At 33.0% G+C, this 144179-nt stretch overlaps 1 protein-coding gene across 1 annotated transcript; it reads right to left on the reverse strand.

Moving 5' to 3' along the window:
* Positions 1–15683: 15683 nt before the first annotated feature.
* Positions 15684–63339, reverse strand: LOC129216558 (regulator of G-protein signaling 20-like). The gene is given in 6 exon segments (XM_054850773.1): positions 15684–18240; positions 25674–25840; positions 35650–35711; positions 45857–45955; positions 48160–48518; positions 63259–63339. Coding segments are annotated over 6 exon segments (978 nt in total). The 3' UTR covers positions 15684–18030.
* Between the last annotated feature and the right edge of the window lie 80840 nt (positions 63340–144179).

The following is a 144179-nucleotide window of genomic DNA, read 5'->3' on the forward strand; positions in this document are numbered from 1 at the left end:
ATATGTACATTGTATATTAATAACATAGTTTTTTAAAATGATCACTTTTAAAACAATGACATGAAATAATATTACTTTTTATTTTGGCAAAATGCAGTTGTTCCATTTTTGCCACTGACTCATTCCTCCTGACTGTCCTACATTAAACTAGTATGCATGCAGTAGGTACTGTCCTGAGGAAGACAAATTATAGGGACTTGTTTCTTAATTTAGACGAGGTAAAAAAACCCTACTTTTAATTTTAGGTTTAAGCTCTTGTTTATTGCATATAGTTTAGCATATGGTGCGTTTGGCCCAATGTAATGCATATATTAGAGCTTAAACACTCTCCATTTAGTAAGTAGTTTAATATCTTTTGGTCTTTTGACCATATTTATCGGATCTTCCACGGCTAATGAGCTCCGCGAATTCAACCTTTTAACTTTATACTAATAATTGCTACTTTTAATTTTCTTTTTCTCATTGCTATTCATTGCTTGCGTATTTCATATATATACAAAAATATATTATTGAGAAATAATTCTTGTTTGTTATATTTGCAGCTTCTTTCCCTTAAGGGCAGTTACATTGCAACTAAAATAAATCGTACTAATGAAGCTCTGCTGAGATAAATAATATTTCATGTATAATATAAATTATAAATTAAAGTATCATATACATTATAAATCAAAGTATCATATAAATTATAAGTCAAATACTTTAATATGGTGTAAAAATACAAAATTATTTATTTTATTAAGTCTTTTTTTTTTTTTTTTGCTTTTGGTAAAATTGAGGCTCGTAAAACGAAAAAAATGAAGACACTTTTAAATACATATATGAATCTATTTGTTAAAGAAATTAATACACATTTAACTAATTTAAAGCGTTTCGCTAATGCAAATATTTAAAGAGATATCGTCATTTAGAAAATACTGAAGCACTATGTTTCTAATTACAAGAGATAGTTTTTTTTTACTTCATACAATCTAGCTACACTGTTTACAAGAGAATGAAAACATACAACCTTAAAGACGAACTATCAAACCTGACAATTTGCATATTATAACATTTAATTCATAATTCTTGATACATAAATGTTCAGCCAAATATTAACTGAGATTGACACATAAAAACAAAGTACACAATAACGCTTATTTAAAGTTTTTTATAATCTTCAATTCATAAATTTTACAGAATAAAACTAGACACACTTGCACTTTAAATATGTGTTCTACGTAATGTAAAATATTTTCAAATTGCAATAGTTCACAACGAAAAAATGATACTGAGGAATAGTTTTTTTTAACGAGATTTATATGAACTAAATCACTTTAAAGTAATAGAGTTGCAAAGCGACTTACCTATTCGTCGGTGGTGGTCTTTTGCAGGCTTTGGTCACCAAAAAGGTGATTTTTATGACAGAATAAAATTCTGCCAACAAAAATTACCCATTTGGTAGAAAGAAGAAAAGTATCTAAGAAAAAAGTAAATTACCTACACAAGTTATGCGACGCAACGAATTTACATGGCGTCCTCTCGGCAGTTATTTGGTTTTTAATTTCAGTTTGTATTCCTTCTGCGAGCATACGTCGAGAAGTTGCACTTCGTACTTAAAAATAAGTGACCATAGCTTCAAATTCAATCTCATGACGATACATTAGCAAGAAAATATAAGACTTTAAAATTATCTTCAGTGAATTCATGCGAGGAACAACACTTCTACTAATGGCCTTGATGAGTGTTACTTCGCACATGAGTCATTGCGTGCTTTCACGAGTTTCAGTTTGGATTTTCTGCTGGACTATAAAATTGAAGCGTGAGCTGCGCATGCGTCGACTCTTACTTTCTTGTTAAATGGGAAATGTATTTGATAAGAGCAGAAAACTGCTGAGGGCGTACGAATCTGTGTATTACGGAAAGCTTTTTTGTATATTCAGAGAGTTTTCCGAGATTTTTTACAGTGCACGTGCAAACACTGCAGTGGCACAAAATGTGAAAATGTTGCAGAAATTTAATCTTTGGATGAGACTGCCGAAGGAGATGATTTGTACCAGGAGCTTTTGGAATCACCGCAACAAGGAGATGAATAATTAAAGAACCACAGCTTCTTTTTACGCCCTACAGATTCTGAATCGGGAGAACCTGGGCCTTCAAAACGGCTTCAAAGAAGATAAACAATGTATTTTGTTGTCCTTTCTCTATTTGCTTTAAGGCCGAATGAATCTCCCTGTAATGTAGATGTATGTATTAAGCTTCTACAGTTGGATTTTCATAGAAAGGTAATTCTTTTGGGTTTTTCATGCCTCAAGAAATCATTTTCTGCATGATTTTTTCAAACTGTTAATCACGTATTACTATTGTACCTTCATTTATGCAGTATTACGTCTATTGTTTGCTTATTAGCACCCTAATATTTATTCATTCACATTTATATTCAAATATCGCATTTTTGCTTGTAATAGAATAGATGGTACGAAATTATGTGCTTTAAATGAATGTGAAGATTATGTATTTCAATTACAAACTGCAATATAAATCATATGTTATTGGAGTCTGATGAAGACTACCTCTGTCAGACCAGAAATATTGGTTCGTGAACGGTGGGGGAGTGTTATTATTATTGTATCAACATAGGATGCATGATTGTGTTTGCTTATTAGCTGCCTAATATTCATTCCTTCACATTAATATTTAAAAATCGCATATTTGTTTGCAATAATTAGACTAGAATGTACGAATTATATGCCTCAAATGAATGTATATATTGTGTAATCCAGTTACAAACTGCAATATATCATCTGTTATTGGAGTCTGATGAAGACTACCTCTATCAGATCAAAAATGTTAGTCCGTGAGCAGTGGGGAAGGGTTTTTTTTTATTATTGTATCGTCGTATGTGCTTTAAATGAATGTGTATGTATGTATTTCAGTTTCATATTACATCGTCAATTTTTCGAGTCTAGTGGGAACTAATCTGTCAGCCAGAACTGCTACTCTGTGTCCGGCGGGGGGGGGGGGGGAGCAAGAAACTCAAACTGTCGATAAACTCTCTGAAACTAAAACTTCTATTCAAGTTCTAATAATTGTGACGCCTTGCTTTCGGTGTGAAAGCTTTTTTTTTCGGAGTGGAGGAAAACTGCCTATTTTCAAAGAGGTATAGCAAGCTTGCTATTTGTGCTACAAAAAGTTGTAAATACGAAAGTTGTAGGAAATTAATGTTCTTTAAACTTTACATTTAATACTTTTTTCTAATTTTAACCATTTCGGAGATATTTTGAAAAAAATAAAAAAAGTCATAAATTTTTGTGGTTTTTCGTCCCCCAAAAGTTCTCCCGGGATCTTTCGTGTTGGATAACTTGGTTTTTCCATGTCGGCACCAATATGTACAAATTTAAAAAATAAAATCTTTGATCCCATTTTTTGCAAGGTAAAATGTATCTATTGACTGGACTATTACTAATAATAAAGCTGAAAGTTTCTCTGCCTGAATATCTCTCTGTCGGGATCTCTCTGACGCTCATAGCGCCTGGACTGTTCGGCCGATTTTGATGAAATTTGGCGCAAAATTAGTTTGTAGCATGGGGGTGTGCAACTCGAAGCGATTTTTTGAAAATTCGATTTCGTTCTTTTTCTATTCCAATTTTAAACACATTTTACCAAGCAAATTATCATAACGTAAACGAGTAAATTACCAAATTATCATAACGTGGAACCGTGTCACGGGCGAGCAAATTGGCGAGAAATTAACCATCCATTATTTGTAAATATAGAGGCGAACCAAATGACCTTTTAATTTTCTACTGCAGGCAAAACCACGCGGGTACCACTAGTACAAAATAAAATGAGAAAAGTGCATCTATTTGGAAATTTTTAGTTTTTACTTTCGTGAAATAAATCAATCCACCCTATAAAAAATAATTTTTCAATCGATCAGTAATTGTTAACTCTGAAAAGTGAGGGGACAAGCCCCTTGTGAGTGTGTTGTGTGTGCCCCCTCTGAGAAGTGAAGGGGAAGTTGCCAACCCCCCCTCTCCGAGTCGCCTGTGTAGTAGACGTAATAAATAAGCATTTACAAATAAGAATTTTCCTGAATGACTATATTTTTACTTGATACTTACAATAATGTTTGCTACATTCGGGATACCGATTTGGAGGTTTTCAATGTAGCTCTGTTTAGAGATACAGTAAAACCTCGTTAAGTCGTCACTCAAGGGACCAAAAATTTTTGACCACTTATGCGGAGTGACTACTTATGTGGAGTGGGAAATTAAGGAAGAAAAAAAAAAGCCTTACAAATATTCATGAATAGCAGTAGAATTCTGTGAGAAAAACAATAGCTTATGTAAGAAATGTCAATAAATTAGTGGAAATTTTAAAAAGGTGGAAAAATACTAATGATAGCTACTTTGTTTTGTTTCCTCTTACTTATACATTACTTAATAACAACAACTTATTTTAATGTAATCACGGTACATTTAATACAATCCTTCAATGTCGACTGATGAAGTTGTTGCTCACGGAAAAGAACTATCTCTTCTAACGTAAATCAAGCTTTAAATTTTGTGTTTTTTGTTCCCTGTGAACGGATGTTAAATACTGACAAACTTTCTCCAGCTATTAGATTTTGTCTGTCTTGCTCGAAGGAGTTAGATTCATATTCTCGGCACTTGGCAGAGTCACAGCAAGAATTATGCTTTGAATGACCAGAATCGAGGATCGAGATTTCAAGGAAAATAAATATCAAACAGCTTTTTAACTAAGACCGACACTATTTTCTAAGATCCGATAAGGAAAAGGAATTTTAGAAAACAACTTTTGAGTGACTAGTTAAGCGGGTAAAATTAAATTTGGTGACCAGTAAAGGAGAGTCATTTTACATTACTGTGAATGAGGCCTTGTCGGGACCAAAGAAAAACGACCAATTAAACGGAGTGACCACTTAACGACTACTTATTGAGGTTTCACTGTATTTTAGTAAGCGGAAGCCCCCCCCCCCCCCCAGTGTCAATTTTCTAATTTCCTCGTCCACTTATAAACAAGAATAAAGCAAAATGACTTTGGCCTTTTTATCTTCTCAAAGAACTAACCGAAAACCGTCACTATAATAATAAAAAAATCTGCATCGCGAAATGAACACACGAATCGAGCTATTTTTGTTTGAAACTTTCTCAGCATTTCTCTCGTAGCTGCAAAATGCCAACATGCACAACGTCTGTGTATCGTTGAAAGAAACAAGAAATCCTCGGAATTCAAAGATATGAAATTTCTTTCAGTGAGAAAACTGGTTCGTATGTTAAGAACATATACGATCATACAAATACTAAAAGATACACAAATCAATTGCAGGTTAATGGCATAAGAAATTACCTCTTACTTGAAGAAATTCATCACACATGACGCGATTCGTAGGAATCACTTTTTCGCTGACTAAAAGATACACGTAAGGTCTACACACGAGGAATCTAAGTGGAATCAACTTTTCGAAAAAAAAGTTTTGTCTGTCAACTAGTTGACTGGCGTTTTTCGTTGTCTTCACACGACGCTACTTAGTTCAATCAACTTTTCTTCTAGTAGCCAAATTTTTTTACGTTGCCGCTGCACAACACTATTAAAACTGAATCGAGTTGATTCTGCAACTAGTTACTCATGTGTAGGCTTGCCAGATTTCTGAAATGTTCAACCGGGACACCGGAATACTCCCCCCCCCCCCGGGCAGCGTAGCAAGTATTCAAAAAGTGTTCTCATCTCTGGTTGGTTTTTAGACTGTTTTAAAGGGTAGTTCATTCTCAATGCTATGAATACATGATTTTTTTTTTAAACCTAAACCAGGGGTAATAAATAATACATGACGCAAGCAGATACATTTAAACATTTTATTTCCTACACGTTAATACTTGTATTATAAGTTAATTTAGTAAGAAAAACATTGAATGGGGAATACGAATTTGAACAATATTTACATGGTCTTTGCATTGGCTAGGACTTTCTATGAAAGTCTTTTTTGTTCTTAATCTTGTAAAAATCCCCGGAAGCTAATCCGATATTAATTTTACGAGTCAATGTTACAAATCTAAATAGAACAAGCGCTCTTTTAACACTGGTAAATAATTACAGAGGTCTTTTTTTTTTTCCATATAACGTTTGCATGGCTCGATGTGAACTAGGATTCTACATACAATGCAAGGATAAACAGAAATTCGCAATTTTTGGACTTACGTCAGTCTGGCTCTGAGTTACAGAAATGTCAAAGTTATTATTTTAAATAATCCTTCAGTTTCTCATGTTTAGACATTTTTGGTCATCTGTAATCAAATTTATCTTAATCCGGGACATGAAGTGTAAAAGAATCGAGACACCAGGATTTTATCTGAAAATCGGGACTGTCCCTGTCAAACCGGGAAGTCTAGCAAGCCTACCATGTGTGAAGCAAATAAGAAGTGCTACTCAACGTTAAGTTTCCACTGTCGTTGAATTGCTTCTCTTCAGTTAGATTCGTTGCAGCACTTAAATACTATCAATATTTTTGGCAGAAAAAGAAATCCGTGAAATTTAGAGATATGTAACTTTTTCTAGTGAGATAACTGGTTCGGAAATTAAAAATATACGAAGATCATAGAAATACTGAAAGATATGCAAATTGAAGAAAACCTGCATAAAAAATTACATCAACCTTGAAGAAATTCACTGGTCACGACCAAGTTCGAAGGAACCATTTCTTCGCCAAGAAGTGCAACTGGAAATTAAGTTGTAGCTTTCGTCGCATTGTTTCTTTTCAATCAAATTAGTGGCAGCACGTACAAACAATGTTCATTATTGAAGTAAAAAAAAGAAAACCTTCACGAAATTTAAAAATGTGTAATCACGGGACGCAGGAGCGTCCCGTCCCGCCAAGGAAACCAAACGTCAGCAGCCAACAGAAGCAAATCCACCGCCAAAGACGAAAGAAAATAAAGCGACCAAGAACAAGATTACGCGACAGAACGAATTGGGTTTTTTTGGGGTTTTTCAGCCCTCTCTATCTCAGCCCCATGAAGACCCCCGGAGTTGATTTTTGGTACACTCAATTTCTAGTGGCCCCTGACGCCGTAAACCAAAAGACAATCCCCTAGACCATCAGGGGGAGTTGGTATTAAAGTTATAAAATCGCTGTTCCAAAAAGTTTTCGCTTTCTTTGACAGGATTACAGCCCAGACGAAAAAAGGAATCAAGCTGAAATTTCGCACACACATTTCTTGTGCCCTACTGATGTGCCTTTTGTGCCATTTGACCCCCCTCCCCTCCCCCCCTCGTTTTTACCCCCCAAATTGTACCTTCCCGGGATTCTATCACAGCCCCCCGGGGGGCTACGGTAATGATTTTTCGTATACATATTCTTGGGGGGCCATTGAGTACATATACAAAAATTCAACCCCCAGGGACATCATGGGCCGGAGTAATTAAAGTTTGAAAATCACTAATTTTCCCTAAATTTTTATGTACTTACTCTCAGCTCATAGGGTTTATTTATCTCGGACTGCAATTGCAAGCTTAGTTAATCTAACATGTTTAGATTAACTAAGTTATATGTTTAGATCTAACAGTTATTCCAAAGTTGTCTTAGGAAATAAAATTCAATCAAGACTAAAACATATCCAACAGTTGCAACTAGACGTTAAATCGCGGATATCACAAATTTGCCACAGCGACTGCGCATGCGCGCAGACTTGGCTCATTGGGCTTTCTGTTTTCAGATTCTATGTTGTTTGTTTATACTTAAGCAGAGAAATAAATTAATGAATGAGATTAGAATGCTGTCCTCCCCCCCCTCCCCCGCCAGTTTCGCCAATACAAAATTTCTTTTCTTCCTGTTTTTCAGTTTTGATATATTTATGGAGGGAAGAAATTTTAAATGTCGGCGCGAAACTGGGGTTAAACCATTACAATATTTTACGTGACAAATTATACGAAACTGTACGCACATGAATACTGCACATATAACTTTTTAATTGAAAGCGAAAAATAGCACTTTTTTTTTATTGGTTTGCTTATTTTCTAAATTAATGGATTTTTCTCAAACAATACATAATGAATTGAAAATATATGAAATACGTGTGTGGATATCCGTGCTTTGCAGTAATTTGTTAGCTGAAAATTTTTTTGCAATTAATTTAAGCAAGACTTTTAATGAGCTTAGTCCGCGCGCAACATGCGCATTCGCTATGGCAAATTTGGGATATCCGCGATTTGACATCGAGTAAAGTTGTATAGATCTTCTGACACATTCAAATTTAAAAAATTTAATGGCTTAGTTTTTTTTTTCTTTTGCTTGGTGATAACATGCGTTATTTCGTTTTTTAAATGAACTTTTAAACAAAACTAGGTATTAAACAAGACAAAGACTTCTATCAAGAAAAAGATAAATCACCAAACAATTAAAATTATTCCATAAAACGTAAAATAATCCACAATTTAAGAAAAAATGTAATTAAACAAAAAGTGAAAAGCTAGATTAAAATAGCCCTCAAGCTGTAAAACATTTAAAGAAACCTTCATGAAAATGTTGAATAATCTGTCAAATAAGGGAACTGTAATAGAATTTATTGCGAAGTTGTAAAATACTCGAAATCAATATAATTTTAAATATAGTATTTTATTATCCAAGAAATTTTCTTTGCAACAGAGAGAGGCTACAAGGATTGTAATAAAATCTAAACCGCCCAATTCTCGCAAAATGAACATAGAATCTTAATAGTCAGAAAATAACTTGACGTAAAATTAGGCTAGCCGTTATTGTTCCTTAAAAACACAAAACAGCGTTGTTTCAATTGAAAATTTTTTGACTTGATGTTCTTAATTCTAAAAATACAGACAAAGTAATAATATCAATGCAAAAAGATGTGATATCTCATCAAAAACAACCCTGTTGTAAAAATTTCTCCGCCAAGAAAACCTTTAACTTTTCCGCACAAAAAAGAAAACCTGCATCCTAAACCCAAAAACTCTCAGCCATAAAAAGTTATGATATCTAGTTTGCCCGCCAAGTATCTGCCAAACTATCATCCTCCCTCTTCTCCTTTTTCATCACAGCTACTTCCATTAGAACCTCCTCCCACCTTGAACTCCTCAGAAATATGGATAGATCTTTTAAATTGTTTATCTTGTTTGGCGGGAAGCTTTTCAAAGTGAAATGGTTGCTTGGTGAGCAAAAAGCTTCCTGCTAAACAAGATAAACAATTCAAAAGATCTATCCATATTTCTGAGGAGTTGAAGGTAGGAGGAGGCTCTAATGGAAGTAGCTGTAATGAAAAAGGAAAAGAGGGAGGATGATAGTTTGGCAGATACTTGGCGGGCAAACTAGATATCATAACTTTTTATGGCTGAGGGTTTTTGGGTTTAAGATGCAGGTTTTCTTTTTTGTGTGGAAAAGTTAAAGGTTTTCTTGGCGGGGAAATTTTTACAACAGGGTTGTTTTTGATGAGATTTCTTCTACCGGTACAACTAGAACGGAAGTTTAAACCAAGTAACAACATTTAGTCAAATTCATGGGCGCCCGTATGCAAATATTAAGGGGGGGGGGGGGCTCATATATTTTCCCTATGGTATAGCCGGATATTTTTCGCATGAAAACCGATTTCTGTATAGATTAGAGTTATTAAAATTGGACATTTTCAATGACTTAGTCCTTAATAGCTGGAGAAGAAATGTTTTTACATTTTTGCAAAAAAAAAAAAAAAAAAAGTACTGAAAACAAGGAAGTTCTTATTTCAAATAAGGAGGGGAGGGGTGAGGCTTGAGTCCTTACCCCCCCCCCGCCCCCCACCATATGTGCGCCTATGGTTAAATTGTCATTAGCTTTCGTCGGTGTCCTTCTTTTCAATGAAATTCGTTGCAAAACCCTTGAAAAATTGATCATCTTTTTAAAATAAATGGTTTTCTCTTTGTCATTTCTTTTTTTTTTTTAAATATTTATTTCCTTTTCTTAGTTTGGAAACTTTAAGATGCGTAAATTGATCTGATATCAGAGATTCGGCAGCAGAACACTATTTTTATTGCTGTGAACTCCATGAAAAGTCTTTTAACACCACAGGCTGGTCAGAACTTTTGAATTTTGCTAGTGTTTCCATAACGGGATTACATCGTTAAAATTTACATACAATATTATACGTGAATTTGGTAAAAAATAATTTTTATCTGATTAAGTTAGCTATAGTTAGCCAGATAGAAGTCTATCTCTCATTGAGGTAGTGAGGAATTAGATGCATTGTGCGTGTGCAAAATTTCAAATGATTAAGTTGTTGTTTGATGCAAGCGGTGGGGCCGTGGTAGGCCGATCGGTAGAGTGTCGGATTCAGGGCCGGAGGGTCCTGAGTTCGAACCTCGATGGTCGAAGATCCACCGTCGTCATTAAAGGGGACTGGGCGACGTTAAATATGCTCGTGGTCTCAATGTCCTCCAAGTGAAACGATACCTCTGGGCGTGCTAGCACCAGGTAGCTATTAGCTCCTGGTCTAGTTCTAAATTCTCATTAACTGTTCGATCCGGTGATGGTGCTGCCATCTATCGGTATAAAAAATAATGGAGGCAAGGCACTTAGTATGCAGTCCTCGACATAAATACAGTTGTAGTCAGTTGTGACTCGGAATCGAAAAAAAAAAATCGATGCAAGCGGTTTACTTTTTTTTTTTTTTTTTTTTTTTTTGACAAAGTAGCAAAACTAATTCCAGAAGACCAATTCTTGAATTGATAATATTTTATTAACTCCAATATTTTACAATTTTTCTTAAAACTGTGTACAAATTTAACATCTTTAATAGATGGAAATAAATGACACACAAATTCAAATTAAGTATGAACAAGAATATTATTTATTATATTTTTACAGGTCTATATTACTTTTCTGTTGAGTTTCAAAACGCGTATAATATATTTGCGTCGGAGGCAGCTGTATATGGTGTACTATATTTTTGTACTCAGTTAAAGTTCGATAACACTTCACATGTAGAGGACAAATCACAAATCAGGCTTTTCGGAGAACCTCATTGAACGAGGATCGTTCCTAACATCTGTTTTCTTGCATATTTATGTGGATTGTAGAGTCACAGGAACAAATATGTGAAGAACTATTACATTACGATCCCAACTATTCTTCTAAACGGAATTGGTTGCTTAGTTTTAAAAAGAAGTAAATTTTCTAAGGTATGAGCGTAGAAAGTGTTCTACTGCTCAAGTTATCTAGTTAGTCAACAGATGGCGCCATATAAGCTAGACATAAAGAACAAATTCAGTACTGTCACCTATTAATTAATTAGATAACTGGAGCGGTAGATCGCCTGCTATACTAAGACATTTTCTAAAACTTTTAAACAAAAATAGAAAACAAAAACATCAAACACAGTGGATTGTAACAAATACGAGAGATGTGTGAAAGAAGCATAGCATTTAACATCCCGTCAGGGGAAAAACAATCGGATAAAAAAATTTCACACAAATTTTTAAATGATAGAAACACATTCTGATTTAAATTTTAAGTCTTGCGACTCATATTTTTTAGCCTTCAAGTAAGATGGATCTATAATCCATTGTATCTAAAAAAAACTTATACTATTAATAATTTTATAAATTTGTATTATAAAATCGACTCTATTTGAAAATTCCAAAATGAAGCATGTGCGTGAACAGACTATTTTCATTTTAAACATTTCAAAAGTTCAAAAAGATCCAATGTTGTTTAATAAACTACGATAAAGTTTACATTCATTAATATGTTCTATTAAACATGAATAATTTTTATGTACATTGCAACACACAACAATAGAATAGTTTCTTTTATAAATTTAATTAGAAAGTTAACAATAAGTTTTTACCTACGCTTTTCTGTAAAATTTTACACAAATGTGTTTGTATAAAATTTTATGGGAGTAGGTTCAATAAAACATTGCCATTTTGATTCTTTATTAAGGTCATGAATAAATTTTCGCATAGTTTTCCTCTTTTTTTTTAAAGAACAATTTTAAAACTTTTTCCCATTTATCTTACGAATTTTCAAAGTGTTTGCATTACTAAAAAGCTTTAGCAATAATAGGCAAGGGTTAAAGCAAATATATAAATGCACAGAAAATTAGGTTTTAGTTCCAATACTGGTAGTCACTCTTCATCTTAAAGTATCATTAATGCTTATTTTCCTTCTTAAACAATCAGATTAACGCCAAAGTTTATAAATAATCGCTACATTAAGGAAAATTTATAACTATGCTGTTGTTCTTTGCTACCTTCGGAGCAGTAATGGCCATATTCACCAGCAGAGTTTAAATTCAGTCAGAGACTCGAACTGGCGATTGAAACCTTCTGATTGGTCGAAGAGGGCTTCGATCGATGGTTCGAGTGTCTGAGGAAGTATCAACTCTACTGAAGAAGGGTCATAATTAGTTCTGAAACATGTGTAAGAAAACTTCTTCGGAAATTTATAGCTTTGTTTATGCTTTTCGTTAATCTAAAGTTGACTGGTTTATAAATTTTGTTTGCGCATTCAACCAATAATATCGTGCACACTCGTCACTAATCATACAATCGGTAACATTTTTAAACAGAAGAATTACAATTTTTACTGATGAAAAATCTGACTTATGTATTTATTTACTTACTTTTTGATTAATGTTAAGTTCAAAAAGTTGAGTCAGTGTTTCTGTATGTAGTTCGTAACTATTACTCTCCCCCCACGAAGGAAGCAAATTGAAAACTAAGTATATTTTCTGACCGCTAATATAGCGATGAGTAAAATGAGTACAATACGCAACAACTAAGTTATCCTTTTATACATATATTTTCCTGTAGCTCTTTTGCTTTTCACGATTAAAAAAACACAATTTCATACGGGAAATCAAGCAAAACTGCACGGAACAAATGTAAATAACTTAAAGAATTTTTAAAAATAGTATTTCGTGTTGCTGAAAAATACATCACTTAGGTATTACAATGATTATATATGTATATTTTTTCACATCAATGATGATTTAACCCCTCTACAACCCAGAATTAGAAGATTTTGGTGTTAGAAGATAACACTTGTTTTTTTTTTTTTTTTTTCAATGTAAGTAATAATGAGTCTCGCGTTTTGTATTTCTAGGCACAGCTCAATTTCCAATAAGTTGTAAAATTGTAGACCTCTTTTTAGGATTTTTTAAGTTCCAGTGTTCATTTATAAATATAATAATAATAATAATATTTTAAGTTCTTTTGAATCTTGTAAGTATCACAGATCGATTCAGAATTACTCAGTAAATTCACCACATACACATAAATAATTTTTTCAATTTTATAGCATGAATATACATACATGACATATCTATATTACCAGAATTGAATTTGATGTAATTAAATAAATGAGTATTAATCTTTATATACCCAAATATTAGGTACTCTTTTTAAAATAAAAGTGTCAATCAGTAGAATTTCGTCAACGTTTTAAGCGTATTTTGATCCATATAACAAATATAGGAAAACATTATCCAAAAAAGTAAACAATAATTTTTCAAAATGATTTAAATTTGCGACTCTCAAATTTTCAGAACAGAATATTTCTATGTTCCATCATATTTCCAAGCAAGTAAAAAAAAACCACAATATAAAATTATATTTAGCTATGCATCTCCTGTAACTTATGAGTGTTTTTTTTTTTTTAAGTTGCTTTTAATTTTCTCAAAAAATTGTGAAAACATTTGTAAATCAGTTAAATATTCTTTTACAACTGCTGAAGAATCATGAAGTATGGAGTTTACTCTATTTTTTTCTCTAATAGCATATATATCTAATGCTGGTTTTTCATCACTTTTGAAGCTAGTTGTTTCTGTCGTTGAACTAATCATATGTATAGTGCACGCGTATGATACCATAACATACCGAAATATCAAAAGAATACAAAATATTTCTATCACAATACAGCTGCTCTGTTTCGCAATTGTAGAAAAAATCACCTTTTTTTCTGTCTATTAAAACTATAAATGCGGACAGATTTAAAATTTGTTACAATAAAACATTTTCGTTTTGTTCGTTTGGATGACAAAAGAAAAAAAGGTAGAAAACTTTAAAGTATGATCTGTGTTACGGGATTCTCAACTATTTATAAATGTTACGCTATGCATGGTCCTGAAAATGTGCAACTACTTGAATTTTGATGTAGATTCAAAATTGAATGTTTTCAAAGTTCAGATGTCCAAAATCTGGCATTTTTGTTCGCAAAAACGAATAACGTTCATTTAAACTAAGTCAATAATAATCATCATCAGTGCACGCTAAACTAGTAAGTGTGCTTCAAATTGTAAAACAAAATGTTTCACTTTCTTCTCAATAGATGGCGTCCATTGTTTATAGACAAGAATCCAAAAATCCGGTTTTTTAAATGTAGTTGTTTGAAAAACAGAAAAAATACGAATTGTTTGGTTATTTTTCGCCGATGATGGTGAAACAAATATTTGAAAGGATGTCTTACTTATGAAGGTTGATGAAGTATTAAAAAAGTTAAGGCGTACCTACAAAAAATACTTATTAATTGATCAGATATTTATCATTTGTTTTAGTGAATTCTAAGGTAATCTGTATTAGTTCGGAGTGCTCGAACATTTATCAATTACAAACAGTTGAGAATAACTTTTCCAGATCATTTGACGCATTAAAGGAAAGACAGAATCTGTAAATGAGTACGGTTATGGAAATTCTGAGTCACTAGTTGATTCATAGTCAAAGAGAGAAATGATGAAGAGCATAGCTTTGAGATCTAAAGGTACATGAACTGGGAAGTAACGTAAGATATGACACAGCCGATAAAGAGTAAACATTTAATCTACAACAGCAGAGAGGATTGAATCAAACTTCGTCTAAAACGGAAAGTTTCAAGTATACTTACTCAAAGTGGACAACTACGTCTTTGCAAAGTTATCTAGAAAATTTGTTTTCGCATTGCAAAGACAAAGAAGGGTTTTTAAAATGCTGCAAGCAATTGATGCGCAACTACTTCGTCTTACAAACTTTTCAACGTCTCAAGTATTATTCATATGAAATATCAAGTTGCTGCAATCAATTCATTCAATAGTTAAATAGAACCTTGATACACAGACAAGTATGATTCGATGGTTCGGCAAGAAATGCTGATTAGGGGTGTGTGAATGTTTATCAATTCAAACGCTTTAGTGTCTGCCCGTCACGTTAGATTTTTCCAATGCAAAAAAGACCGGTATTGCGTTATTGTCCTGACGACTTTTTCCTAAAAGTAAAGTATTGTTGCCAAATGTGTGATAAACTGCCAATTATATAATGTCGCTTAGCATGTCCGACCGAGAACAAATGACCCTTGTCAATCATTTGAGAAGACGAGTCCATTCCTTAAAATAGGTAGAGAAGGAAGAAAGAACGCGTGCCATATTTTGGAGTTTAGCAACATTTTGGCGATATGAAAGAGAAATATACTCCTAGTATATTTTCGTTAGAAATGTTTAAGTTGGCGAAAAAGTAAAAATGACAAGCTTAGCATTCTTTATTGCAACCCTAATGTTCAATTTAAATTAGTTATAGGAGGCATTATACTTGTATTTGAAATTTATGTTTGTCTACTAGCAAAAATTTAATCTTTAGTGGTAAGGTATACTATGTACAATTTCAGCCTTTCTACAACTGTGATTTCACATTGAAAAGTCCCCTATTTCGAACGATAATGTTCTATTGTTTAACATTTCCGATTGGAAATCCCTAACCAATTTAATGAACGAGTCAAGTCTTTTTTTTTTCTTTTTTTGAGATTATAGATTGCAAAAATTTTATTGACCTGTCATTTGCAGACTTAATCATAAAACAAGCAATAATTTTAAGCAAAATTTAGTATATTTTTAAAAGTAGCAATGAAAAACATCACACATCAAATCAGCAACCTTGTCGCAATAAAAATGTTTCTTTGCAGTCAAACTTTCCAACGATCACAAAACTTTTAATTTCTTAAAATTTCTCTGAAATTAATCTCGTAAATAACTCAAACATAAAAGTGTATAGTTGGAACAAAAAAATTACATACCATGAAATAATGAACAAGCTGAAAAAATGAGCATCAAAAAGATCACCGCCTTAAGAAAGGTAAAAGTAAAAAAGAAATATATCATAGAAATAAATATTTTTACAAATATATTAAAAATAGTGCTTGTCACATTAATTTTCCAATTTTCTCCACTTTGATTTACAGTCATTTTCTACTTCAACTCGCCAACGGACAAATCAGTGATGATTGAAAATAAGTTTCTGGAGCAAAGATGAGCATTAAAGTGATTGCAGCAAGCATCAACACGTGCAACGATAACAATTAGTGTGATCCCAATAGACTTCCAACTCATTTCGAAAAGAACTGAACCTACTTTTCAACACAGCAATCCATGAATTCCGTGTGTGAGGGTAATGCGTTTAAAAATATGCAAAGATATCAGTCCTCTTGATGTAATTCTAACTAAAAGGGTAGATAAAAATAAAAACGTTTTACTTTATTTGTCATGTCTGTCATACCGGCAGCATTTAATTTAATTCACACCTCTACCCATGATTGTTTACAAATGCTAGGCCAATATTGTTCTAGGCGGCCTGTAGCCGAGTTGAGAGATATTTACCCTGGACTTTGAGTGCTGCATGTTCAAAATTCATGCTTTAGTGGATTTATACATTATTATTGCGTCACTTTTTCTCCCGAGTACAAATGCGTAGTTTGCTTGCATTTTTTGGTCATCGGAACTGATACTTTCCATGTATGAAGACATTTGTAACACAAAGTAGAGGAAAAATTCTCGATTATTATCTGTAAACGGGACGTGTCTTAAAAGGATCCAGACAACATATTATTCAAACCACAGGTCGACATTTTTAAACTAGTGACTTTGATCAAAGTTGGTCTCTTTTTCCCCTCCGGATCACGTCGAATGGAATGTGTAGACTTCGAGAACAGTCTCAACGGAATGTTTTGAAGAAACAGACAGAGAGAAGAAAAACTCAAAAGAGGTCTTGCTAAGTTGTAAGTTGAGAATGTTGGCTGTTCTTCAAACCAGTTTTTAATTGAATGGAATTGATGGATTTTAACTGGGGTGATTAAGTACAAATGAAATTTGTTTCCAGTTTTGTTCTTACCCAGCCAACGAGCTTTGTACATTGAACTGACTAGATTCGTAATGTCTGAAATCAGACAAGCCGTGAGTGCAAAATTTTCAAAACATTTCTAAATTCTTCTATGCTTTGAAAAGAACAATTAACTGTTCGTCCGTCGTATTTCTATGTACAGTTTCTGACAAGAACCCTCGGAAGAAGTATCGACCCAGAATCAGCTTTCTGCGTTCGAGAGATAAACGCTGTACACAGCCCACAACAAGCATCCAAGAGGTTTCCAAACAGAAGAAACGTACCACAAGCACATGGAATGCAACTGTGAAAACATAAAAGACTTTCTCTCATTCTTTTATAGACTTGAACACTTAATTTTAACCCATTGTGTTTTGCTTTTGTCCATTTACGTTAAACCTCCAATCGAAAACGTATTTGCTTCTATAACTTAACTCACCACGGAGAGTTCTTGAATATAAACTCTTTCCTACCTGATTGAGAATTGATGATATATTTTATACACATATATTCGTAAAATTTAAAATATCAATCACATGCGCTAGTCTTTCGTTGATATAACATCTTACTTTCAATAATCCCACATAGCTCTGGGAAATGAGAGCAGTGTTTGAATAACGTATTCAGATTTCGGAACTCTTCGAGGCATGGAAGTCGACCATTCTGTTGTGCCGGACAACTTCCGTGATGAAGAGTGGTAAGACCACGAATCTACACCGAGTCCCTAAAAATTGCACTGGTGTCTTCAAAAACGGCCACCGTTCTTTCTGGGATTGTATAACGTTTCATATAATTTATTTTGATGCATCTGTTTATGAGTAAATACATAATGTGCATGTATTGGTAACATACGTGTGTGTATGTGTACTTATATAACGAACGATGATCTCAGTTTCGGGATGACAAAGAATAGAAGTAGCAAAGCAGCCACCGTCATCCGACAGAGATAGAGGTCTTGCGGGTGGGCGGAGTCGGGGGGGAAAGCTGCGCCATCTGACGATAGAGAGGGGACCCTACGAACCTAGGGTAGGAGTCCCTGTGCATTAGGGTATAGATCTGCAGCTGAGCTTCATCGAAAGTGTTGGTCGTAGGAGCCATCATGTTCTTGTTGACAATTTCTCGCACTTTGGAATCTAGGCTCACCTGTAACAGAATAAATACTTTTTTGAACATAAGTCTTGACAAAGAACAAATAACTAACAGAAACACAATCTTCAGAGAGGGATAGCGCTACAACGCGATTTAATGTACGCGAAGTGGATATTAAGCAAGTTTTTCCCAAGTAACGTATCTCAGAGCAAACGCGAACTCCTTGCCCACAACACGAGATTTTTCGGAAGCGACGAGCGGGGCGTTAGTATTGACTTCGCTATTGGCTATTACATATTAACTTCGTGAATGGACTTTTATCCCTTGACATCACTGGTTGCGAAAGTTCACACACCGTACCAGTTTAAATCTCACTTTATTAGTGTGCACGAATAAGAACTCCGTTTTTTTTTTTTTTTTTCATTTATTTTCTTTCATTCTAAACATGAAGGTAAATAAGATTGCACCTAAACGCGCTGCTTCATCTAAATTGTGAAGCTACTGAAGATGATAAGAGAAAACGAAAGTTTCTTGCAATTAAAGATAGATTTTGTGAATCGAAACAATATTTGGTGTTATTACATAGCACAGCTTTCTCTTTAAAAATACAATATAAATTTAGTTCCTTATAGTAGGAAACGGTATTATACGGTTTAAGAGTGGTTTAAAGCAGTTTTCCCCTACCGTTTTCAAGTTAGAAATGCTGACTTCGCAGTTTCCACCACGTGGCGACTACTTTCTATGCCAAATACCATCTTTTTGAATATAGCAGCAACCGTTTTGAAGTTAAGAGGGTGGCAAGGGACTTTAGTGGGCACACTGTATATCTATATGTATCTATAGGGTGTTTCAGAAAGGACTCCTAAACTTTGAAATGACATAGCAACAATACAATGAGAGATAGAAAGGTGAAACAAATAATATGTTGGACAGACAGATCTGAAGTTTTTCATGCATCAGTTTTCGAAAGTAGTTCAAAGAATGGACATTAGAGGGCGCTATAGTCAAAAATGCCTTTTAAATAGTGTATGAAAGTATGTTTTCAGAACAGAGGTCAAATCTAATTGCAATAGGTTCGATATAGTCACCTTTCACAGCAGCAATATGACACAATGACGCATCCGAAGGTTCAAAGTCACTGGTCTCTACTGAGATGGATGCTTATGCATCAAGCATTGCAGCCGGTTAACTTCGAAATGTACCCCTTCGATTGCATCATGTTACTACTGTGAACAGGGCATGCCGATGGGAGGTTTCGGGAGGTCATTGTAAAAAAAAATGTCCTTTCGGCAAATTTTGTCTGACGATTCGGCAAAATTATCGCTATTCGGTAAAATTTTCGTTATTCGGCAAAATTTTCATCATTCCGCGAAATTTGAAGTTCCATTCGGCAGAATTATGATCATTCGGCGAAATTTTTAGTTTAGTTCCACTCTGCAAAGTTATCATCATTTGGCAAAATTTGGAGTTCTACTCGGCAAATTGAAAATTTCTGCCCTCCCAAAAATTTAAGTTCGTGTCGTCCCTAACTGTGAAAGGTGACTATATATCAAAACCATTACAATGAGAATTGACCTCTATTTAATAAATCCACTTTCATGCCCTATTTAAAAGCCTTTTGTGATTACGGTGACCTCTACAACCCAATTTCAAAATAATAAAATATCAGAGCTGTTTAAACAAAACTTGTCACTGAGTCAGGGAAAATTGATGCAGGTTAATTAAATAAAGTAAAACATGTTATGAATGAATGGGTGAACAATTTCAGCAACTTAAAAGATATTATTTTAACAATATAGGGGTCGTTAACAAATTTGAAAATTATGTTGGTTTTTTTATATGGGTCATAAAATTAGAATAATCAATTCATTTAATGTAAATTTAAAAAGTAGCAATAATATTTGCATACCTGTTAACTGCGTAAGTTGTGACAAGTGTAAAGCTTAGCGCTTAATAAAACTGTTCGTAATTCTTTTGCTGAAAATGGGTTGTTGGCGTGATAAAATCGGACACAAGGAAATTGCTTATTGTACCCTAGTTTAAAGTCAAAAAAAAAAAAAAAATCATTAAATCTTAGATTAAAAGAAGGATTTACTATCTACGTTCTCGAAGATTTTAAAGGAAAATATTAGGATGGACAAATTAAAAAATAACCGAAGTAAATGAGGAAGAAAGCTTGCAGCAGCTGGTAGAGATGAACGCAAATTATAGTGAATTGTCCAAAATAATGGTTTTAAAAATCCCTCTTATGTCCATAAGTGTTGTAAATAATCTGTAGTTATCGTGTCCAAGTCAACTACACTTGGAAAATTGCGTAAACTGCAGTTGCAATTGCGGATCTTGGAAGTAAAACCAAAGATGAACATAAAGCAGAGACGTGCCCAACTCGTCCTGGATCAAAGAGAAGCTCATCTAAGGGCAACAAGTCTGGAAAGTATTTTGTTCTGTGCTGAATCTTTATTTGAAATATCTGTTGAAGAAAGAAGTGTTCGGGTTTGGCATTAGAAAAGCGAAGCGCTTGAGAAAACTTGTGCAAGACGTTCTCTCAAGTTGATCCATCCTTCATGGTATGGGGAGGCACGAGAGATGTTGGAACTGGGCAATTGTATTACAATAAATAAATAAATAAAATAAAAATGTTTATTCTGCTGTTTATAAAGATATACTGGATTACTGCATGATACTCTTTTCTGAGGCACAGCAGGGACACATTCAGTGACATATTTATCTTTCAGCAAGATTCCGTTTTGGTCACATGTATAAATCGACTCTCCTATTTTAAGCAGAAAGAAGGATTTCGGCATTAAATTGGCCAAGCAACTCTACCGCATCTCAATACCATTCAAAATTAATGGCATCGTCAAATTTAAAGTAAAAGCTTCAAGACCTAGAGCCCGTTAACAAAGCTGAACTCATTACCGCATTGAAGAGGTTATGGAAAGAGTAGCAGTAGCCTTGAATGTAAACTACTGGAGGAATTTATATCTGAAAGGAATTAAAGATATGATTCTTGCAAAAAATGAAGCTACAAAATATTGATATTATTTCGTTTAAAAATGTTTTTCGAAATTTAATTTTAATACTAGCTGCGTGCCCGGCGTTGCACGGGCTACTTAAAAAATGAAAGAGATGTCCAATTGATGTTTTTGTATTACTCTGACATCAGTTTCTAAAGCGCTAAGGAGTAAATAAATATGCGTAATGCAAGGTTTGCAAAACACCAGTAGAGCATATTTTTGGCAAAAATCTCTTTAAAGTTAATCATAGTTATCAATAATGCAAGTTATGAGTATTTTCAGTTAGCACAAAAGATGAAAATATATGCATTATCAATTATAATCTGTGCTCACTTTAAACTGAATGAAATCTGATAGACTATACCTGAAACATTTGTATGTACAATTAAGATCAGCTTTTTACATAAAATGACACATACTTTTTGGTTGATTACGTGAAACTAAAGCACCAAGACTAAATAACTACTAATAAGCATTAATTTAATACCAAGTCATCAGATTCCAATTTAGCTTTAGTTAAAATCCTTAAAAACAATCTTTTTTGTTCAACTCTGTTTCACTTAAAGAAATCCAAACAATCTTAATTTAACATGTTCTTTTAACGATACAAACTGTATTTCAAAAATAGAAACAGGAAAGAAAAAGAAAGTTATTGCAATTCGAAAACTCACCCATGTAACGGGAAAAAGTGCAACAAAATAAAAATAATTAGTCTCATATCCTAAATGTATCAAAATATGAGGCCGGTGAATGATAAACTTATACTACAATCAATAAACATAGCTAAAGAAACAACTTTTATATGAGGAAAAGAGTTAAGAACGTTGAATGTAAAAAATAAAAAAAAGGACAGACGATAACACATCGTTCAATAAGTCCCGAGACTAACAATGAAAACAACATTTTTTTTTTAAAATCATTTTTATTCGTCAATATAATCTCCTTTTAGAGTGACACAATCTTTCCAGCGCCTTTCCAATATTTCTATTCCATGCTTATAGAAGGATTTCTCCTTTGCCTCAAAATAAGCTTCTGTTTCGGCAATGACCTCCTCATTCGAGCCGAATTTTTTCCCCTGGAGCATTTTTTTCAGATCTGCAAAGAGCCAGTAGTCGCTAGGGGCTAAATCTGGCGAATACGGGGGGTGGGGAAGCAAATCAAAGCCCAACTCATTAATTTTTGCCATTGTTTTCATGGACTTGTGGCATGGCGCATTATCCTGATGAAAAAGGATTTTTTTCTTTTTCATATGCGGTCGTTTCGCCGCAATCTCCTCCTTCAAACGTACCAACAAGTCAACATAATAATCGCTATTGATGGATTTGCCTTTTTCCAGGTAGTCAATGAAAATGACGCCATTTGTATCCCAAAAAACAGACGCCAAGACTTTGCCAGCAGACTGCTGCGTTTTTGGACGCTTTGGGCGGCTTTCTCCAGCCATGCGCCACTCAGATGATTGCCGCTTCGACTCCGGAGTGAAATGGTGTATCCACGTTTCATCCATGGTCACGTATCGGCGCAGGAAATTTTTTTTATCGTGATTGAATATCGATAAACAGCTCTCTGAGTCGTCAATTCGTTGCTGTTTTTGCTCCATTGAAAGCAATCGCGGCACCCACTTTGAAAAAACCTTTTTCATGCTCAATTTTTCATGAAGGATTTTAAACACGCTTCCAGATGATATTTGTATCATTTCTGCAATCTCACGGAGCTTCACTTTGCGATTTTTCATTACTATTTTTAACGTTTCACTCACATTTTCCGGTGTAACGGCTTCCGGTGTAAACTCAGCAAACCAACGACAAATCGTTGATTTGGATGGACAGGAGTCCTGGTAATGTTTTTCAAGCCATTGCTGGGCTTCTACGGTGTTTTTACCCATTAAAAAACAATGTTTAATTAACACGCGAAACTCGCTTTTTTCCATTTTTCAAACTAATAACAAAATCACTTTACTCTAACCTCTATAACTCTGCTGTTTGTTGTTCAATCGACGTGAAATTTTTACACGTTTCATGTAAAGGTTATGTCTCTAGGGAAACGTGGCTAGTTTGGTACTACTAGCGCCATCTATGGGTTAGTCTCGGGACTTATTGAACGATGTGTTAAAATAAAGGCTATATCCGATTAGAGCAACCAATTTTAAACTAATTTGAAATGAAATTCTGGATGGAAACGTTGTTTTAAGATTTGGACAGCAGCCAAAAAAATCTCTTTTAAAACAATTATTAGAATTTTATTTGCTCATACGCAAAATGGCAACAGGAAAGAAATAAAAATTCCTAAATAACGTTATGTTAATTAACGTTTTAATTAATATCTCCGCTAATTAAAGTCGCACAATTACGAGATTGGTCCTATTGTTTTCTTTGGAAAATTTCGAATTGATCGGTATCTCGTTTGACTCTCGATTCGCAGCGGTTCTCGAGAAGATAGATCTTCAGACAGACAGACAGACAGACGCGAACAGATTTTAATATTATAGTGGATGGATTCTATTCTTTTTTTTTTTTTTTTTTTGACTTAATGAGAAATATCATCACTATAAACTTTTGGATAATTCTGTCTGAGATGATTTTTTAATAAAGTTTATTTGAAGTGTTATGTACCCTTTAGTGTCTAAGAAAGGCGGCACGTCCATTTAAATACCTACTTTGTTCTTATATTTTGATTGAATTAAGCTTTTTCCTCTAAAAATAAAAGTATTCTTTTTTTTTTTTTTGAATTTGGGTTGTATAATGTTTAATCTTTGAACTATTTTTGAAAACCGGCATATAAAAAAAAATTAGACCTGTCTGTCCAACATACCACTTGCTTCACCTTTCTGTTTCTCATTGTTTTCTCGTTCCATCCAGAGGCTGCTGTTTTGTCCTTGTAGTGGAATCGTCAGTGTGGAATAGAGAACAACCGAGCTGGAGGCAGATGTCTTACCATTGAAGCTGAGAGGGCCAACAAACTGGTAGATAAAGTAAATTTATCTCACCAGCGAGAGACTACAGACATGGTGCGGCTAACTCTTAAATTGCAGGCAAACTAGGGTAAGCTATGGAGGTCGGAGTACGGGGGGGGGGGAACATGTCCTATCTACTGCCATTGTCGCGTTAGAAGTAACTGTGAGAAAGTGGATGCAAGATTCTTGATGACATAACATGTTACCATGATTACCTGTTATTGAATCATTTATTATGAAAGAAATTAACTATTCATTTATGCAGAATCAGATAAATATAAATAAAATTATCCATTTAATGCTTTTTTTTTTTTTTTTTTTTTTGCTTTTGGAACGATTTACTTCAAAAAAATAGTCATATTTGTTGTGGATAATCTAAAGATTTAAATGAAAATGCATGAAAGTTTCCCAAAATAGACAAACATTTCCTATTTTGAAGTAGCATGAAATTCAAATAATAGCTGAATATTTTTCACCAAATATTTCTTATTTGGAAAAATACGGTATTTGGTGCATTTCTAACAATAATTATTATTTATTTACATATTATTTTTCTAAATTTCAATAGATTCAATGTTTGCACAGAATGTCAGATTGTGTTTCGTCAGCACATTATAAGACTAATTTTAAACAGTTGAAATTTGTTTGTAATTCGATAAAAAAAGTTTGACAATTTCTGTATCTCACAATATTGCAGACACTATTTCTCGGTACACCAAGATGGCGGCTGGTTACGGTTATCGCATTGAGAAATTCCCCGTCCGTCCTGCTATTCCTACATCCATGGGGGAAGCAGTAAGTTAAAACCTCCAAGTCTGGCTAAAGCAGAACTACATGTAAACTGGATCAGTTTGTTTTCACTCTCAGCTTCAATGAGATGACATTTGCCTTCAGCTCGGTTATTTCCTATTCCAGACTGACGAGCCCATAAGAAGGGCGAAACAAGAAGGGGGGGGTCTTTGGAAGGGGTAACCGAGACACCAATATATTGTATGTAGTTCTGCTTTAGCCCTGGCTTAGAGGTGGCAACTCAATGCTTAACACCCTGTATCTTGTCTATCTGCGTGCGTGTGAAATCAAATAAAGACACCTTCCATGAAAAATTTTTCGCCATTCCGCTGCATGAAAGAATAATTATTCCCTATCACGGCATTGCACGAGGCTGAGAGTAGATGTCAGCAGGCAACTATTGCCAGGTTGCGTTCGGGTCATCTGCGTGCCCAACGTCATGCGGGACAGAAAGCTTATCCCCTTTGCACGAAGTGCAACATCATTGAGGATACTCCATCACATATTTTAATGCACATAGGATGTGATAGGAGCCAACTAAACTCTAACCCTGGTGCAGTATTTGGGTGTCTGCGAGATTTCGGGTTAACGGACCTGATTTAGATGCTGCTGTCAGTCAAGTGAGACAAGTAACACACACACATTATTTCCAGGATACCCTCATCAGAAGAGATGGGGGGGGGATACAGAAATAAGAGTCAAGTGATCAAAGTTAAGTTAAAGTTATTTACCTCCTTTGGTGAGAGTATCGAAACATAATCTTCGTATATGAGCCTGGCTTTCTCTTCGACCAGTTCAGGATTTTTCTCCCTCTTCAGGTCTTCGCACGCCAACCAGAACAAAATGTTCTCTTCACTGTATTCGCAACGTAGGAATTCTCGGAACACCCTGCGGCCAGCTATAGAACAAAGGAATAGATTAAAGGACGAGCAATATGGCCTGAATGCAAGAGAATACGATTCACAAAATTGCAAACACTTTCATACGTATGTTTTGGGGATTACAAAGAATGTCTTTATCAACGTTCGACCACGTTTGTCATAGGAAAGTGGCAGACGTCCAGTTAATACTATCCTATCTGAATCAAGGAGGATAGAAGAAAGGTTAGACGCTCAACGCAACAAAACCTGAAGCTAAAACCGTAACCGGTTCTAACTGGCGAGGGGAAAAGTCTACCCAAAACATTCGGCTTTAAAGGGCTTTATCAGTGCTATTTTACCTAGAATGCTGTGTTTAATAGTGAATATTTTCTGTTGATTTAACTAAAATGTCCGCTTGTGTTGCGTATGGGTGTATAAACAGACCGGGAAACAAGCTTCCAGGGATCTCTTTCGTGCCATTATAAAAGAATATTTAAATGGTTTAGGTATTGGAAAAAAAATATTGAAAAAAAAAGCAATTCACTTAGACAATTATATTCCAAATTATTGCACTTTAAAGGGCATTAGTGGGTAACACAAAGGGTTAGACATTTTGCAGGCAAGAAGTCATTTATGCCAGGACAGTGGAAAAAATGGCAAAAACAGAATTAGAGAAAGTTGAATTGAGTTCTGTTGACAAAGATATAGGAATGAAATTTTTTAGCTATCAATTTTATTATTTATTATATTTATTCATAATTTGGAAAATTTGCGTTTAGTAACAAAAGTAATCCTTTTAAACCTCCACCACAACATGTTGCAATATAATGCAGTAAAATTTTTCTATGAGCCTATTTCTTTTAAACATAAAATTTCAGATAAGTAAATTTTTTTAAAAATTAGGTTTGGCACATTTCTGCCAAAGATAGGGAAAAAAAAATTCTAAAAGTGTCCTGCAAAAGTATTTTTTTGCCCATATTTGCCAAAATGGCAAAACTAGATTTGCTTCATTTATGGGGATTGCATATAACGTGTTTAATATCATAGTAATTTCAACTGCATTCTAATAATTTTCATGTTTTTGTGCCTGAAATATTAAATTGCATCAGTGGAACAGTAATCCATTGTTTTAGTAAAATGCTTTTCTTTTTTACTTTATGAATGCAGAAAGAAAGTGGAAAGTAAAAAGCAATAAAAATCAACTCACTGACTTTGGTATAAAATATTAAACTGTCCTAACTATTAAATAAGAAATTCTCATCTTTTGATTTTTAGCAGGGAAGTAGTGTAAATTTTGCAATGTCAACAGAGTAATAAAAATTATAAGAGGTCAACTATGATTATATAGTGTAAAATATAAATGTGATAAAATGTATAATTCATACTAAATGAAATTTTACTATTGATAATTACTCCAAAAAATAGTCAAAGCTCATTCAAATTCAGTTGGATGGATCCGGTATATCAGGACATTTTTTTAAACATCGCAATATGCAAGTTTTAAATCGTTATCTATTTCCCCTAGTTTATTTTAAATTGTTTTAATTTATATTAATGAAGAACCTAGTCTTGGTCTGCTTTAATTTAAGTTTCAATTGTATTATTCAAATTGTACACTTGTTGTACTTGTTTTCCCAGTTTTTGCCACTATCCTGGCAAAAATAACCCTTTGCGGGCAGGACGACCAACTTCATCAAAAATTTAAACTGTTAAAACTTTTTCCAGATTTCATTTAGATTTTCAAGCTATTTAATTTTGACAGAAAATAGTCAAATAATATAGAAAATAATTTTTTTCTCTAAAGAAATAATACGTTTTTTTCCCCTGACTGGGGAAATTGATACCCGAGGAAAAGTAGTTGAGAACTGGCAATGTCTAGTCCTTTTAGACAATCAGCCTTTGCATTTATTTTCCTGTCTCAAATACAAATTCAATTTTTATTTCAAAAAAAAGTAACAATCTTTGGAAGCATTCGTTTAAGCAAGTTTAATATTACATTTATTTTAAGCTAGATGTCAAAGAAAACCAAAACTAAGATTTAATTAAAGCATGTTTAATATCTTTTATTAATTTTCTGACGGCAAAATTAAAAAAACTACATAAGTTGTCTGTAAAAATTCCATTTTTTGTTCCCTTTTGAGTTCTGGCAAAAAATCTATTTTTGCTGGAAGGGGAAAACCGTGGTTTTTTTCACCCGTGGCGAAATACTTGCCAACCCGGGCAACACAACTTGAATAACTCATTTCTTGTTCGAAATATCTCTACTAGAACCATAGAAAAAAGAGGATAGGGCACATATTTTTTTAAATGCAAGAAAACTATAAATTTGCTACATCATATTATGATATATAATGATGATTCATCCTATTTTAATTGTCACAATTTACAAAAAGGTTAATATTCCAGAAATACAGTGCGTAAAAATGTCTCATTTGTGCAAATGGCTTAAGCAATACATAAATTTTGAACTACAAGGCAGATTTTTTTTTAAACTAAACTTATTGAAGAGAGCTCTTGACAAAGAAAATGTAATAGAAAAATTATTTAAATTTTTGGCTATTTTAAGGGTATTTTTTAAGAAATTTAAATTTTTGTCATACATTTGTGTTTTACTTTCAATGTATCAATATTTGTTGTGTATAATAAAGACATTTTCTGTACTCGGTACATTCTGCAGTTCTTTGAAACAATGTGCATTCTGTAGTTCTTTCAAACAATGTTCAAAATTTAAGATTAAAGGCATCCACATTTTTTAGTACTATAATTTATTTCTTATGTGTTTATACTCTAATTCTAACTAAGCACAGTTTTAGACATACTTTTTCATTAATTAAGTGCGTTTAAGCTTCTGAAATTGTGTGGTAATCGGGGGGAAATAAATAACTACTCTATATTCAAAAAATGCATTCACTATCAACAAAAATAAATAAAAATAAGAAAAAAATCTCAAAGAAATAGCTTTTTTCATTGTTGTATCTGATTAAATAAAGCATTTTTTTTTTTTTTTTTTTTTTTGCTCGGACAATAAAAAATTATAAAAGTGCCGCACATTTGTTTCTCTTTCTAAACGTTTTCCCTATTACTCTACATTGAATACCATTGCTTTCTTGGGTAGAGTTCGCGCAGCAAGTTTACGGCTTCGGGCGTCTCCCCTTTCTTCTATCCTCCTTGATCTGAATGAGTTTATCAAGGGAAAAGGAAAAACTTAAGGCCCGTGTTTCGTTCATTTCGAAGTGTCTTCGCTTGTAATTTTGTAAAGTGGCTATTTCTGAAAACTAAGATTCGCCTTTTTCATTAGTGGTCAAACAGTATAAAATATAGTGAATGTATGGGTTCAAATAGTAAGCGTGCATCCGCAAAATGCTTCTCTTAGATTACTCATATCTCGAAGCTCACAATTTCACATCGACTACTAAAGGAGTGTCTTGCAACCTCAACACATACATATACGCAATTTATTTTGTGATTTTTTTATATCACAAATGGCAATTTAACATTTAATAACTACTCTAATATACTTGGGGGGGGGGGGGGGACATCTGCGTTTTCTTTACATGCTCCAAAAAGTATGGGATTGCATTGAAATCAGTAAAAAAAAAAAGTTTCCGTCGGCATTTTTCGTAGCACAACTTATGATGATAGTTCAAATAATTTGAAGTATAATAGTGGTAGTATTTCAGCAAAATTTGAAAAATATACAAAATTCATTCACCATTACCGCTGGTGTGGCAACAGATATTAGAGCCTTGATCTTTTTAAAGGTTTTAAGTTACCTTGTTAGAAGCAGCAGCTTACATTATCCAGTTATTTACATACATTTTTTTCTAAAATCTTCTTCCACTAAAGTCTAGGTCTATATTATGTTCATGAATAACTTCTGTTTTAGTTTTTTTTCTCCTAATTTAATCGTAAGAACCTCACTAAGTAGGATTTGTTTTGTCAATGATCAACCTGGAAAGTTCATTTTCAGTTCAAAGCCTAATATTTTTTATTCAAGGTACATGAAAATTGAAGTTTGGAATTATTTCTATTCGTCAGAAGACGTGGAACACCGAAAGAGGTAGAAGATTGATATCGCTTCAAATTTTCCTACTAGTTTCAGTTGGGTAAAGAGAAGGACTTTCCCTAGGGCCACCCTGCTCTGAGAAACACTAGACGTACTTCGTCTACTTCACGATGTTAAAACCACTGCAGAGAACAGATCGAGCTATCCGAAATTTTTGTTCCAAGATAGCTTTGGATCCAGCTTTGTTTCAAGTATAAAATAAGTTGGTTTTGTCGCTGGTTGCTGCATAGTAAAGGGTTCACCCCATTAGCATAGCGGTGACATATAGGGTATTTTTTTTAAAGAGGTATAGAACTTTAGGTTCAAATAAAACACAGTAAAATGTTGTCAATTGCTATGAATTTGGTTTTATTCAAAAGATGATTCTTTGCCATTTTTATTTAAATATGATTTCCGGCGCATGGCCACCTCGGCTGGCTCGGAGAAAGTCCAATCGGGAAGTCCAATTTTCTCACTTTTTGCAGCAATGGAGGCCGTATTTCAGTGATAACGTGGCGAATGTTCTCTTCCAATGCGTCAATTGTCTGTGGCTTATCGGTGTAGACCAGAGACTTCACATAGCTCCACAAAAAAAAAAAAAAAAAGTCCAACAGTGTTAAATCGCTTGATCTTGTTAATTAACGGGTCCATTACGCGAAATTATTCGTTGACCCAACGTTTCTTTCAATAAATCAATTGTGATACGCGCTGTGGAGCATTTTGCACCGTCTTTTTGTCATTCATGATGAAACGGCAAACCAAACTAAACACAAAACAAGTGATAGCTATCAAAATGGCACACATATCAAACAGTGTTGCCAACTTCAAGTTCTATACCTCTAATAAAAAACACCCTTTATTTAAGCATATCTTTGTAAGCTTTGAGGTCTCATTGACTTAAATTTCAACTTTACGGTTTTCAATTGCAATGAATCGTACAACTTTTGTAATTCTGAAACTGAAATCGTGGCTTCATGCACACAGTATTTTCCACCATTTTGTTGTAGATTTCTAGAAAAAATGCATTTAAAAATGTTCTCAGAATACATAAAATTCTTGATGTCCGAAAAGTAGAAATGGAAGGGTTGATAATTTTTTGAAGGTTCTCCCATTTTCATACATAATATGCACTCCGTCTTTTTTCCCAGAAGAAAAATTGGGAGGTTTTATAATTACCAAATGTTTCTCAAAGAGTCGAAAGAAGAATATATATTGGCTTGAAAATTTCCAATTTCATACATAATAGGATATCAAAGAGTCGTAAAAAAATTATTTACTAACTCAGAACTTTCTCCAAGTTGAAACGTAATACGCGTTTTGTTCTTTATATCAGCAACTTAAAAACTGGGGTGTGTTGTAATCAACTCCAAGGCTATCAAAAAATCAAAATCAATTCTTAATCAATTCGAGAATTTCACAATTCATGCATTTCATCTGTTATTCCAATGTGTGATGGAAGATTATTTTCAAAAAAAAAAAAAAAAACAATTTTTTGATTATCAAATGATTTTAGCTGGTCAAAATGCCTGAATTCCGTACGCATTTAATATGAGTTTCGCTTCTTATTTCCGCAAAAAAAAAAAAAAGTAGTTTACTTTCTCAAGATATTAAAGAACCGAAAACAAAAGAGTATTAGGTCAAAACTTTACTATTTCGAACGCAATATACATTTTGTTCTTTATTCCTGCAGAAAGTGCAAAGAAAGACCTGCACGTTTTCCAACACTCCGCTGTTTTAAAAATATGGAGAAGCACGAATACGGAATCATCGTATATTCTATGAAATACAAACACATCGCATCGGAAGTATTGCTTTCAAATCCTGTCTTGACTATCAATGAGAGATAGCTACTGAACTTTGCGCGAATAGCAAGCGGATAACTAACACATGCAAACAAAATTTTGAGCAAGGTTAAGAAGACCGTGGATATAATGTTAGCTGTACCTTTTTGCTCAATTTCTTATGCGTTAGGTACCCTACTCGGGGTCACAGTTGCTAAGTGGTCTGCGGCAGGGGTTCCCAAACTTTCCTCACTCGCGGCACCCTTGGTAGTATATAAGTATTTTCTCACGGCACCCTAGACAATCTCTTTTACACATATATATTGATAACATGGACGCTTCGAGGCACCCCAGGGGTGCCCAACCCCTAAGAGCAGGGGCGCATCCCCCCCTAAATGTCGCGAAGACCTCACCCCCCAAGGCAAGAGCCTCCCCCCCAAAACAGAGAAAAATACCCCTCGAAACACCCCCTTTTAATATTTCAACGGCGCAGTCTGGGCCATGACACCCCCTAAGTGGGCACCCTTATCCTCTCCAGGGGTGGATACAGAAAAGCATTTTGGGGGGGGGGGGGCGGTCATGCTGAAGAATGACTCCCCTCCCCTGAAGAACCTACGGTTTTGGAAACTAAATTTTTTTGAAACTGCTTGGGGGCCATAAAAAGCACCAAATCGACCAGGAGTAAGGCACCTAATTGGAGATAAACGTTGGAAATTAAATTCCATAAGCAATGGAACGAAGTAGTAGTTCAAATATTTACATTTAAAAATAATTAATGAATTGAAAATGTACTGTAATTGTTTACATTTTATTAAAGTGTTTGAACTTGAACACAATGTGGACGGATACTGTTGTAGACAGTTTAGGAGGGAGGGGGGTCATGACCCCCATGACCCTCCCCTTGTATCCGCCACTGATCGTATGCCTGCGACACCCACCTTGGGAATCCTTGGCCTGAGCGATTAACTTGGTAACTTGAAGTTGCTGGTTCGATTTCAACCTTTTTTCAGGATGTGATCTCTTTATTTAGGACGTAATTTCTTTCCTGTTTTGTCTGTACGTGTTCTACACTTTTTGGAGTAAAAAATGTATAATGTGTAGTTCAGGCGAACACTGAGATTGAAGCCTTCTCATCAACATAAAACTAAATAGTAAGCTCCCAGAAGAACGTAGTTACCCAACTTGTGCTCCAGTTGTGACGTATTTGGATCTGAATCAGAAGCTTCTTCAGTTTTCTATAGACTAGTAACTGCTAATAATAATAATAAAAATAAAATAAAATAAAATAAACCTAAGAAGTAATGGTTCCCCCCCCCCCCGGTTCGCCGATACGAAATTTCCTGTGCTCCCTGTTTTTCAGTTTCAATCATATCTTTAAATATATTTAAGGAGTTGAGAAGAAATTTAGCGAAATTGAGGGTAAACCGAAGTGAAGCAGTTGTTGTGACATGTTACTACTGAACAATTAAGCAACAACCGAAAGAGGTGAGTGATTCGACCTCAGCTATAAATTCTTGAGACATAAAATCTTCAATTTTTCTCATTCAGCATTGAAAAATCGTCTAGTTCTGATTGAGAAAATGATGCAATAAAAAGGAATGCTTCATTGAATTATCGATCAAAACTTTATGTTCACTTTAATGAGATATCAATGTTAGTTTTACGAAAAACTGTCGGACAACCGTGTAATTTCGGAAACATATGTTCCCTTACTTCCGTCAGTTTGATAACTTTAATCACCCTGAAAATATATGTGGAAGTTTATAAATGGAACATTTAATGGCATCTTCAACTTTACTTTATCGGAAAAAAAAAAAAAAAACGTTCTCAGAAACATTAATCAATAGACTTCCCGTTCGTATATGCATTCAAAAAAAAACAAAAAAACTTACGAATATTTTAACGCATATTTGATTGGTTGTTCCTTGTTTGTCACCCATTTTGCTGTTTACGGAAAGAGACACAAGCTTTTGACTTTAAAAGATAACTTCAAATGTTTGCCATTTTATTCTTTAAAACATATGCAATAGGGTTGTTTCCTTCAGTCAAAAATACCACTTTTATTCACTGAAATTGATAGAATAAGCAAAAAATAAATAAATAAGTAAATAAATAACATGGAGCGAGAAAAAAATTTCATTTTTCCAACGCTTAATTTTCAATTAATTTTTTAAAATGTCCGATTTTGAAAATAAGGTGCGGTCTTTATGATGTCACAAATGATGTACTTTGGCGCATCTGTCTACCGCGTTTCTACGTTATGATAATCAAGAAGTGAATTAAATATTGCACTCTACGCTTACTATCGTTGCCAACACAGTGAGTAAAGAAGCGAATTAAATAGTGTGCTCTGCGAATGGCATCAGTGAACGGCATTTCATCATTTGTGATGTCATCGGCAGAACGGTGAACAATGAAAGCGCACCGATTGAAGTAATTTTTTTTTAAATATTAAACTTAGTCAAATTATTTAAAGAATGGTCAGATCCTATGTTTTTAAACATGCTCTTTCAAAAAAAAAAAAGAAAACCTTTAAAATTTCGGAAGCGACTTCATTACAAGGACATAATATGTTTACTCTTAACCATTCCGACCTATCATTACGAGTTATTGCGCATCGTCAGAGTGGAGAAGGTTTTTCCGATATAATAATTTTTCGTCTTATTAATAAAGTATTTATAACGTTTATTATTTCTCAGCGAGATTCTGATCTTTTGTAAATTCGTCGAGATGGTTTCTTTTATTTATGAACATGAAATAAAACTACATTCCCAGTGGACATCTTTAATACCACTCTCCATGTTCGTTTTGCACATCAATATTTCCACTACACTAATGCACAAGTAATACTTAACTGATATAAATTACAGGAAAACTACAAAAACTGCATTTTCACCTCAAAGTATAAAATTTCACTGGTTTCTTTTCTCTTCCTTTCTTGAAAAAAAAAAGGAAACTCACCTTTTTTGAAAGGAGTCAAGAAAAAATAAAAAATATTTATAACGCAAAGCTTACGGGGGGAAAACCAGTTTAGACGGATCAAAACATCCACTTTTTTTTATATATGCCATAAAATGTTAGTAAAACTATTCAAGAATATGTTGCCAAAATTTCGGTGAAAAATTCCGATTACTTTCGATGCTATGAGCACTTAAGTGACTGTGGAGATTCAAAAACGTTCACAGCAGTTTTTTTCAAACGCGTTTTTCTAGAAATAACATTTTTTCAACTGGTGGGCATTCTAGCTAAGAGTTTATCTACCAATCGTTCTGAAAATTTGTGGGAATATTCTTTATTCAATTATACTGTATATGAACCAAACTCTGGAATGATATAATTAATAAAAAAAATTCAATGCAAGAAATGTGAAAAAATGGTAGAAAAACATGACATTGTTATCAAACAGTTCAAAAATCATGCAACTTTCAACTTTTTTGATCACAATTAGGTTCATATTCTTAAGAAATATGCTGTTTGCGAGAAAAAAAAAAAACTTGTAATGATTACAGGTAAAAATTGTGGCTTCGGTAATGCCCACCAACAACATGCTTTGTTGGCCACCGCCCATAGACAGCAGCTTCTAACTCCACTATCAGGGCCCGATTAAGATATTAGGGGGCCCTAGGCCATATGCTTTTTTGGGGCCCCTGTGTAGTCAATCCTTACAATTTTAGCCGTTAATGAAAACAGTTTTAGCTATTGGTTGAAAGAAATTAGCCATTTTGGGGCCCCTTAAAAAGTGGGGGCCCTAGGCCATGGCCTAGGTGGCCTATTCAGTAATCAGGCCCTATCCAATATTTCTGGTGGAAATGACTTAACAAAACTACAAGGTGTACTTCAAAAAACGAATAAAATATCCGCCAAGATTAAAAAAAAAAAAAAATCTGCTTATTTATTTCTAATTTAAAAAAATCACGAAAACCACTAAAATTTCGGCCTCTTAAACTTGTTTCCCCCCTTAAGAATTTTGTTTCAATTTACAGTCTTTCCCCCCATCCCCTCCTTTAAGGTACTTACTTACCTGAGCACTTCATGAGCCTGTCGAAAGATTCGCCCCAAGAACGAATTTCTTCCAACGTAGGCCTGGGGGGAGAGAAGTGATATCAAATGAGTTCATTTAATAAAATCAGCAAAATTGCATCGAATATACACTGCTATTTAAAATGTTACTGTTAAAAGATAAATGTTCCCATTTTAAATGGGAACAATTTTTTCAAAAGCTTGTCCCCGGTTAATTTCCATTTCTATTTATTTCTTTTTACTACAGTTAGTTTCTCAACACTGGCAACAGCTTCCATTAAAACTGCCGGGCCCAGACCTTAACCGTAACTGTCAAGATATTATCGATACTGTGCTTCTAATATTCTATTAATTCAAGTAATATACATAGTCAAATTTTATGACATGTGCGCTGAGTGTTTAATAAAAGTGCTTGTTTTCAATTACATAACCCTTTTTTTTATTCTACACGAGGTCGGATTCTACTAGAAATCGGACACTTTCTATCCCAATAAACAATGTGAAAGATTTATATAACCTTTAAAAATTTGATGAGTTCAGGAAAAAAAAGTCGATATACCCATGAGTACAATACTCTTCAATACCGTAAACCGGGGTTACTTGAGCCTCCAGGGGCAACTTGAACCACGGAGAAAAATGTTTAAAATCCATCAACAGGTCAAAGTATATCAAATCTAAAAAGGAAATTAAAAAATCGTTCACAAAACAAGCTTGGGCATCCTGTTGTATTCGCAACTCCAGAGCTCGAATACGCTACCTTGCGGTGATTAACAATACTAAAGAAAAAGGTAAAACATTCCATTCCACGTGTTTTCTTTGGGGTAAATTATAGGTTTCAGACAGCTTATGGTGTAATGTAAATTTAGAAGAATAGAAAAGAAAGCTGCACACAAACACAATGAAAAATTTCTGTCACTCACTAAACGTCAAAGCAAGTTATAAGTTACGGCATGCGTTTGTTTTACTTTTTTCATCCGCCATTAGACAGTGGCAGCAGCTCCCCCTATAGTTTTTTGGAGTTGCGAATTTAGTAGCAATGAAAAGCAGGCATTAAATAATATAAGAGAAAATAAATCCACCAAAGCTATTAAAGAGAGCAGTTTTCATTCTTTCTAATGTTTAAATAATGATCATTTATATTGCTTTTAGCTGTAGCTTGATTATATTCCTATTTGAGGAATAACGTTTGCCTAAATATATTTTTTATGCATACGTTGAAATTATATTTTTTTAAAAAATAGTTTGCTTACTAGAATGTACGTTTTGAGTTTTCTGTCAAAATCATTGGTTCTCATTGATCCCACCACCTGTTTTACAGCCTTTTCTAATGGATTTACTCAGGTGGATCAAGTAGCCCGTGCGCGGAGTAACTTAAAACCAATTTTTAAAAATATTAAACAAATATAAGGGGTTAAAATTGTTGCTTAAAATAGGCTTAAGATGGTAGCAGAACGTCTGAAAAGTGGTAAAAACATTATGGGTTTAATCAACTAAGTAGTATAAAACTTGCAAAAAATATGAAATTTCGGGACAGTACCTGACTTTGTAAATTACTTTTAAAATTACTTCACTTACTACTTAAAATAAGTCATAAAAATTGTATTACCATGAAAAATAAATGAAAAATTCAGCATGAATGTTACAAATATTCATATCAGTTGAACATGTGTGCGAGTGCATGCAACAACTACAGAATGTCAGTTTCATATTTTGCTTGCAAGTATCAAGATTATCATATGCATGGCTCATACTTTAATACAATTAAAAGCTAAAAGTTGCATTTATTTGCATTAGTTGCAAAAGTTGTTTTCGAGCAAGAATATCAATTATTTCCGCATGTACATAAGAGCCACTGTCTGTAAGAATCAGGCAGTTTACGGCTTTTGTGATTGTTGACATTTTTAATTTTTCTTATTTTCACATATGTTGTTCCTTATCATTAATGTAATGTTTCTGCAAAATATGAGCTTTGTCTGCCTTACCATTTTTGGGAAATTAAATTTTTAAATTTAGGGGACGTGGCACATTTTTTCAAATTTGCTGATTTTAAAGTTCTTGTTGCTTTAAGCTCCCCTATAATGACATGGATTTTTAAATTCTATACTATTATATGGTCTTCTTAGATACTATTACAGCTGTCAAATCGGTGTCACTACGAGGGCGACGGCCACAAAACTTCCTTTAAAAACGACCGAAAATGAATTTTTTTACTACATTCAATGCCAATTTTCTCAAAGCGCCTTCATAATGACAGCAACGTTTTTACATAAATTCCTAGCTACACTTGCATACATCAAAAATCTTACTACTTTTATATATGCGAAAGTTTGTCTGTATGGATGTATGGATGTTTGTTACTCTTTCACGCAAAAACTACTGAACGGATTTTGATGAAACTTTACAATAATATAGCTTATGCATCAGAATAACACATAGGGTAGTATTCGTCCCGTTATGGGAGGCAAAACCCCCTTAGGGGATCAATAAAATACAATTTTCGTATAAATTCTCTGATATGAGGATGAAAAAATACTTGCACATATTTACATTATATGTCCATCGAAAGCTCTGATTTTTCTGCTCAGCATGGCACCTATTCGAAATTTCTAAGTAGAATAAAAAACGAGTTATGAGCTTTTTAGTTCCATGTTCGAAGGCTTTCCTCAACTCAATACAGTATTTAGTGTATCATCTCAACTCCCTGTCGATAGCGACAATTGTTGTATTGTTTACTATCTTTGCTTTTCGTGACTGTTCAAGGCTTTTCTCAAGTCAAATCTTGAAGTAAGATTTTTGCACAAGATTGGAAAATAATATATGATTTGGCTGATCATTTTCCATTTAAACGGAACTTTAATGTAATTACTGGCTTTTATTATTATTTATGCTGATTGAACACTTACTCATTATCCAATCAACTAGCAGATCGCCAAAATTTTTGCAGAAAGATTTCCGTATAGCTGATGCATTTGGCAGTTTTTTTCAACGTCGCTGGTTTTGAAGCCGAAGACTACGTCATAATGTTTCTCAGCTTTCACCATGTAAACAAAATATCGCCAATCAAAGAATCTTTAAAAAACTTTTTTACTGTGTTAAATAATCCAGCAACTAAATTAGGCAAATCCATAAACAGCACAAAAACTTCCATTAATTTTCCTTTTTGCACAATTTCAAACAATCGCCAAATTTTACTACTTATTTTGGAAACATTTCGGATGAAACTCTTTAGCGCCATTTTATGGTGACCAAAAGTATCTCAGCACCTGACGATAATATCTTTGTAACGAAAATTAATATCATATCGTTTTACAAAGTAAGGAAAGAAGGAGAAAGCATCATCGAAGGTATCCCAAAACGATTTCCGCAAATTCGGTAAAATCGCACCAAGAGCCCACAATGATTGAAATTTCCCAAAATAACTAAAGCAAGTATAAGGGGATTACGAGCAACTTCAATAGCAATACAGAGAAGGTTTTAGACTCCATGTTAAAAAAAAAGTATCAACAGATTAATCTGTTTAAACATGAGAAGAATAATTTCATGTTTTGGAAATTTGTATATGCTTAAATATAGTGCTTTCGTTTCTAAATCAATACTATTTTGTTCTTTATACTTATTGCTATTTTACTTTTATGGGTAAGGAAGAAACTCGGTTTTTAATCACGTCAAAAAGATGTGTTTTAAATTCTTTCACTTAAACCAGAAAACAAAAGCAAGTAACGATTTTTTCTCATAATTATTACTGACCCAGGCAACGCCGTGTATTTTTGCTAGTATGTAATAAAATTGGTGTCACTATAAGGGCGCCAGAAGATATTGGAACTTTTATGTGATAAATTTCACAAAAATGCAAATAATTAAAATCTAACTACTGCTCTTGCCCTCATAGCAGAGATCTGAAACTAATTAAGTTTGATAACCAACATGTTCGTCTAACATATGAATGAAAAAAATCGGTGTCACTCCTATTACTTTCGGAAATATAATCATTCGAATTTAGTATGTTATGGAGTTATTTTAAAAAAGACTTTTCTAATTCGAATGGCTTTTTGCACGGTTTGTTTTAAACTTTAATATAAAATTACAGTAGTGACACCTATAATAATATGTTTCTAATGCTTTAAAAAAAAAAGCTTTATAAAAAGCATTAGAAACACAGTAAATCGATATAGGTGCAGATGGACGTATTGTGTAATGTGCATTATAGGCTAAAATAGTCATACTAATATTCATATTTTTAACCATACTAATTTTTTATCTGTTATTTATATTAAAAATGCAATTATATATAAGACATATATAATGTCTTAAATAGTTATGAACATAATGTATTATATAGCGAACATTCAGAATCTGAAACATAATTTAAGTTTGACGTAGACTAAAACAAAGAAAACATAAAAAATCAAATCACCCAGTTTCAGAAAGACAGTCATCTCTTATTGATCTGGTAATTTTGTAGCACTAAAGCTTGAGAAAACATGGTATCCCGGAGAAATAGTAGAAATTGCAAGTAAAGGTTAACTATTTGCAAGTAAAGGTCAAATGCATGGCAAGAAGTATTGGAATAAATAAATTTATTTGACCGGAAAAAAGGCGAGTATTGGTATGATAATCTAAACATATTATGCAAAATAGATCTACCTGTACCTATATCAAAACGAGCATTTTCTATTCAAGATATAGACGCTCTTACTACCCAAAGCTGTTTATATTAAACGTTGCTTCTTTTTAATAAATTTTAAAAAAATATGGCCAAAAACACTATCTGGGTGTGTTAAGATTAAATTAACAACATACATAAATAAACAAATAAAATAAACAAAAAATAATAATAATAAATGAAAAAAAATGCACCAGAACATACTAACTTCGAATGATGATGTTTCCAAAAGTAGTAGGAGTTACACTAATTTTATTAGTTGAAATGTTAGACAAACGTGTCGGTTATCAAGCTTAATTAGTTTCAGATCTCTGCTATGAGGGGACTAGTTGTATTCAGATTAGCAAATGGTCAACTTCTACTATTTCTCCGGGATACCATGTTTTCCCAAGATTTAGTGCTACAAAATTACCAGATATCAATAAGAGATGACCGTCTTTCTGAAACTGGGTGATTTGATTTTTTATGTTTTCTTTGTTTTAGTCTACGTCATCCTCAAATTATGTTTCAGATTCTGAATGCTCGCTATAAAATACATTATGTTTATAACCATTTAAGACATTATGTTATAAATAGTTGCATTTTTAATATAAATAACAGATAAAAAAAATTTGTATGGTTGAAAAAAGTATGAATATTAGTATGACTATTTTAGCCTATAATGCACATTACACAATACGTCCATCTATACCTATATCGATTTACTGTGTTTCTAATGCTTTTTATAAAGCTTTTTTTATAAAAAACATTAGAAACACATTATTTTAGGTGTCACTACTGTAATTTTACATTAAAGTTTAAAACAAACCGTGCAAAAAGCCATTCGAATTAGAAAAGTCTTTTTTTAAATAACTCCATAACATACTAATTTCGAATGATTATATTTCCGAAAGTAATAGGAATGACAGCGATTTTTTTTCGTTCATATGTTAGACGAACATGTTGGTTATCAAACTTAATTAGTTTCAGATCTCTGCTATGAGGGCGAGAGTAGTAGTTAGATTTTAAACATTTGCATTTTTGTGAAATATATCACATAAAAATTCCAATATCTTCTGACGCTCTTATAGTGACACCAATTTCATTACATATTTTTGATGTTTGCAAGTGTAGCTAGGAGTTTATGTAAAACGTTGCTGTCATTATGAAGGCGCTTTGAGAAAATTGACATTGAATGTAGTAAAAAAATTATTTTTCGGTCATTTTTAAACGGAGTTTGTGGCCGTCGCCCTCGTAGTGACACCAATTTGACAGCTGTAATAGTATCTAAGAAGACCATATAATAGTATAGAATTTAAAAATCCGTGTCATTATAGGGGCACGTAAAGCAACAAGAACTTTAAAATCAGCAAATTTGAAAAACACGCAAAAATGTGCCATGCCCCCTAAATTTAAAAATTTAACTTCCTAAAAACGGCAAGGCAGATAAAACTCATATTTTGCTCAAACATTACATTCATGATAAGGAACAACATTTGCAAAAACAATGAAAATTAGAAATGTCAACAATCACAACCTGCCTGATCCTTACAGACAATGGCTCATAAACACTTACAAAATTAAGATAATCAAAGACTCATCAATTTAAAATAAGATGTACTACTTACCAAAGCTAGTAAATGGGCTAATTATAATAAAAAATAAAATGTGAGTACTAATACGTACTAAACATATGTTTGCTCCGCTGTAAGAGCTGGATTTGAGATTAACTTTTCGATTATGAAACTTAAAACATGATTTATACAAAAGTGTAGGAAAGTAAAAAAGATGCGAAAAACGAACTTCAGGAACTTGATTAAGATTTTGTATTAAGTAAGACTAAACACTAAACAGAGAAGCGATTTAAGGTTTTTGCCACTTTTCTTTTTTTCTTTATCTTATAAAATAATAGTAATAATAATAGTTATAATGATAACAACAACAACAATAATAATATCAATAGAAATTAATAATAATAATAATAACATTTATACTAATAATAGAAAATATAATAATAATAATAATGATGATGATGATGATGATGATGATAGTAATAGTAATTAATAATAATGGAAGGAGGTTCTGAACAACTTTAAATTCAATGCAAAAACCGGAAAATTTTCATACAATTTGTTGATTTCGATTTCAAATAACACTTAACTGCTATCTTCAGTTACATTGTCTAATAGTTGTAATTTAGACGTTAATTCTGCACCTCAGAGCCATACTAACACAAGTTCACAGATTGAGATTTTTCGTTTGTTAGTGCCATGTGTCGAGCCATGTGACCGTAATTCTAAAAAAAAAAAAAAAAAAAACTGTGACCCATTTCCTTTAATCAACTTTAATTTGAATTCTGAAACTTTGAATTCAAATTATGTTTTTCGCAATCACGAGTTACGACAAGACCCTACTCATTGGAGTTATTATTCCTAGAAGCGGCTCCCAGCCCCCCAAGCACAACCCTCTTAATGAGTGGTTACGTGTGTCTAGTTGAGTGGGTGTGTAGGCTTGCGTGTGTGCACGTAGACGTGTGTATGCGTGTAATGCGCGTGCGTGTGTGAGTGTGTATGTGCATCAGCATGCAAGTGTAGGACATGGAAACCACCGCCAAGCTGGTGCTGCAGAGGCCCCTGGTTCAAGCTGAAAAAGGAACCATAACATCAAGGACGATCAAGTGAGAACAATAAGCAATCGTGATTGCTCAAAAAAAAAAAAAAAAACTCCTTTGGAATTATTAACCACTGTTTAAAGAGCGCGTGTCCTATTATTTGAATGAGCCAGATAAACGTTTTTCCTCTCTCCTGTAAAATAGCGATCATGTGACTTACGTCACTCTAACTCTGAGGTGCAGAATTAGGTATTGATAACTTCAGAGTTAAAACAATTAAATACATCCGGACGGTTGCTGATTTTGCTGTTTTTTGATCATGCGAAATAAATATTACAAAATTTTAATTAGTAAGGGCATTTGCCCTTACTAATGCTTTACTTTTGCAACATTTTCATAGTATTCATAAAAAATTTTAAAAAATGTGTACAAAAGTTTTATATTTTATGTTCAATCAACTATTGAAAAATTTAATACAGGAAAAGACACGTGGAAGGGAAATTGTAGCATTTATGATTAACTTGCTTATAGATTATAAATGTAGTATAAACTAGATACAAAACGAGAAACCGGTTCCATGGACAACCGAGGCCTTTTAGTAGACAGGCAAGCGTCCGAAATGCGCATGCACGCGTCTTAGAGTATGAGCGCAAACAACTTTTGCCGTAGCCTGATAGGATGCAGGGAACAGCATTGCATCCTTGTATATATAGGCTGAGCTCTTGCCCATTTACTTCAGTTTCGCGCGTTTCGCGGCAGTCAGTAGCTGTCGCTATGAAGTTGTTAATCTAGTTATACTATATCTATGGTATACATCCATTTTGTGGATTGAGCTGTAAAATTTAATTTCATACATGCATTTGCAACACTGCAAGGCATAATCAAGATATCTGAGCAACAAATACCAAGATATAGTTCTTAATTAAAATAAATATTACATTAAAAAATAAAATTAAATCCAGAAGTATTTCAACAGAATCTTGTGTGACCATCTTCAGCTCAATCAAATTAGGGGAAAGTTATCCCCTGACCAAACATATAGCAGCATACCCAGTTTTTTGCTGCTTGCGCAAAAAGTCTGGTGACTGAAAACTCGGTATTTTTCTGCTATTGAGACTGGTCTTCAAATAGTTCATACGAGCAACTGCGAATCCAGCTTTTAGTTTTAAATGCGTTATTACTTAAAGCAGCACTCAAGTAGGAGTGTCTTTTTCTTTTTTTTCGTGTATTTTATCAGTTTTTCTTTCTGTTTTTAGTAAGAAAAATTCACCCCCCCCCCTACATTACTTGTAGAACTCTGGCCAAATATGTACTATGCACCACTAACTGAGGGGTTCGGATTCTCTCCTTTTGAAAATTTCTCGAAATTGAAGCCCTAAAAGAGCAGTTTTCGCGCATCTTTGGTTATATAGTCAAAACTCGACATGAGGTCAAAGACCATCCCGCACATAAAGTCACTTTTCTAAAATCATGGCTCACTGAATAGGAATTCAATGTTATGTACTATCGGATATATAGTCAGGTTAAAAAATAGTAATTGCTTATAAGATTCATTTTGTCTGACTTACTCTGAATGATTTCAGTGCCTCACAGATTCACTCCAAAAGAATTTTCCACATTATACGATCGGATCCTTAAAAAGTGAAAAGTCATTTCCCCTACTAACGTAGCATGAAGTGTAGCTAAAGCAGTAGAATGTGAATATAACGACAATGATACTAAAAGAAAATGAAGCAGTAACACTAGTAAGCACATGAAATGCACGTCTTGAGACTTTTTTTTACTAGCTATGAGAGAGCTAAAGGAAATTTTCAGAAGATACTAGAAACAAATGTGCTTAAAGTAAAGAAAAATCGCGGAAATCTTGCATTATTGATAATTTTAAGTTAGGTTAGTGGTGCATCAGTACTTTGCTTGGGCATATCTGGGCGTAACTTTGTTCTAAATGAAAATTTTTCAGTCATCTTAAAATTTCTTACTGATACCAAAATTGTAATTGATTTAAATCGATTAAACTACTATAACCTAATTTTTGCTGATGCATTTGAATGTATTAAATTTTGCAAAGAATTAATGTATATACATGCTTATCTATTAAAAAATATGTATGAATCGGTTATAAAGTCACCCCGCTTATAAGGTCAGTATTGCGAAGTCCTGAGCGGTGACCTTATATCAAGGTCCGACTGTATTGAGATGAAGTCATGATCGTTATACCCTTTCCCACAGCTGCATCTACTTTTGCATATGAAGTAGTAATTTTGGACTGGAGGTGGGGGAGGGATTTGAATATTTTCACTTTTACTTTCCCGCCATAAGCTAACGGTGTAATGATGTCCGAATCCGGTCCTGGTAACAGTAAAATACCGAAAAGTTTGCAGCTTTGGAAGTTTTTTCGAATTCGTTAAAACCGTAAATGTCCTAAATTCAGATTTATGCTATAGTATCCTGAATTTCGTAAGACCACCTTTTTTTCCAGAAGAAAAAGACATTACTTATAAGTCAAGTACGTCAAATAAGGTTACCTTTGGTAAATGGCTTGGTATCTCGCTCATTTATGATTCAATTGGCTCCAAATTTTGCATATTCATTACACGATTCATAAAAAATAGGAAGAAAATAGTTCCATGTAAAAAATTAAGATTCAGTTATGTTTTACTGCAAAATAAGATCAGCAATTTTGACAAGACTCTTTTACTGTTGCTACACTGTTACCTGTTGATAACAAAATCATAGCTGATAACACTTTAGTTAGTACCAGTCAGGCTTTCTGATGACGATAAAATCACGATATAACGAATTTTCTCTAATCTACATCAAAAAATTGGAGGAATTGGCCTTATCGGCCTACATGACCTTATTTGGCGCACCCACCTCAAATGAAAAAAGTTTAAATATGACAGTGAACAAAACAATGAAGCATGCTTTTCCATCATGAGAATTAAAAGCACTTACTGCACGTCGGAATCACTTCCGTTGAAGAAATTGTCGGCCTGCGAATTGATCTGATGCATCTTATTGGTGTTCTTTTTCATTTGGTTGTGCACAGAGAGGCTGCGGGAAAGAGCATTAAGACACCTAAAATGAATTCAGTCGGCATGTGATGGTCTCCTCCTCTACAACACTGCGCTTAACCAAATGACACACAAATACATACATGATCCAAGATTATTTTTTCTCCATACAGTACTACATAGACTCAAATTAAAACGAATAAAAAATATCGTAGACATGCGGGCAGGGGTGATTTAGCTAGGAAGACTTGGTCCAATTTTTGGTTTTCTACTTTCCTTTTTTTTTTCATAGAATAGTTACAACGAAATAAAAATTATAGACAAATAGTTTGTCAATTTGCCCGATTATTATGGCTAAAAATGATAGCATAAATAGAAATGGTGCAAAAAAATTATATTTCTCCAGCGGATCTGGGGGGGGGGGGTCTATGGTTCAAGTGTGCCTAGATCTGGGGAGACTTGACCCCACACTTAGGGAGACATGACCCACCTTCATGAATGTAAGGAGATTCATAGGTACTGAAATAAAAACCGCGGGTTTTATGGTCTTTTTTGCTTTAAGAGGTGATACTTGAAATGAATGTACAAATTTTCACTCTTTAGGTGAAGTGTTACGCTTCTTACTCCACATCAGCAGAAAAGTAGAAGTCAAATTTAAAACTTTATCAGTTCAGAGCTAAGCAATATTTCAGTTCAGATAAGTAATAAATCATTGGACTTAAAGATTATTTTTATTTTAGAAAGTTCATTTTTAGAAAGTCAAATAAAAAGAATTAAACCAAAATATTTTAGTTATTCATTAAGTTAAAAAAAAATCAGGCTTTCCAATGCAAAATATTAGAATTATTTCTTAGATAAAATAAAATCATTAGGCCTAAATCACAATATTTTAGCTATTAATAAACAAAAAGTCATTGAAAAAACATCAAATTATTCTTTGGACCAAGTCTTCCTCGTTAGCTTGGGTCAAAGCTCAGTAGATAGTTTTTGTTCTTTTTTTTAAACCTTAAATTTTTAGCAAGTTAGATCAATAAAATCAAATTATGAGCAAAAATCACAATATTTTAGCTATTCATAAACAAAAATGTATTGCAAAAGCATCAAATTAAACAAAAACATCTAATTAGTCTTTGGGTCAAGTCTCACTAGCTAGCTTGGGTCAAAGCTCCCTTGAGACCTTTCTTCTGTTTACCCTTTTTTTTAGCGACTAGAGTAAGTTATATAAAACTACTGCATATCCATATATAGTTAGAGAAATGACTAATATATGTATGCTTTTGAAATTCATTTCCCTCAAAACTGGAGGTTAAAATTCAACACACTCCAAAATCTTCAAACTTTACTTGAAAGTTGTAGCATCATTTAACACTAAATTACTTGTAAACCACTAATAATTCTGAAATGGCTTCGCCCTGAGAAGCACTGTAATGTGATTGGTCAACCAATAATATGTCTAAAATTTTTCCTAAATATCCTTTTCATGAAAAAATCTCATGAGTCAAGTCCCCCCTATGGATCAAGCCTCCCTAGTTTCCCCATATCTCGTAAACATCGGTACAAACTTGCAGGAAGTGTCGGGGGGACATATTGATGATTCGGAATCACATAGCAATGCAGGGTCGGAAATAGCTCTTTCATGAGGCAGAGAACCTTCTGTGAGAGATCGAAAGTACGATTTTTTTTCGCTTTGTATATAGAACGCACCGAGAAAGTTTAATTTAATCAATTCGTATCTTTCTGTTAAACATTGAAAATGCAAGGGAAAAAAAAACCTTTTTTAATTTAAAAGCAAGCCCGCTTCTTCAGTGACTTATGCGTAGCGTCGTAAGCACAAAACTTTTTCTACATTAAAAAATGTAGTTCTCCACTGGGGGAAAAAACGTATGCAGCAAATTTAAGCACACTCTCGTCTCATACGGTCATCTTTCTGCGAATTTTTAAAATGCATCAAGGCCTTTTTGAACACACTTTATATTTGCATATGAGTATATATGTAACCATAACAGACCGAAAACTGGTAAATATCGACATTCGCCAGTTTATGTTATCATTCACATAGTAAAAACTCCTGCGAAAGATTTGAGATTTCCGAGGAATCACGGGTGAATGTTGAAATTCTCCAACTTAAGTCTTTTCAGGAAACATACACACGGAGTTTTATGAATAAGTGACGCAAAACAATGCTGGTTGCGCCCTACTTGGGGATAGGGTTTTTTCTAACCTTAGGTTGTAGTAGTACATTACGCGTAAGTAAGCGTACGTTTTCGATAGAAAATGTCAACTCACCATGAGCAACTGCAACAGCAGCACCAACAGAAGCAACAGGACTTGTCTTTGTTACCGTTATCCTTCTGATTGTTACGGTTATTGTTGTTGTGTGCAACAGGCGTGGAGCTGGAGCTCGTCGTGGTACCACTACTCTCCTCCTTGTTCTCTTTCTTATGCCCCTTTGGGGTCTTGGAAGTAGAAGGGCCAGGGCGGCCATCCCCGTCCACGACGGCCCCGGAGATAACCACCTGCCTCTTAAGGTTGGAACTGGATTTCTGCTGCCCTTGATTGCCTTGAGTTGATTTACTGGGGCTATCCTTCAGTGGACTGGACATCTGGAAAGACATTGGATTTTTATTAAGAGAACCAAAAGGGTATACGCCCAAAATGTCGCGGCCAAAATGTCGCCGTCCCAAAATGTCGCCGTCTCAAAATGTCGCCAGTCCAAAATGTCGCCGGTTCAAAATGTTGCCGGCCCAAAATGTCGCCGTTCCAAAATGTCGCCGTCTCAAAATGTCGCCAGTCCAAAATGTCGCCGGCCCAAAATTCGCTAATTCAATTGGTACGAAAAATTTAAATGTACGTCGATGCTTTTCAGCATAAAAGTTGCGAAAGAATATTAATTGCCTTTCAAAGTAAGTTCCTTCAAAAATTCCAAACGTTTTCTCCTGTCTTAATTCGTAAACATCAGATTAATTCCAGAAAATTGATATATTTCAGAAAAACATACGTTTTTCTGTATACTATTACAAACGTAAACATGCGAAAGGCTGCTGCAACTGAATTCTCTTTCTCGTTTAATTTGATTAATAATAATACTCAAGATGTAACGCAAAGGATCAAGATGTAACGCAAGGATTCAGACAAAAAATTGGTATGGAAGTAAAACTAAACTGTTCTAAACGCGAATGAAAGAATAATGAGGCGCAATGTGAATATGGCAAGAGAATAGGCGGTTTGTATTTTTTGGCGTAATGAAGTAAAAACAAATAACTCCTTCACTCTAGCATATTATTACGGTAGCGACAGGTCAGCCATTTAGGGGATCAGGCGGAATGGCCCCCGACTTTGAATTTTTTTTTTATATACATGTGGAAGTGGTTTTTATAGCAATCCTATGAAATTTGCATTGGTTATACGCCCGTTATCCTCCCTCTCCCTTTTCACTCGAAAAATTCGAAATCACGGGCCAGGGTGGAAATAAAGTAGAACAGTATCTTAATGAAATTTAATTTTCTCATAGATTTATTAACATCACCCTAAGAACTGTAAAAAAAAAAAAAAAAAAAAACTGTACGTTTTCAGTAAGATATACGTTGGTTAAAGTAAGATCAAAACTGTTCTGAGACTTTTTCTGGAAATGAAACTGAAGAAGTTTAACAAGACTGCTCGAGACCTTCCTCTGAGAGGACATTTGTATGTCCTTTGCGACCGGGATTTAGGGACAGCAAAACAAATGTTTAACAGAGATGACAGATTATTGCCGTGGGAACTCCCATCTCTGATGAGTAAAATTCTGAAATTACGTCGAAATGTTCACCGTCAAATCTTTTGAAATCAATGAAACCCATAACTGCTAAAACAGGTGTCTTTCACTCAGATTTTTGAAAAACGACTCTACGCGATGACAAATATTTTCAATTCTCAACATTCATGAAATTTATATATTCGATAGAACATCAAGGGACAATTTCAGAACAGCTATTTTATTGAAGGTTTTCAAGAGAATACTTTCATGCTTGCGAAGTAGCGCTTGTCAGCTGAATCACATTTTCCAATTTTAAATAGAAAAGAAAAAAAATTCATAATGTATGGTGAAATAAGCTGATATCAATGAGATTATTCAGATCAGTTTTGACCTAGACTTATTTTTAAAATGAGTTTCAAAAAGTAATAGTTCCAGCTCAATATAGCTTGGTAATTCAGAAAGAAAAGAATATTGATAATAATAATAATAAACAAATAAATTTTCTCTCTCAGAAAAAATTGCTGTTTTAATTAGTGAATTTTTACTACGCAAATTGTATAAGAATGCAAACTCAGTTTTTATTTAACACCCACGCTAGTTAAAGTGCTACAAAAATGAGAGGAATACACGGCTAATTTAGATTTTATTGATATCTTGCTCAACTTCTCATATTTAAATTCAGGATACTTTTCATTGTTTATTTAATTACACTGACTCACGTAAACGATTACGAAACTCAACTTAAAACGAAAATAAGGCTTATTTTCGTTTCATTTCACTTGTATGCTACATTTTTGTATGAATCCTCGCATTACTTCTTGAGATATAGCAGTCACATAAAACGATAAAAATTATTCGGTGATCCATCCTTTTGGGATGACTGAAGCCAAAAATAAATGAGCAACTCGCCCTTTAAGATATACATGTAGACCAACTTTTGTCTTAACCCTTGTACAGTAGTTTTACGCGGGGGTTATGTTCCACGGAAATGCTGCGTAAATCGAAACCGCGTAAATTGAGACCTAATATTAGTGTCATAATAGGGATTAGGTTCCGTAGATAAAAAAATACTTCATTCTAGTGATGACTAATTGTATAATAAGTTTAATGTGTACTTATATCGATTTTTATGTATAATATGCATAAAAAAACAAACTAATTTCGTGTTCTGTTTATGAAGAAGAGCTGGCTATGATAGTCTTTTGGTAGTCATTAAGAATTTTTCTCTAATTCTTTGCGGAGCATTAACGCATCCATGATCACTTGCGTCATTTCCTTGATAGAATCTTCCTTCACTAACAAACCAGAAAGGTCATTTCTAATGTCTACAAATGGTTCAAAATTTTCAATGTGAGCGTTTTTGGTTGTCGGAGTCGGTATCCTCGTTGGTTTTGACCTCCTTTGTCACTCCTAAACGCTCTTCTTCCAGTGAGTTCTGAACTGTGTGAGTTTCATCACTTTACTTCTGATGGAAAAAGCTCTGGAACCAATCGCATAAAATGTCTCCAAGGACCCAAGTTCGATTATTAGCTCGCCAAAATGCAGTTAGTTACGTGTAATGTTTAGGAGCTTGGGTTTTGAAAGAGAGGAAAATGTTACCCGTTTGCATTGCCGCATCTGCGTAAAACCGAAACTCATCTACGTAAATTAAAATAAAGGTGTCAAATCTTCAACCGCGTATAATCGAAACCGCGTAAAATAAACCCGCTTAAAACGAGGGTCTACTGTATTACTTTTTGAGATATATCAGTCACAGATAATAAAAAAGAAAGGAAAAAGAAAACATTCGATTGCTCCACCCTCTGTTGTTATTGGCCCCAAAATCTGTCCCCCTGCTGCTTCCTAACATTTTATTTAATTCCGTTCATCATTTTTTGAGCAATGAGTCACGCATATCGATGAAAACGTTCAGTTACTCCACTATCTTGAACGAATTGACGCAAAAAACCATGCAGCCCTAAATCATATATGGGTACTTGCGGGTATCGTTCGAATTCTTACTACAGGTTTTGACGTAGAATGGCCCCAAAAAATCGGTCACATACAAACGCACACTATTCTTGAAGAAAAGTTTAAAATAATTTAGCGAACGTTAGAACTGAACGCCGTCAGAACGTTTTACAGTTGGTAGATAGCGAGTCACAAGAAATAAGATAACGTAACGCTTGTATTAAGAAATAAGATAACGTAACGCTTGTATTCTATTTGTTTGCTGAAAAACAGCCGAGAGTTGCGAATCAAAACGGAATAATCTTTTTAGAATTTATCAAGAAACTCAGTCCAGTCCCATTTTTAACGGAGACATTCATTAAAGGCAGTAATCATTTATTCTGCAAATTTGGTTTTAAACAGCATTTTTGTACATTTGCATTTTTCTTACCAACTGAATGAGCGAATTTTGGATCTACGACATTTTGGACAGGCGACATTTTGGCCCGGCGACATTTTGGACTGGCGACATTTTGGGCCGGCGACATTTTGGGCCGGCGACATTTTGAACTGGCGACATTTTGGGCCGGCGACATTGTGGACCGGCGACATTTCGGTGGCGACATTTTGACCCCGAACCGTTCAAAAGCTATCAAGCACATAATTAGTATCAGAACTATTTTCCTCTTGGCTAATAGGCCGTGGTTCATCCATGAATTCATCAAGGGCCAACTGTCCAACTTGAATTTGCATCAAGTACAGCATAGAACATGGAGACAAGACTTATTCTTTGAATTCATTTGAAGCAGGGAGAAAGAGAGGGATGTAAGTGGACGTGTTAAAGCTTTGAGTGAAACGCGTTTGAAGTTCAGATCCTAGGTAGGTTTTAATTGAAATTTTCCTCTAAATCACGCTGCATAGCAGCACCTACCAGGGATAATACATCTTTCTCTAAAACAGAGGAGAGGTTCTCCTATCATTTGCACTGGTTATTTGCAAACTTTTAATTTTGTCACTTGCATCCCTTTGCTTCTCACTGATTCATTTGTGCTGTGAGGAACCGGCATTTTAGACGAACAATAAGAGATAAATATCCTAGATGGACAACCTTTGTTCATATAAAACAGGAAATAAAAAAATCCGCCATTAAGTTTGGCACTGGCAGAAAAGCTTTTTTTTGACATCACTGATACATTGGGCCTCCATATTCTAAACTGGAAGATGCCAACTTGCAGGTGCGGTAGATATAATTGGAAATATTCGAAATGACGGACGAATTCTAAGCCATTATTCATGCAAATCGTAGCGATTTCATTTTTGAAGGAAAAAAAAAGTTCAATGATTTAAAATTAATATCTTTTGCCATTCTGTAATCGTTAACAAATAAAATACTTGTAATTGATTTTAGTATATAAAACCAAGGATTTGAAAGGAATTTTCGCTGTTGATTCTGCTTTTGTAACTAGCAAAACTTAGTAGCAGTGATAATCTTTCCTCTTCCGTGTTTTATCATGTTATCTAGAAAAAAATTAATATATCTTTTTGCTTTATATGTTTCCCGCGAGGTTCATTTTCAGTAGTAGATGAGGCAGTTGGGATCGGATTTTGTAATTTTTACTTTAACATTAGTTTTTGTTGATGTCTTAAATTACAACCACGTCGTAAATATTTACAGCACATTCTCTGTTTCCATCAACTAATATTTAATTTATGACTCAATGTTTTAATTTTCATGCTGTTTTATTCAATCCTAGCAGTACCCACACGACTTGGCCTGTGGTAAAAAAATCGAAAGGTCATTTAGTTCGGCTGTTTATTTACAGTTAACGTCTATTATGTGTTAAGTATTCTTTTTTTCAAGCTCTCTCATATTTTTTGCAGATTTGAAAACTCAGCAATACGACTATCAGTTGCGTAGCCGCTTTAACGACAACAGCTGTATTTCTTAGGGGACAAAATGTAAACTAAATTTATAAAAAAAACCTTGGATGCATTTGCTCATTTACATTGCATGTCACTGAATACATTGCATGTCATTGCATGTCACTGATAGTCACTGCATTTGGCGCATCGTTTTCGGCTTCAAATAGAGCCGCTATATAAGGGGCCTTAGTCAAATGCTTTCCTATTTATGACGTCACTTCAGTCCCGTTACTTCGGTGATTTTATTAGCAATGTAAGTTGACATTTTACCTTCATCGAGCCAAAAGTAGTACAACTATACTTTATTTGTTTTGAGAAGTTCAAAAACGCTTGTTTTGTTTATTGAATAAATATTTGTTAGAATGGTTATAAGTAAATGTAACATTTGATATAATTACATTCAATTAATAATTTTCCATTATTATATTTTTTAAATTTATTTCTTTTTTTATTAATTTTCTCACTTTTGGAATTTTCACATAATTTTGAGTAAAACATGAATGCGCTGCCCAAAAAAATAAAAATAACATAGTTTGTCGGCGTCGTGGCTTATAATAAATTCAAAACATTTTCACTCTTTTGTGGTAAAAATGACACTTTAATCATGAAGTTAGGTCTGAGATGCTTCCATGCCGATGAAAAACCATGTCTTAAGATTTAAAATAAATAAATAAATAAAATAAAAATAAAAAATCCCCTATATGGAAGATGTTAGACTTTCACCTATAATTTTACTCCCTCATTTCACTAGGCAGCCGTTATAAATCGCTCACGGATGTTTCCGCGTTTTTTCGTCAGTGATCAATTTTGCGGGTTCCAGCATTTTTAAAGTTTGCAAACTTAAGTTTTTGTTGTTGATAGCGAATCAATGTATTAGGTGGATGATGTACGGAAAATTTATGTAAAAATGACATTCTTCTGACACTGAGAACTTATTTTTAGAAAGAGTGGTTACATAGTTTAATTCTTTACGTGTAAGAAAAGAAGTTTTGAAATATGTGAGATTCATCAATGATATTTTTCAGTTGTAAAATGAACTATCAGATAACAAGACTTGAGAATTTATCAGTAATGTATGCGGAACGGTATTAGGCAAAATCTATGGTCTCTTGACTCAACAATAAAATTTAAAAACCTGAGTACTGAGATGTTTTAACAATAAACTTTAAACAAATTTTTGATAGCTGGCTAAGAAGCAGTTTGATAGGATTTATTACAGAGTGGAAAATCAAAGGTAAAAAGAAACTTAACTTTTTATTCATACTTTTACTAATGGAAGCAATCGAACTTGAATTACCTTGATGAATACTGGGCCAAATTTCATAATTCTAATGCTAGAAAAAGGAGTCTGAACCAAAATATATAAGTATGAAAAGTAGGTAACGTGTAGAAAGTAGGAAAAACAAAGTAGAAAAACATGAGAAAATTTAAAAAATGCGAAGGAAAACCCCAATACTAGAAAGAAAAAAAAACCTTCCCTTTCAAAATGTAAAAAAAAAAAGAAGAAAAAGAAACCGTCCGCCCACAAACAACAGAATATCACAATGCCATTTTTTTTCACTTTCAAACTTTTAAGAGTTTTTTTTTTTTTTTTTATTTATTTATTTTTTTAAGCTGGACAAAGTGAATGAGGGCCTGATAGTTGACACTCAATTTTTCTGAAACTTTCAGGATATTTTATTACTATCGTGATAAGAAAAGATAAAAAACTTCTTTCCTTTGAAATTTAACTTGTTGGCCATGGAGTAGAGGTCAAAGTTTAAGGTAGTAAAAAAAAGCGCTAAATGCATGATTGCTTTGCTTCAAAAGCAATGAGTGACCCATGCCAATTCTTTTAAATGTAGGTGCTACTTGATACTAGGTACTTGCTGGCATAAATATTTTGATGGCTCACCCATGGCTTTGAGGGCGAAGGTCAATTGAAAATGCAACTTTTTTTACTTTTTTTTCCTTGTTTGGGCCCGGATATTTGCTAAAGCCGTGAGTCACCCGTAAAGCCGTAGTAATTTGACATCTACCCAAAGACAAACACGTCACTTAAAAAAAAAAAAAAAAAAAAACTTCACATTTTCTTATAGTACCACTAACACATCCTGCAATTTTTATGAAAATTGAAGACATTAACTATCACAAGTGTCCAACATTTAAAAAAGTGACTCTTTTTCAGACTTTCTAAAGGACTTAGAAAGTTCAAATAAGGTTCATCTTACGCTAAAAAAAAAAAAAAAAAAAAAATGCTCTTATGATTAACAGAAAATTATAAGCACAAAATGGAATTTTTGCTCAAAAAATGGGCAATTTAAGTACAAATTTCGCTTAAGACCAGAATAAAGAAAGAACAAGATCGAACAAGAAAAAAAAAACTTTTTTGTGCCCATCTACGGCACAATGCACTCTAATTATATAAAGTTCATTAACTTTCTCTTAAACTTAGTACCGAAAGGGGGGGGGGGGAGATGGCAATTTTTGAGGCTGACGTAATAATATAACGATTGTCAGTTAATTTCTTAACATTTTAACTGCAATTAAGAATGTATCTCTATTTCTACTTAAAGCGATCTGAAGACCAGCGGTGCATATGAAAATATTGCTTCCCTTTCGCAATTTTAACTTAATGCGGCTCAAACGGTATAGTGACTTTGTACCGTTGAAACTACACTGGTGTCCAAAAATTAAGCATAATTCATAAAATGCGAGAAAAATCTTGCAAATTTTCGTAAAATTATATAAAATTACTTATGGAGATTCATTGGTTGTAGAAGAAACATTAAGTTTATGCAAATATTTCGATGGCGTCATGTGCGAAATAGGTGCGCATGTCGGAATATGGATAGAATGGCTCCCACGCTTATAAGAGTTCAGACGCGTTTCATGCAATTACTGTAGCAAGGAACATTGGTTTTAGTGAAACAAGATTAATAATGGTACAAAGGCGCCAAAAGACATGTTTGCGAAGGTAAAAATCGTTTCAGTGCTAGAATCTCAACGATCACAAACCGAAGTATCTCGGATTCTCAATGTGCCTCAGTGTGTAATTTCGAGACTAAAGCAAAAGCTTCAAAATACGGGAGATGTTACCCAACGGTTAGTACCAGGTCGACCAAGAGTCACAACCACTCGCCAAGATCGATTTCTGGCAATATCTGCGCGACGTCATAGGGTCAGCTGTGTTAGAAAACTGGGTTCGGCGCTCAGTGCCGCCTAAGTAATAATAATTTTGAGGCAAACTGTTTACAGGAGACTCAATCATGTTGGTCTGTATGACAGAAGACCAGTAGTTAGCATTCCTCTCACGACAGCGTATAAACGCGCTCGTTTAAACTGGAGCTTGCAACATCGGCATTGAAGTGTGGGACATTGGGTTAATGTGATGTTCAGTGATGAGCCCCGCTTTACTCTACAGAGTGATACTCACCAGGTAAGAATATAGAGAGAAAAGGGAACTCGTTTCCCATCGCGAAACATAAGAGAAAGACTCATTTTGCTTAAACAGGAGTAATGGTGTGGGCGGGCATTATGTTGGATGGCCGCACTGACCTCTATATTTTTTGGACAGGCTCAGTCATTGGTACGAGATACAAAGATGAAGTTCTTGAGCCTTTTATGTTCTCTTGTTTCGTGGTGCAGTTGGTCCTGACTTCATATTCATGGATGATAACGCGCCATTTCACCGTACAGCTGTGGTCTATGACTTTCTTGAATCAGAAAATATCCAGTGATTGACGTTGCTTGCGAACCCCCCTGATTTGAACCCTATCGAGCATGTCTGGGATATGCTCGTCAGAAAACTTGCAACCCGTTCGCCCCTACTAAGCTTCGTTCCGGAGCTAAAAAGAGCTTTCCAGCATGCTTGGAGTATTTTGAGCTCCCAACTCATCCACCATCTCATAGAAAGTATGAGTAATCGTTGCGTAGCGTGAATGGCTGTCAGAGGTGGTCATTAGGGTCGGTTGAAAAACACTTTTTTTCTAATACATTTCTAATACCGCGGAAAACTTGCGCATTAATATCCTTATAACGGAAAAAATAATTAAAAAAATTATAAATAACTTTTGAAATCAAGAATAAACCCCTCATATGCCTAATTTTCTTTCAAACTATTTTTTTTTTTTTTGGTAATAAAAGTAAATATCATCGTTTTTTTTTTTGAGTAGTTTTCTTGTTTTGTAACAGTGTTTCACTCGCATATCTCGTTTCCCTCTATTCCGATGTATATTTCATTCATTACTCACATGAATAACAATTATGTTTAACATTTGGACACCAGTGTACGAAGACAATTACAGCAATAACATTTTAAAGGAAAATTTCATTTTTTAAAGGAAGATAGACATTACAAAAACTCGTTACAGCTCGAAAAGTGGATCGTTATAAGCGAGGGCGTTGATTTCTGTTTCTTATTTCGCGCTTTTAACTTTTCCTCGGCGGATAGTAGATGTTTCATTTGGTGATGGAATAAGATAAATGTCAGTAATCTATACAAAAAGAAACACTTGTCAGAAACCTTTTAACTTTCTGTTGATTCACATAAACAAGCATTACTCTTGTGTTATTTAGGAGTGCAGCCTTGGACTCTTTTGAAGAAGCGCGTTAACGATTTGGGATCTTGATTTTGTATGAAAATATAAAATTTGAGGCTCTTACTGTTTTGCTGTTAGTATGATGTGTTCAAGTTATAATACATGTGACAAAGTTGACATTAACATGAACATACACACATATACATAATATATATACAGTGGCGCACCTAGCATGGGTGACACCTGGGGCAGTAATTTGTGATGTCACCCTCCCTCCCTCTACAGGAAAAAATAATTTAATATTATCTATGTGAATATGAAAGTCATACAATTTTCAAAAACAACTACATTTGCATTTTACGAAATTGTATGTGGGCTAATGTACAAAAGACAAATAAAAACTATGAACTTTTTTTATATAACTTTCCCTAGATGCAAATGTGCAGGCCGTCGAGAGGTCAAAAAAGTAAGGGGGTGTATGAAATTGACGGCCCCTTAATTATTTCAAAGGTATCTAAACAGATTGAACGATAATCGGGTTCGGTGTTTTGGCAAAAGAGGATGTTACTACTAGGTCTAAGTATTGACAATATGAACATAATCCTGATGACAATATTCACTTCTACTCCATGAAATGAGGTGGAAAATAGGGGGTCCGACGATTCCCCCCCCCCCCCGGAAAAATTAAAAGTTTGTGGTCTTAAAAATGCGTTTTAGCTTCATATTTTTCAAAAAAATTCCGCTCCACTTTGGGTGTCACCCCCCAGACGGGTGATACCCCCTCCCTCCCTCCTTTCCCCGTAGTGACGCCACTGATATATATCTATAAAGTCCATTTCGGGGGACATGGACAACATTACCCAGGAGGAGTGACTTGCTCGCGAAGGCCTGTGGACCAGAGGAGTTTTCATTATGAGCATAGAAAAATAGAATCACAGGAACATCAACTACGGTCAAGTAAAAACAATAAGCAATTGTGATTGCTCAAAAAAAAAAAAAGGAAAATTAATGGCCTAAACTGATTTTGATACTGTAAAAGCATTTATTTTTGCGAGGCTTTAAGTTTCGCGAGCCCGTCGTAAAGGTGAAAACATTTTCTTTATCAACATCATTATTATTGTTATTATTATTTTGGTCATATTACATCCGCAAAGTAACCGACATCTTCTTTTTTGCAAAAATAAGTTCGTTTACAGTACTGAAACTCCTGATACAAAGATATTCACTTTGCCATACTGGCTATGTACTTAATTACAATCAACTAGCATTTAAGAATGCATTTTTCGAGTCAAAAAAACCTCCAAAATTCACTATTAAGTACTGATTAAATAAGTAAATTTAAAAGTTTCGCCATATTAGTTTTGAAATAATGCAAGATATTTCAGCAGAGAACAATATAGCTTCGCATAGCAACAGTTCAAAAAGAATTCGGAAGCGAAACATGCTCGTATATTTTATGTTATATCACATTTATTTATTCTTTTTCTACAAACCTTCACCCGCATTTATTTTACAAAAAAATAAAAGAAAACCATTTCATCTTTTGCATAAAATAGGTCTCTTTCCTTAGAAGAAATAGGGGATTATTTGATAAATGCAATTTTGTGGAATATTTCAGGAATGTAGTTTGTATTTTCACAATTTAAAAACTAGTACCTTCAATTGCCCTTGGTATTATACGGGTTGTACAAATTGCAATGTGATTGTGAGTTTATTTTTATTTATTATTTTCATTAGGGTTTTCTGGGGGAAGTGGGTCAGCCCCCTAAAACTGAAGTATGGATAAAGTTTTCAAACTTTTTTACACTGATCATGTTAAATTTCATCACAGTGATTGGTTTTGCATGTATTTGGGTTTCGTGAAATCTTTTTCTAGGTCATAACATTTAGTCAAAAAACAATTCTGAAAAAAAAAAAAAAAAACATATTGCAAGTTCAAGTAACATTTTTCAAAGAAGTGCTTCCAGGTTAGTTTTTTTTTTTAATTTTTTTTTACGATGATTAATTTTTCGTTTTTAGTTTAACTTAAAGTTCATACTGCAACAAGAATTTTTGTGTAAAATAAAATTAATAAGTGTTCAACAGGAGAGGTTCCACTTACCCCGTAAATTTTCCGTTTAAGGGGTAAAGTGGGTCCCCCTATCCTAGTGAAGATTTTAAAATTAAAAGCAACTCTAATTAAATATTTGTACTGGTAAAATACAAGATAACTATGATGACCAAGTTGGAATTGATAGCTCAGCTACAGAAACTGTTAAAGCTGATGATCATATATTTGTGAAACTTACATCAAAGTAAAATGTAGGTCTAATGTTGGAAGTTGATGATTCAAATGAAAAAAAAAATGCTGCTGAATTTGCAAGAACGAATAGAAATGGTGACATTCATTGGCCTGGTGCAGAGGATGTTGGAATTATTTTTAAGGATGAAGCCCAGCATGATGATAGTTCTTTCATAGCACACTTTAAACAGACGCAGTCCTTCAGTGTTTCCAATTTCTTTTTCAGCATATAGTTTTGGATAATTTACCGAAATTGACATTAATCAACTGTATTATGTTTATTTAATACACTTTTATATTTTAAAAGTAAAATAAATACCTATAGGCTTTCAATAAATTTCACAGATGTAACTGTTTTGTTTTTTGTTTAAAACTGTTCTGTCATACAATTTAAAAGACAGTAAATACGAGTATCTCGTAAATAGATGAGTTTACAAAAAAATAAACTTGTACTAAAAAATTACATACTTTATCAAGTAGCACCTCCTTATCCCTTTTTTAGATATGCTTGATTTAAATTTAAATAAAAGGGGGGGGGATTGACCCACTTATCCCTCATTATGGGTAAGTGGGACACCCATCGATTTTTTTTTAATATAATCGTTAAGAATATTTAAAGTAATTTTTTTTTTTTTTGAAAATAATGATGAACTTTAGTTCATTAATAATGTCCAAGATAAAATAAGGCAATAAGTTAAATTTTTTTCTGTTCCAAAACTTCTGTATAAGGTTCAGAAAACGAACTGCTCTCGAAATGGGTCCCACTTACCCCAAACAACCCTACCACGTTTAACTGCTGCGTTAAAATCGAACTTTCAATCTAACGGCAACACACGCATCACAGAGCCTTCTAGTGTTTCCAGATTCAAATCAACTTGTTACAGTAGCTGTTTTGTAAATTGAACAGCTGAAGATTGTGAACATTCTCTAATCCTCATCGGTTATTTAATGCAAAATTCCAAGTTTTCTTTGTTCTGCATGTTAGTTCTGGATATCAGCATAAAAAATCTTTAAGAAAAGAAACTATCATCTTAGCATAAGGTCTTCCACGAAAAGACGAATATATGCGCTTTTTAATTAAGGTAAAACACCAGTAGTGGTCAGTGCTTCAGTATTGGTCACTTCAAGGTTTATATTTGAATAATTTTGAAAAAAAAAAATAGAACCGACTTCAAAATTGCTCTAAAAAGTGAAAAATAATTTTATTCTTTGAACACCATCGATAATACTTTTAAGCGTAATTTAAAAAAAGAATCATCAAAATCGATTCACTAGGTGAGACGCAGTGAGTGGACAAACAAACAAACAAAAAAACAAACAAAAAAGCATACATACTGTATGAACTGATAACCGCCTCCTTTTTTGAAGTTGGTTAAAAAATAGGATTCAGGTTTCCCAATGGATTCAAACGTGAAAGAGGTAATACTTCTTGCACGTTTGATGCACTTTCGAATCCATTGGAGACTTGGAATCCCATTTTTTTTTCAAATATAAACTTTGAAGTGGCCGCTTTTGACACACTGACCACTACTGGTGTGTTTACCTTAATTGTTTGGAATATAAAAGCAGTGCTGTATCCACGAAATTTTTTGTTACTCAAATTTGAGCTCATGTTATCATTTTAATTATCCTTGAATGAAGGCTAACAAGATTTTTCAGTATGTCTGTACGAAAATTGAAATATCCTATTTTTTGACTTAGACTATTTCCGATTAAATTATAACCAATTTCTACGTGGCACTTTTTTTTATGCATATGTACGTATGTATCTTAAGCAACTCAAAAACGGTTATCGATATTTCGTAAGTAGTGTTTGTATAAGATCCAGTTGTGCTCCTTGCTTTTTGGTTCCAATCAAATGTTCCAGAGGGCTTTTTGTTCTTTTTTTTTTGGGGGGGGGGATAGATCAACGCTAAATTTTTAGCCCGCGGAGCGAATGGGAGGCGGAGCCTTCTAGTCACCTATTAATGAATGAATAGTACATATTAAAATCTCAATGCACAAAGAAAAAATTTTTCTCCCACTGGATAAAGTTTAGACTCGGAGTAAATTGGCAATGTAATGAGTTTATCTCCATTGAGAACTAGCGCCATTCATAGCAACTAGGTTTATAGCAATGTAAAAAAGTCCGCAGAATGAGTAAACAGAGATTAAAGGACACAAATATCCACAAAATAAATAAAAGAAAGCAATAAAAGGCACTAAAAGTTCCATTAAAATAAAATAAACTGTGAACTTAATTTTACTGCATTAAAAGCTACATTAAACGGTTAAATAATCCACCAAATAAAGACATCAAATCATTAAAAAGATTTTAATAGTTGAATTAAAAACTAAAATTAAGTTAGTATTAACGAAGTTCTAACACTAAGGACAAAACAACTGCATAACGAAAAAGAAAAAAAAAAAAACATTTACGCAACAAGATTCTTTGGCATTTTAATCCATGTTTACTAATAACAAAGCTGAAAGTCTGTGTCTCTGGATGTGTCAATCTCCGGATTTCTGTTACGCGCATAGTGCCTAGACTGTTCGGCCGATTTTCATAAAAATTGGCACAAAATTACTTCGTAGCATAGAAGTAAGCACCTCAAAGCGATTTTTCGAAAATTCGATTTTGTTCTTTTTCTATTCCAATTTTAAGCCAATTATACCGAGCGAATGGCCATAACATGGACGAATAAATTACCATAACATGGAAGAGCAAATCACCATAACATGGACGAGCAAATAACCATAACATGGACGAGCAAATTAACCTAGCATAATGGCGATAAATTCATCATCCATTATTTGTAAATATTATATAGGAGAATCAAATGACCTTTTGATTTTCTACTACTGGCAAAGCCGTGCGGGTACCGCTAGTTAGTAGTAAATTTAAATTTACCGGTGATCAAATTACAGTAAAAGCATTTTCAAAAGTAAAATTTGGATGCAAAAAATGGTCTTACCGATTCCACAACTCTAGAATCGAAAGCGGCGAACTGTTTCATGTCCAATTCCTCTTCAAAAATATCTTCGTAAAATTTCATTGTTCTACCAATGATGCGATGCGAATATATATTTTCCCCAAGAAGTGGTAAGAATTGAATTACTTTTGTGTTCCTATTTTCGATAGATTTATTTTCAGTCATATTTCAGTTTTATTCCATAATCTGCGCGTTGTGGAGGAAATAACATTTAGTTCCGTGTCCTGTCATGTTATCTATGACCTTTTTCCGTTTAGAGCCACCTGCACAACTTACAGTTCGCGTTCGATTTTTTATTCGGGAACTGCAAGGAAATCAGCTGATATTTTGCCATATTTATATATATATATATTTTTTTTTTTTTTTTTTTTAAAGGCTTGGAATAAAATTTTGTTGCGAAGTTGAGAGGATTCCAAAACATTATATCATTTAAATGTATGAAACGCGAAAAAAAATTGCAGAACAAATGGATTGATTTTTTAACACTGAGGAAAAAATTTTCTTGTGCTATAAATACAGGGTTTTTGATAGCAAAAAAAGAGTAATAAGATGGAAATGAGGTCGTTTTTGAAATTTTAAAAATATTTTTTTCTGAAAGACCATGCTTAAAAACATACGATTTGACCATTTTTTAAATAATTTGACAAAGTTTACTATTTTTAAAAAATTATTTAAATTGGTGCGCACACTCAATTTTATTTTTTACGCTTCTGCGCATGACATTTCAAATGATGAACTGTCATTCACTGTTTTCATTAGCGCATAGCGCAATATTTAATTTACTTCTTTACTCATATGTAGTGGCAACGATATGGTTGATAGCAAGCGTGGAGCGCAATATTTAATACGCATCTGAATTATCATAACCTGGAATGCGGTAGACAGCAAGCGTAAACATTCAGCGCGCTAGTGGAATGCACCAAAGTACGTTATTTGTGACGTCATGAAGACCACGCCTTGTTTGATAAATCGTACATTTAAAAAAAATAATTAAAAAATAACTGTTGGGAAAGTGAAAGTATTTTCTGGGTCTATGTTTTTTTTTTTTTTTTTTGCTCATTTTATCAATTTCAGTGACTAAAAGTAGTACTTTTGACTGAAGGAAACAACCCCATTATTAAAACTAATAGTTGCTCATTAAAAGGCTCAATTCGCAGTTCTATAACTTGAGTACGCCACCTTGCGGTGATTGAAGAATGTCCAATTTGCGGTAAAAGTCCAGTGAGGTAAAACATTTCCATTATGCAGTACAAAGCAAATCTCTCATTGGGCAGGTCATATCCTACGTAATTGGCGCAGTCTTGGTTTTACCTCGTTTAACAGCTGGTAGCCGAAGACTGCAGGGCCTCTTATAGTTTATTTGAATTACGAGTAAAGCGTGATCATGATCAAATTAAGAGTAAAATAAAATTATTCATACTGAAGTAAGAAGTTTTTTATAACAGGGCTTTGAAATGGGGTTGTTTCCTTCAGTCAAAAGTAGTACTTTTAGTCACTGAAATTGATAGAATAAGCAAAAATAATAAATAGATAAATAACATGGACCCAGAAAATACTTCTATTTTCCCAACAGTTTTTCTTTTTTAATTAATTTTTAAAATGTCCGATTTTTCAAACAAGGCGTGGTCTTTATGACGTCACAAATGATGCAATTTGTCGCATCTTTGTACGTTTCCACGTTATAATAATCAAGAAGCGAATTAAAATTGCGCTCTACGTTTGCTATCAACCATGTCGTTGCCAATACACGTGGGTAAAGATGCGAAATAAATAATTTGCTCTGTGAATGGCCACACTGAATGGCATTTCATCATTTGTGATGTCATCGGCAAGAAATGTAAACAATGAAAGATCTCCGATTTAAGTAATTTTTAAAAAATTTTAAACTTGAACAAATTATTTAAAAAATAGTTAGATCCTATGTTTTTAAGCGTGTTCTTTCAGAACAAAAATACTTTTAAAATTTTGGAAACGACCGCATTTCAATCCGCTGTCTTTTTGTGCGACAAAAGTGACGTAGTTTTCTTTGTGTGACGAAAAGTCACTCGTGCGCTCTTCTCGCCTTCTTTCTTTCTCGATGTCCGTTGTTGCGTGTACTGCGTTGAAGCGGCGTGGCGATCTCTGAGTAACTGTTGGTTATCAACAGAACATCCGTTGAAACACGTGTGCATAACCAAAATATTTCGAGTGTTGTTTAATGTTCTTGTTGTTCGTAATCTATTTTCGTCACTAAAATATACAATTTTGTTGTGAATAGGTTCGAAAGGTCCTGGTCGGAACTGAATCCGGGATCCGATGGGCTCGAAGCTTAGCGCACTGCAATATGTACGCAAAACCGCGTTGAAGAAAACTATTGTCTAAACTTCAGACGTGTAAGATAAAGCAAAATAAATACCTTTTTGCTGAACAATAAAGTAAGAAAAAACGTCAGAAAAGCACAAATTGCAGATTTCAGCAGACACATGTTTCGGCGTTGCAGGGAAGGCCTTTTTCAATGCAAAAGTAATGAGCTTATGGATGAATAGACATCCGAAAAAAGCAATTTTTTCGGATGTTTTTTTTAAAGCAATTTTTTCGGATGTCTTTTCATCCCTAAGCTCATTACTTTTTCTATTGAAAAGGCGTTCCCTGTAACGCCGAAACACGTCTTTGCTGTAATCTGCAATTTGTGCTTTTCTTACGTTGTTTTTTCTTACTTTTCAGACGTATAGTTTGATTGATGTTTGCCTGTTTCAGCTAATAAAAGAAGATTTCATTTGTTCAAATTTAAAACAAGTTAGGCATGAAAATTGGGTTTTTCACGGGAAATATTTGGCGAGAAGCTATTATTTACTTAAAGAAATTAGTTACCCTGCTAGATTTACTGAGAATGCGTGTTACTCAACTTTTCATTAGTTATTTTTACGACTTAGCAGCCAGCGATTATAATAAAATTAATTTGCAAGTAGAGGAATGTTGGGCAAAGTGAAATGTTCAAATATTTACTCTGCGTTTAGCGCCACATATCGAGGAATATTTCAACTATGTAGTAAGAGATTTAGTCTATTTCAATCAAGAAAGGATTACCGCTGAAAATCAAAGAATAAGATAATACAAGCAATTTTCTAAAAATGATTATCATATTGTAATATTTAAGTCAAAAATTATTTTTGTAGTTATTAAATGATAAATTTATTGTTATTAACATTTTAAACATTAATTGAGACCTACTAATGTTCAGTGAAGTATTTATTTGTTTAATGTTAAGCTAATTTATATTTTTAATGCTTTCTACAGTTAGTCAAGTGTACTTACTGTATGCGGGGCAAAGTGGTTTTGGCAAAGTGAAATCGTTCATTTCATTTACTTGTTCAATCTTTTTTCAAATAACTTAGGTATTCATTTATTAATTATTTCATTCACATTCCTTCATTTAATAATTAACTTATTAATTCATTCATTCACTATTTTATTAACTTATATATTTTTTCTTATTAATTAATTAATTTATTCGTTTATTGTTTAGTTTATTTTTGTCGAAATCGTTCATTTCATTTACTTGATCGATCTTTTATCAAATCATTTGCGTATTCATTGATTATTTATTTCATTTATATTCTTTCATTTAAGAATTCACTTATCTATTCATTCATTCACTTATTTTTACTTCCTTTTACAAAAAAGGAAGTATTGTATTCGCGAAAAAATTTTCACTCAAAAATCGCCCTTAATTTCCATTTTGCTCACCCCCAAATGAATGTTGAGTTTTTTTTTTCGATTCGACCACATGCGGAAAAGTGCCTAAGAATGTATAGACACGCGAAATATCCATTTTGACCATCACCGAGGTAATTACAACGACTTTTCTCGTGACGTCTGTATGTATGTGCGTATGTGCGTATGTGCGTATGTGCGTATGTGCGTATGTGCGTATGTATCTCGCATAACTCAAAAATGGTATGTCCTAGAAAGTTGAAATTTGGTACATAGACTCGTAGTGGGGTCTAGTTGTGCACCTCCCCTTTTGGTTGCTTTCGGATGTTCCTAAGGGGGTCTTTTGCACCTTTTTGGGGGGAAATCATTGTTAATTTCGATGTAAACTCAAGTGGCGTTATAATTTGTCGGACACTTGGCGATATATCGCCAGTCTTTTGGTCGCCAAGTTTTGTCGCCAACTTGGCAACAAATTTGGCGGAGGTTTTTTTTTTTTTTTTTTGGTTTCAATTTGGCCATTGTTGGTGATATTTAGAGAATAAATATTGAATCACATTAAAATAGCGAATAATGGGGAAATGACATTAAATTGGAGTAAAAGGAAGTCATGTGATGCACACATCAGCTCGTTTTATATTCACTTACTATTTTATTAACTGATTTGTTTATCATTTATTAACTTATTTATTTATTCGTTTATTGTTTAATTTCATTTTCATTTATTCATTCATTTTTATATTTACTCACTTATTTGATTAAAAAAAAACGAATAGAAAATATTTCATTAGAAAGCAAAAACAATCTTTTTTTTTTTTTGGAGGTACAAATTTAATGCCGAAATAATGTTTCAATGTAAATATGTTTGTAAAATATATTCTTTTCTTTTTGTACCGTCATATTCAGTACAAATTTCCAACTTGTTTATTTTGAAAAAAAGTATTTATCTTAACGATTTCACTTTGTCCCTCATTCCCCAAATTGAAACAAGTCTAGATCCAAATCACTCTTGAACCCAAAATGGAGGATATGTTGGTCTGTCCTCTGGAGGAGTTAGCACGAATCACTGGTTCATCCAGTTCGTCAATCTGACAGGTAATACAACTTTTCCCCAATAGGGAAGTTTTCGATTTTTCAATTTTATTTTTATATGATAGAGTAACATGTATGAACATCATAGGTGAAAAAATTTTTGCGATACGATAAGTATTTTTTTTTTAATTAATTTTTAAAGTTCAAGCGCTTGTGACGTCAACTGGCATAGGAAGTGACGTCATGCGCTCTTCCGATAGGGGAGAAGCCGAAGGTCACGCATTCGACTTCGAAGAAAAGGCTTATCTCCACGCATTTAACTCCTCGCGTTTCTGGAACATTAAACCTCTCATCCTATCGGAAATATTCGAATATCATCATTGATGTTACATGAGGAAGATTATTTAGATTGTGCTTTAACGAATCCGGTCTCCACAGTGTGTTCAAAAGGATTATTGAATTTCTAAAAAATAAAAATATCAGCGCGCTCAAAATGTTCCTAGCGAAAACAAGGGATCTTCGGCGGAAGTCTGCCCATTCGCGCCCTGTGACGTAGGCTCGTGACGTTTCAGAAGAGCGCACTTTTGCGCGTGGATTTTTAAAAGCTCATTAAAAATCAACCACGGTGTTTTAAAATTCGGCGATGGTGAATTTTTTAGTTTTGAGGGTCAATTAACAATATCCAATAGCCAAAATATGAACATTTAATAGGTTGCAACTTCCCTATTTAGTGCTATCGTATGTTTTAATCGACGCACAGCAGTTTTTGCTATTTTCCCGGTCGACGATAGCAAAATGAAATTAACAAAAAAAAAAAAAAAAAACGGCAAAATAAAGTATGCCAATGAAAATCTGCACAAATTCCAATAAAAATTTAATTTATTAAATAAAAATTTAATTTATTAAATTTATTTTCTTTGTGCGAAGCAGATAATTAGATATTCCCATAATATTAATATCTAGCACGAAATTCGTTTAAATACTTTTTTTTTTATAATCACTTAACTTATTTCCTGGGCGACTTTAAAATACCATTATTCAATCTGGCTAAAACGACTTTTGAGGTATCTTACCCCCCAGATGAATTTGAATTTAGCATTCAAACGTTTAGTAATGCTTACATATATGGCTTTATGTTTACATGTCAGTCACTTGCAGTTTTGTTTCAGTTTTATTTATATGAATAAATAACACAAAAAGTCATTGGAAAATTTCCTTCATTAACATTAGCTAACATGTCCAAAGTAAGACAAAAAATTAATCTAGAATTAAATGAGCTTACTTTTCGGAATATAGATTTTCTAAGAGCAGCCATATCTTTTTCTTTATTGTCTTGTTAGTCTGGAATATAACTTTACCCAGATATACCTTTTTAAAAATTAAAAGTTTTTGAAAGCGAATTATGTCTTATGGGAATTGAAAGCAAGTTAGTCAAAATCACGATATCAGATTCATTCTCCCGAAAAGCATCATTTTCCAATAAATTCAAGTCGACAGAAGTAGAAGAAACAAATTAAATGCATTACAACAAAAAACTTACAATCAAGTAAACAATCAACAAACAAATTTAATAACAAAAGTAAAAACAAATTTATTGTTTTTTGATCGATCACTACTTTTGAGCTCGAAAAAGTGGAAAAACAAAGCTTTTTACTTTTTATAAGTGAGGGAGCACTTACACCCCTTGTTCCCCCCTGCGAGCCGCCAATGGGATATCTCAGTAAGAGTAAGGTGGAAATGTTTTATAAAAAATATTAGCGTGTTAACAGTATAGATCACGTAGTTCAACATCAAGAGGGTCTTCTTTAGTTTTGGTTTGATCCATTCTGAACTTAGAAAAGGACTTGTATGTTGAGACTAGACTTGCCAGACGTTCCGGTTTTGACCGGGACAGTCCCGATTTTCAAACAAAATCTCGGTGTCCCGTCCGGTTTACTTCACGTCCCGGAAAAAGATAAATTTGATTACAAGTGACCAAAAGGTCCAAAAATAATTAACTGTGAAGATTATTTAGAATAATTATTTTGTCATTCGTAACATTTTCTTCTTAAATTAATACCGGATTAGCTTGGGAGGATTTTTACAACAAGATTGAAATAAAAAAAGACTGCCTTAAAAAGTCCTATAAAATGAAAAGTACGAGTATATCGAAATATTGTTCAATTTTTCATTTCTCATTCAAAGTGTTTTTTTTTAACTAAAATAAATTATAAATATTTACATCTCAGAAGTGAAATGGTCAAACTTTATCTGCTTATGTCTTTTCTTACTATTTCTATGAAAGTTCATAATTAGTAACCATTTATTCATAGCATTAAAATAGCCTGCCTTATAAAACGCTCCAAAATTCAGCAAGGGGTGTGCATATCCCTTTGAATACCAACGACGCTAGGGGTGGGGGGGGGGAGGGCATTCTAGCGTCCCGATTGAACATTTCAAAAGTCTGGCAAGCCTATTTAAGACTTGTGTCGAGTTTATTTCAATAAACGTAAGTCATAGAAAGTAATTATATGGGGATATACGTAAATTTTATTAAAAGTTGGTTTGTTTTCAGGTGCGTAAGAATGCAAATAAAACCTGATAAATGTATGCCTTGCCCTGTTGGCAACGAAAAACTTAAAGAATAAATATATATATATATATATATATATATATATATATATATATATATATTATATATATATTTTGCATTTTTGCATTTTTGTCATTTATTGCACGTTATCTTTATTCTACAAGCTCGTTTACTTGGTTTGCGCTGAAAAAAGGCTCGAAAATGATATCTAATTCCAACATTTTCCTATTGTTAGTATTGAATCCAAAGCGCGTTTTTTCAAATATCTCGAAAACTCATTTCTGCAGATACTGCCGTTTACCAGCACACGGCAGTACAATTTATAATAATTTTCATTCTATACTAATAGAGGCTCTTTTATTTATCGCTTTCATTCTACAAACAAACAGTTTGATGAGTCAACATTATGTTTGGGACAGTTGAAAAGTTTCTTATAGTGTATGAAATCAAAATTCATAAAACCAAGAACCTTTTGTTAGGGTAATTTTAATGTTAATATAAATTTAGTCAGTTTTCGGCCATAAATTTAGGTTTTGGACATGATTTTTTTTTTTTTTTTTGACAATAATGTCAAAATTCGGTGTCGAAAAGGGGTTTTTAACATGATGGTAAAAACCGAGGTTAAAGCCAGATAAAACCACAAATTTTCAAAAGCTTGCCAACCCTGCTGTCCAGTAATTAGAACACACTACGGAGCTTTGAAGTTTGACTGAGAAGAGTTATATACATGTATTTGGAAAAAAAAAAAATCTCTTATGACACAACTGCTGCGCAGTTTAAACTGACACAGTATAAATCAAAAACCCATCAAAGTAATTGATAGATACATATATGTTTTATATTAAAGGGTTTTCTCTGAAATCTGATGCTTGTCCTGCATTTTTTAATGGTGTTCATATGTGCACCTATGTGCACATGTGAAAACTTGAAGACATTTTTAAAAAATGCCATAAAGTAAATACATATTTTTTTTATCAATCAAAAAAAAAAAAAAAAAAACTGACACAAAGAAAGCACTATTCAATCGTGGACACATATTTGCTCTGAGAAATTGGTAATATTTTTTGAAAAATGAAGAAATTACAAAAATTGTCCACATGTGCTCCCCTTTCCCCTATATATCTTTATTTATTCCCTCCTTTGCAATATTTTGCGTAAGTAGATTTAATAATAAGACTTCAGTTTTGTGTATCATTTATTGAGAATAAATATATTTTTCGTCTTAAACAAAATTTCGCACCAAAAGATTGAGTTTACAAAATGTAGCTGAGTATACAGTGTGTTTTTCAGGTCTTGAATTGATACAGAAAATTATGATTCCAAGTATAAAGAGCATTTGACGTTCATAATAAAGTAATCCACTAATTAAACTTAAATAAAGAGATGAAATCCTGATTTCCCAACTGCTATTCTGTCTCGTCATTTTCATCGTACTATACCTCCTTATAAAAAAAAAGTTATTTTCAATTCTACATTTCTGTACACTGTGTTTTTTAGGAAAGGAGTTGAGAGGTTTTTTATAAAAAAGTTTAAAATTGTATGTTAAAAAAAAGTTTATTCATCTGAATTTCTTAAATATTCAGTCTCTCAACCAGAAAATTTGAATAAAACTCATTCCTCTTATTCTTGTTCGGTGCTACAGATATTCTGAAAAATATTCTCTAGAATAATATGAATCAAGGAAATATAGTACACCAGTTCACAAATCATTCTAAAACTCTCCAACTTTCAGAGGGGTGATAAAAACAATAATGCAGCACCAAAATACTTTCTATGGAATTTGGGAGCGAATGCCATAGATTATGAGGAAAAATTAATAAGGGCAATAACTCTGGCCTTTAATCTATAAGTCTGACGTCACCGGTGACGCTCACAGACCTACTAGAATGGAAGAAGAATGAAGAGGCGTAGGTGCCAATATCATCATAAAAAGGAGAATTCAAGAACGAAAAAATCTTTAGTAACTAATGGCTCTTTCCTGCGTCATTTAATAAATTAAGGGGCTGATTAATCGGCCCTTTGTCTATTCTATTTACAGTTTTAAAAATAAGTCGGTTGGTGTCGCGTTTCAGACATTTTAAAGAGGTATTGTCGAAGTCCAGAATAGCGTCAGCTAAAGTTTTCTTCCTAAGCTCGATCTAAGGATTTCCGTTTCCATTGTCTTGACAAAGGTTATTGATGCAAAAAAGCTGATCTAGAAGAAATTAATTAAAGAAGTATTTAAGTTTATTTCAGGGGTGTCCATAGGGGGGGGGGGAATTATGGCACAAGTTGGAGCCATCAGAATTTCTGGGAGGGAATTTTTAATTTTCAAATTTATTTATTTAACTTTGTTTGTTGATTTATTTTTAATTTAAATTATTTATTTTATTTTAATTTAATCTGTTTATATTTCATTTTATTTATTTATTTAGTTTGTGCGCGTGTGTGTATGCCATTGGCGTGGCATAGAACTTTTCTAATGAAATAATAGTAATAATAATTAAAAATCCACAAATAAATAAATTAATTAAAATATAAAAAATAATAATATTAACAAAATAAAAAAAGATAGCTGAAAAATAAAAAATAAAAAAGGGAAGGAGGGTTGAGAAAAGTTTTGAGGGGGGAGAGGAATTTGTGCCATTGCACTTGGGGGGGGGGGGATGGGCAGGCCTGGTTTATTTTATGTTAAGTTCATAAAGTTCTCAAATGGTTTGAAGTGGTGTTTCATAAAATTATATAACCAAGAGAATGAATTGGCGGGTAACACCTGTTACGCTTTTCCTTCGCAAACAAAAATCCCCCACTATAAAACATTTGCAGCATATTTAAAATACTGTTTAAATTAAAAAATTGTGGATTATCCGAATCATCTTTTTCCAACTTAAATTTTGAGAAAATTACTAAAAAGATATTTTCTTATCTTTAATTTCTGCCTTATTTTGTAGTTGAAATCAAGCACCATTGAGTATACTTGCATAAAAAGCTATCTTATAATATTACATCAAATTTAAGCTGCGGTTTACACAAAAAGAGTAAATATTACATTTTAAAGATTAAACATAATCGATGCACCTTTAATAGTATTCACGACACTAATTTGTACAATTTTCACTTTTAACATTTGAAGAAAAAGCTGCTATAGAGATGTCGGTAGGAAATTTGAGGAATAGAAATATAGTGCACATTGAAGAAACAACCCTGAGTAGAATGTACACTTTGGTTCATATGAAACACCTTTAAAGGGTGTAAGTGCCAAGATTAAAAACTTGAAGATAACTGGTACAAATTGAAGAAGAAACTCTTTTTAGTTTTCGGACCTAAACCCTTTTTAGGTTTCGGACCCTTATTAGGTCTACTAGACCATCCTTTCGGATGGTACTAGTAGACCTAATAAATACTGCTATAAAGGAGTGTGCACAGAAATTTTGAGGCCCATCACAAATGACTTTTACGGGCCCCTTCCATATTGTTTACCCTTACGTCCTTACATACATTTCATCCCTCATTTTAAAAATGCTCGGGCCCAGGACAACAGGTGACCCTTCTCCTCCCCTGTGCACGCCCCTGCTGCTATGCAGCATGATTTAAAAAAAATTTTCAATGAAAACCTGCTTATGGTTTGCTCTTTGAAAACGTTTCAGTCAAAATTTTAATTTGTCCTTTTACATACCTTCGCTTCTCACTACCTCATACAAAACATTTTAGAACCAGAGCTGCAGAATCGGAGGGAAAATTACCAGCTCCGACTCCAACTCGGGAGTTTTAGAACAATGAACTCAAACTCCGACTCCGTTTACTCAAAATCTCTCCGACTCCGACAGCACCGGCAGTGTTGCGGACTTTGAGAAGGAAAATGACCGATTCCGACTCTTGGAATTTTAAACCTTCGACTCCCGACTTTGGGTTCGACTTTGACTTCTTTATTCCGAAATCAGTCCGACTCCGACTCCACATTCCTGATTAAAACCCAAGAACGGAACAAAATCTTACGATGATATTGTGTGGAAATGATGGCATATCATGTAAAAAGCGAAGGGGGGAGGGGGAAGCTCATGAACTCGTGGCCCAGGGTTCCATAATCAGGCCCTGCTTATCTTTGGACCTGTGAAAAAGTTCCTCAGAAACAAGGATACACTGTATCTACAATGTACCGAGAGTTTCATGTATAAATTGGAATCTGAACAAAAGTGACACAACTCAAAAAAATATGAAAGAAGCGTACTAATTATTGATTTCAAATCTGAATATTTAATGATCAGCCCATAAAACTCGCCTGCCATAAAATTCCTGCCATAAAACTCGGACAAAATTAGCTTGCATAGCTGGTGCGTGGTAGCGTATAAATGCGTGATAAATACTGACACAGCATTACAATTTCAGAGTTGAGAAGAAAAATTTTCGAACTTTAAGTATAAACTGTTAACTTTGACTGCAAAAACCAAGCAGTTAACATACGATGCATGTTTTTGCGGCGAGTGTTATACTAACAGTCGACTCTCGAAAGCTCGCAGCCTTATAACTAGAATATTCCTTCATCTCGAAGTTTTCATTCGGTCCCAAAATAAGTTTTCAATACAAAGTTGTACCGATGTCCCGAATGTACTCTTTTCAGGTCAAACCTTTTACGAATAGTTTCATTTTCATTTTATTCATAAAAATGCTGCCATTTCATTTAGAGCATTGCTTTGCTTATCAGATTCTATGACGGGCATAATTTATTTATAATAGTGTCCTTTAACTAGCAGTGTGCAAGATTGCGTGAAAAGTTGCCAATAGGACTACTCGTGGCTGATGATCTAAAATTTTATGGGGTAGCAGCTGGCAAGTCTTTGAGAAACTTAAAATTTGGGCAGAAATTGAAAAAAGTAATCTTTGTTTTCTGAATGACTCGAATAATCGTTTCTTTTACGACAGAAAAAACTATTAAAAGCAACGCGAAATGAAGTCAAGAGAAAAGAAATTGGGCCTATGACAAACAGTACACTCTGTAAAGATAGTTAATGTAGCATCAATAAAAACTTATTTAAGGACTGTGGTCATATAAACAGCAATAATAATGAAACTAAAGTGATCGACGAATGGGATGAAGTGATTGTGCAAGCTGTTTATGAAGATTCTGATAAAAATAATGATGAAGAATTGTTACCACCTTTAACTAATCAGCAAGTATTATTATTTATTTATAAATAATTTACTGCAGTACCTGCAGAACTCTGAAAACATGGAAAAGTTGAATTGTGTTACAAACTTAAGGACTTTTTATGATGCAATAAAAAAAAAGGTAAATGGAAGCAGTCAGCAAATAACTTCCTTTTTCGAAGTATCTTTATTAAATTTATGCAGTGTAAAGATATTTTATGTAGTACTAATAATTAATTTTATCCAACCTGTTATCCACTATTTCTGAAAATGAAAAATAATTTTTCGTGGGAAGGGTGGGAGGGAACTACGGATTACTCGAAGGTTTTAACCGGTGGGACTTCAAGTTATTGAGAGTTGACTGTATTTAAGAATTCTCAACGTTAAAAGTAAAATTGGATAGAATCTTGCTTTAACCAAATGTTGCATTTTTAAGTTGTGTCACTTCCGTCGTCGCGATGCGATTTCTATATTGTAACCAGATAAAAGTTACTCAATATATGTGCCTCAGACAGTGTGAAATAAATTTGTCTACCCCCCCCCCAGTAACCCCAGCCTATTCTTACTTACGCCTTCATATAAGGGCTTTTTTTAGGGATCTATTATTTCACGTTATTGGAATACGTTCAAGGTAATAAATTACGAACAGTAATGAAGGCATTTTTAAAACTCATAAATCTACAAAGAAAAAAATTTTACTGCAGGAGAAAAATGAAAGGAAAAAGGAAAGAAAAAGAAATGCTAGGCTGTCAAATTCCTAGCGAGCATTTCATTTGCTTCCAATCGATACTGCTCTGCGATGAATAAAAGTGCCGCACAGGGGGAAATAAAATCTCGGCCGTGATTAAAAGTGTAGTAATGAAGGACAGAGTTTCGTTAATATCAAAAGACAAGACTGAAAAAGGAACGAAGGAGGAAGAAGAATTTCACGTGTTTCGATGAGAGATTCGAATGAATATTACTTTCCCGTAGAGAGCCCACTATTTTCGGCGGTGCTTAACTATTTTGGGAAACTGGGAATTTTTTGTTGTTATTATTCGGAGCCTCATTTGGCGGCTGTTGGCGATGTCGTCTGCCAATATCGATTCCATCTCAAACGGAGATCGATAGCTGGAAGCTTGTTGATTAAATACTACCTTTCTACCTGTGGGTTCGTGGAGTACCTTGAATTTCTGTTTTCTTATTTTCAAACAGTATTTTGTCAGATGTTTCGAATCGTGTGTATTTTTTTAGCAGGGTCTGAGAGAGCTAAGGCGGGCCTTTTGTCAGTTATGTCTCGCCGAGCCCCTTCCGCCTCCCAAAAAAAAAGAAAAAAAGGGAAAAAAGAAAAGAAAAGGGGAAATTAGTAAAAAAGGGTGGAAAAGAAAAGGGGGAAAGAAAAGGGGGGGGGGAGAAAAGTAAAGAAGAAAAAAAAGGGGGGGGGGAGGAAATCAAAACTCTGTTTACTAGAAAGCAACTAACTCTTTTAGGTAATACAACAGTAAGTACCAAAACAGTGAATTTTACTTAATCTTTACGTTTTTTCTTATTCCGAGTCCCCCCCCCAGCTCTTTTATTTTTTTTTCTTCCTTTCTTTTCCTTTTTTCTTGCGTCAGTGTCTCCGGTCCTTCCCAAGGCCTGGGCCCCTAGTTTCCGGCTAGGCGGACATGGCCTCTCGTCGGGCCTGTTTTTAGTATCTTAGTATTAATATCAGTGCTTCTCGACTGATTCACAGGAGGGCATACGGGGCACTTATTCCTCAAAGCCCTCCACTTGTAAAGAATCCCCAAATTACTTATAGCACATAATAAGCATTCTATAAAATGTCGAAGTACGTATCTTAAGTATTTGAGTGATGTAAATACTGCAGAGGAAACTGAAAGAAAGTAGAGATCATTTCAGTTTCATACTTTGATGTCATTACCACAAAAATAACACAAATCACAGTTCAAGAATTTAAATTTTTTAAATCAAATATAATAATTTCCACTAATTAACCCTATTTTTTGTATGTATTCCCCATTTGATTGCGCATAATCAAGTATCAGTAGTTTTTGCGAGAATAATTTATGAAGGGTTTTAAAATATTTTGATCTAGAACAAGGAAAATATTAGGTGTACGTTAACAGTAATTTACAGAGCCAAATTACACCTAATTAAGAACAACATGTGCATGTCTGTTATTACACATTAGGAAACATTAGTTTGGAACATTTTTATACTTTTGTTTCAAAACACTTCAATAACAAAAAAAAGAAAAAAAAAACATTTGTGTAGAAACAGAAAATGTAAATCCAAATGCATTTGAAAATCAAAGCCATTCACACATTGACGAAGGAGCACGAAAGAAATCTAATTTACTTCTTTGAAACATGAGATATGAGAAATATGTGAGGAAAAAAGTAATATATGTGAATAAGAAATCGTATCTGCGCGAGAATAACTGCGATGATGGTAAGTATGATCGTGATTTATTATTATCTCTTTTGAAACGCTCCGTGGAATAAGCACATATACGTACCTCTATATTCGTTTTCTTGATACTTTCCTGTAAAAAACCCCCTACTAATACTATAAATGCAAAAGTGAGTTTGTTTGTTTTTTTGTTTCTTTGCTTGTTTATAATGTTTTCAAGCCTTAACTACTCAACCGATTATAATGAAATTTTTTAGACACGTTGTCAGGGGTGGTGGAGTGAACATAGGGTACTTTCCTTTAGAAAAAAAAAGTAATGCATGATTTTTATTCCAATTTTAAAGAAAATTATAAATTTGCGAGTGTCATCGGAGAAAAAGTCGTATTTGTTCAATTTTTGCCGTAGGTGGCTAATCTATCCACCCTGGCGGCTAGTTCTCGAAATAGCGTGTGCCGTTTCAGGTCACGGAATTAAAATTGCATAAAGTTGAATTTCTGATTCGTAGCAAGCGATATTTTCGTGACGAAAAAAAATGTTTAACAAGCATGAAAAAATCAAACAAAAAAGAGCGACAGAGTGAAGGTTATCTCTTAATAAAATATCGTCTGTTTCGTAATTATAGTCATTTGGGGAAAAGAAAGAGTGAATTTTTTTTATATATATTAAAAATAATAGTTTTAATTTTCGTGTTTTTTTTTAAATATATTAAACCGATAAATATGTAAAAAATAAAGTTCTGAGCATGGAGACATGTGATGGTGAAAATGCATGTCTGTGACTTTGTACTAAAGTAGATTAGTTCAATAATTATTACAGAATTTAAACGTGGGGTTATGAGATGAAGGAAAAATGTGATTATATATGACTTCTTAAAAAAGTGTAAGGTAAGCGCGCCAAATAAGGTCTACTCAAGGTTCAGGATCGAATATATCGCTCATAAATAATTCAATTGACTCCAATTTTTTGCACATTCATTAAATGATTCATGAAAATGAGAAAAAATTATTCAACCACCTCAGGAGGGATCACAACTTTCCCCTCATGTGTAGTAAATTCGCTTACTTGATCTTTTCTGAAAGCAGTTTTATCCCTCTACTGTCCACCACGATTCCGTGGTCACATAAAATGTCATCAATATATTTCCCTATATTAGTGTATATACCCTATAGGAATATATTCCCTATCCTCACATATATAATAGAAAATTCACTGATCGAGTAACGCTCTGATATCACCAATAATGAAACTCGCGCCATAGCATGATAATTTGATAATATTTTTTGGTAATGTTTGACATGCAGGGAAATGCTTTAATTTGACGACAAGGCTGAACTAGATCCGGTAGCTTAACTGTTTTACTGGTAAGACTGTAATTTTAGGAGAATGACGGAATGAAAAAGTGATCAACAATGAACGATATCGACTGGAATTTTGGATTAATCCACTGGAGTTAGGGTGAAATTTTCAACTATCAAAATATCACCTAACAGGAGATTGCTTCGTTCAAATGTAGGAGCAATTATCAACCGTCATAGCTTGACGAGCGATTTTCTAGTAAGAGTATATTCTCTGTTTCGACCAGTGTGGTTTGAGTGGTTCAATATGGTTGCTTTACATTTAGGTTGTTGCTACTGACTTAAATTAATATTTCAATCATAAAGTCACAAACCTATTTTGAAAATATAAAAAAAAAATAATAATAATAACAAGGATCTACCAGATGTGTTAAATACATTAGTTTTTAACATTCTGTGCAAATGAATATTTTTTCTTCCAGAAGTAATAATTTTGGCAGTAGAAGGGGAAACAAATTCACCATACGAAGTTTAACTCATACTTTCTTCATTAATCAGGGAGCGCAACTGTCAACAAAAGTCTGTCAAATAATCACCAAAGCAATGACGGATCCAGAAAATATTCAAGAAGGGTGCGATTGACTTCAGTTACTTACTCATTTATAAATAAATTCCCATAAGCTTTCTTCCCCTAACATCGCGAAAGATAGGTTCAAATTATTATAATTACTTATATTTTTTGGAACTTCCGTTTCTAAAAAAATCCGGAGGAGTGTACTGAACTCTATACCTCACCTTACGTCATTAAAAGTGCCTTACGATTGCTTTTTTTTAAACTTCAATTTTAAAAACTTCCCCCGTACCTCATAAAATATCATCTAAAAGCGTCTAAAACTGAGTGTTTGGAGTTTCCATAAACTTCTTGTAAAAAGTTCCAATCCCTATCACTTAAAGTTTTAAGATATGTGCTACACTGCATTTTCAAGACTACAACTTTGAAAAAATTCCAAGGAAGAGCCCTCTCTTTCGTAACATTATTGAAAATCGTCTAATATTACGTTTTTGGAACTTCAGCATCGAAAATATGCCGAGGCAGAATTCCTGCATTTTGGCTCAAGGAGGGGGCGATCGCTTTCATCGCCCCTCTCCTTCCTTGAACCATAAAAGAAATTAAAACAGATATAAACTAAAATGTGATTCAGTTAGAATCGGTTTATCTTTCTGAAAGTCGATTTCATCAGATTCAAAAATTTGTCACATAGCATGTCCTTACATCAATCACCTTTCAAAAACTAGCCTAAGTTTCAGAAACCGCAATTTTTAATTTAATCTATATATTAATCATTACAAACATTATTTCTCTTATTACATGTGCCGTAAGTATTTGCATGCTGAATTACATTATGTACACACCAAGCTTCTTCTTCCGTCATTGTTTATTGTCATCAGTGAGCCTGTATTTGTTGCAAAGAAAGTTTCTCTGTCGCCATGACAACGCAAGTGAAGAAACATTACATGCTGCCGCCGTTTATTTAATAACTACTTATCAGTTATCACGGTCAAAGAAGGTATTTATTAGTTGTGATAATGTAACGGCTTTATGTTTAAGTTAGAAAGCGATGAAAAATGATTGCAAAATCAATAAAACGGTATAAGTAATATCACTTTTCCGTGCTTTCACTCCGTCAGTTTCCTCTGTTGAAAAATTGCGATTTCTTAGCCATTGTATGTTTTGCTCGAAAATATAGTTAATGTAGTGTAAAACGTAAACATAGAGGACGTTACCGACCACTGATTAAATATTTACACCTTGGAAATTGAATGAAATATAAAAGGAAGGCGAAAATAATTTGTACAATTTCCTTTGCAAAAGCACACAAATCATGGACGAGATATTGGAAATTTTTATTATCAATTATAATAATTACCATCTCGGTTAATTATATTTTTATTGACTCTCCATTTAATCATGTGTAATCAAATACCAGTAGTTTATAAATAAATAATATGTAAAGGGCTCAAAAACATTTTTTCTTTGGAACAAGAAAAAGAATATTACGTCTCCTAGTTTCAAATCGTGAGGAGTTAAAATGTGATTTAAGAGTGTGTTGAAATGCAACAATAGTATTAATTATCACGTATACTCAATCTTCACAAAAATAAAGTTACTGTAAAACGAGAAAAAAAATATATAAGAAATTGTCTTTTATAAAAATGACCCAATATGTCCTCTATTTCTCGTTATACGTTTATTCTGTTACAGCTACCTTTAAAATAAAGTTCATAAAAACATTGAATCAGGAAAAATTTTTAGGAGTACTAAGTAGTACAAATTTCATGCTTAGTTTTATACTTTGAACTGTAATCAACAAACAAAGTGAGTTTAATCCTCTGTTTCTGATAATTAGTTTGAACTGCAATTCTGCTACAATTGTAGGATTTCAAAAAGAGTCCTTTTTTTTTTTTTGAAATTTTAGACAGAACAAGTTTTAGAACTAGTATCTGTCAAGTTATGTATGTTCTATAGTTGTATGATTAGATCGATTTTTTAGTTATCGACAAGTTGGCTTTGGCGGGGGGAGGGCATTTTTGGATTATCAAAATCCATTCCAGACATTTTTCTATTTCTCAAGTCCAAACATTAATCTCAAAAAAACGCGCAAAATCCATACTATTCGAACAAAATCCGGGAGTCTGATAACCCTTGAAATGCCATTAATGGGACTTTTATGTTATTTTCAGAGTTTTTTTTGCAGTTTGTTCCACTACTTTTCTATGTTCCCCTAAAAAAGTACTACTGTCGAAAATCAAGTCATCCTGTAACTAAAAACAATGACCAAAAGAAAAAATGTATGCGATAACATGACTCACTTTATTAGGAATAAATGCTTCATTGAGTAACACATAAAAAGTATATATGTTGCTTAAATGTACCTTTTAATTTCCGTTTGCATTTCGAGATTCAGCTAAAGCAATATTTACCACGTGTCCTGATGGCAAAATAACAATCAAGTGGGAGTTGAGTTTTGTTAGACATTCAACTCATTTTCTAAAAATTACTTCTTAGTTTAGAAAAGGTTTCATTTAAATAAAATTTATTTTCCTTTCTTATTTCAATCTTTCGGACGCCTTATAATTGGGGAATGTCGAACAAAGTGAAATGGTGAAATACACTGCTCAAAACAATTAAAGGATATTGAGGTTTTGGGTTGATTTTGAACCTGGATAACTTTTTGGATGATTGATACATTATCGACAGGCGTTAGTAAACTATTTGAGACAAAAATTACATTTGTATGGCAGGATAAAATACTTTTTTTTCAACTTTTGGGTACAAAAGGGAAAAAAACGCATTTTATGCGTATGAGAAAAGCGATAAAAAATTGGGGTTTTCTTAAAACAAAATCGTTTCTAATAGGGGGTATGGTAACCCCGGACGGCAAGCAATGTAAAACACCTCTGAGGCATTTAATTAATGAGGCTATTAATGAGGGGCTCGGGTATTCTGCCCCACTCCTCCTGAAGCGCTCTTTTCGGTTCTTGGAGAGTTTGGGGAGGTGGTAGGCGTCCAAAAATTCGTTGCCTAGAATGTCCCAAACATGCTCTATTGGGTTCATATCTGGAGAACACGCTGGCCATTCCATTCGTATGATTCCTTCCGCCAAAAGAAAACCATTCAACAAGTAAGAACGATGTGGTCTGCAATTTTTGCCCATTAACATGAAGTCACCTCCAATTGCTGTAGGGTAAGGGGCTACAATAGGTGTGAGGATCTCATTCCTACTTTGACGACCGGTCAGAGTTCCATTCGGAATAACATGCAGCTCGGTGCGCCCATCAATGGAGATACCAGCATGCACCATCACACCACCACCACCACCAAATCTGACACTATCGGGCGCGAACGCTGGATTGTTTCTAGTGCCAAGCTCCCTCCAGATGAAAACACGCCATTAAATGGATAAAGACAAAAACGGGACTCCTCAGAGAAAAAAATATTGCTCCATTCGTTTCTTCTCCAATTCACATGCTCTGTTACCTACTCCCTGTATCGCGATGGTGTCTCGCAGCTAATGTGACACAGACCATTGATCGACGAGCATACATACTTACAGCGTGCAGGCGATTTCGGACAGTTTGTGTCAAAATTGTGGTGCCAGTACCCGAGCAAAGGTGTCGTTGTAGTGGGGGTGGCATTCATATTTCGGTGCCTCGGAGCCGTTAAAGCTAAGTAACGGTCTTCGTTGAGCGTTGTTGATCGTCTGCGACCTTGCCCTGATCTTCAGCAAGCATTATTTCCAGTCTCTAAAAACCGTTTCCATCTCGTAGAAATCATACTTTGCAAAACTCCTTTAGCTTCTGCTGCCTTGGCTTGTGTTTAGCTTCCCTCTAGCCTGACACCCACTTTAGAAGCTTCTGATTCCGTTAAATGAGTCCGTTGAGGCATCGCATTCATCGAAACAATCCGCTAACTGAATGTCGATCATTATTTTCTGCCTTGTCTTACAATAAGTTAAGAGCGAAATCTCATTCTCCGCCACTGAAACGTCGTCTTCGACGTCAAACTCAAAATTTGCATACTGCGACGCTTGAAATTAAGAAGAATTTGCATTTGTAACTCCCTTCTTTGATTCTATGCAAAAAGATATTTGCTAATACCTTTTTTTTTTGTACAAAAACTTACAATATCCTTTAATTGTTTTGAGCAGTGTATTTACTCTGCTTTTAGAACCACTTATCTAATAATATTTTAACTATGTAGTAATACGTGTAGTCTTTTTCAGTAAAGAACAAATTACTTCTGAAAATTGAAGAATATGATAATAAAAGCAATTTTCAAAAATTGATATCCATATTGTATCATTTTGTTGTAAGTCAAAAGTTACTTTTGTTTTTATTAAATGATAAAGTTTCTTTCAATTAACATTAATTGAAGCACTAATATTCAGTGCAGCATTTATTTGTTTAATACTAAGCTTATTTGTATTTCAAATACTTTGTACACTTAGTCAATTATATTCGGGGAAAAGTAAATGGGGCAAATGGAAAGAGTTTATTTCGTTTACTTGCTCAATTTTTTATCAAATAACTTACTTATTCATTTATTAATTATTTCATTTACATTCTTTCATTTAATTATTAGTTTATTAATTCATTCATTGCTATTTTATTAACTTATTTATTTTTTCTCATTTCTTTATTTTTTTTTACTTATTCGTTTATTGTTTACTTTCTTTTCATTTATTAATTCATTCTTTTATTTACTCATTTGTTTGAGTCAAAATATCTTCAATAGGCTAATAAAAATACTTCATTTGAAAAATATTTTATTTTTTCACTTCGCCCCATGCAAAAAAAGTGAGCATTTTCCCTTTTTTTAAGGAAATAAAAATGTCCTGCCAAAAATTAAAAATAATATTTCAATGCAAGTGTTATTGCAAAATATATTGTTTTTTCTTTATATACCATAATTTTCAAAACAAATTTCCAACTTGTTCATTTTGAAAAAAGTGAGTTATCTTAATTATTTCAGTTCACCCTACATTCCCCTATAGTAAAAATACTTTTCCCCATAACCTAAGGCTCATTTACCCCAAGCTGACTTAGCGAAAGAATTTTTCTTGTTTTTGGCTTTAGCAAACGGCTTGGTAATAGGATTATTATAAATGTTTTTCTAAGCAATTGCCCACTTGTTTGATTAGCAAAAGATTCTGCCTTCAGCTAAGACACTAATAAGGATTTTAAACCGCAGTCACACCGCTCATGTTAAGGGCGTGTCCAGAGAAATATCGAACAATTGGAGGATAGCTCATAATATCGATAATGTATTTGAAATGTAACACTCTCTCATAACTTCCTGCGACATAATACGAATGAAACGGAACGAAGTTTGATAAAAGTCTTGACCAAAAACTTTAAATAAAAAGTTCTTGAGATGAGTGTTTCTTTTTTTCTTTTTTTTTTCTTTCTGACCAACATTCCGAGGAAAACTTTAAAAAAATTTTGCGGACCGGAGAGTTTTTTATATTTTTTTATGCAGAACTTAACTAGGTATTGAAGAACTGTTACATAAAGTAATTGTAAGATTTTTATTCTGATTTGCTTGCAAAAATATTTAAACAGAAACATAAGTAATTTTTGGCGTAAATAAACTCATGTCACAGAAATTTACGAAACGAAATTACAAAAGTATCAAAAAAATTAAAACCAAAAATTCTGTAACACATCATTATTATTAATATTGTTAATATTATTATATTATTACCATTAACAACTTGATTACAACACATTATCATTATTAATATTATATAATTATTATTACCATCAAAAACTTGATTACTATTACTATTATTATTATGATCATTAACATTATTATAATTATTATTATCATTACCATAAACAACAATATTATTATATTTTTACTGCTATTATTATTATTATTGTTATTATCATAATTATTATTATTATTGTCATTATTATCATTATTATTATTATTATTTTAAAAAAGACTACTTTTCAGCACAGACAAGTAAAGATTCCAAAAAACCGATCAAATCTTTCCAGAGACCAGTTCTGATTCACTGGACCAGCAGTCGAGGAATTCCTGCTTTAATGAATCATTTTGCAACGACTAAGAGACAGAAATTGATAAACAACGTTCTTGATTGCTGACGAAATTATGAAAGCCATCATTAGTTTAATTTTAATAATAATCACGTTTTCACTTTGACGATATCGTGCTTATTGAATATCATTTATTTATCATTATGAAGTACGTTTCGCACAACTAATAATTGATCAAATTGACGAGATATGCGAGTCATACTTGGCGCCTTATCGCTCAACAATCATTCGCCATTTTGTCCCGTCATTCCTCTCATATAAATACTTGTACAATATTGTTTCATCCATTACGAAGCCTGTCTGATACAGCTCTCGATGTTTCTGCTGTCATCCTAATAGTTCTTCGATTTTATTTCAGAAGTCAATAGCTAAAAAAAGGAAAATTAATCTTGGTATAAATTTCACAAGAAGTACCGTCTCGAACTGAACAAGAGTACTTTCACGTGTACCAACATCAATTTTTAGCACGCTTTTATTAGCTTCACCTGTATGTATGTATGTATGTATGTATGTATCTTGTAACGGAATCTTGCAGCTCAAATTTCGCCCACTTCCTGCGATCGGATTCTTTTGAAATTTGGCACGCGACCTCAGACCCGATGACAATGCAATATTCTATAATCAAATTAATTAATTAACTCTTTTAATTGTTAGTTTCCTCCAATTTTAATCAATATTTTGACATAAATCCAACAATGTGAAAAAGGAAAAAATTAAAAAAATACATTAAAAAATGCTCACAAAAATTATTTAAAAATATCTACAAAAACCTTTAATTTTTCTGCATTAGACAAAATTTGTTCCAATGTTCCAAGGTAATTAGAACATGAAATATAATTGTTTTTAACTAATTTCATGCCAAAATTTAGGTGAGCCTTCAATTGGAAATTCATTACTGATCAGACCATTGTTGAACAAAACTTTTATTCAAATGCATCTCAAATTTTCAAAGTAATGTAGATATGATTTCCGCACACATACATCGATATTTTTTCGTAAAACAAGACTAAAAAGAAGAAAATAAAATAATAGTTTAAAAAAACTAAAAAAACACACTTTCGTAGTAAAATGAACTAAAAAGTGAAAAATAATCTTTGGATGATAGTAGTTGACCAATAACTTAATTTTAATGTTATACAAAAAAGCGTGGGGGCTTCTTATCAGTTGTCTTGAATTTCTTCCATTTGTTGTCCATGCAAAAATGTAAATAGACAGCACCCCACGGTTTTTTGTATTACATTAAAATTAAGTGATTGGTCAACTACTATCATCCAAAGATTATCTTTCACTTTTTAGTTCATTTTGCTACGAAAGCGTGTTTTTTTTAGTTTTTTAAACTATTATTTTATTTAGCATTAGATCCAGACTTTCTCGATTTGCTAAGTTTGCAAATTATGCCAAACATACCTTTGTAGCAAAGTTGAATCAATACCGTTGTGCTTGAAAATTAAAATAACAAGAAAAAAGTTTTAAAAAAATTAATTTGAATTCTGGTATTTTTAATTCAAATTATGTTTTTCGCAATCACGAGTTGCGACAGGACCCTACTCATTGGAGTTATTGTTTCTAGAAACGGCTCCTGTCCCCCCAAACCTGCCCCTTCTCCTGGGCGGTTACGTGTGTATAGTTGTGTGTGTGTGTGTGTGTGTGTAGGCGCACATGCATGTGTAGGCTTGTGTTTGCGTAGACCTGTGCATACACGTAGGCGTGTGTGTCTCTGTGTGTGTAGGCGCTTGTGCATGTGTAGGCTTGTGTATGCACATAGGCGTGTGTGTGTGTGTGTGTGCGTGTGTATGAGCATGTGTTAGGACATGGACGCCACCGACCAGGACAAGCGGATTTTGGGGGACATTGCTCAGGACCGGAGGAGCTGCACCTACAGAGGACGGTGGGCGGGAGTGTTGCAGCGAGAGGCAGGGGAGGGGGGAAATAAAATCAGAGTAACGTCAAGAACAGTCAAATGAGAACAATAAGCAATCGTGATTGCTCAAAAAAAATAGCATTCTGCAATTTTGTGCAATTAAACGTTGTTTTTTTCTTATTATACCTTTGTAACATTCAAAACTGATTTTTAAAGCAAAAAAAAAAAAACATTTTCGCTTAGGAGAAAAAGAAGAAAAGAAAAGAAAAACTCTCCACATGTAGAATATAAGGCAAACTATTTTATGATTTGGTGTTCATACTAAATTCAGTTTCTCAAATTGTAAGGCACTATTGTTCAGCAAATTTTAGCAAATATTGCCTTAAAAATCAGTAAATTTCTGTAAAATAACGAGAAAGGAAAACTCCAAAGCAAAAAATTAAGATTTTTGGAAGTCATCAACTACATAAATTAGATTTCAAGAACAATAAAAAAAAATTGTGTAAGGGAAAGGGGCACATGTGAACATTTTTTTTTATTAATTTCTAGATTTCTCCAAAAAATATTATTAGTTTCTCAGAGCAAAAGTGTCTCCATGATCGAATGTGCTTTTCTTTGTGCCCTAGAAAATTTTCAGATTTTTTTTTTTTTTTAAGTTCTTTACTTTATAGATTTTTAAAATAATGTCTTCAATTGTTTGCATGTGCCTCTATAGGAAGGCACATATGAACAAGCCTGGGGCACATATGATTACGATTGAAAAATACAGGACAAGAATCACATTTCAATGAAAAACTTTTTAACATGTAACATATACGTATATACCAATTATATTGAAGGGTTTGTAACATATTCTGTGTCAGTTTAACTGGTACATTAACTGCTCAGTAAGAAAATATTTTTCCCGAATTATATAGATCTGCTAACTGTCTAACTGTGAAGTGTTACAGCATATTCTAATCACTCGATCGACAAAAAAAAAAAAAAAAAAAACTTTACAAGAATAAACAATATTGAAAGAATAAACAATACAAAGAATATTTTATTATAAAAAGTTTACTCTTGTTATATAGTGCGTTTAAGCTTTATACAGAACATGATGATGAATTTGAAAACTGTTTTAAATTTCAGTTTTTAGTTAAAGGAAAACATTTTGCTTTTTCTTTCCTTGTAAATATTATATAGCACTAAATTGTTGGCCAACTATTTAGTAACGAAATAATTTAAAATATAAAAATAATAAAGTAAATAATTAATTAACAATAATGTAATAATAATAAACAAAAAAATTTTCAAGTTGATAATACGAAAATAACAATTATAAATCTTTTTCCCCTTTTTTAACACTTATTATAACCCTACACTAATATTATATTGCGGAGAGGATATGGGAACCGTTCGCATGTGTGTCTTCATGTTGTGTTCACAAGTGCACCGTCACCTACATAGAACTAATTTTCAAAAATAAAGAATTCTTAATTTTATTTAAAAATTTAAACATTGTCATAAATTTACTTGAGTATTCATATAATGGTTTGTAACCTTTAATTTTAGCTTAAAATATGTTTTTACGTGAAGACGAGAGTGATAAAATTACTTCAGCACCTGCTAAAACAAAGCTGTTACCACAGGAATATTAACTGGCTCCTTGCTCTCAAAGTTTGACCAAAAAGTAGGACTGGTATTACCATTACTTGAGAATTTTTCATGATTTTTTGCTTGACGTTATCCTAGTAAAACATGCCATGTTCATATGCTCCCCCTTTCCCCTACTACTAAACTACAGCGAACCACAAAGAAATGAAAACTTTACTATAAAATAAAGATCAGGACTCTCGAAGTACAACTCTACTCAACATAAAGCATAAATTATGGCGTCGGATATTTAAGATAAGGCCGAAAATAAACCTGATTCTCAACAGCAATTAATAAATAGGCATTAAACACTTAAAAGCACTCCAAAAAAACTAAAAATGTTTAATACTTTTGCGAAAAGCGTCATTTAATTTTTCCTGCCCATTTGAATTTAAAAATAAAACAAATAGCGCCACATTAGCTGAAACAAATTTGTACGACCTTACACCGAGCTAAACACGAACGCTGTGAAAGAGAAGTGCTTTACACATAAAATTAAGAGGTAGGAAATATAAGATGGCTTTGCAATTCGAAAGCCCTCGACATTTAGTCGCTCTTCTTTTATAAGGAAAAGTTATTTATTCATTTATTTATTTAAACCGCAGCTTAAACTGCATATATTTTTCAATGAAATAAAAAGTTTATTTTTTGGAGAAGACATTAAAATAAAATTCTTTGATGTGTTTTTAAAAGTTTTATTGTTATTTTATTTTTTATTTTTTTTAAATGTTTTCTAAATTTTTTAACTTGTTTTTTTGCGCAACATCCCGTTTCATGAGCACGGATATCACTTGCGACTAGTCCCAAGCACATTAGAAAGTGACAAAGAGACTTTCAGTTTACTTGATAGTCTGTAAGGCGACGTATTTTTTTGGTACGTCTGTATACGAGGCGGTAAGCGGAATCAACTGTTCGAAAATGTTGCATGTCAACTAGTTGACTAGCGGTTTTCGTTGTCTTCACGCGATGCAACTTAAAAAAAGGTTGAATCAACTCTTCTTCAAGTAAGCCGAATTTATTCGAGCAGCAGCTCCACAACTGTTGAAACTGAACCGAGTAGACTCTCAACTAGTTTACTCGTGAGTAAAGCGAAGGCTTGACAATGTCCCCAGTGAGTGTAATCAACTAAAAAGTGTTATCACTCTGAAAACCCAAGATAGAAACCAGATAGACCTTGGTAGTAAATACAGCTAACTCCAGATCATCAGCGAGCGGATTATTCGCGGGGCTGGTTATCCGCGAGCCATTTAACAATCAGGAACACGTATTTCGCAGTAAAAAGCAAATACCAATGACTGTTTTCTTTTCGTGAAATAATTGTAAAAAAGTTTGTTGTTTTTGTTTTATTCATTCATTTATTTATTTTTTATTGTTTGAGCAATCACGATTGCTTATTGTTCTCAGTTGACAGTTTTGAATTCCTATGATTTTATTCCCCCCCCCCCCGCCTCCCGCTGTAGCACCACCGTCGGCCGGCCTCACGATGCTGCTCCTCTAGCGAAAACCGTCTCCAGGTTGCGTCACTTACTTGCCTACCCTCACACACACACTACACACACACGCATACATACACACACGCATACATACAGACACCTACACATACGCACACACCACCACATACACACACCACCACATACACATACCCTCCCACACAAACACACATGCCTACACACATACCCCCACCCACAAACAAACTCCCCCCCCCCACGCACACAAACACACACGTCTACATACACACACACGCGTGATTGCGAAAAACATAATTTGAATCCAAGAAGTCAAAGTTCAATTTTTTTTTGAGCAATCACACTGTTTATTTTTCTCATTTGACTGTTTTGAATTCCTATGATTTTATTTTCCCCCCGCCTCCCTCTGCAGCACCACCGTCGACCGGCCTCACAATGCTGCTCCTCTAGCGAAAACCGTCTCCAGGTTACATCGATATTCAACATACACGCGCATACATACACATCTACACACACCACACATCCATACACAATTACACACACACCTACACACATACACAGACACATACCCACACACTCATGCCTGCACACAGACACAAACGCACGCGCCTACATACACACACACTGGTGATTTAGAAAAACAGTTTGAAATCCAAGTGTAAAGATTCAAAATAATTTTTAATTTTTTTTAAATTATTTTTTGTTATTTTTATTTATTTATTTATTTATTTTACTTTTTTCATCGCACATACACTTGTTCTTCATTGATGTTAAGTTCTGTTGCGCTGAAATACAAAACATTTTTTTACTGTACTTTCACTGTTTGAAGAAAGTATTATGCATCAAAACAGCTTAAGTTTCTGAGGAAGGACAATTTTTTCCTAATTTGTCTCTCATTTTTGTCTTTTTGCCATTTATCCGCGATTTTTAACATCCGCGAGTGCCACCCAATTCCGCGGACCCAATCGGGAGTACTGTAGCGACAATTAACTGTTAGTGCCCAACTTAAAAGAAAAAGAGTTTTCTCAAAAGTAGTAGAAGAAGGTCATTCTTTTCTTAGATTTGTTTATTTTAGAATTTATTGTCTGCTATTGCGATGATCATTCATCTTTTTCTTTCATTTTTCATTAATGAAGCCTTTAATAGCTTTTTTTTTTCTTAATTTTATCAATAAATTTGCTTTACCGCTCTCGATTGAAAAACAGAGATCTAAAATGCGTGCTGAATTGAAAGCTGTTTGATGGTTGCGTGAGTTTTCCGTTTATGGGCTCCGTGAAGAGAAATCAAGAACTGCCGCACCCCCCCCCCCCCGTCTTCCATTCGAAAGTACTTGTAGTTGATTAAATGAATTTTCATTAAAGACAACGGACATTAAGTAAACAAAGAAGAGAAATTTCAAATTGCTGTTACTCCGCTCGTGTCGAGATCTGAATGCCTAATGAAGAAAGAACAAGCTCACATTTCTGATTAATTTGAAGGAGAAAGAGATCCCAAGGAAAAGATTAACGCTAGAATGTCTGACGGCCAGAAGTCGAGGTTGTTTGTTAAAGTGAAGTGATTTCATGAAGACCAATTGTAAGGCATTCTAGACAGTTTTTTTTTTTTTTTTTTTTTTTTTTAACTTCTGGATAAAGAAAGTTTCTTTTAATTTTGTGAAAAAATAAACAGAAATTTATGCGAAGTCTTTAAATTTCTTAAAAATGAAAAATGGTGTATCCCAATGAGCAAGAAACTTGAATTTCTTAAAAGAGCAGGTAATATAATAACAAAATGGCAAATTTTGAAGTGAATTCGTGGGCTTTAAAATTCTGATACACAAGCTTTTTGTGCCATAGACTAATAATAAGAGTAGACCGAGCTTTCTCAGACTTGCTGATGAAAAAAATTGGTTCATGGATACATCACGTGACTAGTGGAAAGGCTTGGCGAAAACTTTGGCAGCATGGTTGCTAGATGTCAACATTATCTATAGTTTGGCACTCGACATGTATTTTAAGACGTAATGTGTTTTCATTATAATTTTTTTTTCCAGGTGCAGAGATTGAACGGTTTTTCTTTTAGTTATGTATTATTTTGACATTCGTAATTAGTTTTTTTATCACAGTTTTCAGTAACTTTTATTTCATTTGGAAATCTTACGTCAGCGTTGGCGTGAACGGAATGGCGTAAACGTTTTGCGTTAACGCAAAAATGTACTAATCGGTATCTTAAATTGAAATTGTATGTAAGAATCTTACCGTTGGCCGATTCTTTTTGGGCGTTTGCATCTTTAATTGCTTAGAGAGTTATTGAAAAATTGACTAAAGAAAATGCACAGTACCATCTAAACGAAAAACTCACTATATTAGCAAAATATTTACAACTTAGAATAACAAATTTACAAATAGGATTTCATAAAAGCTCATTCCTCCGTATTCCATCAATTCTATTTATTTTATTTCTCGCTCGCGTTGAGATCGTCTGCTTCGATCAACGCCCGCTGTTGCTAGGATATCCACCAGTCACATGGTTTGGTTTATGAGCAGCAAAAGGGTTGCCATAGCTCGGTCTACTCCATAGACTAATAATAAGAGTAGACCGAGCTTTCTCATTCTTGCTGATGAAGAAAATTGGTTCGTAGATATACTATGTGACTAGTGGAAGGGCTTGGCGAAGACTTTGGCACCATGGTTGCTAGATGGCAGCATTATCTATAGTTTGGCACTCGACATGTATTTTAAGACAATGTGTTTTCATTAAAAAAAAACTTCCAGGTGCAGAGATTGAACTGTTTTTCTTTTAGTTATGCATTATTTTGACATTAGTAATAGTTTTTGATCAGTTTTCGGTAACTTTTATTTCATTTGGAGCTGTCAGCGTTGGCGTGAACGAAATGGCGTAAACGTTTTGCGTTAACGCAAAAATGTACTAATCGGTATCTTAAATTGAAACTGTAGGTAAAAATCTTACCGTTTGCTGATTCTTCTTGGTCGCTTGTATCTTTTATTGCTTAGAGAGTTAGTGAAATGGACTAAAGAAAATGCACAATACTATCTAAACGAAAAACTCACTATATTAACAAAATATTTACAACTCAGAATAACAAATTTACAAATCGGACTCCATAAAAGATCATTCTTCCGTGTTCCATCAATTCTATTTATTTTATTCCGCGCTGGCGTTGATCGTCTGCTACGATTAACGCCCGCTGTTGCTAGGATATCCACCAGTCACATGGTTTGATTTATGAGCAGCAAAAGGGTTGCCATAGCTCGGTCTACTCTTATTATTAGTCTATGGTCTACTCTTATTATTAGTCTATGTTTTGTGCGACAGAAGTGCCGTAGTTGTTGCCAAGAAGAAGAAAAATAATAGTAATTGTAAAGTTAAAATACTTTCTTTTTTTAAGTGTTTCCAAAAAGAATGAAAAATAACAGTAGTTATAAAGTTAGTTTTGTTAATAAACTTAACAACTTACTTTCAAGGTGGAAATTAAGCAAGAATATATTTAAATTCAAGTCGTCAGTTTAAAGTGTGATCTGCATTGATTGAGTTCAGCCTTGAAATTAGTTTGTTTAAAAAAATAACTTTATAATTGCTAATATTTTTCATTGCTTACGTTCGACGAGCTCGACAAGTAGCGCCCGGTTAGTTAATCACGTAACAACTAATGATCACGTGCTCCAATCCACCAATCAACAGCTTAAAATGGTAACCGGTGAGGTAACCGATAGATGATAGAACGCTGCGGTTTGTAACCAGTTACTTACCGGTCAACCGGTGAGGTTCGTCGGACGCAACTATTGTTTTTGCCAACAGTTAAAAAAGCGGATTCCGAGGACTGTTTATTTGCTCGTTGTTTATAATCTATTTTCTTCAGTAAAATATTCAATTTTGTTGTGAATACGTTTAAGACATGCGCAGAAAAAACAAGAGCATGACGCGAGAGAAAACGTGCGGGTGAAGTGACAGTTCACATGTAAAAAAAAGACATAAAGAAAAGATATATGTTTCACTTCTGTCATGTGCTTGTATGACACGAAATTTTTTTTTTAGGTCATTACAATAAATTAAGAGCCCACCAGGGTGGCTTAATGGTGTGACCTGCACTTGTGATCGGAAGGTGTTATATCGATATAAAGCAATATATCTCTTTTAGACTGGCATAGCAACTCGGTTCTTTTAAGTTTTACTTGTAATTTAAAAAAAAAAAAGCCTGAATTTCAATCGTAATAACATCGCCGTAACAAATACGCTCAAACACAACAGATGCTAATAAAAGTTAATTAGTCAAGCTAACACGGGAGATCTGGTGTAAAATTCAACCTCTAAGAAAAAAAGTTTCAAAATTTTCTTAGGAAAGTGAGGGGAGAGTGAGCAGAAGTATGCATTTTTAAAAAAACATTTAAATTATGTTCATAACATTCAGCTAAACTAAAAGAAAATGTCCAACATTATATGTAGCACAAAATTACAGATTACTGCCAACAAGGGCTTTGGGAATTCAAGGAACCCCTTTCTCAATGCAAAATTGTTAGCTTTTGGGTGACTGGCTAACTTCCGGTCATCCAAATTAAATACCGGTCATCCAACCAGCTTAAAGACATCCGGTAAAAGATTTTACCGGATGTCTTTACACCCAAAAGCTATTTTACATTGTAAAGGGTGTTTCTACCCCAAAATACGCGACTGCAGTAATCTGTAATATTATGCTACATAACGTTGGTTATTTTCTTTTACTTATCTGCACAAATGTATTTGTTTATTTCTCACTAGCTGCATTGCCCGACTTTGCATGGTCTACCTCGAAAATAAAAGTTATGTCAGGTGACACATGTTCCACAATCAGGCTTCAACTAGAGGAAAAGAATACTATAAAATTTCCCGTTAAAATAATCGTTCTTAAAGAAAGAAAAAACGGCAAATTAAAAATTCCCGAATAAATTAAACGAAACCCTCCATAAATACAACTAAAATCTTTGATTACCTTCTGCTGGCAGTACAAAAAAAAAGAGAGAGAAAGACGGTAAATCGCCAAATAATCAAAAGGGAAAATTTTTACCTTAAACCAAAAATAAAATTTTGTTTAGTCACCGTCGAGAAAAAATAGTGGCAACCTTCTGAATGGTTTTATTCAGGCTAATTTAAAATGAGATCGTGCAAACGATAATTTTCCGATATGGAAAATGCTGATCCATTAGGCTTAAAAATGCTTTTAAATTTTTCCCCGGGGATTTTACGACCTTGGTTTTTTTTCTTCTTTTTGAAATTCGAAGGAAGTAAAACAATTTCAGCAGTATTTTTTGCGGACTTCCGAAAGAGACCTGAATTAGGAAAATCTGATAGTTATATTTCTGATAGAAAGATCCATTTAATGCCATTTTTGGGCCCTAAAATTACAACTCGGATGGTTCGGTACTTTTTTTGGGTTCGACCCCCCCCCCCTTTTCACCCTACGTTTCTTCTAGGATGCCCAAGTACCTTCCAACCAAATTTGGTCCAGATCCGACGTAAACTGTGGATTTGTTTCGGGAACATACATGCATACACATACATAATTCAGCTGAGTATTAATGCCATCGCAGTTTTCATATAATTAAGAACCAAAATTAAAGTTGATTGTGATCATGGTCAGCTGGCTTTTTGTGCTTATTATTATTATTTTAAGACTATTAAAAAGCATTTCCACCTCCTCCTCCTCCCTATTCTTCTTCTTTTTTATTTATTTATTTATTTTTTATTTATTTATTCTTTTTTTTTCTTGCACACAAATACTTTCAGCTTCCTTAAAGACGAAAGCAGATGGAAACGCAAAACATACAGCCAAATACTTTTGAACCAATTTGTTGTTGAGCACCGCCATTACGGATTTCTCCTCTCCTCCACAAAGAGTTATTTCGAATCGCAATCATTTATGCAGCTCCAGATAAACTATTATGTAAATTTATTTCGATTTAGTCTAGTTAGACAGCCATTGAGTGGATTTTCTAAAATTTTATTTGCTAATAAGTTTAAGGATAAGGATAAGGGAGAAGCGATGTCTTAAAATCTCTACTAAACCCGGGAGCTCCAGTTCGGAAATTTAATTTGTATTCATTCGTCCTTGTTCCACATTTTCGTCCTCATTTCGGAATAAAAAAGAGAAGGGGGTTATAAAATGAAGCTTTAGAAACTAATTTGTTCGAATGCAGTAATTTTAAGGTTCATTTGTGGAGTTTATGTAAGTTTTTCTTTTAAAAAAAAGAAAGAAAAACTTGCTTTTTTTTGGTTACTAATGACTTTATTAAATGTTTTTCTCGGGAAATATAGAGTTCAGTTGATATTGTTTCTCTGCAAGTGTTCAAAACATCTTATTACTTTCGCCTGTATTTAATTTATAGAAGTAAGTATTGGATATGAAAGTTTTCGAGTTTCGACGGATTTATACGTTTTGAGTTGTGTTGAATGCATTCTTACCATTTTGTGGAAAATGTCTGTCAGTCTGCTTGTTTGCATGTGACTTTTTTTGTGCGTATGTGTGTGTGAGAGTTGCCACTCTAGTGCAAAAACTACTGCATTGAATCGAACAAAATTTGGTTCACATATGAACCTCCATGGGAATTGGTGCCCATAAGTTTTTGATGTTAATTCCTTTAAGAGGGTGGACCAATCACAAACTTTCTTTCGGCATGCATGACTGCTCAGTAACGGACAGGGTCAACCAAAAATTGGTTAATGAGTAGCTCTTAAAGGGTACCTTAAGGTGCAATTAGGTGCAGGTTACGGTACAATTTTAGTGGCAAAAGCTCAAAAGTGGGGGGGGAGGAGGGGGTAGTGCAATCGAACGATTTACCTAGCTACTTGTAACAGTAATATCTCTTGAAGTAAAGCAAAAATTCAGTCAATAATTGGTTCATTGGTAGATCTAAGAAAGTACAAATGTTGACTAGAAGTTTCTGCCAAAAGCTCGAGAGGTGTGCGATCGAACGTTCTTTTTTGCTGTTCATTATGACTGCTATATCTCAAGAAGTAACGCTACGATTGAGATGAAATTTGGGATAAAAAAGAACCTACGCAGGAAACGACACTGATTTAATTTTGGCTGCAATTGCTCCAAGGGGAGCTGATTTTTGTCATCGTTTGACGAGCAAGTTATAATCAGCTTAACAAAATCAACTATGAGAAGGATAAATCGCACTAAAAATTTTTACTTACGATTGCCTATAGGATTGCTAAGAGTTAGGGATCGAACAAAATCTCAAAAAATCGAAAATTTTCAATAATGTCGTTAAGCCAAGTTTCAGCTTTGTAGGACCCCCGGGAGATAGTAATTAAAAACCAAATTAACATGCTTTTGCGATTTCGGTGGTGAAAACATATTAGTACATCTAAAATATTGGTACCAATCGGAGGAACTATTTTTTAAATGTATGATGGAATTAGTATGAAACTACGTTCCGTGATGGAATTGATATGAAACAAAGTTTTATAAAACTCGAATTATAACTTTTTTTAGCAAACTTTAAATAACATTCTAAGCTTTTCACGCGATTTAGTTTTTGGCAGACGATACGATCGGAGAAATATCAATCATTGTAATTTTTATCTGGTTTCATCTTCTATTTGCTGAAAAACAAATGTTTTTGTGAAAATTTTAAGTTTTGTTTATCACTTAAGTTTTTTTCAACTTTCTCTTATCTATACATTTTACTCTTTTGTCTGTATTTTCTGGAAAGTAGGTTAAAGCTGACACTTTTTCGAACTTGTAGATTGAGATAGAACAGCGGTTCCCAACCGGTGGTTCGCGAACGCCTGGGGGGTTTTCAGGGGGTTCGTGAAACCAATATTGTAATGGCGGAGTTTAACATCAACATGCCTGTTTCTGGTGAAGACTCATGTTTAAGCTGTTTCAAGCGAAATTTGCTCCTTTTTTATTCATTTGACTCTCGCACATTCGATTCTCTTAGCATGAAAATATTTGCATACTTGCTGACATATTTTACATTTGAAGAATGTAGTCCGCCATTGCAAACCGCCGGTTTTAGCGCTTTCATTGAGTATGATAACCCTGAAGCCATGCAGAAAAAGCCCTCCCCCCTCTACTTATGAATACAATATCCTCAGATGAAAGAATTTGAAAGCGTTCGTTTTCTCAGCAGCTTTTGATCCGAAAGATTGATTAAACTTGATGAAAACATCCATCCACTATAATATTAAAATCTGTTCGCGTCTGTCTGTCTGTCTGTCTGAAGATCTATCTTTTCGAGAACCGCTGCGAATCGGGAGTCAAACGAGATACCGATCAATTCGAAATTTCCCAAAGAAAACAATAGGACCAATCTCGTAATTGTGCGACTTTAATTAGCGGAGATATTAATTAAAACGTTAATTAACATAACGTTATTCGGGAATTTTATTTCTTTCCTGTTGCCATTTTGAATATGCGTGAGCAAGTAAAATTCTAATAATTGTTTTAAAAGAGATTTTTTTGGCTGCTGTCCAAATCTTAAAACAACGTTTCCATCTGGAATTTCATTTTAAATTAGTTCAAAATTGGTTGCTCTATTCGGATATAGCCTTTATTTTATCGTCTGCCCTTTTTTTATTTTTTACATTCAACGTTCTTAACTCCTTTCTACATATGAAAGTTGTTTCTTTAGCTATGTTTATTGATTGTAGTGTAAGTTTATCATTCACCGGCCTCATATTTTGGTACATTTAGGATGTGCGACTAATTATATTTATTTTGTTGGACTTTTTCCCGTCACATGTGTGAGTTTTCGAATTGTAATAACTCTCTTTTTCCTTCCTGTTTCTATTTTTGAAATACAGTTTGTATCGTTAAAAGAACATGTTAAATTAAGATTGTTTGGATTTCTTTAAGTGAAACAGAGTTGAACAAAAATATTGTTTTTAAGGATTTTAACTAAAGCTTAAGTCGAATCTGATGACTTGGTATTAAATTAATGCTGATTGGTATTTATTAAGTCTTGGTGCTTTAGTTTCACGAAAGCAACCAAAAAGTATGTGTCATTTTATGTAAAAAGCTGATCGTAATTGTACATACAGTGGTTCCCAAAAGTGTTCGTATACAGTGGCTCCCAAAAGTCTTCGTACACCTACGACTTTCAACCAAATAGGCCCCAAATAATTGGTTAGAATTAATATTTCGGAATAGGTATTTAATTATAAGATCTATGATCAATTTTTAACAAAACTGCATGAAAAGTTTTTAAAAAATATTAAAACTTAATTTTTTAAAAATCAAAAACCGAAAAGTTCCGGAAATTTTATCTCACAAAAGTCTTCGTACACTTTATAAAATGTCTATACATTATTGACTAATCTAACTTTTGAATAAGTTATTAATTAGTAGAATATCATACAGTATTCATAACACCTTTTAAGCATCTGGGAATAGATTTCATTCTTTCTTTAGCGTAATTTCTGAGTAAGTGTTATACCACCCTTCGAGTATTACTATTTCTAGCTCTATTTTTGTTTTAAAGCCCTATTTTCGTAATCTAGCCTCCAGATATCTCTAAATACGTTACATTAAGTTACAATCTGGAGATTGAGGGGGTATTTTCTAAATTTTAGGACGATTTTCGAGGCACTAGACGCAAACGTTGAAAACCGTGTGCTTATCGTTATCTTGATAAAAAAACAAAGTTGTTTCCAATAACCAAATTTTTGGCTAAGAGTTCAAAATTGGTTTTTAAAATATTTAAAGGAACAGCATGATTCATTATTTCATCAAAAAATTACAAACTACAAAGTCCTGATGCTGATATGCACCCTCACACTAAAACACCTTCACCGTCCTGATTAACTGATCCAACTATGTTCTTAAGATTAAGTTCCTAATTTTTTCTCCTACTTACATTTATACAACAATTTAACCAAAAATGTTAAATTAATTTTTATCTGTAAGTAAGACATGATTCTAGACTGTTTTTAGCTTATTTATCATTGATTTTGGGACGAAAAGCGTAAGCTTTCTGTTTTTGGCACGACCAAGAAAATTTTTGCGGGAAGAGGTCCCATTTAATCCAGCTAATCAAAGAACTTTGCGAACAATTTTAGGTGAAAATTAAATGTAAAATGTTTCATTTAACTCTGCAGAAACTTTTACATTACTGAAATGTGTATTTTTCATAAATTTTTAAACTTTAAATCAACGATCACGTTTTGTCAACTTTGCCGGTTGACCTTTCCTTACCTTGTTTTCGGTCCGATTCCTTTCTTTAAAGCATTTTACCAAGCACTTTATTATACAAACAAATAAATTAACTAATTAAGGGACATTTCAAACCAATTCACCACTACTGTGGGAAAAGAATTCAAATTTTGAATGGCGTTTGCGGTTTTTTACGAGTACCAGCTATTTTACAGTAATAAGCAATATATTATGGAATAAATAAACCAAAAATTAAAGCCAAATGACTTATAAGGGTCAATACAATGCAAAAATATTAATAAAACGGCATATGATAATTTTAATCATGAATTTATTCGAAAATATTTAAGTGTACGATGACTTTTGTGGCGTGTTATTTCTCTGTCTCTTCGTTTTCTGACTCATTTCAAAAAGAAGATCCGTCAATATTTTGAAAAAAACCAATGGGTTATATTTAGAATGACATAGGAATGATGTGAAAAAATATTGGACTTGATATTCGAATTCAGTTTTGAGTTATTTTGGTTTTACTAAAAAATTTCAAAGTGTACGAACACTTTTGGGAGCCACTGTAGCTTGAAATTTTGTAGTAAAACCAAAATAACGCAAAACTGAATTCAAATATGAAGTCCAATTTTTTTCACACCATTCCTATGCCATTCTGAATAAAACCCAGTAGTTTTTTTTTTTTTAAATATTGCCAAATTTTATTTTTGAAATTTGGCAAAATACGATGAGACAGAGAAAAAATACGCCACAAAAGTCATCATACACTGAAATAATTTCCAATAAATCCATGATTAAAATTATCATATGTGGTTTTTTATAATTTTTGCATTGTAATGACACTGTAAAGTCATTTGCTTTTATTTTTTTGTTTATTTATTCCCTAATATTCTGCTTATTACTTTTAAATGGCAGGTATGCGTAGAAAACAACAAACACGATTCGAAATTAGATTTTTTTCCCTCACAGTAGCCATAAATTGGTTTGAAATGTCCCCAAATTAGTTAATTTATACCATTCTATAGTGAAGTGCTTGATAAAATGCTTTTAAGACAAGAATCGGATCGAAAACAAGGTAAGAAAAGGTCAACTGGCAAAGTTAACAAAGCGTGATCGGAGGTTTACAGTTAAAAAAATTATGAAAAATACACATTTGAGCGCTGAAAAAGTTTCCGCAGAATTGAATGAAACATTTTACGTTTCATTTTCACTTAAAATTTCTCGTCAAGTTCTCTGATTAGCTGGATTAAAGGGGACCTCTTCCGGTAGAAATGTTTTTGTTCGTGCGATAAATAGTAAACTTACGCTTTCCGTCGTAAAATCAATGATAAATAAGCTCAAAACGTTTTGGAACAACGTCTTACTTATAGATGAAAATAAATTCAACATTTTGGGTTAAATTTTTGTATAATTGTCAATAGAAGAAAAAGTGAGGAATTTAATCTTAAGAACTTAGCTGGATCAGTTAATCAGGATGGTGAAGGTGTTTTTGTGTGAGGGTGCATAACAGCATCAGGACTTGAAAATTTGAAATTTTTTGATGGAATAATGAATTATGCTGTTTATTTAAATATTTTAAAAACCAATTTTAAACTATTAGCCCAAAATTTGGCAATTGGAAACAACTTCGTTTTTTTTATCAAAATAACGATAAGAAGTACACGTTTGAGTTTGGTTCCTCAAAAATTGTCCTTAACCTTAGAAATCTCTCCTCAATCACCAGATTTAAACTTAATGGAACATATTTGTTGATGTCTGGTGGCTAGATTACGAAAATACACCATTGAAACGAAAAGCGAACTAGAAACAGTAAAACTCGAATTGCGGCTGAACACTTACTCAGAAATTGCATAAAAAAAGAAAGAAAGAAAAATGAAATCTGTTTCCAGACGTTTAAAAGCTGTTGTTGATGCTGCATGATATTCTACTAAATAATCATTTTGTAAAAAGTTAGATTATTTACTAATTTTTTGACATTTTTTTCAAAGTGTACGAAGACTTTCGTGAGATAAAATTTCCGGCACTTTTTGGTTTTTGATTTTTAAAAAATTAAGTTTTAATGTTTTATTAAAAATTTTCGAGTAGTTTTGTTAAAAATAGATCATAGGTCTTATAATTAAATACTTATTCCTAAATAATTATTCTAACCAATGCATAGGGGCGTATTTCATTGAAAGTCGTAGGTGTACGAACACTTTTGGGAGCCACTGTAAAAATGTTTCAGGTATAGTCTATCAGATTTAATTCAGTTTAAAGTGAGCACAGATTATAATTGATAATGCATATATTTTCATCTTTTGTGCTAATTGAAAATACTCATAACTTGCATTATTGATAACTATGATTAACTTTAAAGAGATTTTTGCCAAAAATATGCTCTACTGGTGTTTTGCAAACCTTGCATTACGCGTATTTATTTACTCCTTAGCGCTTTAGAAACTGATGTCAGAGTAATACAAAAACATCAATTGGACATCTCTTTCATTTTTTAAGTAGCCCGTGCAACGCCGGGCACGCAGCTAGTTACATGGATAAAATGCGAGCATCTCAAATATTTTCATGTTTAGTTCCTTTACCATTTGAATTCCGACAAAGAGCTATCGCTCTTCTCTTGTGTTTAGTTAAAAACGCATATAGAAGTGAGATCACGCTGTTTGTTGCTATAATTTTCACACTATACTGACTACAATTTACTTCGAGCCTCATTGTCGAAAATGAGCAATCATGTTTTAGCAACATAAAAATACCACAGGAAGTATGAAATATCAATTACTTTAGAAAAATTTTGTGGGTGAAAGTTTGGCAGTGTGAGGTTTACGCAGGGAAAAAAATTCAACGAAATTTAACCATGCAACTTAATTTGCGTTACATGAAAAAAGGAATTTATGAAATTTTTGTAGAAAATTTCTCTTTTAGTAAGTGAGCTTAGAAATATTTGTTTAGTTTAAAATTACCTTTTATGTAAAAATTAGGTGTAAATGCTTACATTGAAAAATACCAAACCCTGTGGCACGACAGCCCGTGAGGGCCAAAGCCAACTGTGTTCAGTAGGCCTTGGCTGTTTTCAGTTTTTACTCTGGGGTGCAAAACAGATATTTCAGTTAGGTGGCCAGCCTAACGCGGAACCCCAAGTGTTTGAAAAATAGACGCTTCTATTATTTTTTAACGTACGCATTTTACTTCGCACTTATAGCATAATTACAAGAAAATTCCTCAGAAATCAAAGGATTAATGTACGCAGTATATCTTTTTCAAACAGCTAGGCTCGTAGTCCTTTTCAAGAAAACTTAAACCTAGAGATCATTCTTATTTTACTGGAAGAAAATATTTCGTTTAGTTAATCTAAGACAGTTGCCTGAAAGGTATTTTAAAATGATTCTTTAATTGACTTCTGGTTTAGTGATTATGTTCATCAATGTTCCCAATCAAATGTCAGAAAAATTTCAGCCAAACTTTTTTTTGAGCCCCTTTGTTCCACAACTATCCCATTTTCAAAAATTTTTTTCAAGGTTGTTTCAAGCTCAACACAGAATAATCACTGCGCTTATTTTTTGGTGAATATGTTTTGCATTAACTTTTTAGTGATCATTTTATTTCGTAAAAATATTTGTAATCATATATTTTGCAATTATGTTTTCGTTATAAACTATGGAGCAGCATCAAACCAAAAAAAAAAAACCCTCGCAATTTTTATTGTCTCTGTGTGCGTGTGTCTTTTTTTCTTTTTTTTTTTTTTGCTTGTTTCTTATTACTTAGTACCCAAGTGGTTCGTAAGGTCGAAAAGGTTGGGAATTGCTGAGATAGAACGACACCTTCCTCGCAACTGCTCATTGCCGCAAAAAAGTTTACTAACGTTAAATATAAGAGCATATTTTGAAAAAAAAAAAAAAAAAAATAAATATTTTACTACGATTTGCAAGAAAAACGGCATAAACTTTTTGTTTCGAACACTGCAACACTTATTGACAATAGTAACATTACAGAAATCGAAAGTTCGTTAACTTCATTTATTTTTTGTACCCATTTAATTTCTAAAGGGACTAGACAATCTGTTATAATACATAGTAATGAAACAGCGTATGTTTAAACATAAGGTAAATTTTACAGAAGACTAATGAAAGATGTAGCGATAGAATGGTTCTGTTTAAAGGTAGTTTCAAGTAAAATTATTTTCAATGGAGTTGTTTCCTCCAGTCAAAAGTACGACTTTTAGACACTGAAATTGATAGAATGAGCAAAAAAAAAAAAAAAAAAGTAATAACAAGGACCCAGAAAATACTTTTATTTTTCCAACATTTAATTTTTAATTATTTTTTTAAATGACCATTTTTCAAACAAGGCGTGGTCTTTATGACGTCACAAGTGATGTACTTTGGCGCATCTATTTACCGCGTTTCCACACTATGATAATCAAGAAGCGAATTAAAAATTGCGCTCTAAGCTTGCTATTAACCATATCGTTGCCAGTACACGTGTGCGAATTAAATATTACGCTCTGTGAATGGCATCAGTGAATGGCATTTCATCATTTGTGGTGTTATCGGCAGAAGCGTAAACAATGAGAGCTCACCGATTAAACTAATTTTTTAAAAATGTTAAACTTAGTCAAATTATCTAAAAAATAGTCAGATCCTATGCTTTTAATTTTAAGCATGCTCTTTCAGAAAAAGTACTTTTAAAATTTCGGAAACGACCCCATTATCAGACGATATATTAAACACTATATTCCTGGGCTGCTGCACAATGGTTTTGGTTTTAATCTGAGAAATTGTACCTATTCACGAAAGGAAGTACGTTATTCAAGATCACTCGATTGTTCGTTACCATAGAACACAGCGTTAAATCGCCGGAAAAAGAGTTAAGCACCATTTAACTAAATGAAAGCAACTTTAAACAAGGCTTACAAAACGTTTGAGCTTTAGTCTTAGAATGTTCTTTCATATCTTTACTCTTTTGCCAACGCTTTGAAGAGACTTCGAAAATGGAGGCGTTCCTGGCTAGATTAATGATCATGATTGCTTTAACCGTAACCTGTCATCACTTAAAACCTTTTTCGTTCTCATTATTTCAGCAGTAATTTAGCTTCACGTCAGAGAGATGTCTTAAACTTCTGCACCACCCAAAATTACTTTCCGCCGTGGGAGAGAGTATAAAGGTTTCATGGATTCATGGGGAAATATTGTGATCCGTTAAAATTTATGCAACCATGTAAATGTTTCAAAGTGTTTAAAATTTTGTGCCTGCAAGTATAAGGACTAATTTTGGCTTCACACCGATTTCGATAGGGGCAAAATATTTGTCGTGAACTTTCTGCTCTCGTCGTCAGTTCTGCATAATTTAATTAACACGCCCTGACTTAGTTAACTGCTTCCTGATTGGCTATTATATATATATATATATATATATATATATATATATATATATATATATATATATATATATATATACTAATATTATATATGCGAAAGTTTGTATGGATGTATGGATGTATGGATGGATGTTTGTTACTCTTTCACGCAAAAACTACTGAACGGATTTTGATGAAACTTTACAATAATATAGCTTATGCATCAGAATAACACATAGGGTAGTTTTCGTCCCGTTATGGGGGGCAAAACAAAACACAATTTTTGTATAAATTCTCTAATATTGGGATGAAAAAATACTTGCACATATTTACATTATATGTCCATCGAAAGCTCTGATTTTCTGCTGAAGATGGCACCTGTTCGAAATTTCTAAGTAGAATAAAAAACGAGTTATGAGCTTTTTAGATCCGTGTTCGAAGGCTTTCCTCAACTCAATACAGTATTTAGTGTATCATCTCAACTCCCTGTCGATAGCGACAATTGTTGTATTGTTGACTTTCTTTGCTTTTCGTGATTGTTCAAGGCTTTTCTCAAGTCAAATCTTGAAGTAAGATTTTTGCACAAGATTGGCAAATAATACATGATTTGGCTGATGATTTTCCATTTAAACGGAACTTTAATGTAATTAATGGTTTTTATTATTATTTATGCTGATTGAACACTTACTCATTATCCAAACAACCAGCAGATCGCCAAAATTTTTGCAGAAAGATTTCCGTAGCTGATGCATTTGGCAGTTTTTTTCAACGTTGCTGTTTTTGAAGCCGAAGACTACGTCATAATGTTTCTCAGCTTTCACCATGTAAACAAAATATCGCCAATCAAAGAATTTTCAAAAGACCTTTTTTACTGTGTTAAATAATCCAGCAACTAAATTAGGCAAATCCATAAACAGCACAAAAACTTCCATTAATTTTCCTTTTTGCACAATTTCAAACAATCATCAAATTGTATTACTTATTTTGGTAACATTTCGGATGAAACTGTTTAGCGCCATTTTATGGTGACCAAAAATATCTCAGCATCTGGCGACGATATCTCTGTAACGAAAATTAATATCATATCGTTTTACAAAGTAAGGAAAGAATGGGGGAGCATCATCGAAGGTACCCCGAAACGACTTTCGCAAATTCGGTAAAATCGCACCAAGAGCCACAATGATTGAAATTTCCCGAAATAACTAAAGCAAGTAAAAGGGGATTACGAGCGCAGCTACTTTTTTTAATCACTTCGTACTTCATTAGCCATACAGAGAAGGTTTTAGACTCCATGTTAAAAAAAAAGTATCAACAGATTAATCTTTTTAAACATGAGAAGATTAATTTCATGTTTTTTAAATTTGTATATGCTTAAATATAGTGCTTTCGTTTCTAAATCAATACTACTTTGTTCTTTATACTTATTGCTATTTTAGTTTTATGGGTAAGGAAGAAACTCGATTTTTAATCACGTCAAAAAGATGTGTTTTAAATTCTTTCACTTAAAACAGAAAACAAAAGCAAGTAACGATTTTTTCTAATAATTATTACTGACCCAGGCAACGCCGGGTATTTTTGCTAGCATATAAATATATATATATATATATATATATATATATATATATATATATATATATATATATATATATATATATATATATATATATAATAGCCAATTCACTGATCGAGTAACGCTGACGTCACCAACAATGAAACTCGCGCCATGGCATGATAATATGATCATCTTTTCTGGCAAGTTTGGCATGAGGGGAAACGCTTTATTTTGACATGGCTGAGCTGACTGAACTGGATCCGGTAACTTAACTGATTTATTTGTAAGACTGCAATCCTCATACATATAATAGCCAATTCACTGATCGAGTAACGCTGACGTCACCAACAATGAAACTCGCGCCATAGCATGATAATTTGATCATCTTTTCTGGCAAAGTTTGACATGCAGGAAAATACTTTATATTAACAAGGCTGAACTGAATCCTTTAACTTAACTGTTTTACTGATTAGACTGTAATTTTAGGAGGATGAAGAAATGAAACAGACTCGACGTTAAATCCCGGTTATCACAAATTTGCCATTTCAACTGCGCTTGCGCGCGAACTTTGCTAATTTCAAAAATCTTGCTAAAATTTTTTAAACATTTTAAATTTGTTAATAAATATGTGAGATAGCAACAGATAAAAATTAGAAATCACAAAGCTTTCTCTGATTTAGTTTTTAGGTCTCGGCAAAGATTGAGTTTTGAGTCTTAATTATTAATGGATTCGGAGTCTGATTTTTCGGGGATGTTTCGATAATTGGGAATCTGGCGTGGTCGTCTTATTTTTGGCGTAAATAATTTTATTTTGGTTACCCTGCTGATTTATAGTAACCCTATGTGAATAGATGTTTCTGATCTCATTGTTTTGATTTGCAAAGAAAAATACTTCTGGCGCAGGCGCTGTAGCCAAAAATTGACGCCAATGAAGAAATATCCCCGATTTTTCTATCAAAGGCCCTTTTTAGGGCCAAATTTTCAACCTCAGAAGAACGTACTAGAATTGCAGCATCACTTCTAATACAAAGCCGAACCATCAACCTAAATAAAAATGTATAATACTGCTGTTTACGCCTAACGTAAGATACATGCAAAAGACGGACATCCGTACTCATATTCCAATCATTTTTGAAGTACACAACGTGTTTTACGTTTACGTTAAGTAAATATTTTCAAACCAATAAATATTGAAGCGTCATTTTTCCCTTTACATTATAAAGATTATCAGGGGTTCATATCCGTAGTTTCATATAATATATCACGAAATAACTGTGAAAATATTCTAATAGCATTCTTTAATTTGTTGGGACTCTAGCTCAGCCTAAATATAAACAAGCAACACAAAATCTTAAAACAGAAAGCCCAAAAAGCTAAGTCCGCGCGCAAGCTCAGTTAAAATGGCAAATTTGTGATAACCGGGATTTAACGTCTACTATGAAACAGTGCTCACCAATGAGCGCTATCTACTAGAGTTTAGGGTTAATCCACTGGAGTTGGTTTCAAATTTCAATTATCAAAATATCACCAAACAGACAATTGCTTCGCTCAAATGTGAAAAACTTTTCTCCCGCATACCATGACGGACGATTTTCTGGTGGTAATATAATAAACTAATAGATGCGGCCAATTCCTCCTATGCACCGGATTTTTGCCTTTTCATATCATCGGTGGTCAGACTGAATCATCAGTAAGATTTCTATCCCGTCATTGTGAAAGCACCGTCCCTTAGTACCTTAAAAGTCTGAAAGTGCTTTAACCAAGCGCAAACAAAATTTAATGTCACTGCTTGGCCTTAAGACTCATGTTTCTCACATCGCCAACTAGCGTATAAAAAAAAAAAAAAGAGCGCGCACAATGCAACCACATGATAAGACAAACTATCCAAACATCGAAAGGCTCGCTTTTACTTTGGCTACGCTTTCGCTATCATTGATGAACGTAATCCCTAAAGTTTTAGCACCTATTACGTATTGTTCATACTATATGGGCTATGGCAAAGCCACCATATAGACTTATATAGTGGCCATAATGTACATAGTATATGACTATATAGACTTATATAGTCTTATACAGTGGCTCTAGGTAGGGGCGGCAAACAGGGGGGAAGGGTCGAGAGGGGGCGGTCGCACCCCCAAATTTTTTGAGAGGAATGATAAGAAATGAGCAAATTCAATTTACGTAAATCGCAAATCAACGAAAAGAAAACCAATCTTGCTATTTCTCCGTAACGGTTGAAGAAACTCGACATATTTTCTAGGGCTCGACCGATGGCATTTTTTGGCCGATGGGCCGATGCCGATTGTTGGCCGATTGTTCAAAGATGGCCGATGGCCGATGGCCGATTGTTTTCCTCCAAATGGCCGATTGCCGATGGCCGATGGCCGATGCCGTTGGCCGATGGCAAAAAAAGAAAAAAATCAAACAGAAATAAATTAATAAGATTATCAGGGATTTAAAAGATCGTTTATTCATTTCACTTTACATCCTTTCTACGAATGAAGAATGGTATAATCGAAAAAAAAAAAAAAAAAAAAAACTAGTATGTTGTGGCCATCACGAAACTTTCTTCTATATCTTTCTTATAATTCTGATCCCTCCCCATGCTTAACGAGGAAGCAATATTCCCAACAAAAACAAAATTACACATGCAAAAACTTGACGACCATCCAAATGTCTGAATTATTACAAAAGCAAAGCAAAGAGCGAAAAATGAAAGTTATTTTAAAAGCCTTGCTTTAATTAATTACAAATATTTTATTTGTTAACAAACATAAGATGGCAACAGTTAAAAATTTTAAATCATTGAGATAATATTTCCGATCATTTCCATACAATTAAAATCACGAGAAATACGCAGACGACAATCTATTACGATTTATCTTTCTTATTGTTGCATTAATAAAGCTATTTTTATTCGCTAAAAAAATAATGATAGTAAAAATAAATCAGCACCTCTTGGCGCGATTGGCGCCAAAATTGAACCAAAGCCTGTTTGCATATGGATTCACATATATTCCAAATTTCAACCAGAACGTAGCATTACTTCTTGAGATAGGGCACTCACAATGGAAAAAAAGAACGGGCGATTACGCTACCCCCTTTTTAGCTGTTGACACCAAAATAAAGTCAGCTTTTATACCCACTAAGGGCTACTTGCCGATAAATTTTTCTTTCATTCCGTTCATTATTTCTTGAGATACAGCAGTCACAATTGACGACAAAAAACGTTCTATAGCTCAACCCCCGTTTGAGTTATTGACACCAAAATTGAATCAGCACCTGTTCCTGTTACTGGCAACATATGGACCAAATTTTGTTTGATTCCACCAGTTACTTCCTGAGGAATAGCAATCACGCGTAACTTAAAAAAACGTCCTATTGCTCCACCCCCCTTGGATGAATTCGCGCCAAAAACCAATGGGCACAAGTTCACATAGGGACACATATGTGTACCAAATTTCGTTCGATTTCATGCGGTAGTTTTTGCTGTAGAGCGGCCACAAAAAACTGGTCACACACAGACGTGACACACACACACACACACACACACACACACACACACACACACACACACACACACACACACACACACACACATACACACACACACACATACACACAGACAGACAGACATTTTCCAAAAATAGTCGAAATGGACTCAGCACACCTCAAAACGTTCGAATCCGTCAAAATTCGAAATTCGAAAATTTGCACGAATCCAATACTTTCTTCTATATATTAGATAAAGAAGAAAGTAAAAAACAGATTTCTTTTTCGAAACATAAATGCTAAAATATTTGTTCTATTAACTTTCAAATGATTCCTTTAAGCAAATTTTTCATTTGTCTTTAAAATTAATCATATGCTTTGTAATTTTATTTCGTGCATAAGTTGTAAATATTCATGAAATTAGTCAAAATTCGACCTTATGACCTTTTTTGATATGGGTAATTTTTTTATGCTCCCAGTTTTACCTTTTTTGCCAATAGTGTACTTTGTACAGATTTTTACTGGGAATGCGTTTATAGCTTATTGTATTAACAGCCCAGAATTCACCGTGAATTCCACCCCTTCCTTATAATCGGAGAGCTAGTGGCACATTTTGAGAAGGTACTTTAGGCAAGTTAAAAATAAGAAAATTGTTACTGAATAACAATATAATAAGAAAATTGTCATAATAGGAATATTTTTGTATTATTTAAAATTTATGAATAGAAAAGTTTGCATTTTTCATAAAAGCTATAATAGTGAAATACATTTTGCTGAAAAAAGAAATAGCCATGAAAATAGCGAGGTTCTTAAAACGCAGCTACAATAAAAAAAAAACTCAATATTTACACCAAGTTAATAACCGAAATAAATATACTACTTGATCTGATGTTTGCTAACATAATATTGAACAATTTGATTGTTTAATCTTTTATGAAGCTTTACAAACAAATTCAAATTAAATTTTTAAATTTAGCAATAATTTTCTGAAATTAAAAAAAAAAAAATGCATAATAGAAAATCCTTGAAACTTTTCTATAAAAAACGAAAATAACTTATTCATTGATTTTATATAAATACATAAAAATCGTTACTTACAACAGAAAAAAAATCGATCGCTATTAATGATGCAAAAAATAAGGCGCATTGCGAAATATACAGTGGCTCCCAAAAGTCTTCGTACACCTTGAAATTTTGAAGTAAAACCAAAATAACGCAAAACTGAATTCGAATATGAAGTCCAATTTTTTTTTCACATCATTCCTATGTTATTCTGAATGAAACCCAGTAGTTTTTTTCAAAATATTGCCACATTTTGTTTTTGAAATTTGTCAAAAAACGAAGAGAGAGAGAAAAGATACGCCACAAAAGTCATCGTACACTGAAATATTTTCGAATAAATTCATAATTAACATTATCATATGTGGTTTTTTTTATTATTTTTGCATTGTAATGATACTATAAAGTCATTTGCCTTTCATTTTTTGTGTATTTATTCCCTAATATTCTGCTTATTATTTTAAAATGGCAGGTATGCGTAGAAAACAACAAACACGATTCGAAATTTGATTTTTTTCCCTCACCGTAGCCGTAAATTGGTTTGAAATGTCTCTAAATTGGTTAATTTATACCGTTCTATAGTGAAGTGCTTGAAAAAATGCTTTAAAGACAAGAATCGGATCGAAAACAAGGTAAGAAAAGGTCAACTGGCAAAGTTAACAAAGCGTGATCGGAGGTTTACAGCTAAAAAAAACATGAAAAATACACATTTCAGAACTGAAAAAGTTTCTGCAGAATTGAATGAAATATTTTACGTTTAATTTTTACCTAAAATTATTCGCCAAGGTTTCTGATTAGCTGGATTACATGGGACCTCTTCCCGCAGAAATTTTCTTGTTCGTGCGAAAAACAGTAAGCTTGCGCTTTCCGTCGTAAAATCAATGATAAATAAGCTCAAAACGTTTTGGAAAATCGGCTTACTTATAGATGAAAATAAATTCAACATTTTGGGTTAAATTGTTGTATAATTGTAAATGGAAGAAAAAAATGAGGACTTGAATCTTAAGAACTTAGTTCGATCAGTTAATCAGGACGGTGAAGGTGTTCTTGTGTGAGGGTGCATCTCAGCATCAGGACTTGGAAATTTGGAATTTTTTGGTGAAATAATGAATTATGCTGTTCATTTAAATATTTTAAAAAACAATTTTAAATTATTAGCCCAAAATTTGGTAATGGGAAACAACTTTGTTTTTTATCAAGATAATGATAAGAAGCACACGTTCGCGTTTGTTGCCTTAAAATTTGTCCTTTAGCTTAGAAATATGTCCTCAATCGCCAGATTTAAACTTAATGGAACATATTTGGAGATATTTGGTGGCTAGATTTCGAAAATACACCATTGAAAAGAAAAGCGAGCTAGAAACAGTATGACTAGTAGTGCGACTGAACACTTACTCAGAAATTGCACAAAAAAAGAAAGAAAAAACAATGAAATCTATTCCCAGACGCTTAAAAGCAGTTGTTGTTACTGCATGGTATTCTACTAAATAATAACTTAGTAAAAAGTTAAATTATTTACTAATTTTTTGACATTTTTTCAAAGTGTACGAAGACTTTTGTGAGATAAAATTTCCGGCACTTTTTGGTTTTTGATTTTTAAAAAATTAAGTTTTAATGTTTTATTAAAAATTTTCATGTAGTTTTGTTAAAAATAGATCATAGATCTTATAATAAAATACCTATTCCAAAATATTAATTCTAACCAATGGATAGAGGCCTATTTCATTGAAAGTCGTAGGTGTACGAACACTTTTGGGAGCCACTGTAGGTGAAACAAGTATGAGAAATACGCAAAATGACATTTCTTGACCAAAATAAATAATCGCAATAAATATTTAAAAAATGCTTGAAACGACGAGGGAGGGTTTTGGAGGGGGGGTCACCCTCTGATTTTGGAGTAACTCACACTTCGGCCCCAACTTCGGCCTCATTTTTTTAGTACAGAACCACTACCACCAACGCCTCGGAAGAGTTTCTGAATCTACTTCAGCACTTCTGAAGAAAAAATTCAAAAGTCCCTTTGATTTTCTAATTATGTCACCATTCAAAACGTCTTTAATCAATTTCTTTTATTAATGCTCTAAATTCTTTCTAAACAATAGATAAAGTTTGAAAAAAAAATCTAATTTTATGAATGGTGTTAATTTAAGGAACTCAGAAGTACAACTAGAGTTTAATTTCAGAAATTGAGGTAGTGGGAGGAGGGGCACGCAAGTAGTCTCGGAAATTCAAAAAATAGTCGTAAAAAATCGAGTTCAAAATAATCATAAAAATGGAGCAGAAAAAATCTTTTTAAACTTGCACCCGAGTTTGTTTTGACGTGCAGTGGCGGATTTAAAATATAGCAAATGTTGCAATTGCACGAGAGGTCCCATAACCATAGGGGCACCGTAGGAGTTACAAAAATGCTTATGATAAATGTTTTACAACTTTTGTGATAGAGAAATGGGGGTCCCAAAATGTATTTCGACGGGCCCAAAACTTGTAACTACACCGAAGCGATACAGAAAAGAATGCATTACTGTGATTCATATTACAAATATTGAAAAATTAAAAATTACCGTCGGTTCAACGGAATCTAACAAAATGACACAAAAACCAAATCGCCATCTCATATTTGTTTCCATGGTTTCCAATGCGGCAATGTATAACCAAATGATCGTCAGTCTGAGACACTATATTAGTTTTACATTGAAATAAGTAATTAGTAGCTACAAAAAATGAGTAAACCGGCTTTTCAGAACACCCGATCGAAAACAAAAAGGGAAGCGCACAACTGGAACGTAGGCACACCCCACATGCGAAAACTTAACCTTCTACAGCTTACCATCTTTGAGTTATGACTTATGAGAGATACAGTCGAACCCGCTTAATGAAATATCGTATAATAGAATACCCCGCTTAATGTAATAAACTTACAATGTACTACACCGTTGAGATGTGTTATTTTTATCCCGGATAATGGAATATACCGCTTAATAGAATAATTTTTCCTGGCAAATTGCCTATTCTATTAAGCGGACTCGACTGTATATACATACATCCAACTTCAAGAAACAACGCAATAATTAACTTGTTTGGTACCTGAATGTAGTATTAAAAACTCTTTCAGGGGTAACTAAAACAGAAATTCATACTGAAATTTAAGTAAACAATTTTAAACTCCCAAAAACTCCCAAAAATCAAAAACTCCCTTTACTTTGTATTAAAAAGTAAAATAGCAAAGGTCCTTTAAAAAAAAAACATCGGCCTATTCCATCGGCTTTTTGATGTATTTTAAGGCCGATGGGCCGATGTTTCCTGCAAGTTAGCATCGGCCGCCGATGCCGATGCCGATGGCTAAATTGTTGAACCATCGGCGCCGATGCATCGGCCAGGCCGATGCATCGGTCGAGTCCTAATATTTTCAGACATGATCAAGTGTTTTCCGTTTTTTAAACAGTTAGAAATTCATCAAGCCTTTACCTGCCTTTTCAGAACAGAAAAAACTGATGAAAAAAATAGTTAATTTTAATTAAAGACGTAATTTACTCATATAGGTTAAATATCTCGTTCTTGTGTTCTCTGTGTAACGATGGTTATGAGAGGCTCGTGCAGTGGTGTGGCTGCATGATTTTCACAAGAAAATGCCTTGGTATTTTACATTTATTGTTACGCTAATATTTTCAGTGTCTATTTAATGAGCGTTCCTCACTTTCTTCTGTTAAAAATCAGCTGCTCAATGCATAGTATGCTTTCATAGATACTCTTTAAAATTACATAGGGTCTGGTGGGGGAAAATGGTCAATGGGGTAAAGTGGTCATACGTCAAATAAATGGCTATAGCTTGGAAATAAACGTTCGAACGAATGTGAAACTTTTATTTTAGAGTAAAGCAGTTAGAAACTACATTTTGAATACAAAATTTTACAACTGGAAAAATTTTATTTGGTAAAAAAAAATATTTTGCTTGAACATGAAAAATTTTAAAATCTAAACACCTATTTTAACATCCTTGGGAAATTTTGTTTGTTAGAATTAGGAACAGATTGAATGTACAGGAAGCTTTCTACATTTCTCAAGAACTCTTACTCATTAGCAGTTAGCTGATTCTATTTTAGATAATTTTTAAGAACAATTTAAGTAAAATGGGGGTAAAGTGGTCATAATATTAGGCTTAACGAACAGTGTTCTTCTAATGTCACTTAATCTTTAGGTATAAGGCAGATACAAATTAAATATTAATTTTACTCAATATGTATTGTTTTTACAGTAAACGGGGTTAAATATACGAGTATATGCGTATATATATGCATATATACTCGTGTAGACATGTACATAGACGTATTCACATAAATGTGCCAATAAATACATATATGGGTATCTGCAAGTATTTTTTATTCACACAGCTATACATTCTATCATACACGTATATGCTCGCTTATACTCGTATATGCGCGTACGTACTCGAGTAGACACTTACATAAAAGCATATGATATAAAAGTGTACAGGTTGAGTTTACATTCTTGAGCAAATTAATAAAAGGTGTTAGAGGAGAGGAGAAGAAGTAAGAGTTAATGAGGAACATATGGTCACAAACACAATGCTGTCGCGCTAAATGCACGCGAAATGAGAAATTGATTAATGCAAAAAAAGTCACAAATTTATATATATATATATATATATATATATATATATATATATATATATATATATATATATATATATATATATATATATATATATATATATATATATATATATATATATATATATATATATATATATATATATATATTTTTTTTTTTTTTTTTTTTTACACAAATACAATTTTACACAACATTTTAGGATTTAAGAAAGTTTTAAATCTATTGATGAAATTTACGGCCTTTAGCTGAAAAACATCATGCGTCGCATTCACAGATCCCTCTCTGTTGCAATAACGAGACTTTTGAAAAACTTTCATCAGCCGCTGCGCCTTTGTTGCGATGCGTGTATTAGAGCTACTACGGACTGTATAACTTTCAACAACTGCTCTAAATATTTCTTAAAAACTAAAATGTTAGGTAAAATCATCTTTGTGCAACAAATTTGAGCCCTGCTTTGCCTCCTGGCTTTGTGTGCATGTAGTCCGTCAGTGATTATAACTTCCTTATGATTCTTTGCTTCTTATCTTTCTATCCTCCCTCTCACACCGCTTTGATTTTTGCCCAAGAGCTTAGATTCACTCTGTAGGCCGACATGCATATAAGCGTATATTCTCGTGTATACATACATGTACTGGTGTATACACGTTAATGTACGTATATACGTCTATACAGGTATATAATCATGTGTACACGTGTACCTGTGTATATACTCGTGCTTCCATATTATATATACGTGAGTAGACACGTACAAAGACGCACTGGATGTATCCACGAATTAACTCGTGTATACCCGTATATGTATGCATGTACACTTATATATGCGTATATATGTCTACTATACACATATATAATCAAGTACGCACGTATTTTCTCGAGATACAAGTGCATGCGCGCATATGATGTTCGTTTATACGCGTATATACTCGTATATACACGTGACACGTATATACATGTGATACGTATGTACTCATGTAGACACGTAAACTCTTTTAGGTAATCAAGTATACATGCTTATATACTCGTATATACACGTATATACTTGAGTAGGCACGTGCATGCATGTATCTGATGTATACATGTATCTACTCATATAGGAACGTGTTTACTCGTGTATAACACGACACGTATATATTCGTGTACACACGCATGTACTCGTGAATATACTTGTAATTATAAAAACTGAAATATACAAGTATTAGGGTTCTTTATAATGATTTTGCTACTATTTTTAACTATGACCACTTTACCCCATGCTATGACCACTTTCCCCCACCCCATGGGGTAAAGTGGTCATAAAAACATAGGGAAAAGAAAGTTCTATAAAACTACTAAAATCAATATTTTTCTTCCTAAAATTTAATGTACCGTGTTCTTTAATAATGCAATGTAAAATAACAACAAAAAAAGTTGAAGTGTTTAAAGAATTTGTTGCATTTATTATCCACCTAAGTTGAAAACCTACGATTTTATGACCACTTTACCCCACCAGACCCTACTATTTTTGAAAAAAAAAATCTTACATCGACAAAAAACTCTTCTGTTTGGGCTCTTTAACTATGCAATCTTCCCCCATATCATAATTACTTGCTATTAGCCAACATGTGTTTTGATCCATACTAAGGTAATTCATATTTAAAAAACTCGACCCCCCGAATGAAATGTTGAAATGCTGCCCCTGGCTTTAGGCAGTGGTAAAAAGAAATTTTACATAAACTATGTACTTTAGCCGTCATTGGTGAACGTTCAATTAATTAGCATCAAATACTTATACATATGGTTTCGACTATGGAGGAAATAAATTTGCCATTAGAAAATGTTTACTCAAAATTTACTACTAGGTGAGAAAGAGGCATATGAGGGAAAAAAGTTAACAGTTAAAAGTTGGTTTTTAATAGACTTTGTTTAATGTGCTTTCCATTTGCTCCAAACACATGTTCTAAGTGTGTTATGGTATGTTTAATAATAGTACGACAGATTTCTCTCTCAACTTGTCAAGGATACTAAAAATTGATAAAGAAGTCAAGAAGTCACTTGGTATTGAAAAACTACATTTTTTTTATTGCAAATTACTTTTTTCCCTGATCCATATATCATATATACCGAATATCAGTGACATACGTATTACGGATGTGTCTTCTATGAACGAACGGGTCAAAAAGAACGAATCTTTAAAATGAACGAATCCGTTCGTTCACCTAAAAAATGAACGACCTTTCTTTTGAACGGTGAGCAGTTTGGAACATTTTATTGATGCACTTGTGATAAAATCGCTTTTTTTTTTTTGAATTACACTCATTTTCAAATTTTTAACTCTCAATCAATCTCTAATTTCCTTTTTCTCAAGAAAGTGCAAAAAATTCATTTCTAACCTTTTTACTTTTTGCTTTATTCATCATTTTTCTTTAACCTTTGCAATTCGTTTGCAATTTTCTAATGTATCCATTAGTAACGTTTTCTGTAATTTGTTTAGACTACTAAAAAATGTTTCTACTTTCTACTTCATGTCCCACACATCCGCTAAAATCCTTCTCGCGCATTCTGTTGTCAAAATTATTTCTAAAAACACGTTTTAACACTTTTCTGGTTGTTAAAATCGATGGTGGTGGCAAAATTGAAAAACCCAATTTTGTAACATGCTCACCTGCGATTTTTGGAATGGAAAACGTATCTTACCATTCAGCAAGTGAGAAATATCTTAAAAAATGAACTATAATTTTTTTCACGAATCCAAACCCGAATCAAGTTTTTTTAATTAATTTTTCATAGGCATATTTTCTTACTTTGAGATAATTTTAGTAATTTTTCCTCCAAAGAATACTGCCAAGGGCGCCCATATACAAAATTGTAAGGGGGGGGGGAGTTCAGATATTTTCCCCGTGGTTTAGCAGGATATTTTGCTCATAGAAGCCAATTTCAGTACAGATTAGAGTTTGAGACATTTTTAATAACTTATTCATTAAAGGCTGGAGAAGAAATGTTTTAACACTTTTGCAAAGAAAAAAGTACTAAAAGCAAGGAAGTTATAATTTCAAAAGGGGTGGGGCTTGGGCCCCCAATTGCCCCCCCCCCCCCCGCATATGCGCGCCCTTGAATACTAATGATCTAATGTAACATTTTGAATGTAAGTGAGTATGTCGTGCAAAGAGGTCACCTGCAACTTTTTTAAATGAACGAAGTCGTTCAAATGAACGAGTTGAATGAACGGATCAATAGAATGAATGATCCTCTGATGAACGGATCATTGAAAGAACGACATTGCTCACCTGTAATACGAGTATCAGACAGAGTTTTGCGTAGATCTAAATAAGGCAAATTTAAATAGTATTATCACCCTATACACTAAAAAATTCCGAAACGTTACTGATTATTTCCAATTAATAGCTCGGGATTTTAGATTCTCATCGACTTCATGTAAAAATCAAGTATCTTTGTCAAATGGTTTCCTGAATCGCTACAAGTTGCACGAATGCCCACTTCTCACTGTTGCGAAAAATATTTTTAGCTCCCAGTTTAAAGATTAACTAAGCGTATTTATTAAGTGCATCGGCATCAGCTCGATTACGGCTCGTCCAGATTGACTAAGCTCCCAAAGAGAGCGAATAATAAGTTCCCTGAACTCCGCAGCTTTGCAAGAATTGCAGGCGAGTTATATTCTAGGGAATTGCTTGCAATTCTGTCTTAGTTATGCCATGTTTGCAATATTGCTTTTGGTGCTTCCTTGGTAAATACGGAAGGTGCCAAGCTATTATATTAAATGAATTTAAGTTCTCTCTGAAGGTCCTAGAGTCAGAGACACGATTGTCTTTAACCGGGGATATTTCTGAATTCTTCAGAAAGATTCCAGGGTATATTCAGGAAGTTAACTGAATTTTAGAGGAAAATATTCCTGTTTTTTGAGAGATATGTTACTTGCAGATATAGGGCACATTTGTTGCCTATTATTTTCCAGGAATGCTTCTGAATTGTTTTTACAGTGTATGTAACATTGCTGGAAATTTGTGCTTTAATGAAGCTGATGTTATCTTTTGTTGTTGGATAACATATAACATAATTTCTAGAACAAATGCTCTCTTTCAATCCCCCTTTTATCGAAAAATTGCAAGCAGAAAAGCGCTTTTTTTTTGTATGTGCGTACAGCACAAGTGTTGTTCCGACTCAAAATGTTCCAGAATTTCGCAATAGTTTGCTGCTTCTGGAAGAAGAACACTTGATAAATCTGTTTGTTGCTGTGGCAGCAGTTGCATTCTGGTGAGTGATGAGGAACGAGTGGCAGTTTGGAAATAGATCCATTTTGAGAAGGAGAAACGGGATTGATGCCTACGGAAATTCCATTTCTCTTGGGTTTCGATTCAATATTCCGGATCGCATTTTCTAACTGAATTTTTGGGAGCGAATAATAAATACCTTTTCTGAGGGTACACATTTTTTTTTGAACGAAGTTTATTCATTAAAGAAGAAATTAATTAATAAGGCGCCAGATGTGGAACCTTTAAAGCACATCACTGTCTAGTTATGATTTTGAGTAAAAGAGAGTTATGACTTTGAGTAAAATAGAGTTATGATTTTGAGTAAAATAGATTTATGATTTTGAGTAAAAGAAGATTATGATTTTGAGTAACAAAGAGTTATGATTTTGAGTAAAAGAGAGCTATGATTATGAGTAAAAGAGAACTATTATTTTGAGTAAAATAGAGTTATGATTTTGAGTAAAAGAAAGTTGTGATTTTGAGTAAAAGAGTTATGAATTTGAGTAAAAGAAGATTATGATTTTGAGTAACAGAGAGTTATGATTTTGAGTAACAGAGAGTTATGATTTTCAGTAAAATAGAGTTATGATTTTGAGTAAAATAATGTTGTGATTTTGAGTAATAGAGAGTTATGATTTTGAGTAAAAGAAGGTTATGATTTTGAGTAACAGAGAGTTATGATTTTGAGTAAAAGAAAGTTGTGATTTTGAGTAAAAGAGTTATGAATTTGACTAACTTTCCTTTTTACTAAACTGAGTAAGCAAGATTGTTCATTGTTCTCATTCTACTCAAAGCCTGCTCGCTACTTTGACTGGTAGAGAGCGAGTCGCTTGATTCCTTGCGACGCGACCAATAAAATTCATGAAACTCTAGAAATCAGTATTATTGTCTGCTATTTTCTCATGTATAAATGCAGTATAATTTTAATTGATTTTTTTTTTCGTTTTCAATTATGATTACTATTTCATGAACGTATTTTATTACTTTTGCATTTGTTTATTTATTTTTTTAGTTTTTCGCAGACGATAAACTTCAGCTGATCCCCTTTTTTTTCTTTTTTTAAATTTCTATTTCGTTTGATGAGATGAAGGTAAAATCACAACATAACAAAACGGAATGCAATGTTATAAATTGGCAACTATTTGTCATATCGCCATTTGTTGTCAAATTTCAGTTTTCACAAAAGTTATTTACAATTCGCAAGTTTGCAACACTTGCTTGCAATATTTCAGTCAGATTCATGATAAAAACTGAATATTTGCGAACGATCCCTCACGATCCGTCGCCTATCCAAGAGCTATTCAAATTCGGCTCATTAAATCGCTGATAACATTCTGAATTTTTAAGATAATAAACTGGTATTTTGTTAATCTATTTGCGGTTTAGATTATGAAAGTTATAAATTGCTATCTTTCACGCATGCGCAGAGAAACATTAATTGCTTTAAACGTTCATATTTCATTAAATTTTCAACATTTTATCTTCAAATTGTAATATACTTCTTTTGTATTCTGTTAAGTTTTCTGAATGTTTGGTAATCTTTCAAGGAAAACTTGGTAATTTCTGCTTATTCTCAGTTATTTACAATGAACGATGATCGAAAAATATTTTTGCTTTCCTTAATTTGTTTCTGATTCCTTAAATGTATGGGGAATATAACTTTAATAGAAAATGACAGCTTGAACATACCTTTTATGTGACAAAAGTTACAAAGCAAAGTCTCTTATTTCTCGAGAAATCCTAAAAAATGTTAATTTTTGAAAGTGTGCCAATACTTTTGGTCATACAATGTATGTTTCTCAATATAAAAATCCCGAGCTTACGCCAAATCTTTACCAAATTTGATACAAAGGGCCTTTGACAATCAGGATTTCCCCTAGGGAAGGGGGTTGTCAGAGAGTCGGTGAAACGGAATGTTTACGCCTATTAATGACAATAACTCAATTTTTGCAATTCAAAGAGGTCTAAATTAAAATTTTAGTCATAAAAATGCTTTTTTCTACAAGTTGACGAAAAACTTATGACGAAGCACTATTTTTTTTCTTTTATTTGAGCCTAATTGTTGAATATTCGTCACTTTTGTTTTCGAGGTAGACGGTGTAGCGCCAGCTAGTACATCAATAAAGCATCCCCCCAAACAAATTAATTCCAAGTGCATTTCTGACTTATTTTTTGTCTTCAATGTTTGAGCAGAAAGGGAGAGATGGAGAAAAAACACGATGTGAGCGTGAATGGACTTAACCAGAGTAAATTTATTTTATTAGGAAGAAAATCAAAGCTGGCGGAAGAGAATGCAATGAAAGTCGCTTCACTACATAACCTCGCTAAGTGACATCTCTTTCCTATTTCAGAATTCTTCGCCTGGAATGATTGCTGAACTGTCGTTCTGAGGGGAGAGAATTGCAATTTATAAGATAAGCGACAAAGTAACTGGCTATCCGCCGCCGTTTTCGCAAGGCGATGACTCGAATGTCTCCTTAACCGACTCCAGTAGGAACTTTTAAATATTGTTATTCGTTGAAAATGTTCAATAATTCTTCATTGAATTCAATTTGCTTTACATTAATCAAATATTGCTGATTTAATAAAAAATAACTAGAAAATCACTTGTCAAGGTATGACGGGAGAAAAACTTTTCTGCATTTCAACGAAGCAGTTGACTTTTCGGCGATATTTTGATAGTTGAAATTTTAACTTTAACTCCAGTAGATTAACACTAAACTTCAGCAGATAGCATTCATTGTTGACCACTTTTTCGTTTCTCCATTCTCTTAAAATGAGTGTTACCAGTAAAACAGTCAAGTTTCCGAATCCAGTTCAGCCTTTTCAAAATAAAGCCTTTCCCTGCCCCCGGTGTCAAACATTACCAAAAAAGATTATCAAATTATCAGGCCCTGGCGAGTTTCAGTGTTGGTGACGTCACAGAGCGTTACTCGATCAGTGAATTCACTACTGTATACGTATATATGAGGATGCTGTCAACGGCAAACTTTTCAATGGAAAATATATTTACCTATAAATATGACACTTTTCGCAATTCAAATAAACTATAAGAGGCGCTGCAGTCTCTGGTCAGTGGCGGCTAAGTGAGGTAAAACCAAAGCCTCTCCACCTACGTGGGATATGACCTGTCCAATCAGACATCTGCCTTGTCCGAGCATAATTGAAGTGTTTTACCTCCTCGACAAATCTCTGAAATCACCGAAAAGGGCCGTACTCAAGCACCATTGCGAAATCAACAGCCATATTGCACCTGTTTTCAGTAAGTTACCGCCCTACAGCCAGAGCTAAGACATAAATACATGAAACACACCGCCAGCTCAGTCATTCCAGTCGAGGACTGCAGTTTCTTGCTTATTAGCACTCATCAGCCCGACATAGGAAGTGAATGAGCTGGAGGTGGAAATGCTCTTAAAGGAAGCCAGGTGAGTGCTAATAAGCACGAAACTGCTGTCCTTGGCTGGAATGACTGAGCTAGCGGTGTATTTCATGTATTTTGTACCTGATTTGTAATAAAGATTTTTTTTAATACTTTTTATTAATTCTATTTTATTTATTAATTTATTTGTGTGTGTGTGTTCAGTAACTCAAATAGTCTTCAAAAAGTCACCAACACACAAAACGTTTTTCTGATATTTCAAGAATATTGTTTAGCAAATATATGATGAAAAACAACTTTCAAAATGACGACTTGAACCAAGAAAAGACTTGAAGACATGTTTTGTTCAAATATTTTATGAAGCCCAAAATCCACAAATCTATGCTTGCTTAACTTCAGTCTTGATATTAATTTGTTAACTTTATTAGCAAAATTAATTTTATGATTCTTTTTTTTTATGATCAGTTAAAAAGATTTTCCCACCTAACCTACCAACGGCAGAGCAAATTTAATAATAGCTTATAAAAAAAATATGCGTTTTTCCTATTTTTTTCCCCACAGAAAAATCGCGGTGATGAAAAAAACTCAAACTCTTTGAAAAAAGTATCTCTCCCAAGATCAAATGAGCTTTACGAGACTATCCTGTACTTGACTTCCAGAAGAAAATGTCAGTTTAGCTTGATTTCTGTTTTTTTTTTTTTTTTTCCTGTAACTGTTTCCATTTTTATATTTCGGTTATTTTTTGATAAAAATCAGCAGTGTAAGAAAGTTAACAATGTCGTGCTGCATATCGATAAGTAAAAGATTTTCTATTACACTATTTTCTATAAACAAACTGAACAAGAACTGATTTTTGCTTTTTAAACGTAATGTTTACGTGTTGAACTAAAACGACACGGTATTGTTGTTTTACTTTATGCATCCCCATGTCTCTTTTCATAAATAATTCTCGATGTTTTAGAAAGAAGTTGGGTTTCCGGAACTACATGTTAAAAAAATTCATATACCAAAAAACAAAACAAAAAAAAATCTTTTGCCACAATAATATTTATTCGTAGCATTGCAGAGAACCATTAAATCTTTCATGCAATAAATGAGTAGTTATAATTAAGATTCTTGATGCTACCAAGTATAGTAAAAGTGCAATATTATGGCTATAAACAATGAAGCTGCAAAATATTGACATCCAAATAAACTAATTAAGAACTACCTTTGTAAACCTTCAACAACCTAGAAGTGATAAACAAACCTAAATTTTTTCAATAATTCTTTAAAATCATAATTAAAGAATTGATCACAGCATTCTTATTTAATTATTTTTACCTTATTCTTTTAGTTTTAAGAAGATATAGCTGTTGCTGTTTTGTAAAGTTGAACAGTAAGTGATTTTATTTTCTTCTAAGCATAACATGATTTGTTTTTATAATTTTATTTTCTAAATAGTGCTAGGTTTGTAAGTTGTCAACGAGTAAGTTATTAAATAATAATTACCAATAGCGAATATGTCTTGTTTTATTAGCTTTATAACGTATTTTTCTGAAATGAAAAAATCACTTCGTTAAGGAAAAGAAACTTCTTAAATGCAAAGTTCAGTAAATTATCTTATCTTCTACTATAACTTACGTGAGTATGTTATTAAATAATAATTCTCAATAGCGAGTATGTCTTGTTTTATTAGTTTTATAACGTATTTTTTTGAAATGAAAAAATCCCTTAATTAAGGCAATGAACTTCTTAAATGCAAAGTTTAGTAAATTATCTTATCGTCAGAAAATTTAAGTGAGGCATTACGTCTTGTCAAAATTCTTAATGCAATTATTCAATCTGAAGCTAATCAAAGCTACACATATGTTTTTTTTCCTCTTTCTAAAGCACTTTCTAAATGAATGAGTTTTTGAGTTTCTATGCATAAAAACTTGGGTTTAGCTGTAAAATACCTCTTGTGCACATTACAATAAAACAGAATTCTTGATTGGTTTTGACAAAAGGACCTTTTAGGGAAATAATGTAAAAAACACAAGAACCTTTAAAATCCAGTTTTAAATAAATTATAAATTAGGATTTTGCCTGAATAAATGAAATTTACCTCTGATAAGTTTCTTTGGAGATTTTTAGATTATTATCAATGCAAAAAAAAAAAAAAAAAAAAAATCTGAGAGAAACAAGAAGTTCACATACAACTAAACGATCTAATTCTCTTATATACCAATACTGGTTATTTAGCCTTAATTCCTTCGATTCTAAAATTCCATACTATTTCATCTATTTCTTTTGATTAGTCAAAATAATGCAACAAAAATTATTTTTAATGTTCCAAAGCAAAATATAACTTTCACATAATTATATTACTTATAAAAAAATACTTTTATTATTAAACATAACTTCCTGATTTCTAACATTAGTTACCAGTAAATATAATTCAGTTATTCTTTAAGAATTACTCGAAAACATCACTATTTTATTTAGTACGCTAGTTTCTACTAAAAATATAATTCTGTGGGGATTTTTTTTTTCTTTTCCTTTTTTTTTTTTTTTTTGGAGCTAGTGTAATTACTCTTTAACATATTTATCACTTCTTGACATAAGTTATTATTGAACTCTCATTTTCAAGTAAATTATTAACAAACATAACAATGCTACTTTTTACCTGTAGTTATTGGAAATTCAACTGCATTTCAAGAGCTTATTTTCTTATTGGATAGAATAATCACTTCAAAAATAAAAAATAAAAGAAATATTTAAAAAAAAAGTTTCATTTCAAAAGAAGATAATTAGTTTTCATTGTTAAAATGAAACTAAATTCATTCAATAAATTTGTTAAGCGATTCGTTTTAGTTATTTTCCACTAAAACTGAAACATTAAAAATAGGAATAGAGCGAAAACAAACACAATATTTTTTCCCGATCACTTCATTCCATGTTTAAAAGAACATTCACACTTTTACAGACATCGCATGCTCAAAAGAATCGCACATTCAAAAGCATCGTATATTTTTTAATATATGATTATATAATGAATATATTTAAAAATATACTATATGTATAATATTTTAAATATAATATTTACATACTATATGTATAAATATTATATTTAAAAATATATAATGATTATATAATGATTATGTAGAGGAGTCAGTTCTAAAAGTGACATTTCTTGTGTAAAACAAAAAATTCTTAATTTAAAGAAATTAAAAATACTTTCAAATGAAATTTTTGTGATCTCAAAACGTTATGATTGAAGTTTCGCTCAAACTTTAATAGCTAAATAAAATTCATGAGTATTTAGGGAAACGGCTATTGGCGTAACGTTAAAATTTCTATTCAAGTACAGAAAGATAAAATTTTAAAAATTCTGCGTCATAACTGTAGTTTTACCATTATTTGTGATCGGACTGAAATTTTTCCGCAATTATTTTGTTTGAGATATTTTATTAATAACTTGGATTTCTTGGGATTACACACGAAAGGAGTGGCATCGGTTTCGGATGCTGATGTGTGATCTAAATTTGATAGTACTGCCTCAACAAAAAAAACCACAAAAAGAGCTTTGTATAGATTATTACTCTCAGCTACTGATTAGTAAATTTTGCAAACATAAAGAGTGATAACAAGTGATATAAATTAGTCGCAGGTTTGAAAGTATCGCATAGTTAAAAAGCAGTATTATAATTGATATCCACTCTTTCACTTTTTTTTTTTTTCGAATCGAATACAGAGGAAGCAAAAGAAGTACAGTAAACTCCCGATTATCGGCGGTTGGATTATAAGCTGCTCGGATTATCCGCAGGTCTTTTAACAATTTTTTTTCTTCAACGGTGGTGACTTATGATTGTGTTATTGTTTGTCTTTAGCTTTTTCTTATACTTTTTACAATCAATGTTATTTTGTTTAGCTATAACTTTTCTGCATGTGTGAGTTTTATTCATATTTTTTAGCTATTGTATACAACAGTATCGTTTTTTACCCATAATTCGGATTATCCGCCGTTTCGCTTATACGCGGTTACCGTGCCACCCTAATCCGCGGGTAATCGGGAGTTAACTGTAAAATTGAGAACGACGTAAAATGTATTCGCCTCGGTGATCATTTATTACCGAAAACAAAAGCTTTCGGCAGTTTCTGTGCAAAACACAAAATGCGTACATTTAGGGATTTCGCATATTAGCCTGGCAGTTTGATCGTTTAAAGTTGTCTCTATAATTTTTTTCCTTCGCCTGTCTAACGAAAAACTAGAAATATATTCATTTTCTGTATTTTTTTCATTTTATTCGTGCCAAAATTACATTAGCGTTAACGGGTTTTTAATATGAATGAAAAAATGAATAAACTAGAAACATTGTTAACAAAACACTTTGCAAGTGTCTGTATGTATATGGTTAGGGGTTACAAGGAGCTAAATAAAGCGCGAGTGTAAATTTTCCTCAAAAATGTTTACCAAAAACATTATTATAATTTTAATTTGGCACAAAAATATGCTTTTTATTTATTGGCATTTGAAAAATCTTTACCTCATCAAATGAAATGTATTTATTTATTTTTATTATTTATTTATTTATTCGCAAGATACTTTAGAAAAAGTTTGTTCAAAGCATTCTGCCAGGTAAATTTTGAATCATAAAGAATATTTTTCTTATAAAACTTTTTTTTTCTTCACCTGATTAAAACTGAACGATTCATTGTTCAAATAAAAAATAAGAGGCATAGCTGAGGGTTTCCGGTTATGATTTTTAAAACAAACGATTGAAAACAAATTCTGATTAAATTAAAGCAATTTTTTAGAACGCTAAGTCATTTTCTAAAAGAATTAGGACATTTAATGAGGGTAATGAGTTCAGCTGAACGTCTTTATTTTCTGAATTTTATTGTTTCGGATGTCGTTCATAGTTCATTCAAGAGAATGGAGAATTTGTATACAGTTTTGATGAAATTGAACAGCTCTTACACTTTGAATCCTTTTCTAAAAACTGAAGGACATTCCATGTTTTTTGAGGAATAATGAACGGTGTTCAAAATTTGCATTTTTTTAACTTGCAGCTTGGTACTCGGGTTTCACAGTTCTTTATGAACAATTTAGAAGTTTCGAGTGGTTTTTAAGAAATTTTAGGCAATACCGAGAACGTAAAACCAGCTCCCAAAAAGTTGTTTTTTATGGAATACAATAAAAATATGAGCTTTACTTTTTTTGTGATTGCATTTAGATGAAATGTTTAAAAGAAAACTATCATTTATTATAAAAATATTACTATGTACTACTACGCCCCCCCCCCCTTATATTTACTGAAGTTCTAACAAGAAACGATTTTTTAACTGATTTCCAGTTGTAAAAAACGTTTGATCAGATAAAACATAGTTCAAAAATGTCGCATTATTGTTACATTTACACACTAAAAGAATTAAAAAGTCGTAAGTTTTAATACACCTTCTGCTGTTTTGTAAGTTATTTAGGATTATCTTGTGATATTTTAACGCGATTTTAATGAATACTTTTAAATTTTTGAGCAATAATAAACAGTAAAGTGATATAAAACTGAAGAAGAGAAGCAATAAAAGCAGGTAATTACCTTGATAAATTATTTTCCCCGTCTGTAATGTAATACATGTATTAAAAAACACATTTACAATTTATTAAAAGGAAGTTTTTGTAAGAAACGTATCCTTAGTTTGGCATTAAATCACTAAACATGATCCGAAGTCGAAAAAATACATTATAAATTTCAAAAAGAAAAAGAAAGAAAAGGAAATTCAACATTGCCTTTATAATAAATTCTATCCACACTAATATTCACGGGGAGTCAGTCTTAAAAGGGATATTTCTTGTGTAAGTCGAAAAATTACTTAATTTAGGGAAATTTAAAATTCTTTCAAATGAAATTTTTGTGATCTCAAAATGTTATGATTGAAGTTACGCTCAAACTTTAATAGCTAAATAAAATTCATGAGTATTTAGGGAAACGGCTATTGGCGTAACGTTAAAATTTCTATTCAAGTACAGAAAGATAAAATTTTAAAAATTCTGCGTCATAACTGTAGTTTTACCATTATTTGTGATCGGACTGAAATTTTTCCGCAATTATTTTGTTTGAGATATTTTATTAATAACTTGGATTTCTTGGGATTACACACGAAAGGAGTGGCATCGGTTTCGGATGCTGATGTGTGATGTAAATTTGATAGTACTGCCTCAACAAAAAAAACCACAAAAAGAGCTTTGTATAGATTATTACTCTCAGCTACTGATTAGTAAATTTTGCAAACATAAAGAGTGATAACATGTGATATAAATTAGTCGCAGGTTTGAAAGTATCGCATAGTTAAAAAGCAGTATTATAATTGATATCCACTCTTTCACTTTTTTTTTTTTTCGAATCGAATACAGAGGAAGCAAAAGAAGTACAGTAAACTCCCGATTATCGGCGGTTGGATTATAAGCTGCTCGGATTATCCGCGGGTCTTTTAACAATTTTTTTTCTTCAACGGTGGTGACTTATGATTGTGTTATTGTTTGTCTTTAGCTTTTTCTTATACTTTTTACAATCAATGTTATTTTGTTTAGCTATAACTTTTCTGTATGTGTGAGTTTTATTCATATTTTTTAGCTATTGTATACAACAGTATCGTTTTTTACCCATAATTCGGATTATCCGCGGTTTCGCTTATACGCGGTTACCGTGCCACCCTAATCCGCGGGTAATCGGGAGTTAACTGTAAAATTGAGAACGACGTAAAATGTATTCGCCTCGATGATCATTTATTACCGAAAACAAAAGCTTTCGGCAGTTTCTGTGCAAAACACAAAATGCGTACATTTAGGGATTTCGCATATTAGCCTGGCAGTTTGATCGTTTAAAGTTGTCTCTATAATTTTTTTCCTTCGCCTGTCTAACGAAAAACTAGAAATATATTCATTTTCTGTATTTTTTTCATTTTATTCGTGCCAAAATTACATTAGCGTTAACGGGTTTTTAATATGAATGAAAAAATGAATAAACTAGAAACATTGTTAACAAAACACTTTGCAAGTGTCTGTATGTATATGGTTAGGGGTTACAAGGAGCTAAATAAAGCGCGAGTGTAAATTTTCCTCAAAAATGTTTACCAAAAACATTATTATAATTTTAATTTGGCACAAAAATATGCTTTTTATTTATTGGCATTTGAAAAATCTTTACCTCATCAAATGAAATGTATTTATTTATTTTTATTATTTATTTATTTATTCGCAAGATACTTTAGAAAAAGTTTGTTCAAAGCATTCTGCCAGGTAAATTTTGAATCATAAAGAATATTTTTCTTATAAAACTTTTTTTTTTCTTCACCTGATTAAAACTGAACGATTCATTGTTCAGATAAAAAATAAGAGGCATAGCTGAGGGTTTCCGGTTATGATTTTTAAAACAAACGATTGAAAACAAATTCTGATTAAATTAAAGCAATTTTTTAGAACGCTAAGTCATTTTCTAAAAGAATTGGGACATTTAATGAGGGTAATGAGTTCAGCTGAACGTCTTTATTTTCTGAATTTTATTGTTTCGGATGTCGTTCATAGTTCATTCAAGAGAATGGAGAATTTGTATACAGTTTTGATGAAATTGAACAGCTCTTACACTTTGAATCCTTTTCTAAAAACTGAAGGACATTCCATGTTTTTTGAGGAATAATGAACGGTGTTCAAAATTTGCATTTTTTAACTTGCAGCTTGGTACTCGGGTTTCACAGTTCTTTATGAACAATTTAGAAGTTTCGAGTGGTTTTTAAGAAATTTTAGGCAATACCGAGAACGTAAAACCAGCTCCCAAAAAGTTGTTTTTTATGGAATACAATAAAAATATGAGCTTTACTTTTTTTGTGATTGCATTTAGATGAAATGTTTAAAAGAAAACTATCATTTATTATAAAAATATTACTATGTACTACTACGCCCCCCCCCCCTTATATTTACTGAAGTTCTAACAAGTAACGATTTTTTAACTGATTTCCAGTTGTAAAAAACGTTTGATCAAATAAAACATAATTCAAAAATGTCGCATTATTGTTACATTTACACACTAAAAGAATTAAAAAGTCGTAAGTTTTAATACACCTTCTGCTGTTTTGTAAGTTATTTAGGATTATCTTGTGATATTTTAACGCGATTTTAATGAATACTTTTAAATTTTTGAGCAATAATAAACAGTAAAGTGATATAAAACTGAAGAAGAGAAGCAATAAAAGCAGGTAATTACCTTGATAAATTATTTTCCCCGTCTGTAATGTAATACATGTATTAAAAAACACATTTACAATTTATTAAAAGGAAGTTTTTGTAAGAAACGTATCCTTAGTTTGGCATTAAATCGCTAAACATGATCCGAAGTCGAAAAAATACATTATAAATTTCAAAAAGAAAAAGAAAGAAAAGGAAAGGAAATTCAACATTGACTTTATAATAAATTCTATCCAAACTAATATTCACGGGGAGTCAGTCTTAAAAGGGATATTTCTTGTGTAAGTCGAAAAATTACTTAATTTAAGGAAATTTAAAATTCTTTCAAATGAAATTTTTGTGAACTCAAAATGTTATGATTGAAGTTACGCTCAAACTTTAATAGCTAAATAAAATTCATGAGTATTTAGGGAAACGGCTATTGGCGTAACGTTAAAATTTCTATTCAAGTACAGAAAGATAAAATTTTAAAAATTCTGCGTCATAACTGTAGTTTTACCATTATTTGTGATCGGACTGAAATTTTTCCGCAATTATTTTATTTGAGATATTTTATTAATAACAGGGATTTCTTGGGATTACACACGAAAGGAGTGGCATAAGTTTCGGATGCTGATGTGTGATCTAAATTTGGTAGTACTGCCTCAATAACAAACCAAGAAAAAGAGCTTTGTATAGATTAATGCTCTCAGCTACTAATTGGTAAATTTTCCAAACATAAACAGTGGAAGGTGAAGTAGCAACTTACCTTCGTACAGTAGGAATTGGTCCAGGTACTCCGTGCCCATATCCCTTGAATAGGGCACCTGCCCTCAACCCTGAGGGGCCCTCTTTTGATGCCCGTAGTCCCACTCGATACTCAGAATTCTCTGTTAGGCTTAAGAATTCCTCTCGCACTTCACTACCGCAATCTCACAGTCCACAAGCGGTGGAGTTCTTGTTCTCACTCCATGTGTACCAATAGAGGAAGTGTACCGATACGGTACATGGTAAAAAAAAGAGAACCACTTTATCTCCGAGTTGATTCTCTCCGCGGAGGGTCGGGATCTCTAGTGGGCATCGCCGCCATTAGAAGTTCCAACTTCAGCTGGGGAGAGCCATGGCCTCCATATTGTGGAGTTCATTCCACATCAATGTTGCGCGCGCATCCGGGTGTATTCCTCCGCACACCGGATCCTGCCCTCATCACGCTTCTCTCATTTGGGAGGCTGGAGCTGCCGGAAGTAGGGCAGTGAAGTTTCCTTTTGGGGGAAAGAAAGAATGGGAATTTTCGATCAAAATTATGGCAGTATAATAACTTCATTTAAAATTAATAAATATATAAAATTTCTACAGGCAAACTGTAATTTAGTGTGGTGTTTAATAAGCATAATATAAGACTTTTTTTTAATAGAATGTTATTAATAATTTTTGAATTAATCAAATTTACACTGCGGGGTTTTTTTTCCCAGCTCTTAAAGCATTTCGAATTTTTGATGATCTAAATAACTGGAATTTTCTGAAAAATATTTGTGCCTCAGTAGTTATTCGTTACATTATGTTCTTAAAGAATATACAAAATTATTTGAATCATGGGGTAGTTATAATTTGCATTAAAGTTGTTTTGACTTACATTGCATAACTTGAAGTGAAAGACGTTGAAAAATTTTAAAATATGAGATGCTTTTTGGAGAAAAATAATATGAAAACAATCTTTCGTCAGCTTTCTGTTGGTGCAGAAATATTTAACATCAGTTTATGAATTGTTTATAACTAAATTTTAAACCACAATTAAATTTTTAAATCACAATGCAATCAGTGTTCATTACAAATAATAAATAATCTAAGTGTCTATTTTAATTGATTCGTTGTATTGGGTATATATTTTTAAAAATGGGATTATGTTCTTTCTCAAGAAATGTTACAGTTCCAAAATTTGATACTTTATCAAATTATATCATTTTGTTACACATTTTAATTGTGTTTAGGTAAAACATTTTTACTTACAGAATCCGTTAAAAAACACTTTTTACTTGATGATGAATTAAATTCAATTAATAGCGTATGAAGAAGGGCAATGTCCATTATGTTAACCACCTTTTTTTGTCTTGTTAATTTTTAAATAAACATTTTTAATTTGTTTATTTTTTAAAATAAATATTTCATTTCTTGTTTTTTATTTTCAGTCAAGAACTTTAAAAGAAAAAAATAAGTAATAAAACTAAAGCTTCACACAACATTCTAAACTAAAGAAACATATTTTTTATTGCCATACGAAAAGACAGCGAATAGTTGTCAAGAATTTTAACTAATTTGGCAACTTTTTATAATTACCTATTTATAATTTTGTTTTGTTACGATCAACGCTTTTAAAAAATACTATTTGCAGTTCGTATATTTTTATGCTAAAAACTAACTTGACTCATACTGTTTTATTCAACAAGAAAGTAAAGGATTTATTTGCTTTATGAGAAAAATATATTTCGTAATACAAATAAATCGGTTTTCAATCTATAAAAATTAAATACTATCTTTACAAAGGATCAAAAAATTCAGAAAAAGAGATTTGGGAATGTGTTTGTATTGTTTATTTTTAATTGAAAACGGGCAAGATAAGACTTCTTCTTCTTCTTTTTTTTTTTTTTTTTGGAAAAGTTGGATCTAAGAAAATGGAAGTTATATATGGGAGTATCGTAAACAAATTAAGATGTCAATGGAAATAGGCATGAAAACGAAAAAAAGAGGGGAAATAGAGCTTCGCTCTAAGATCTGAATTAAGAGTTTTTAAATAAAAATATTTAAAAACTCTTTACAGTTTTGCAAAAATAATTAATGAAATATAAACTATTGCAGCTTTATACATTTTACCCTATCCAAACAACTTATTTGTTTATTATTACTTTGCCCCACCCCCTATTCATTTTATTATATTTTATTGCATTTATTTATTTATGTTTTGATATTGTTCTGAATTCAAAATATTTTCAGCTCAAAAATTATTTCATCACATAATGTCACATTTTTGAACATGGCGATGAATGTTGAAACAATAATTCGTCAACTCTAAATAATTAATTTTAATTTAATTAAATTTATACTCAATATAACTTTTACAGAATTTTGAATTTGTAATGAAAAAAAAATATTTTAAACTTTTAAATAGTATGAAAAAAAAATTTCAAGTGATAAAGTTTAAAGAAATAAAGTAGAGGTGTTAAAATTAAAAAGCATGTAAAAAATTTGAATTAATCACTAAGCTAAAAAAGAAGTCACTTTTAAATTCATTTTAATTCAATTTAAATCGTGCATGTATACAAAAATATTGTCCACGAATACAATTTAATTCAATAACATACGTATGGAGCATGATTTACGAACCCAATCAATTCAAAGCTGAAAAAATAATGTACGAAATAGATCAAGAATGCGTATAGTTGATACTTGAATCTCTTTTGTATCAGTAAATGTTTGATTTTTATTCGATTTAATAGCTACTAGACGCTTTCAGACATTCTATGCATTGCACTTCTAACAGGCGGCTAATGATTGCAAGCGCTGAACAAAATCTGTAAATATGTTTTCATTGCAAACATATACGAGTTGCAGAAAAGCAGTGTCCTGAAACCAAAGTTTGTTTCAAGTGAAAAAAGTTTGCTATCTTCATTAATTCGTCTTTCCAATCTTCAGTACCAATAAAATAATTGATTTTCACCTGCATTTGTTGCTCACTATCAGCTGCAGAGCTAATAAGTATTTTCAGACATCTGACATTATCTCGTATACTAACAACTAACCAGGCAATTAATGAATTTGCAAGCTCCGAGCAAAATCTGTAAATATGTTTTCCTTGCAAACATATACGAGTCACAGAAAAGCAGTGTCCAGAAACCAAATTTTGTTTCAGGTGAAAAAAGTTTGCTATCTTCATTAATCCGCACTTTCCCTCTTTAATACCAATAAAATATTTGATTTTCACCTGCATTTGTTGCTCACTGTCAGCTGCAGAGCTAATATGCATTTTCAGACATCCGACATTATCTCGTATAGCTAACAGGCAATTAATGAATTCACAAGCTCCGAGCAAAATCTGTAAATATGTTTTCTTTGCAAACATATACGAGTCACAGAAAAGCAGTGCCCTGAAACCAAATTTTGTTTCGGGTTTTTAAATAAATATGTTAATGAAGTAAACTTCAGCAATGATATAAAATAAGTTATTTTTGAAATCATCATTTTAGATGATGATACATTACCGTTCCTTCTAAGGTTTCGCATGGTAAATTTGATGTATTTTTGTGCTGAAAACTTTAAAATGTAACATTTTTTTAATTATGTGAATTTCACTTTTTCATTTACCTGTTTTAGTTAATATTTTATCTCTTTTTTTAGCATATAAATATTTGATCCCCCCCCCCTTCTACAGCTCAATTCTATTAACTGAGATAATTGTTTTCTTTTTCTTCAGGAACTCAGCACTAGGGTGGAACGCAGAAATGAAGCTCTTCTTTACACCAAAACATGGAAAAAAAGGGTTTCTATTACTGTTTTTATATTACTGTTGTAATTCGGAAAAATTGCCTTGTTTTCACAATGCCGTAACTGTGCAAAAGCATGCCTTCTTTTTGCAACACCGTAACAGTGCGAAAAATTTGCCTTTTTCTTACAGTACCGTTACACTACGGGAACCCTTCCATTGAAATACACTTACCTTCTTTATACATTACCCTACAATGCGATAAACTTGCCTTATATTTAGTCTTGCTAGAGAGTGGAAAGCTTGCCTAATCATGCCCACATGTTTAACTAAATGATTGAGAAATGTGTAACAATTTTATTTTCTCCTGGGCCTCCACGTGCTCATAAAAACACGTTACTATATACAGTAGAGACGTCAGAACTCTTTCGAGCGAAGCGTAAATCACTTTTTGTGGCATAGGTTTTTTTTCCCCCTTTTGCTCTTGGAATGTTTTATATCTCCTTGATATGACAACCGACAGTCGATTAAGACCAATTTTGATTTTTTTCGAGAAAAAATAAAGTGATAAAACTAAATAGTATATTGAATACTTTGTAAAATCAGCAGGGAGTGAAACTTTTTTTTTCACGCTGAAAATGATGTTTGAAAGTTTTGACTTCCTCTCAGAACAATATATATTTTGTTGTTGTATTCATCTATGCGGTCACTCGCTCGCTGGTGTGTTAAATTTTTTCTTTATCTACCAGTTTTTTTTTTTTTGACTCTCTCAGCTTCCATGAGATATCATCTGACTTCAGTTCGGTTATTCACTGTTCCGGACTCATGAGTTCATAATAAGGACGAAACTGCAATCTCTGGATGTGATAATAGGGCTGTCGGTATATTGCACATATTCATTTATAGTTTCTAAAATGTGTCATTACCGACGAAAACTAGACAAAGAATAAAAAGTCTAATTTGTTCTTCCGCTACAGAAATAGATGGCACATTACTGTCGCATTAGGAAAGGTTATGACCTATTTTCCTTACTTGAAATGCACTTCACACCAGAAAAATGTTTGTGCAATGACCGAGAAATGCTTGAAAAGTAAACATAATTGTAGAATTAAGCTTCAATACTGACAATGCCTCGTAATCAAATTATAAACCATTTTACAGGCTGATCACAAAATGAGTCGAAAAAAATATTACAGTCAAAAATTTCCAAGCAAAAATTAAAGCAGTTACAAACTGAAATTGAAAATAGAGCGGGAGAGAATGAGATTGTTTCCTTTAGTCAAAAGTAGGGATTTCAATACCGGACCGAAAATGCTTGTGTTCCTTTTGTGCTGTGTGTAATTTTGTTTTAAAATTTATTTATTTATACCTACTTTTGATTTATTTTCAAAAGACGATCCTTTCACAATTTTAATATCATTTTCAACGGTTTTTCCTTGCTCGGAATAGGTTTGTGTTTGCTTTTTCTTTTTATTAACCCTTCGGTTTGAAATTTGCAATGAATTTAACTAAATAAGATCAAGTTTCTCTTATTTGTTTTCTTTTTCTTTTCAAAACTCTCTACAATTATATTAATATCTAAAAATATTTTCCAGGTTACTATGTTTTTTCTCTATGCAAATTTTCGAAGTATGTAGTTGCTTTCATTGCTAAATATTATATTGCTTTGTATACAGTTAAATAGCGAGACAGCACACGAATACCGGGGACAAAAAATTGCCATTTGTTATGTTAGCAAAAAAAAAAAAAAAAATCTCTCGAAATTCAGTACAGTGTACATTAGATACAAATATTTAAAAAATATATCATAAAGTATTGCGATTGATGGTTGGAATAAATTATTAACATTTGCAATTATACTTGAAATTAAAGTTTACAAAAGGGCAAGCAGATGATCAGAAAGTGGAAGAAATAAACACATGGTGGACATAAAGCACGAAAATGGGTGATTCATCACACCACCTAGTGATGGAAACATCATTTTGTATTTTTTCCGCTAGTTATATTTATTAACATTATATTAATTCGTACTTTGCAAGCCAACTGTTTACATCAATTGATCGATTTTGGTACTACCTCATCGAAAAAGAAGCCGTAACAAGTGATGTACTTTGGCGCGCTACTCCATTGCCGCGCTAAATGTTTACGCTTTGCTGTCATCCGCCTTTCCAGGTTATGATAATTTTCCGCGGTGCCCTAATGGTATTTTATCGCTTTTGATGTCATGTGCAGAAGCCTAATAAATGAATTTCAATCTGCGCACCGATTAAAATAATTGTTAAAAAATACTAATTTTTTTCAAATTATTTAATAAAATGGTTAAAACCCATGTTTTTAAGCATGCTCTTTAAAAAAAAAAATACTTTTAAAATTTCAGCAACGACCCCATTACCATTTTCATCCATTTTTTTTTTTTTTTTTGAGATTAACAAACAAAAAGCAAAATTGGAATAAATTATAACAGTTTGGTATTGTGCGGACATATAAAGATTATATGCTTCCTATATGCAGCAAACATGACTAAGAGTAGAAATAAAAATGTTGGAAATAGTTAGATTCATACAAGTTATCCCAAATATTCATTTATGAATATGGTCGAATTTCGACCACTGGGCGAACACTAGTGATAACAATTCGATGCTTCCGAAATACTTCTTAAAGTAAGGCTGATTTAATGCCACGACAAAAGCAAAACTTTACAGGTGAGACGCCCTAATAATAATAATTTGATGCTTTTGAAATGCTTCTTAAAGTTAAGCTGATTTAATGCCACGACAAAAGCAAAACTTTACAGGTGAGACTCCCTAATAATAATAATTTGATGCTTCCAAAATACTTCTTGAAGTTAAGCTGATTTAATGCCGCGAGAAAAATAAAATTTAACAGGTGAGACTCCCTAATAACAATAATATTCATCCAATCTGAAAATGATCTTTCTGATCAGGTAAAATTCGGTACGATAGGAGAAAGAACAAGATAAAAATTGAATTTCTTTAAGTTCCGTGTTAAACCCAAACCATTTAGAAATACTTTAAAATACAGAGTGTACCAATAAAATGGGCTCACTCATTGATTAACTGTAACGCTAAAAAATATTATGATCCAGAAATTGCTGAAAAATTAAGAAATAAATCTTGAATTTATTTCTGATAAATTAACCCAAAGCGACCCCCCTCCCCCCGGGGAGTTACAGTTTTTCAACACACCCAATTTATTCTTTTAAAACACTATAAGAAAAATTTTAAACTCTCTAGTTCAAAATAACCAATAAAAGACGCACTGAAGATGTTGTTAAATCCAATTTTAAACTTGCAAATGCGACAATCTGAAGAAAAACAAGAATGGATTTCTTTTTCCGGAATTCATGAATGTAGACTATTTTTAGTTTAGTGCGCTTGAATATGCTTACTTCTTTTAATTATATGACGAATAAATTTTACTACTACTTAAATAGTAAGGCATTTTTACAATTTTTATCAATTTTTTGGGACATTTGATGGTAAAATATTTGTTCTGTCAAAGTCGGATATTGCCAAGTGGTTGTTTAACACTAAACCTTCCATAAACTAAACTATGATTTTTTAAAGCGTTTTTCTTATGATTGGAACGGAAGTTTAATATCAAAGAAAATGTTTTAAAGTGTTTTTTTTTAATCATACATTTGAGGGTTTACATTTACGCAATCAAATTGCAACAAACTTTGTGTTTCCAAAAGTTGCAACTTTGCATACATTTTAATGCATCATAATTTTGTCCAAAATACATGACGCATCCATCGAAAAAAAAAAGAAAAAGAAAAAAACTATCTATGCAAACAGAAATGTGTGCAATTGTAATATTAAATAAGAGATAATACTTGTTATATGAAACTAAGAGAAAAACAGACTATTTATTTTAAAGGAAACAAATTCAAAATTAGGAACATGTTCTAAAAAAAATATTTAAATATCTTAGGAATGGTAAATTCTTGAGTAAAATATGATTTAAAAAGTAATTACTCATAACTACAGTATCTAAGATTTTAAAGGTAAATAATAAAATTATAACGTACGCAAAGTATCTAATCAAATAGAAATTTTTAAAAAAAAGGCAGAAAGAAAGATTATTTAAATAAGAATTGTTAACATTTACCGTATCTAAGCGTTTAGAGTTGAATTGTAAAAGCACTATTCCGGTATCCATTTCTAAACAATAAGAGTAAGAAATAAAGAAAGGAAGGGGGAAAATCAATAAGATTAGATTCGATCAACTGAAAAATAATAATAATTACACCAATAGTAATAAATAAAACGGGGTCGAGGGAGAGAGCAATAAAAACAAACATATATTTGCACATGCAAAAATATTTATTTCCTGAGCTTTCATTGGTCACAAGACAATGAATCAGGGCGATTCTCAAAAAAATGTTCCGTGGGTATCGCTAAGTATTTTTTTTTTCCAGCTAACCAAAGCCTTCAAAAAATAATGCTGTTGGGGAATAATACATGCTTTAATATACTATCAAAGCATAACAGTTAATCCCATATTTAATTAATAGTTACTTGAATAAAATAATAAAAAAAAACTTAGCGTTACACAAAGGACATTTTTTCGAGAATCGCCCATCACATGACTCGCTATCTACCAATCACAAAGCAAATAAAGATATGACATAAAGCCATGGCAAAATGAGAGCAATAAGCAATCTTGGTTGCAAAAAAAAAAAAAAAAAAAGTGGCAAAGGAGTCTACATGCGATGTAAATAATCTGTAAATATGTTTTCTTTGCAAGCACATACGAGTGACTAAAAAGCTATCTTCTAAGACCCGACTTTCAGTTTTGAATGAGAAATGCTCGGCGTAAAATTTTTCATCCCGTGCACTAATAAAATAACGTGTCAGAAAATAGTTTAACGTTTTAAAAATATGATTTATATTTTCAGAAAGTTACTTTTGAAAAACTCGTCTAACTAGTTTGCTAAATAAATCATTTTTTTCTGAATTATTTTGAAGAAAAGATTAATGACTTAAAATACAAAAATTTCATTTTGCCAGCATTCAACATCTAGGACTATTAGTATTACATAACAATGTTTTTTGAAGTTTTGATGTAACACAAAATATACATAAAATACACTTTACAGTAGCAATTTTTAATGTGTAAAGCGGGTTTTGTTTTAGTTTTAATTCATTACGTTGTAGTTGCCTAACTTAAAGCGGAAATGAATAATAATAATTTTTAAAAAAAGTGTCTAATTCCTTTGCTACAGTTTGAAAAATTTTTACTAATTTAGGAAAAATCTTTTTAACCTGGTGCATTTTTCAAAACACTTCCAAGAAAAACGTGATTTTTTAAAAAATAAAGTCGTCGAGCGGTTTTAGTTCGGTTCGTTACTATTACTTTCTCTTATTCATTTCATTCTTCTTCCACGTTTCAGAAAAAACTACAAAAAAAAAAAAAAAAAACTTCAAATTCCGCCAAAATATCACTAAGAATAAACTAAGTAAATAAACAATTTAAAACCAAAACTGAAATGGAAGTTAGCTTTATACGATGCGAAAATGTTTTTCGGATTCCTGTAAAACAAGCAGTCTTATCAAGAACTGTGTTTTAAATTTGAATTATGCTAATGGTTGCATGCTAGGGTTCAGGGCCGTATACAAAGGGGGGTATTAAAGTTCACCCCCCCCCCCCCCGAAAATTTCGGTTTAACATTTAAATGTTCGTTTATATTTAAAAATTCCCAAATTCTTCCGCAAAGCTCCGCATGAAAGTTTTCAAACACTCCCCGAAACTATTTTCTGGTTATACATATATACGGCCCTGCTAGGGTTGATAGAAATTACATGAGTTAACTCATGGGAGTACCATAAAGTGAGTGTAGAAAACTAAGTGACCAGGTCAAACTAGTGCTTCAGGTGTTTTGAAAGAAGATACCCTCATGCAGGGCGTCATTAGAGAGAAGAAACGATCCTAAAACATTTAAAAGATTGACTGCCAACACCGCTTACATTTTTTGGGTTTCAGAAGATACCCATTTTAATCACATCATGGTTAAAAATACTAACGATGTAAAAATTTCAGTACAGAAGAACCTCGTTTATCGAAACCTTTTTTAACCGAAACTTTGATTGACCGAAAAGTCCGCTTATTAAATTTTTATTTATTTAGTTATTTTGATGTAAATTATCAAGATGACTCCAAAATCACCAAGGCAGCTATTTCAACCAGGACTGCAGAGCTGGAGTCGGACTGATTTTGGGGGACAGGAATCGAAGGCTCTAAAATTTCCGGAGTCTGAGTCAGAGCCGAATTCGATAATTTTTCTTCTGACTCCGCAGCCCTGATTTCTACTGTAAACGCAAGTTATCCATGCATTTCTATCACTTTTGTTTGCTTCTCGAACTCACCAGTAAATTTTTGGAGCACTAAATAATTCCAATTTTGAAGATGCCATTTCATTTGAAAGAGATCCAATGTGAAAGTAATGCTTTGTTTTGTTAGGTAATTATTTTTTAAACTATGTATTAGGTCTAACGGGCGCCTCCGAGGCTCTGTGGTAGAAGCTTCGTTTTCTAAGCCGGAGATCGTGGGTTCGATTTCTGCCGGTGTCCTGGATGTGTTTTCCTTCACTTGTGTTGTAAATTTTTGCTGTCCGTGTTTGAAGAAATAGACAATCAATTTTTCAAACATTTAACAATTATTCTGTACGATTTTTTTTCCAC

This window comes from Uloborus diversus, chromosome 2 (genome assembly GCF_026930045.1).
Source record: "Uloborus diversus isolate 005 chromosome 2, Udiv.v.3.1, whole genome shotgun sequence".
Taxonomy (NCBI): Eukaryota; Metazoa; Arthropoda; class Arachnida; order Araneae; family Uloboridae; genus Uloborus; species Uloborus diversus.